General features: G+C 32.6%; 6 protein-coding genes across 7 annotated transcripts; 3 read left to right on the top strand and 3 right to left on the bottom strand.

Annotated features, from left to right (window-relative positions):
* Positions 1-14,825: 14,825 nt before the first annotated feature.
* Positions 14,826-21,886, top strand: LOC149908948 (odorant receptor 85b-like). The gene is made up of 9 exons (XM_090101513.1): positions 14,826-15,087; positions 15,906-16,069; positions 16,540-16,816; positions 17,143-17,323; positions 17,441-17,537; positions 18,570-18,671; positions 18,737-18,825; positions 21,477-21,543; positions 21,772-21,886. The coding sequence occupies exons 1-9, from the start codon at positions 14,826-14,828 to the stop codon at positions 21,829-21,831; spliced, it is 1,299 nt and encodes a 432-aa protein (XP_089957639.1). The 3' UTR covers positions 21,832-21,886.
* Positions 21,887-58,439: 36,553 nt separating this feature from the next.
* Positions 58,440-85,628, bottom strand: kek3 (leucine-rich repeat, immunoglobulin-like domain-containing kekkon 3 protein). Its single transcript, XM_090120528.1, has 4 exons — positions 85,385-85,628; positions 61,725-61,770; positions 59,828-61,412; positions 58,440-59,387 (listed from the first exon to the last, which is right to left on the bottom strand). Exons 3-4 carry the CDS (start codon positions 61,336-61,338, stop codon positions 58,541-58,543), a joined length of 2,358 nt encoding a protein of 785 aa, XP_089976654.1. The 5' UTR covers positions 61,339-61,412; positions 61,725-61,770; positions 85,385-85,628; the 3' UTR covers positions 58,440-58,540.
* An 8,107-nt stretch (positions 85,629-93,735) lies between these two features.
* On the bottom strand, positions 93,736-103,129 carry LOC149908950 (uncharacterized). 2 transcript variants are annotated; one of them, XM_090120529.1, is made up of 11 exons: positions 102,683-103,129; positions 101,028-101,182; positions 100,055-100,153; positions 99,530-99,616; positions 98,092-98,181; positions 97,528-97,629; positions 97,282-97,392; positions 96,736-96,949; positions 95,750-95,882; positions 94,067-94,197; positions 93,736-93,843 (listed from the first exon to the last, which is right to left on the bottom strand). In XM_090120529.1, exons 1-11 carry the CDS (start codon positions 102,717-102,719, stop codon positions 93,806-93,808), a joined length of 1,197 nt encoding a protein of 398 aa, XP_089976655.1. In that variant the 5' UTR covers positions 102,720-103,129; the 3' UTR covers positions 93,736-93,805. The 2 variants fall into 2 exon arrangements, with proteins under 2 accessions (XP_089976655.1, XP_089976656.1); XM_090120530.1 differs by lacking the exon at positions 94,067-94,197 and having other exon boundaries at positions 93,758-93,843.
* A 2,932-nt stretch (positions 103,130-106,061) lies between these two features.
* Positions 106,062-111,030, top strand: LOC149908951 (hsc70-interacting protein-like). Its single transcript, XM_090120531.1, has 7 exons — positions 106,062-106,216; positions 106,617-106,828; positions 107,118-107,227; positions 107,637-107,796; positions 108,682-108,843; positions 109,392-109,527; positions 110,176-111,030. Exons 1-7 carry the CDS (start codon positions 106,210-106,212, stop codon positions 110,244-110,246), a joined length of 858 nt encoding a protein of 285 aa, XP_089976657.1. The 5' UTR covers positions 106,062-106,209; the 3' UTR covers positions 110,247-111,030.
* Positions 111,031-113,309: 2,279 nt separating this feature from the next.
* mRpL38 (mitochondrial ribosomal protein L38) lies at positions 113,310-116,491 on the bottom strand. The gene is made up of 4 exons (XM_090120534.1): positions 116,168-116,491; positions 115,393-115,955; positions 113,833-113,994; positions 113,310-113,650 (listed from the first exon to the last, which is right to left on the bottom strand). Exons 1-4 carry the CDS (start codon positions 116,350-116,352, stop codon positions 113,376-113,378), a joined length of 1,185 nt encoding a protein of 394 aa, XP_089976660.1. The 5' UTR covers positions 116,353-116,491; the 3' UTR covers positions 113,310-113,375.
* A 1,170-nt stretch (positions 116,492-117,661) lies between these two features.
* LOC149908953 (lysine-specific demethylase 5-like) lies at positions 117,662-121,577 on the top strand. The gene has a single exon (XM_090120533.1). It carries the CDS (start codon positions 118,159-118,161, stop codon positions 120,583-120,585), a length of 2,427 nt encoding a protein of 808 aa, XP_089976659.1. The 5' UTR covers positions 117,662-118,158; the 3' UTR covers positions 120,586-121,577.
* The last annotated feature ends 3,796 nt before the right edge of the window (positions 121,578-125,373 follow it).

Raw genomic sequence — 125,373 nt, forward strand, 5'->3', positions numbered from 1 at the left:
TGACAATGCCATAGTTTCGCACGTTGGGGCTATTTGTTCTAGTTGTATAATAACTGTCATGTTTGGTAATTCGACTAAATTGAAATGTTCTAACACAGTATACAATTTAATAATCATGTAGAAACTTTTACGTTTGCTGGTTTATATGTCAAACGATTTGGTCGTTACCATGGTTACAAATGTTTGATGTTATTTGGAGATTGTTTTGTTGTGATTTTTCTTGTGTTATTTTAATTTTATTTTGAGTTGAATAAATACAATAATGTTGAAGAAAAATCGCGGTTCAATTTCACTTGGTCGAAGGTAAACTGGATCTGGTTGAAATTACGAAAAAAAATTCGGAGTCCGAAGGAAAGTGCGAGAGATCTCATACTAGAAGAGCAATTAAAACAAGAAAAATAAAGACAAAGCAGCAAGATACATTTAAAGTAAATTAATAGTAAATTCTTGTTAGTAATAACCTAGTATCTAGTTGTTATAACCTATTTATTGAATGATGTTGATAGGTACAATCTAAGGGTACAATAAAAATGTTTTATAAAAACACAAGTTTTATTTATTTAGGTAACATGAAAAATTATATATTTCTATAACAATGTCACATTTAAATTAAATTAGGATCATCATCATCGTCAGCCCATATACTTTCTCACTGCTGGGACATGGGATTGGTAGTGCTAACTTAAACTTAAACACGGTAAGGGATCAGGTCATTATCCACCACGCTATCTTATGATATGTCGGTTTCCTCACAATGTTTTTCACCACTGAGCCATCACTGCACTGCACTACAATAAGCAGTTGGTCTGTAGGTGAAACTGATAGATTCCTAAAACAGAATTTAAAATTAAGATAAGTACATTTCATAATCATGAGGAGGCCTGAGCCTTACCTGAGTAGTGGTGAAGTTTACATTTTAAGTACCTATATTGGTATTCAATACTAGATTTGACATGACTCACAGGATTATTATGGTTTAATTGAAAATAATACAGTATGTAGGAAGGAACCTTTTATGCACATAAATATAAATATTACCTCACGAGATAGTTTTACTTACAGATCCGACGGTTATTCGAGTTTATCTTCAATTAATTGCAATACTTCCAAAACCGATTGTTTTGATAAACGAAATCTTGTACTAAAATCAACATCATCATATTCTTCGAAACAATGACAACGTCTTTATAAATTCTGGGCCGTCGCGGTCGCACTATATAATCCAAATTATACAAATCATCCAACACATCTTCATTTACAAAAATAAAATAGTATGCAGAGTCCATCTTGACAGCAAGAAAACTTCAAATCATTTTTTCTAATCGCTTGTTAAAAATTTAAAGAGCCTCTATGCCACGGGTTAAATATAATGCCGTGTTAAGGAAACTAATCCTCGATTAGGTCATGGTGGGACACTCCCTTACATTGATGTCCCGTTAAAAGAGTTAACAGCGTGTTAAACTAACTAACAGAGCTTGATGAAACTGGGCCTAAATACACTGAACGTAACAATCTATGTATGTCGCGTTATTATCTACTATGACATGTATGCTATTCCAGCGGCCAGCCACACAATGCTTCGAACAATATACCTTCTGGCTTAGACACATACATGTCAAAGCCATAGATGTAAAAGAACACGTCCCGTGACTAATATTAATTAAGATTAACAGATACCACAATGTTCATAAAGGTGATATTTTAAATAGACCTTCAAAACTGTTTCCAACTTATTCAATTAATAAGTAATACATACTTTAAACTTATACACGAGATTTGAGACGTCCTTCAATTTTTTCAATCTCAAATCATCAAGAGTCTAAATTAGAGAGTTTCTTTTAAAATATGATTTTACTGGTGAATCTACGAGTAGTAATTTATGTGAAAACTTTCAATGACAAATGTTTGAACAGCCATCTTGCAGTATTGTTAAATTAGTGTCACCTAGTGCACTAAGCACCGAAAACTCAGTAATTCATTCTGTCAGAAGTTTGTGAATTTTAACCCTCTTAGAAATCAAGAGAAATGTCAGCAAAGTTTAAAACTTTCGGAAACAACGGAAAGGCATTCAGTATCGCTTACCACGAAGTTCATCAATCAATCATTGTGTGTGTGTGAACGAAGACGATCCGGCTTAATCGATCGCTGACGAACCCCTAATAAAGTTTCATGTATAAATAAGATTTTCCTTTGAAGAATATAAATTACGTATAATAAATGTATTAAAATACTCGTGTATAAAGATGGTGTGATGTTTCAAGTGTTCGTTAATTTAATTATAGAAAAGCGTATACAAATTATAACAAAGACAAAAATGTATCGTGAAATTTAATACATCTTGATAATAAACGTGTATTCACAATAAAGTCTCTATTGAATTTGTAGTCGCCGGGAACAGCACGATCAGTAGGACAATAGAAATGTTTCTACGATAAAATAAATGGAATCGCGACATTCATCGTAATAGAAAAACGTTTACTTGCAAGTATACCTGTTATTATATTGTGTGCGTGCTGCTTGACGTATGAAAATAATGTGGGACTATTATAATGTATCATTGTAATTTATTGTGGAGAACCTTGTATTATTTTAATATGTTTTATTACTTTTAATATATCGTAGGTGCGTTGTAGCTGTATTTCTATGTGAATGGCCAATTCATTAATCTCTTTGAAAAGGATAGCCGTCTTGTTCCTTATTAAACCAAGCTTATACTGTCTCCGCTTTGACCCAAACTCAGGACATTCCTATCTTTGAGGTTGTAATTAAAACAGCTTGGCAAAATGTTCAAGCATCAAATGAACGGAATTCTTGAGTAGTATTGTTCCTCTTAATTTTAGTGTGTATCCGCGGAGCTATTGTTTTGTGTTTTATTTGCGTCTATAAAACCACCTTGAAACAACAGTCTAGCTGGCAACAAATGCGTCGCACCGTGAGACGTACTCATTGAATGACACTCTAAAACAGCATTTCACCGTACCTGCCGGTAGGGCTGAGGGATTGCTCTCAAACACGCGTAAGTCTAACACTGAAATGTGAAAATGTAAAAAATGAATGCGAGACCACTCGTGCTACGTACAGCGAACTGCGTATGTGACGAACTGACGAGTGATACAACAATTTGAGTGCATACACGTCGAGCACAATATATAGCTTTTAAATGAAAACTCGTTTACAACGATCTCTTTAAATAGTTTTTGCTAAACTGTTTAGTTCACTTCAAGTTCGTAGTTTTGTAATATTTATACGAAACTATGGTGGATAAATTTTAATATTTTCATTCACGTTTATGAACGAACTTATTTTATTACTAATATTAACAATAACATCTAAACTATCATATGATAATATTTACATTTTAAAGCAAATATGATGTTGAAGATGCAAAACCGAAGAGAAATGATCAAATCCAAATGAAAGAGTTCAAATATTTTTCAGTGACATTTACATCTAAGCAAACGTATGTATGACACTAAAAGCTATTCTCCGCAGACAAGTCGATAGCTCTATTTAACTTTGAACGTTTAGTATATATCCATGAATATTGCAGCTGCATCAGTGAGCACGACTTAAACGGTCGGGTTTATTAGCTTCTTTATTGGATATTTGAGTCTGCTTTCTCACATCCCACGTATCATTGAATTCTTAGATGAACAAGATTGCATTATATATTAGATAGTAGTTAAGGTAACATCTAAAAGAGTTAGACGCAGAGTAATTTTTTCAAAAAATAAGAGGATTTATAAAATATGTCATTTGTTTAAACTGAAAGTGATATGACGGTCAAAAATATGTAATGTTCAAAAACTATATTAGGTTACCTATGGCATTTATACACTCTACAAGCCCCAATGTAAACTAACTGAAATAGTAAATAGACGAAAATTGTTTTATTTTAACGCCGTTCAGCAGTGTTTACCTATCGCTTGTACTATAATCATAAAGTATTTAACTGAAAAACGAGAATGTTATACAAAAATAAATAGATGGCGCTGCTCAAACGCGGTCGCAGTTTCGCGGCAAATTGAACGACGCGACGCTGCGGTAATAAAACCTAATTGAGTGTGTGTCCATTAGCGAGAATCGTCACCCAACGATTGATAAAACTCTTTTTTCTCTACGCAATACACGAATGCTTAAAATATATGGAGTGATACTAAAGATCAATGTAGCGCACGGAAAAATATACACTTTTCCGTGCGTAGTCCCGTTATTACTACATACTCAGTACGTATGTATGTTTAAGATATCGGGAAACGCAACTTTAGAGAAAGCAGTTCATTACTGTTCAAACATAATCGAATTATTCAGAAATGTTTATGAATCAAAAATACTTACTATATCAAAATACAATTCTAATCTTAGAATCAAAGCCTACGGACGGCATTCTTGTCATAACAGCTGCTTGAGTGATGGACACAGCAATATAATTTCATTAATTAACCCAGTATTTAAAAAGCGCACAAAGGGTAAACATTGAAATTCATATGTTTATTATAGCCCGTATTTGGCGATGTTTGTTTTTACTCAGATGTTTGTAATGGAATGGTTTTATTAAAATTGGTATACAGTACAAACGCAAAGTAGCCTAGCTTTGTGGCAATTTCGTCCGGTATTTTACGAGTTAATTAGGCAATTAAGGCATAGAAATGTTTAGGCGTACAATCCCAACGATTTGCCTTCTAAACATTTATAATAAGCTTTTAAAAATACACCTCTATGTGCATAAATATAATTTCATACGCTTAACCTTAACCTTTCAATTATTCCGAATGTCAAGTGAACCGTTTTTTTATATAATATTCCCCAAAATTCCTTAATAAAACGATATCAAGCTGCTGACTACGATGACATTTGGCAAAAATGGCTCGGCCTACTTTTTTCGGAGATCTTTACAACAATCGTTTGAAATCGACTTAAGCAGAAAATTTTATTATCATTAATACAATCCCGACTTTAGAGACATTTTCTCGTGTAGTTAAATGATTTTCTAATACTCTCAGCACGAATCGTAATGGTTTTAAAGAACTTTTGCAATCGGAAAATATGATTAACTGAGAAACATTTTTATATCTTTTTTACATTGCTTCCTCGATACGGGTGGTTGTAGTGTATTTGATCTCCAAATCAAAGTCAATTTCCTCCCTCTATGGGATTTAAGCCTATTGTTCCTATTGTATCTTCACACCTTCCACTTGAATTATAGTTTGAAATGCTATGTATATTTTAGAGTGTAGTTTGATTGAGGGCTTGTAGAGGGCCAGTACTTAGCGCCCTCCGACGGCGCGTGATAGAGCACGGGCTCGCCACTTCCCACTGCTTAATGTGATTATACGAACCCCAACGCTTTTGCACCAACAGAAATTGATTCTAGTACTTCGCACTACGGAAAAGAGACATAAGTCTCCTTCTTTGATAGCATATAGACTGAATAAGTATCACTACTAATTTGTGCGATGTTTACCAAGTTCTGCAGTTGTATGGACTCACCAGAGTCATCATAAATCACGATAAAAATGTTTTTTTCACATCAGTTTCAGTCCTTTGTCTAATCGAAATATCTGCCCTTCTTTGTATCACAAAATAAAATTATATACCTAGCATTACAACTAAGCCAAGAAGGAACACATAGAAAATATATTTCATGAATATAACAATAGGGAGGTGGCCAATATGAATTGATTAAGATGATTGATTACTTTGGCATTATACGGATATTACAATAGGTATTAATTTTATATAAGCTACATTTGATGAAAATGCATAATATTACATTACAAAGCTTTGTATATTTTAAATGCTTTTTTATGAAAAATGATTTTCATTGTATTTTGATAAAAGTATTAAAAATCATTTTATAAATCAGCTACCTACCTTTTATAAAGGAGAGAAAATTATTATAAAAGGGTATATAATTGAATTTCAGATAGACTTCCAATGTTCATGAATTTTTATATTATATTAAATATACAATACCTGCTTAACCATATTTACACGTGCATGAATTTCACCTGAGCTTTACAACTAGTTGTTAGGAATATTATAGTTGTAACTATCAGAAATAAGATACAGTTGTACGGAGGAAATGTAGTCATACAATTTATTCTGTTGCGGTGAAAGCAGGTGCGGACCCTCCCCGAGGTTGGTAATTAACAAAACAAAGGCTTTTCACGTTAACAGTACTTGATGGCACTGCCTACATAATTTTAAGGCCGACGCGGATTCCTGTGTTGAAACCACTTTATTCGCCTCACAGATTTTCTACTCTCTGTCCGCTATTCATCTTCTCGAAATAAGAGAGGCTTTTAAAAATTTCGCCTAGTGGCAATAACTTCTGATCCTATATTAAATAATATTTTTCACTAAAAGTCAGTCGCGATAATTCCATCCAATTTTGCGAACTCCGACTAGCATTATGTATAAGAAAGTTTTTTGATGTTTATCACTCAATCTCGCAAAATGCCTCAGGGGTTTTGATGGATTTTCCATAATAATATTTTATTACCTGGTTTATTATAAACGGCATTTTTCTCGTTTAATAGAATGGACCAAGTTGAGGTAAGACAGGCCAAGTATTAAAAGATAAAACTGTTACCCGCGACATCGACCCCATTGAGTCAGTCCAGTTTTTGTTCTACTTTTTCATAATTTTTACAACAAATATTTTTTAAGCAACCATCCTACAATTTCTGTGAGTATCAAGCGGTGTTTACTGCATAATACATTACTGAATCAAAAATAAATTTGAGTATGTAAGTACGCAGTAAGAAAGTTGTTAATATAATATTTTAAAAATAATTTGCACATTAATGCCTTAGACGGTTAAGCTTGCATGTCATCTCCCTATTAATCTTAGGCAACCGAAATGAAGCGGTCAGTGAACCCTCATTTTTCAGCCAACTCCAATTAATTAACTTCAAAGTATATCTTCAGTCGCTACTTGTTAGGTTGTGACTTAATAAATCTACGTAAGATGACAACGCAAAAAATAAATCTTTGTATTTCAAAAACGTTGTATTCAAAAATGATAATGCTCGGGTAGAATTTCGATTAATGTTTTATACACTAAAAGCCTGATCGTAGTTAGTAACAAAATGAAATGTGCAAATCTCTCGCTATCAAGTGCTAAATTTGTAAATTCAAAATACAAAACGGAATAATGTAGCAAAAAGGATTTTGTGAAGATTATAAAATGAGGATCCAAATTGATGTTAAAAGACGTGAAGTACATAAAATCTTAAGATCATTTGAAAGGAAATTCTGATAATTGCCTCTTGCTTTTATGTTTACCTTCCATGAACTGTCACTTATTCTTATTTAAATGTTTGCATTGCAATATTATTTCCTATTTTATGAAGCTCGCCTCTTGACCTCCGACTGTACGTATAATCCGAAAAAATGTTCCGAGGTTTTATAAAATTCATCATCTGTCTGTGACAGGTGCAAAGTAAAAGTAACAATGTAATTACTGGGAACAAAGGCAAACACACCTCCCATTTAGAACCTTTTGTAAACAAACGCAAACGGCCCCCTAACACTCGTCGTACAAAAATAAAAACAATATGATAAAATGAAAGAAGAATCGGGATTTAGAAGACGACAAGGTAAAACACGGCTAAAATAAAGAGCCATTGCAAAAATTGAAGGTCGTTTTTTATATTAAATTAACATTTTTAAGCTATTGCATAGCTTCTATCGCGGGCCTTGAGCGCGGGGACCGAATCCAGAAATTTAGTAACGAAAAACCTCACGCTCCGGGCGCGGAGGTGTGGCTTGAAGGAATAGCATGCAATAGCTTTACCGCGGCAGTCCCCGAGTGCCACACGTCTTTTTTTATTTTTTACCTACTTATACCAAATAATAAATTAAACCTACAAAAGTGTCATCACGATCAGTCTTTTTTAAAGAGGTGACTTCCAAGCCAGTGCGCCTTGGACAATAAATACAACAACGCCTGATTATTATTATTATGATGAGAAAGGCTTCACGATGGAGAAATACATGAAATCGTGAGTAATCAAATTATTACACTCTTTCTGATTTAAATGTAAACTAGCCAAGCTTGCTCTACAATCATTATTATTATTAAAATAGAAAGTATTTTATACATAAACGATTCGGTAACCCTTGACAACTAAATGATTTTTGTTTTTGTCTACTGACTTTTGTTATTCACAAATGTTTCAAGCCCAATGAATTTTGTTGGCAACCTTCATTACGTTCCAAACATTTGATAAATGATAACTTGTATGGGATCGTTTGGTGAAATACGTAAATCGGTAACAAAGAAAAGGCTCAATGAAAATTAATGATGTTTAGACGAAAAGCTTTAAAAAGTACGACAAGAGTTTGAGACAATAATTGTAACTGGAGGGTACTTGTAACTCATTAAATTTTAATTATAGAACTGGAGGGCAGAGGGCAGAGTCCTCTCTAATAAAGTTTAAGGATGGATGCTAGTAACTCGTCCGTGTAAAAACGAATGATCGCATCTGAATCTAACTGGACTGAGAGATAGATTATTGTCTGGATAAGCACATGAACTACTCTCATTTATTAACTCAGTTTTATGGAAGAGTAGCGTTAGGATAGAGATATGTATATATATACATATATGTGCAGAATGGTTACGCATTTCCTTGATGTGTGTACGTTGAAGGCTCATTGGCCTAACTCTTCTCAACATTTCTATTCATCCATATAATTGTCACTGCAACTAATTGTAGTGGACGCTTATGTACTTCATACGCAGTGAGACGATGTCTATTTGTTTGTCATAATGTCATATAATGATATGTTTTCTAAACATGAATCCAAATGGTTAAAGTATTCGTCTGAAGTGTACTTACGATACATCATCGTAAGTAAAATAATACAGTAAAACCTCGATAAGTTAAAGTCCAAGGGAAACACAAAATATTTTAAGTTATAGAGGTTTTAAGTTATCAAGGGTCTATCCATTTTTCACTACTTTATAGCTTTTAATTTATCAGCGTAGGTGAGGGTTGTTAGTTTTCTTTTTGGACTCATTTTAAGCCAGTTTTATCACACAGTAAGTAAAGTGATGTTTCCAGGACAACAATTAAAAACTTATGATGCAAGTAAGTTGTTGTCATAAAGCTAACCGCCGCAAAGCTTTGAAGAATTTCGATAAAGCAAACAATAGGTAATGTATTGTTTACGTTAACAATACATAGTAAACACGTGCAAGCAATAAATACCGAAACCTTTTGTTTTGACACTCTCAAAATGACTCATTGACAAACAATTTTATATTATAGAGGTTGTGGAAACATTTCTTTAAGTTACTGAGGGCCAATACAGAGATTATTTATTTAAGTTATAGAGGTTGCGTATTTTAAGTTAAAGAGGTTTTGGGCTCTGATGGGAAGGGAACATATTATTTTTTGAAGTTACAGAGGTTTTTATGTTACCGAGGTTTAAGTTATCGAGGTTCAACTGTATGTACTTTAAAAAAAATATGTACCTATTCTTATAATAATACTTTTACCTAATATGGAATTTATAATTTCGCAAAGCACGAATATTTTTAGAAGGCTTCAAATCTCATCTGCTGTATTTTAAATACGCAAATACCTAAATCCGGTCGGTGTTATAAAATTTCAACGCTAAAAATAAGTTTGAAAGGATGGCATTACTTATATTTAGACGGAGTCAGCGAAGTCATAAAATGAAATATCGAGAAAGTTAGCCGTTTACCATGAATGGCGTCTGAATTGATTGTCCGGTGTCACAAAATTGTTGAGTGTTGACACTGTTTCTCTATCTTAGTAAAGCTATTCAACTTTTCTCATTAAGGCGATTTGTTACAACACGATCGAAATGTTCACAATATTTTGGTGAGGCACCGAGAATTAGGAAAGTAATTTTATAAAAGTACCACTTCGCAAAGTTTAACACACTCAACGCTCTTGAAATAAAAGCTGTTGTTGTAAGAATTCTTTTGCTGCAAACAATTTCTAATATATTTTTCAGCATACGCTTTCTTTAAAGTTTTGCATGTTTGAGGCAAAACTATTTACATAACACATTTCCTATTTACATGCATGTACACTAGATACTGAATTAGTAAGTTTCATAGCTGTTATTTTAGCAATAAGTAAATATTTTATGTAATAAATTCTAATTAAGTGATAAAACCCACACGACAATAAGCATCATAATATACGACCGTTTATACACACGTATTAATGGATCTGATTTTGATTTGAGTATTGAGCCTGGCTTTGATAGCTGTCCGCCACCTGTGGCCTAAACCCTCCTTCATTTTCACCCCTTCACTGAAATTAACTGTGGTAATGTTCTGATAGTTACATAAGCTAGAAACAACTATTTGGAAATAAATATAAACTTTCAATCTGTAAACGAAATATATCATATTACAAGTAAAACAACAAACAAATAAAAATACTGGATATTGGTGGAGACTCTCTTGAAGTTGAGCGATTAACAAAGAGAAGAAGAAATATTGTCTGTCGTGAATATTAGAAGGAAATAATTATTTTGTGTTGGGTTTTATGCTGCGTTTATCGCTGTTTTAAGTCATATTATGAAGATCCAGTACTAAAGAAACTACACTATCCAAAAATTAGTAGATTAGAATATAAAAGTCACTCACCTGAAAGCGCCGACGATATCCATACAAAGTCGGTGAACATAATTCAATAAATCTTTTTTCACTTTATTAATTAATATTAACGCTAGTATTCAAAATATTATTTGGATTAAGAACACAAAACGGTCCCTAGAAGACAAAGAAGCGCATTAGGTTGTGTAAATATTTTTTTTTTATATCAATTCCGCTTCAAAATTGTGCGTTAGTATTAGAATTAAGCGCGTACCAGGAATCCTTAGTTTATCTATAATATAATATTTGTTATTTTAATTACAAATAAGATATATACATTGATGATAAAAGTATAATGATACAAATGTTACTGTTACGTGCTTTATGTTCTATCTAAAGCTTTCCATGTGATGATTTATTTGAATATGTATAAAACTTTTAACGTTACAAGTATGAGAATGTGATCATCATGTGATCACCAAATTGTTTTGTTGGTAAATTACGAATGAAACCTTTTGTATTTAATTTTAATTTAATTATTTCTTTCTCTCATTATACTTCCTAAATAGAACAAAATTCTATTGTTTGAAGTAATTTGGCATTTGAGTTGCACACCGACTTAACTTTTAAAGTCATTAATTCAGCATCCAAGCGGCGCGGAATTTAAAAATAGTTAATTACTGCAGGAGTAATTTAAATAATATTATCTCTGGGCTGCGTGTCCCTGGCATATACCCAACAAGCCTAACTAAACGGTTCCGTAGCAACTGCGTTAGTGTCGGATGAAATAACCCCTGAATAACGGTTCTGTTAGCTTTTTATTGCATTACGTACTAGACATGAAAAACTACGTTCCCTTCCTAATTACTTAGCCGACTATCTTTTCAAACGATCAGTAATTTTTCTCGCTCATAGTGTTCGCAATGAGACGTCACTAAGCGACAGGTTAAGTGATGATTACGATTTATTCGCAGAATGTTTTAGTTAAATGTTTAGTGGGTTATTTAATTAAATGATTTGCATTTTCTGAAGGGTGTCCCGTAATGAGTGAATTAAATTTTTCTCTTATGATGTATATTCTCAATATTGTCTTATAGATATAAATACCTTAATGAGCATTAATATTTATACAAAACGTCCTATGTTGTCAATGAGAAGTTATATTTTTTGCAAATGGTATCGTCGAATGTTAGAACTTTTGGACGTTACATGTTAACAATCTGTCGTGGCCGAACTTCCGAATTGATTGAATTAAAATTCAGTACACAAACCATGGCGTATTGTTTTATATTAATTGTGCCTTAGCTATAGATGACGTCGTAGTCAAATACTTACTTACCTTATACTACTACTTCTACTACCCAAAATCCCAAACTCTACAAGAGTTCTAAGATATTGGCTATTCCTTTCTACAAAAGCTATGGAACCGATTTGGCTGAAATTCAATATGCATAATTATATGGGTAGGTAGCGTGGAAAAGCAAATTAGATAGCTTTCATTCGTCTAGTAAATTTGCGGTGTGCATCTAGTAAATTCACAGAGTGAAGAAACATAATATTATTTAAACAATTTAAACAATTTTATTTATTATGTCTATTATACATGAGTTATTCGTATAATATAGACAACTGTAGACATCAAATTAATTCTCAGGTACGCCCGATTTATGCTTGGAGCCTGGCTAAGTTGATATAATTTAATTTAACAATTAATTTTAATATGCGGCACCGCTACGCTTATATAATAGCAAAATATTGGTTAACGTGTTAATTGGGGTTCGTTTACTTTTGAAAATTTATTCATAACGTCTAAACAAGCGCCATATGAAAATGACATATTAATACCCTTTCGACAATTAATTCAAGATCGGTATTGGTCTCCATTAAATTATTCGTAACTTGAACCATTAAATATAATATGACTAGCGGTCCGCCTCGGCTTCACCCGTGGTACCTACATGTTTACGTTTTTTTTTCATAAGAACCATCCTCGTACTTCAAGGAATATTATATAAAAAGAACTATCGAAATCGGTCCAGCCATTCACGCGTGATGCCGTGACCAAGGGAAATATAGGGATTCATTTTTATATATAAGATCGAAGATTATATCTACTATAAGTAATGAATTACTTTAAGCATTAAATTCGTTCAATAAAATAAATTAAGAAAGACTTATCTAATTAATGTCTCTATATGTTGTGAAAGGAATTATCTAGTATACAGTATTAATTGAATGTGCCCTAAGTCCGTGTGTGAAAGAGCGCCATATTCCGAAAGAGCGAATGCAGCGTTCGTGTGCCGTCTTTAAAATGTTCCATATTATAAAAGTAATATACAAAAGCAGGTGGGACTTCTTAACCCTCGCCCCAATTGTAATTCGGGAGAGTAATTCCACAACATACTCACGTAGCTCATTTCCTTAGTAATGGAGTTATATTCCGCGGCGCAATTTTCAATTTCCTAAACTCTTTCTACATTATATCCGCTTCTCGCATCGTTTGCGTTCGTTTTTGAGATTTGCTCTCGTTTGACCCGTTAATGAGCAATATTTTGTGTTTTTCTTGTAGCAAATGGACGAATATTACAAATATTATAAAATCAACATGCTTAATTTATGTTTAGTTTAAAGTGTAGTTACCAGACTTATGTATTACCCAAATCTGTAACATGTTTTATTGAAGTGAAACTTCTTTATCGGAGTTGGAAAAAAATTTAGTGTAACATTTTTTCGTTACTCGTGACATTTTTCTGTTACGCGCCATCTTGTTTTTATCCCTACCACGCGTGATTGACGTATTTCTGTAAGTTGCATATACCTAGTAAATTATTTTTTTGAAAAATAAGGTCATAAAGAAGTTTCACTTCTTACATGTGTAGGTACACTAGTATTTTTGTTTTGTACTTCTTATAGAGATAGATATAATGTACTGATGTAGTTCACAATGAAGACAAATATTGGCCGTTAATTACTCTCGTAGATGTTCGAGTCAGCTTAAATGAGGGCATTTCACATTTATTTAACATAAACATTTTGTGTAGACTAGTCCACCAGTTCCCACTCATTCGGCCTGACAAATGTAACTGCAATATAGGGCTGCGTTCACATAGACATGTTTTACGAGTGCGTCATTGTGACATATAGACTTGTTTTGTATGCGTACAAAGATATGAATGCCAAAGGAATTTGGTCGTGAGCGCTGCCCATAGCTGAAATACTAACTAAAAGTTCCGAATAACTATTTTAATTGAGCGCAGTTTTATCTCGTTTGCCTGTTTATTTGGATATTTTACATATGAGCCGTTTCATATGTAATGTAGACCAAGTATTTCCGAACATTGTTTTTTTTCTCCTTCAAAATCAATAATAATAAATCAACAAACCTGACGAATTGGAAATTATAAAATAATAGCTGGTATATTATCTATAACCCAATAAATAATTCATGTTTGCACAAAACATCCGTAAATACTATAATGTTATTGTAAAGGGGTTTTTTCAATATTTACTGTGGCATTAAGCAGATTGCAGCATAATTTCGAACACACCTTAATTACAGTTTTGATGAGTTTCAACATATGACATGCCTGAAATTATACTCAATGCATGCTTTATTTCAAAATAATGAAAAAAATATATCCTACAACTAAGAAACAAATATAAAGTACGACAAATTGGATAAGATATTTAGTAAAAAATGTATTATACTAAAGAGTACTCTTTAAGTATATGTTTCTATAGTTACCACTGTACTGGAACACGCAGGGCGAGCATTAAATTGAGACAATCCGTAAATTGTCAAGTTCTAAAATAGATATAAAATATAATGTATCAATTAGATTAATTGTGAAACCAATTAGCTTATAGTTTCACTGATGATTTGATTAGCAATTTACAATATTTGAGGTTAAATTGGTGTACTATCCCGCGATGGCATTATAAAACGTAAAAGGTACTTCAAAATTAAATCCTATTTATAGGCTTACAAAATCTCTATTTAAATTTAAGCTCACATTAAATTGAACGCTTGTAATATAAACTCATACTGAATCATTTACCCAAATTGGCATTGGTGGATACTATTAAGTTTAATATTGGCAGAACCTCGCGTTTCATCCCTAAAACAAATATTTATTCGTTAGCGCCACTGCTTTCATACCTCCGTGTTTTTGTTATATAAAAGTAGAAAATTTCACATTTGCATTCATAATTTGTTGTCAGTTACATTTTAAACAACATGAACAATTTAAAGGAGATAAATGAAGAATTTTTCAAGCCCTACAGAACTGTAATGGAATACATTGGTCTCACGGGCCTCAATATTTTTGATGAAAAGGGGAGAGGGTTGTCGAAGATGAGATATTTCTATGTTTTCTATTTCATTTTTCATGTTATCTCAATGTCGTGTCATTGGGTGTTTATTATACGAGAGTTTTCTAAAGGTACCAAATTGATTGAGATACCAGTTGAATTCTCGTACTGCAACAATAATCTAGAAGGTATAATGATGGTCATTATTTATCTTACTTAACACTTAGTTCAGATTACATAAAACATAGAGCATTTTAAAATAAACTTTTATGTGAAATTTAGTATGCCAATTTAATCATACTCTAGTACTATTGTATTCATAATTTTAAACTTAACGTGATACAAATTAAAGTATAAACAAGGGGACCAACTGAGAATTTTAAATGCTAAACAAATCACTTCGTTGACTATTTATCCATTAGACCATTAGTCTTACTGTCAACACCTTTTCGAACATCAAAGAGAATCCTTTTCTTCCAAAAGGAATGTTTACTAATTCATCAATTCTAATAGAGTTTGTTTAAAAGTGTCTGACACCATGCGTATTAAATTAAAAGTTCAACCCTTTTCATTTTGTTGCCTTTGTATTGTTTCTGTTCTTGTTAATTTTGTTTGCTTTCACATATTAATAACATAAAGAGGAAACATTTTATTATTTATTTCCAGTAATAACTGTATTAATTTGAATAAAGGTAGTGTCTTATGCTCATATAAACATGCCAAAGTTCACTATCGTAGCCCTGTTTCATTTAATTTATACGGAGTTATTTAAGTTTACAGGAAATTATTTTGGAAGTCCCGAATTTTTCACGCATCGAACACCACATCCTGCAAATTTACATGGTTATTCCTTTAATTAGCCGACTCTTTGGGCTTGACAAATTACACTAAGTGATGATTTTTTTAAGTTGTACATTGTGGATATAAAATAGATTGAGCTTTCTTATGTCGCCTCGTAATATTAGATATTTATTTAAAGAATTCGTATTATTCTTTGTTATTTTAGCTCTTCTTATATTTATTCAACTCTTAAGAAGAAAAGACCACATTAAAGCATTCGTTTTCGAAATGGAAAAAGAATGGCGGAAGGATGAGAGTCTTTCACCAGAACTCGTCGTCATGAAGAAAAAGCTTTTAAAAGAAACTTATCTGTATAATTACAGTGAGTATACTTAAAGTTTTATCATGTTTTATCAACGCAGTTTATTGTCAAAATAACGTTAAAAGTGAACATAATGTAATTCAAAATCTGACAAAAGAAAGGAAACCTCACGGATTGTATTATCCCATTAAATCCGACGATATCGTAATATCAAACCAGTGAATCCAAAGTTATCAGAGCGTCTGGGCTCCAGATAGCAGATAACCATCTGTCTATAGTGTGGGAATCACTTTAAGCGCCTTGCTAGATCAGATGGGATAGCAGTTCTACTGTATAAGTTTATGTTTATGGTGTATCGATTTAACGTGTACTATAAACTTGACACTTATTTCATACTAATTACTCAATTATAGTAAACATTCAATAATCAATATCAATATAGTATTTAATCTGATAAAAAATAACATATTCGTATGTAGTGACGTTCTCATTTTTAATAAAATAAAAATGGAATGTATAAAATGTGACGTACTTCCAGAAACTTATTGTTTTGGTCAGTAAAATTGATGTGAACATAAAAGAAGGCAAGAAAGGCAGCGGGATAAATAAATTTTCATTGGTTTCAGTATCGTGTGTGGCCGTATCAGTTGCATGCAGCATATATTTATTGAACCCCGTCATAAAAGTCTTCATATATAAGTTTATTCTCAATAAAGACGTGCCCTACGCAATGGCTTTGGGATTAGCGACTCCTTTTAACTATGAAGATAATTTTTTCAATTATATATTGTTGACCGTCACAGAGTATAGATTAGGTAATATATTTTAGAGAAATATCGTAATCTTCAATTTGAATTGTTATATTTTGTTGATTCCTAGGATTTATGTAACTTGTAATTTTACTTTCCTGAGAGCCAATTACCTTACCAATACGTTTACCTTATTAAAAATAGACTATTCAACTATAATTTGTAAAAGTCAAGTATAATTTGAAGATCTTATCCTCAATTTTACATAGCATCATAATATAAAAAGTAGAGTTATGCCTATTTAACTATTTAATTAATAACGCTTTGCAGCAAGAAATTAATATTTTTTCATTCGTAAACACACATACTCATCAATCAATAATTATTTGTAGCTATGATTGTCGCCTATGAAATGCAGTGCAGTCAGTACATTATCACAATATCTATGAACTATTTACGCATCCTATTTTTAATTATTCAAGTGGAGTATAAGGAAATTATCGCCTTGAAAAATAATGAAGATAAGGACAAATTGTTTAAAGAGACAATAAGTAGACATTCAAGACTATTAGAGTATGTATTTTAAAAATAATTTTAATTATGCTTAGCGGAAAACATAATAGGGCAAAAAGTAGATACAAATATTTTGGATTGTTTTTTATTATATATTAATAAAAATATTTCTTTCAGCTTACTCGCAAATGTAAGCACTACTTTCGGATGTCTGTTCGCTATAAATTATATATTTTTGTCGTCCACGATTTGTTTCTGTATACTATCAGCGTGCGTAAGTATTTTTATTAATATTAATATAATTTATTTTATAAGCATTTCTTGTTTGTTTTATGTGAGGCGTGAAAATTCCGAATGGCCAACAATTTCATCTGAAACACCTAACCTAAAAAACAAAAATAAAAGAAATCGTTATATTTCAACCACAATTTTACAAGGATATTCTCTTATATTCTACTTCGTTTCATTATAAATCAATCATATTAAGCTTTTCCTGACCCTCAACAAAAGTTATGTCTTTTATCCTGCTATCGGGAAAATTTTGTTTTTAATTTCTTTTCTTTTCAATTGTGTTATTTTTTGCAAAATATGTTTATCGCAGCTATTTTATATACATGTGGTTAGATAGAAACACAGATCTACTCTCAATGCAAAGCAAACGCATGCATAGAGGTGTGTTATTGAAAAATTTCCAGTCGTGGGTCTCATAAATCATCATTTACGTGTACTATCCTTTATGGAGTTTACAGGCAGTTCATTCAAAGTAACGATTTATGTCTTACTTCAACCTGTGGCGTAATGATTTAGACTCCGAATTATGATTTACGTGTTGTTTGTTTTGTGAACCGTGCATGGACTAATGTGCAAGTTATCTGGTAAATGCAGATAATGAACATTTAATTAAACCTCTATGGAATATAAATATAATTGAATGGTTTTATTCACAATTTTTCTAAAACTGTAAAGACTGTCGTTTGGGAGGCTGATTTGACTGTTCTTTCGAGTTGTCAATCCTACGTCTGATATCTTCTGTCAGCCATCAGCCGCTCAGGCTCTGAGAATGAAACAATAGAGAGTGCTTCTAGATTTCCATACACACTTGTGCACTTTAATATTCCCAGTGCAGTAAATGGCCAAACTCTATTGACATTTAGATGCTATCGTCAAAATTCGGTTCAGAAAGAGTTATTTTACCTTAATGTTTTACTTTCAATACACTTAGTTAATTACCTTGTAGCAATATTTTAACTAATCATGATTCATATAAAAGAAATATTTTTTTCATTTATTTTGTTTTTTTTTTCAGGTAAACGGAAGTTTAGAAGATTTAAAAATACTCAGCATTTCTTTACTAGTAATCATAAATGTATTCTATTGTTGTAAAAGCGGTGAAAATTTGGTGAATGCGGTAAGTGAAATTATTTAGTATAAAATGGAACAAAAACTTAGCTACTTTCCTGTATTTTTTGACAGGCTTCTGAAGTATCTACAGCTATCTACGATACACCATGGTATGAGTGCTCATATCAACATAAAAGGGATATACTTTTCATTTTGATGAGGTACGATCTAACCCAACTGTAAGTAAATGTATGTTGTACCAAACATATTTCAAAAGGAAATGAACATTTTTTGCTAAATGGTGATTTATGATTCCTCTTTCGAATTTGTTTATTCTATTGCGTTCAACAAATACGTGAAATAAAAGCAAATGCGGAACTACAATTGTCACTGAAAGCGAAAAAGTTATATAAATAGAAAAGGCACAATATACATTTATTCTAAATATTTCAGTATTGTTATCCGGTATTTATGTCTATTTAGGTCTGAGTTATTGGTGTTAATCCAATATCAATGATTATATTATGATTCCTCACCGATCACTAGAATGTTCTATTTAGCACGTTTAAGTTCGATTTTCTGTCGCAGAACATTAGGATTTGTGAGTGTCGGTACGCAGTATAAGTAATTTGATTAGTAGTAGATATAATTTTATTTTCCTATAACGGTCCATTTAGATTAAACGAGCGAATTCTCATTGTAACCCCACTATATAAAATTATTTTCGTGTAAACAAGTGTAGAGCATTCTTTCGTTGTTCTTAGTGTGTTCGAAAATTATGTGCAATATTTTAATACTGAACAACACTGAATAGGAGTTTTCGTTTACACCTAAAATATCACGAAAGAATGCTCTTGCTCTAGCTCTATGTCCGTTTAGTCTAAATGCATCGTAAGAGCACTCTTGAAACATCAATAGGTTTGATAAAGTGTTTTTATTTTTACGCAATATGTATTTTGGAAATGTCTATTGTATTGTTGTGTACTATAGTATTATTGTACGTTTTCATACAGAACAGTAGTTAGTTCCTAGTACTCAATTGTTCTGATTCATATCAGTAGTAGTAGATAGCCTTCGCAAAAAAAAACTACAAAAAATTGGCGCTAAATTCTCACTTTAAAAATGGAACAGAAAAATACCGTGAACCTTAAACAGCGCTCCATTAAAACACTAACAAAAGCTGTTTAAAACAAACTGGCCTTGTTTTCGTGGCCATATATTACGTATAGCATACGAGCCGAGTCGGGGTAGGTCGTCCTGCTTTGCATAGTTTAAATCGCTGCCCGCCACGAACATGCAGCCACAGATTAAATATTTATCGATACTATAACGGTTATTATATACGCTCACTCGTCAAAGGAATTGTTATGCTATTTAATACTTCAAGACATTTGTATCTACGCTGTACAAGTAACCGACTCCGATCTCATATATGAAGATGCAAGAAAACACGCAACATATGAAGATGAATACAATATTTTTGCATACAATTTTAAATTAATTGTCTAAAATTTATAAATGAACAGCTAATTTTCCACCCACGAGTACTAGCGTGGGCTTCGAGCTATCACGTAACCGCCGTTCCTCGTGCAAACTTTTATCCCCTTATTCACCCCTTTCAAGCTTTATTTTTGTAAAATGCAGTTGCCAATATCCTTTACCAACGTTATTAAAAATATGAATAGAATATGAGCAGTATAGGTGGGAGAAAGTAACATTCACAAAGAAAGCTGCTTTTTAATTTCAAACATTAATTTAGATATTTACCTATATAAAACTTTCCGCCCTCAGCCTTATTGCATGCACTTTAGATAGCGAATCATGAACAACGGATACGGCCTTGTACAATGTACATAGGTACAAGGCCGTATCCGACACTCTATTTCTCTACCTTAAGTATTGTTATTATGACAAAAAGTACAAAATACCAAAGGTCTTATTTACCTGTATTCTAAAATTACTCAAGATAATGCGGCTCAGCCTAACTGATGCAGATAATATTAGAGTATGAATAAGCCCTATTGCATGCTATATTGAATGCTCATTTTTATTATTATTTGTATTCATATATAATAAAATGGACAGTTAAGTGTTAACTAAAAGTATAAAGCATTCATTATTCTCGTATAACAACGCCTGGTCTGTCGCAAGGAGTTCCCCGGAGTTGGGAAGTTTGGAATAGTAAAGTAGGCACAAAAAGCTGTTGAATATTTGATGTTATTGATTAAATAAACAGGTAAAAAGTAAGCGAGTGTCGTTACAACTTGATTACTATTTAATTTATATAGAAAAGTTATAGGTTACCTACTTCTACTATATATAGAAAGCTAATCTATGCTATGTTTGTTTATATTTTGACAAAACATAAGTAACAACAATTTCTAAAAGCGCATTCGAATTGGTTTATCCGTTGAGACTTAAGAAACAACCGATTTATAAACAACACCAACCTAAACTAATCGAATCAAGTTACGGGAAATCTAAAAAGCTGGATATACTCAAAACCATCTAGGATTTAATATTTAAATCAGATATTCTTAGAAATATTTAATAGATGTATCTGTAGTTTGACGTATTCAAGTTAATAAAAATGTTTTAATTGATTGGAAATGAGCAAGAAGATTTCGCTGTTAATTGTAAGAGTTACCCCTAAGCTCAAATTGTCAAAGTTCTGTTTCCACTCCCAAACTTATTCAATATCAACCGAAGTGCTAAACGTCCAACGAAATATATTCAATCACCTTCAAATAGTATAAACTAAAGGAAATTCGTATTAAAATAAGAAAAACATTCATATATCAAACAATAGTTTTTTAGTAAGTAAAGTAATGGTAAATAAAGTATTTAAATATTTTGCTGCCATTGCTTTCAGATCACAACGCGTAGCATACGTGACCTCCACCAGCTTTATAAAGATATCGTTGAAGACATTTATACGGGTAAACTGTGAAATATGACTCAGAATATATTTTTTATTTATTTGTGAATAGGTATCATACGGGCAAAACATGCAAAACTGCAATTTAAAAGAACTCTTTGCTGAAGCATTTTGTTGTCGTTATTAGAATGAGTTTGTCGCATTTATTTAGAATTCAGTACAAAAATATAACATTACTTATTATAAAAGGAAGCGCGAATTGAACGAATGTTATTTTGTTATTTTTCAGATAATGAACATGAGTTGGTCCTTTATCTCACTCATTACTACAGTATACGACAAAAACTAGACAATGTACAATGGAAATAGATGCGCCTCTTAAGAGAGAATAAAATACAATGGACATTAATTATTCTTCATGAAATAGTATTTTGATGAATTAAATTAAGTTCTGCAGCTTTTGCTTACTGTTTTATTAAATCTCCTTTTCTTCCGTTAAATTAACAGCAAAATGTTTATACTGTTATTCTTTTCAGGAGCATAAAAAATTCAAGAGGTAGGTAAGCAAATAGAAAAAATTAAGTGCCATTAAAAGTTCCCGGCACTCAAAGTTCGAGCAGTAATAAAAATTTAGCGAACTGAACTTAATATTGTACTTCACGACTAGGTATTACTTAATTGTTGCTAACTAGAAGTCGGTACTAACGGCGTAGAATAATGCCGTCTCTATGAAGAAAGTTTATACATATTTATAATGATTAATACATAATAATATTCTTAACCGTTTCGCAACTAAGTGTGGGTGATAAATGAAGATTCTCATAGACGTTGAGTTCCATACGGAGCAGCTGTGTCCGTGGCACACTTTCCCAAATTTAAGTATTTTGGGAACATCCCTCAGCGTTATATTAGCAACTCGCTGACTATTGTTACATCATAAGCTAGGTAATTAATCGTATGAGAGCCTGTGTAATATTGCCATCTAACGAGATGTTAATTAGTATATATATAAAATTATATTGAACGTTGTATCTTAATTAAAGTTTACCATTTCGAATCTGGAGGTATGCTTATTTTACAATACATCATAAAAATTGTGGGAAATGAGAAGTACAGATTCATAGAACAGCTAATTAAATGTTTTTGTAATCGGAGTTACTTTACCGTTTGGCATGGTTTGGATTATGCTCTTAAATTCATAATTCAATTAGAACAGGAAGTTGTAATAAAAATACAATGTATTGTGTTATAAATGCGGTAGCCAAAAATCTCAATAGATAATATTAATTTATTACAGTCTTATATTGATAAATGTCATATTCTTCGGCTAACATAAAACCATGCACTTTGAATGCTTAAAAAATTCAGGACGTTGATTTAAACCCCAACCACACTTATCTTTATTATTCCTGTGATCGTTCCTATCTATACCACTGCCTAAATTATTCCGTTTCAGCAGAAAGTTCTCAGGTGCTAGAGACGCTTATGTAATGCCAACACTCCTGGCTACGAGGAAAAAAATTAAATAAACCACAATTTGAAAGTTTCACCTAATTTTGTAAATGTAGCTTCTCGATTTGAAGTCACGCTTTGTAGAAGGTGAAAAAACATAAAAGGTCTCACAAGGAAATATTAAATACAATATTTGCATCAAAAGAAACGGAGGAATATGTAATCACGATTTTTCTTGCCGCTGCTTTATTATTTTAACGTTCTCCCTACTACGTTATTTTAAGTATTATTTTATGTATAATCTATCGGTTTATTTTATCGGTTTGATTGACTTCAAATAAATAAGAATTGATTTCGTGGCTCAAGAAGAAAAGATTCCTATTTTTTTATTCAATTATTGAATAACTAATATTTTCTCTTACCATGGTAACATAAATGTTTTTTGTTTCAGTCCGTAGGCATATTTCTCTTACATCAAAAGAAATGTAAGAATGTAAACAGCCACCTTTGATAAGGTTAAGGCGAGGTTGTGTATGTTCTGAATTTGTTTCTCTTAATATTATTAACCAAAATGAACTCATTGTATCATTAAGTTAAGCACTTATAGGCTTTACCAACAATCCTAACTCGCTCGGATTTTAATTTTGCATCTATATTAACCCAAATTTGGCAATAACACAAACGCTGTGCAAATACAAGTACATATCCAATGGCGATTAGCCTGGCATAACGCCAACGTCTCTGTCGTTTGAGTCTGACTGGTTATTATATTTTGTAACAATAAATATCACACAATTTAGTATAAGTCATGCGATTTCACCCACATAGCTTGTCGTAGTATTGTCGACTGCAACGCAATTAACAACGAAACTGCAATGCACAAAGCTAATTCCAAACATTTTTTTCTTTGTGGTCGTAAAATGTGCTTAATGTGTAATCAAATAACGGGCTTCCGCTCTCACACTACTTTTTTAAGTATTTAGCGACGTTTTTCAACAAGCGTTTCAAGGATATTTTAAGGTAACGACCAGCCCTGACTTCGGATGCCAATTTCATACAAATTATCATCTACATTCCACCGCTTTCGAAATTCAATTCCAAAAAACTTAAAGAACATTTATTTGATACTTCATTTCGGGAAACTTTCTAAAGAATGAAATGTTGATTATCTATAGGGATATAAGGTTTCGTGATATCATTTTAATCATATAAAAAAAGTTAATAAAAACTTTCCAAACGTATTACTATAGAGACCTTAGTATTAATGGATTTATTATTAGTAGTGTTTATCTATATATATATGTATTTATTAAATACTAGCTTTCCGCCCGCGGCTTCGCCCGCATTTTCAAAGAAAAACACGTTCCCGTAGGATTTCCGAGATAAAACCTATCCTATGTCCTTTTTTGAGTATAAAAATATCTCTATACCAAATTTCATGCAAATTGGTTCAGTAGTTAAGGCGTGATTGAGTAACAGACAGACAGACAGAGTTACTTTCGCATTTATAATATTAGTATGGATTATATTTATCGTCGCCTAGTACCCACAACACAAGCCTTTAATTGAGCTTACTGTGGGACTAAGTCGATTTGTGTAATAATGTCCTATAATATTTATTTATTTATTAATGGAATCATAATTGTCCTCAATCTATATATGTACAATTTTTCACTTAAAGCCTTCTGAATAATAAAATATAAATTTTAGGGTAGCTACCTGATAGATATGCAAATTTTTTAAAAGCCAAACGGAAAACTTTTTTTATGTGATTTAATTTATTTACGTGCCCTTGAAGTGGTGAACATACTGGGTAATTTTATCTTTCTTGGCATTTAATTCTATTTTTTATTCCATTCAAAGATATCTAACGATAGTTAATGTTTTATTTACAAATAAATCTTAACATGTAATCAAACATGTAATTATATATTATCCATATGTATGATATTTAATAGAATAACATATACAACAATCCAAAGCTGCTTTCAATATACAGAGCTCTTTGTAGCAATCCATGCGTAAATATGAACAGCGTTCTCATTTCCGAACTTCAAATTACTATACTGTAACCCGACTTGTCTGTAATATAAGACGTAGCGAAATACCATTACAATAAATTTTGAACTAAATTGAAGTTATACTTTTGGAACTTCACAGACTATGTTGATAATGAGTACCGTAATCGTAGTTCAAGTACTTTCATACATGTCTACAACCTAATGGTTGTTATTATAAGATTTGTATGCATTAAATAGATCTAAACGAAAAGATACAATGGCATACTATGAAGTGTTAAAGAAAATTAGTAAAATCATACCTCAACATTGACTACGAAGAAAAGAAGACATTTTTATAATAGTTTAATATATTCTTAAGGTCATTTAATTAGATTCAACCATCACAAAACTATAAGAAGAATGTATAAGAAAATTAAGAAGTTGTGAGTTGACTCTTCTAACTATATGCAAAGTAGTTTGTATATAAATAATTTTCCTTCTTTGTAGGTAATCACCGCTATAAAGGATGGCAAAGTTAGTTCATTCAACGATAGAAAGAGCAACGAGACAGCTAACTTATTTAGTAAACAGATCCTAGCTACAGTCTACCTCTAGTATAGGAATATTAAAATGTATTAAATGAATCTCAGGAAAATAATAATTTTAAAACCGGGAGAAATTTGAATAGAAAGAAGTCTTCTCTCTAAGTTATATTGAATTTTTGAATAAGTAACATTTACGAGAAGCCGTGAATAGAAGGTGCTGCAAATAAAATTAATATAATTAACACGTGCAAGTTTGTAATGATATTATATTAAGATGTGCAATGTGCATGGTTATTCATGTATTTTAATTTTATAGAATGCTGATAAACTATTATTTTTTTTCAGTTTATATAGTTTCCGTTGACGCCAAATTCTGAATTTGTACAATAACCTCCTCAACTCTTCGATAAATACCTATATCTTTATGGCTAAATCATTTGGTACATGTTAATTTTTTGTAAAAAAATGTTCGAAACGCAATAATCCATGCTTAATATTATAAATGCCAAAGTAACTCTGTCTGTCTGTCTGTTACTCAATCACGCCTAAACTACTGAACCAATTTGCATGAAATTTGGTATGGAGATATTTTAATACCCGAGAAAGGACATAGGCTACTTTTTATTACGAAATATGTACCACGGGCGAAGCCGGGGCGGACCGCTAGTATTGTATAATATGCTTATATTATCAAAAGACATACATTAACATGTTTAGTCTACATATTATTAGTTCATTGGCAACCTATCGGCTTATCGTGCGCAAATTATTTAATACCGCATAATACCGTCCGTTAAGCTTGTTATCACCTAGTCTAATATCGGCATAATATCTAGTATCGAATTTATTTAGGTCATTAATTATAATAACCGTTCAGACGCTGTCGGAACGTTATATTATGTCATGCTCCAAGGAAACACTAGCGAGTAATAGAAATATGAGCGTAAATCAGAACGATTTTCTTCTTAGACAATGTTTCCTAGAAGAGACAAGTTAAGTATTTCAAATCTATTTATACTGTCAAGCGTCTATAAATATTATAATATTGTTTCTTATTCCTAAAAGCCTTTCCCTGTTTTAACCTAAAATTTGTACATTTTGTGTAATAAAAACTGAAAAGCAGAAATATGCGTGAAAGTTACTTCATTGTGGAACATAAAATTAATAAGATCTATCTGAAATATTTGAGTCCAGTTCACTTCACATCTACAAACATGAAATAACTATATACCTAATGTAAATAGTACAGATTTTGATTTCAAGTCAGTACTTACAGTTCATTTAACAGAAGATATCTAAAAAATACACATGCGATCATAAATGTACTCTTATTGTTTAATGATGTAGAAATTCCCAACAACCAATGAACAAGCGAACCTTATTATCGAGCACCGAAAGATATTATTCTTATAACAATCATGGATCAGAACAAATTACAATAATGAATGGAAATGCAGCTTGACTAACAAGGGACGAAAATAAGCATATATAAAAGGGGGAGTAGTACTTCCGCTACATAAACATGACATACAATTGATAATTTTCCACTGTAACGTTCTACTTTGAAGGTCTGTGTGGTAAGTCCTCCAATGCGAGCATGACCCAATTAGTACTGGGAGAATGTCGACGCCCACGAAATATTTGATTGCCAAGTACGTAGTTATACAACCTCTAAATGAACGCTCGTCAACCAGACAGCTTCTTTTGTTTTCTATGCATTCATGACCTTATATTATTGTTCCAAGATCTTAGCTAATCAGTCAATAATCAAATGCAGCAACGTTTGAAAACATTTTCATGTGTTTGATTTTTGTGAGTAGGTAGATATAATATTAAAGAAGGATTTAAAAGATTCGGTACACACGCATACGCATCGTAAAATAATGTGATGAATAAATGTTCCGACCTATTAAAGAGCGTCGTAAGTTTTAAGTGAAATTGATGACAATTATTCACTTAAAAAATAACAATAAGCAAGACATCAATTAAACGCCGGAATAAATGAAATTATTAGTTACTAGCGGTCCGCCCCGGCTTCGCTCGTGGTACATATTTACGTTTTCTCTACATAAAAACCATCCTCGTACTTCAAGGAATATAATAAAAAAAGAATTATCGAAATCGGTTCAGCCGTTCTCGAGTTATGCGCTTACCAACACATTTTGCGATTCATTTTTATATATAAGATTAAAGCCAATATCAAACGGACGTCTGCAGAGTAAACAGGATGGACCGGTACGTACGTCATGGTTTAATTAAAACTCGCATTTGAATATGTAAAGTTAGTTCCTAACTTTTCACTTTAATCTGCTAGCCGTGTAATTTAAAAGATACTCAGCCCTTTTTGTGACCATCGTGTTAGCATTTTTGCTTTTATCTTTAATGATGAAAAATTAGGAGAAACGTAACGCGTTCGTATAACGTGTTCAAAGTTAGACATAGTTCAGTTTCTATGGAATTACATCAGTAGATACTATATTGGGAATAGCAATTAAAGTGTGTGAAAATTGTTTCAAATTTTATTTATTTATCTCATCTATAAGAACTTTTTTTTGTTGGTTTTACAACTGAATCAAAACGATATCACGAAGTAACTTTTTATTTATTTAGCCCTTTTATTCTCTGACATTTAGATTCAAATTACAACAAAAGATACATAGTACATGAAAATATTATTAATGGAATTCGGTTAAATGTCCTGGCCCCTTTCGGGTATAGGCCTCCTCCAACTGTCCCCATTTCCTCTTGGTGCCAGCTGTCTTCATCCAGTCTCTTCCCGGCAATTTCAAAATATCATCAACCAAGCGAGCCTTTGGTCTGCCTTTCTGTCGCTTGGTGCCTGGACCTATCCATTTCGTGACCCTTTTTGGCCATCTATCATCTTACTCCGAACTTGCACTTTGAAAAAACATTGAAGAGTAGAAGTTTTTATACTTAATATAAAATTAAGAAATTTGATTAAAATTTCATATTTTTGGGTACCTAATAGCTACATAACATACAAGTAAAAGGTAATTGTTACGTGACAATTGCTTGAAGTTAAAGAAGTAGAAGTTTTCACATTATTTCAAGTATAAACTGGAGCGATGAAGTTCTTAGGGGCTGCTTAAATTGTTGCTACGTGACACTAAAATCTTGATGCACAAGCGCGCCATCTGCGCCGCATAACCGCGAAGAAAGCTGTAAAAACATTATATCCGATCAACGTTATTAAAATACAATTTTATTCTTTGTAGTGATCAATTTGTGATTGAAAATATAATAAAAGTCCAGGATCCTTCGCCCATTTTTGCAAGTGATTACTATCAAGCTAATTTTCCGTGAGTAGCTTTATTTTGATGAGACGCCCAATAATTTCATGTACGAAACTCTCGATTGTGGTAGCTTACAGAGGTAACAAGTATACAATTTTTTGATTTGATGGTTCTCAAATATTTATTACGCAATTTGTAGGACAATATGTCTGTTGAATTATATAAGTATTAAATAAGTGAAAACAAAAAATCAGCTGGTTAGTAATCATTTATGATGACTAACGTTATCGATACACATTGGAAAGGAGGACTCTGTGATCAAGCCATAGATTTCGTAGGACAAATATTTTTTTCGAATAATTTAGATAATTTAAAGATTGAACAAAAAAAAACATTCGGGTAGTAATAAATATTTGAGAACCAAAGAATCAAAATATTTTATCCTTGTTACCTCTGTTAGCTTTGTCCTTGTTACCATCGAGAGTTTCGTACATGAAATTAATGGGCGTCTCATCAAAATAAAGCTACTCACGGAAAATTAGCTTGATAGTAATCACTTGTAAAAATGGGCGATGGATCCTGAACTATAAACTTGACTAGCCTTTCATCCGCTTTGTCTTAAACCCTAGTAAATTATGTTACTAGAGAACAAAACATTCCTAGAGAATTGCGCTATCTATTTAAAAAAAATTACAAAAATTATTTGCGAAGTTTTAAAGATTTAAATGTACATAGGGACGAACAGACAGCGAAAGCGACTTTGTTTTATACTATGTAGTGATGTAGAAATAACGGTTATTTCATATAAGTTTTGATGGACGAAACGAGGTTCAGTTAAAAATGCAGCTGCCAGCGAATTTTAATTAGGGAGCTATTACACTTACTACGGATATTCGCATTTCCAATTGGTTTTTTGTGTCATTCATATCGTGTGCAGGTGCGATAAAGCTGCACTGTATGTTTCTCGAATATGCGGAAAATACATTAGTACATATTTTCTAAACTTTCTTTATTATTTTGTAAGATTTCGCATGTTGTACATGATCGATTTCTTTTTATACACACTATATCATTCAATCCTAAAATGAGCGATTCCAGTATGGATTAAGTCGAAAAATAAAGTTTCAATTTTATTTTTTTCTTTATAAGCCTATCAATCAAATACTTTAGCTTTGACGTATTAGCTTTTTCAAAGGACGATTCATTTACCGTACTGAGTGGAAACAATTTTTTTTTAAATTTGTAAACCTTTTGCAAATCGAGATAAAGTTGAATGTTTAAATGACTATTTACTGAAGGAGATAAGTACATTATAAATAAGATGCAATAAAGCTCCAACAATGCATACGATTTGTTAAATAAATATTCGTATAAAACGACAATAGCGGATGCACAAACTCCCTTAGTTGTTGACAGAGCTTGAAATTTAAGCAAAGTTAGTTTGTTGCGGGTTCCGAACACGACTAGCCACTCGATCGGTAAACCGCCTGCCCGGTTTAGCTACAGATTACTAGTCAGTTATAATTTGAGAACTATGTAAATACTTCCCAACTTCTACTTCATTTTAGTGTCCTTAAAATAAGGAATTTTTCATTTGAAAAAGCACTGAACTGAACTGAAAGCAAATGTTGCGACAAAATTAAAACTTTGTTGGAACCTTTTATTAATTAGGTATAATGCTTGATAAATATTAGACATTCTAATTTAATTTTAATCATGAGTTTGATTAATGTTTTCATTCATTCATTCATTAATGTAGAACAATATGTCGTCATTAATTATTTTATCAATATAATACTTCTTTCTTCCTTTCTATCACTACTATATGAAGTATAAAATTATTGAGATTTTACTTTATAATTTGTATTTCTTATTTCTAGATAAATTTCCAGTTAGTATAGGAATAGTGTTTGTAATGCAAAGGGTACGCTAGGATAACAACGTGTCAACATTACTTCTCACCTGCGATACACGGTGCGAGATGCAGGCAGCTCCTCCTAAATCATATAATTTAATATATTTTATTTTCATATACATAAGAATACATAAGAAAATTTTCCACTACAATTATTTAGATATAATATTAAATTCCCCGAAGGCTGCTCACAAAGACGTATTTATACTAAGGTTTATACAAGTAACAATTAAGAAGAGATTGATTCAAGGGATTTTCACTATCGTACTTTCTGCCTCTCTCAAGCTTTAGAAGGATTAAAAGAGCTTTGTAAAAATCTCACTTCATTTGATTGTGAGGCATTATGTTGCTTCGAGTGTATAAACGAGAAATATGCGGTGGGTCCTGTTTTGTTTTAGCGTTTATAAAGCGGGGAGCCTTTATGGTTTATAGCTCAATAATATAGGCCGTAAAAACCTCCGGACCCTCGTCGGAACTTACTGTCTCACAATTGAGTCATTGTGAGCGGGATCCTTCGACTCCTAGGGAACTCTCTGAATAATTCGGTACTTTGCCAAGTTAAATATCGGACTTCTTTTTATTTTCCTACACTGCGATATTGATTCGTTTTGTTTATTACTGCAATGCGAAAATACGTCCACTTTAAACTGTTACGTAATGCTAATTTGTTAAAATAATTTCGAAATCACTTCTGAGACTAAAAGATGACCCTCGGCGCAGCGTGAATATCCACGGTTAAAGCTCATCATGGGAACCGCAACTCACAAAGGGTTGTCGCAAATTACAAACTAATCATAGTCCACCAATTGGGTTTCACGGAAGAGGTTAATTTTCACAATCCCAACGCGGCGTTAACGTTCAACCGTAACTGCCACCCCGCCAATTAGCTTTTACTGCCCTTGCGGTCCGATAACGGCTTTACGAGACTTATCTATCGAACCTAGTATTACTTCCCTCTAAACAATATTCGACCTCCTTTGCACCTCTTCGCGTCGAGCAAGATAAGTTACAAGACTCTTAGTTGATCGCCATTTTAATATTCACGATAGCGGTTTGCACGTAATAAATTGTAAAGTGTAAAATTTTTATTTTGCAATACTTTCTGATACCAGCAGGTGCTTTTTTATGTTTTATGTAATCAAGAGTGAATTGGTGAACATATTATCTATTTAAAAATGTTTATTACAAATGAAAGTACATCTATGTAATCAATAACATAATCCACCTCGTCAGGATATTATTCGGGTCAATTGACTTACTTTAACTAAATTAATCCACGAGGACATATTAATTAATAGACTTTAATTAATAGAGTACTTCCTTTATGTTTGGTATACGAGTATTCATTACACATTTCAGTGTGAAAATTTCATTCACGTGGAAATTCTCATATGAAAGATTAATGATTTATCCCTTTTAGTAATATAATACTTTTACTTTTGGTACTAATTTATATTATAGGAATCTGTTTCAGTTAGAAATTAGAATTTTCAGTATTTAAATAAATGTTCTGTATAATATCATCAAAAAGGTACAAATCAAATGGCCATCAAAATTTGTTTATGGTAAACATTGGAATTCAAAGGTCCTTATCACACTGGACGCCGGAAATTGAAAAGCGAAACAAATATTTACTGAATTCTTTAAACAAGCGTTTGCACCTTAATTAAGTATTTTTTATTCGGTGTTTTATAATAATACTTAACACAGAATTCGAGTATATTTAACGTTAAAAACACGGCTGTATCTCAATCTTCAAGTAGTTTACAATAAAGGCAGTTAAAAAAGGAAATCCAGAAGCTATTAGTGTCTGCATACGTTATTTAAAACACGGAACATATTGGCAATTCGCCCGAATCCAAAATAGAATGTAGTACGCTTAATTTGCTCCTAAAATGGTTTTTGCCTCTTTGTTACAAGCGTACAACGATAAAATAATGGAAGTAACTAAAAAGTTTTACAAACTTCGCGCGTTGTCGAAGATTCGCATTTGAAAGATATTGAAAATGGCTACTTCGATTTCCCTGTAGGATCACATCAAGTCGAGGATTGTTTAACTTTTCGGAGCCACACATAAACTCAACGAAAATCCTACACACTTTGAGAGCGTCTCGTTCGCGTCGTCTCGAAAATTTTCCAAGTCAAGGGAAGCAAGAAGCGACACTCTTGGCGACCTATATCTTATTTTTCAAGGGAAACGACCCGTTACTTCGACGGAGATTTACATTTGAAATAGCTTCACTCTTTATTTAGCTAACACTGTCTTTCTTGGATTACGAGATTCAAAGTTATTAAACTAAAATGAAATAATCACACTTCTTTATTTATATTTCATAGAAATGAATAATAATTACTCATCATGCACATTTAATAAGTACCTGAAATGGTATAATAAAATCATAATTTATTGAATTGAACTATTTTGGATTAAATTCTTATCGAACGACGAATTGTATATATTTGAATAAAATCAGAGCTTTAATTTGTAATTATAAAGGTAAAATATATTTCACTATAATTTTATCACAATTTTGAGAACAATGTAGTTACTTAAATATAATTTTTATAATTATATAATCACACTCTTCCTATTTTGCTTAAACTAATAAATATATGAAGCACCAAGTGTTTGGCAAAATTTAAATCAAAATATTTCTCTTTACGTACCTACTGCACTAATACTAAACACAGTTTACATCTTTAAACGCAGTGCACTTAGGCTTCAATCGACGTGTAAACGAGTAGATTAAATTCTAAACACCTTAACTAGATTTATTTATACCACAGACTTCAAAAATATGATAAATAACTGGAAGGAAGTAAAGCTTAGTAATAATTTAGCCAATTTTAATTAAGATCTTGACCGAATACTCGATTTAATCAAGCACTGCTTCATAATTAGTATCCAGAACAATTATTATTAGTCTAATACATAATTCTAAATTATGTTCCCAAATTGGCTAGAACATATTGTAGGTTTAATAGCGTTGTCGTGTCTCCGTTCCCCCAAACACGGAGTCAAAGTCAATAATTTGTAAAAGACAAAGCAGACTTGTACAAGAGCTTATCTATTCGACGAAGCCGCTGCGGGTCGGATTTAAGTAATGGTTGAACTGAAATAACGTACGCTTTCTTATTAAACATACTTATTTATAACTAAGTCTCAATGTATATAGAGCAAAGATATAAATAGAAACTTTTCATTCTATTCAAACACTACATTGAAAAAGATTACCTTCACATCGTTCTGAAGATTATGATTTTTGAAAAGTTTGGTTGCTTGTGTATAGCTGTCATTCGCTGTCTCTCTGAGATAAAATAAATTAAACTGTGAACGTATTCATTAATTATGTCAAGTTATTTTGATCACTTAAATTTTCATGCAAACTTTGTGAGTTCGGCCTTTAACCCATTGACCACCGTAAGGCCCGATCGGGGCGCGACACAATAGATTTTCTATTGTGTCTGTGATTCCGAGGACTGATGGATTAAGGGTTGAATTACATTAAATTAGTTTCTAAACGGCCAATCTCGAGTAACCGAAAAGTGCCAATGTGCCTTAAAATGGTTGCCTATCTTAATCTCCAATTTTAATAATAGATTTTTGTTTTCTTCTTTCTAATATTCCGAATATCATAACCCCGAATTTTAAAATCTCGAAGTTTTGTTTGCCATAATATAATCGCAACTCCGAATTTCATTTGCCCATTTGTACGACGTTTTACAATCCAGACGAATGAGTTCCAGACATACGAAATCTAAATGCACAAAATCCAGATGACCGAAATCCATATGCACGAAAGCCAGATTTTTAAAACACAAATTTTTGAAATACAGTTGATTGATATCCAGACAAACAATGTCCAGATTTTTGAAAATCAAATAAACGATATCCAGGAAAACGAAATCCTTCCAGGGGCTCGCAGCACGAACCTAACCTAACCTACTGAATAGATTTTAACACTTAATCCTTTCTGTTGGGCAAGTAAAACAATAGCGAGTCGGTTCTGGCACTCGCCGGCCGCTGCCGCGGCACGCTCGCTTCGCTCGCTCGGCTCGTGCATGGGGGGTCACAGTTCAAACCTAACCTAACCTACTGAGTCGAATTTGACACTTAAACCTTTCTGTAATGGGCAAGTAAAACAATTTACTTACTGGTAATGTTTATTTTCAGGCAATAGTAAAGGTATAATCACGATTGTATGGGAACCAAATAAAGAGATTATGAAAATCTGGCAATAGTTTATCTGCTATACGATTATATGGAAACCAAATAAAAAGATTATGAAAATTTGGTAATAGTTTGTGTGGAAAATGGTACTATGGGAAACAAAAAAAAAGTATTCTGAGAATCTGGTATAACTATATCTGGATTATTTAATTTACTGGACTAGATTAATACGGGAAACAAAAAAATACTTTTTAAAAATCTGGTTTTGGTGTATCTGGAAATTGATTCATCCGGGAAATTAAAAAAGGAATTTTAAAAAGTTGTCATTCATTACATCTGTCTTTTGAAAGTTCTAACAACTGTTTTCGGGATTTTAAGATTCGGGTAATAGAAATTCGAGTTTTTAATAGGTTACCCCTTAAAATGTTCTCTATTTCTGATATTCAAAGCTTAATTCTATTTAAACACTATACTTATAATTTTTAATTAGCTCTATTGTTAAAATGCTTGTGCAATAGATATAAAAACTATTTTGTAGAGTTCGCTACATGATTGAATTTGAAGACGTTGATTTTTTTCCATCCGAGTTACTTTATACTTGTATCCGTCCTATTAACGTTTCTTTGCTATTTTTTAAAATTAATCATTTCCGTTAGTTTCTGGGAATATCGTTTAAAAAGGCATTCTTACTTACAGTCATTGTAAAATGTAACCGATCCACTTTACAGAACGAAATCGGCTTTTAAACACTCTGTAAAAACTCTTTTGTCCATCTTCATGTCAAACATAAAGTCTATTGTTGAGCGGTTCATAATTGAGCTACAGGTTAGGATACTCGGAATCCTCTATTCTATTGTGGTTTGCCGCTAAATCTCAAAACTTACACGCAGCTAAGTTAATATCACCGTCCCGTGTAAGCAAAATACGTACATTTTACTAATACGCTTGCAAATAGTTGAAATAACATTTTTAAAATAAAATCATATGTCCTAAAAAGTAATAATATAAACAATGATAAATCATTTGTATGTATCAAAAAATATTTATCAAAACTAACCTATGATTTGCTAATATTGTAAAAAGAATAAATAAATATCAAAGGAAACCGAAATTCGATTTATGTACTCGTTGCTTTTCTAGAAAGAATTTCATAGCCTTTTTAAAAACGTCTATTTTTAAACAACAAAGCAAGACATCAAGCGAATTCATAAAGACTCCTTTATTTATGCACTGCTTCGGTCGCTTGACAAACTGTTTATTAATTCACTATAATTAAATTATACTCCAGCATCCCATGAGAACCTTTTAATGTCCTCTCATAAGATCGAAATTCATAAATTAACTAAGCTATTTGCTATGCCAGACCATGCGCGCTTAATAACTACGTTAACTTTTTCTCGACTTCTTACTCAACTGAAAAGAGGAATACAGAACAAAATTTGGTAAAATCTGTTCATTCGATATAACAATTACCTTTCAATTTGACGTCAAGTAACAAAAGTTGGCGGAGTCCTTAGATAGTAGTATAGTAGTAGGGTAGATAGAGGTTGGGTAGAGCCACAAAAAGAGACTTCTGTTTTTTTTAGGGTTCCGTAGCCAAAATGGCAAAAACGGAACCCTTATAGTTTCGTCATGTCCGTCTGTCCGTCTGTCCGTCTGTCCGTCTGTCACAGCCGATTTACTCGGAAACTATAAGTACTACAGTGATGAAATTTGATGGGAATATGTGTTGTATGAACCGCTACAAAAATATGACACTAAATAGTAAAAAAAAGAATTGGGGGTGGGGCCCCCCATACATGTAACTGAGGGATGAAATTTTTTTTTTCGATGTACATACCCGTGTGGGGTATCAATGGAAAGGTCTTTTAAAATGATATAAAGTTTTCTAAAAAACATTTTTCTTAAAGTGAACGGTTTTTGAGATATCAGCTCTCAAAGTCGTAAAAAGTATGTCCCCCCCCTCTATTTTTATAACTACGGGGTATAAAATTCTAAAAAAAATAGAGGTGATGCATGCTAATTAACTCTTTCAACGATTTTTGGTTTGATCAAAGTATCTCTTATAGTTTTTGAGATAGGTTGATTTAACTGTAATTTATTATATTTGCTGCTACGGAACCCTTTGTGCGCGAGCCCGACTCGCACTTGGCCGGTTTTTTTCATTCGCTCCATCTACAGTCCAAGTTTAAAATATATAATATAGGACTGAGTTTATAATATTATAATGTTCGTCGTAAATAGAAATCTATATATACTTTCAAATCGGACATAAGTAATATTAGTCAATTAATAGCAAATTGTACTCAAGTTTAACGCATCACAGTGTATGTACATATTAATATTCCATGGTATATCACTACACAGTATAAAACAAAATCGCTTTCTCTGTCCCTGTATTCTTATGTCCCAATGTATACTTAAATCTTCAAAACTACGTAACGGATTTTGATGCGGTATTTTTAATAGACATAATGATTCAAGAGGTTTTAGTATATATAATTTATTAGGTTTTAGACAAATCAGGCGAAGCTACAGGCGGAAAACTTTAGGGAAATCTAGTTCCATTAAAATGTGTGGCATTCACTACATACATCAGCCGCAATCAAAACAAATCTGTCATCGACATACATTATACAAGCTTTGCGCTCGCGTTGTAGTTGCACATTCACACCCAGATTTGTCTGTGGACTTGTCGCCTGCAGCGACAAGTACAGCGGATAGGTGTGCTAATAAACGATGATAGACATTAGACGTGTCTTGGACATAATAATTGTTTTAGAATATTTAACAAAATAATTCTTCTTGAAAAAAATAATACAAGGTATAAATAAGGGTTTCGGTTCTTGATTAGGGATCGGAAGTTTTAACCCGTTGAATTTACATGAACGCTAATTAATTAAATTTGTTCGAACTCTGTGGTGATTTAATTGTGAGTAAAATAATTTGAAAAAAACTTTTACTGTATATTTTTCAATTATTTTTACATACTTTACAGAAAAAAGTATCGAGAAATCTCGGTCGGTTCAAATAATGAATTGGCCAACAACTGCACAATGTAATTTAGAAGTAGGTATGTGTGTAAAAGCATTGTGTATTATTTTTTCTTACAGACCAAAAACACACAAAAACGGCTTTAAAATATGACTTCCATAATTCAAGACTTTTAATTGATCCGTGAACAACTTTGTCCTAACTGCTCAATAAAAAGATACGTTAATAGAATAACAGTTTTATTAACTGTCTAACGTTGGTAAGCCTGCCAGTCTTCTTTCATCCGATATTCCCATATCAATCATATTTCCGAATAAATAATATAATACGCTTTCACTGTAACATCTGTCGAGTTCAATTTTTGATAACGCCCATATCGCCCATGAAAATCGACTTCGTATTCCTACCAAAAGGTTCAAACAAATACGGATCAAACTGTCCAATTAACCTGTAGGAAAGGAAGTATTTTTATAAGAATGGATGAGAAATAAGAGTTTATTGAAACTTCGTAATTGACCAAAGAATGCCTTCATTTTATGGATTCAGTTAACATGAACTTTTATAGAGTAATATATAAGTAGATTATATTATATAAATACTATATTATATAATATAATCTACTTATATAATATAATATATAATATATTATATAATATAATATACTATATATATATATATAATTATATTATATAGTATTAATAACTGTATGATATTCAACTTCAAACATTCTTCAACCCAAGTCGCTTGCTGAAATCAGGTCTTTATAGATCATCGAACAAAGCGTATAATTTAGTTATAGAACTTTCGATCTCAAACAAACATAAAGTTCTCGTTAAACTTGAAGAACAACGGATAACCATAAAGCGTATTATAAAATTTGTGATTTGATAGTAGACTAACTTTTTACTCAGAAGCCAATCTCCCTTATGGCGCGAATGGAATTGCTGAAACTCTGAAACTTTACTAAACTAGTTTCCTCCAAGCGAGCAGCTGTCGCTACGTAGGACCAAACGTCATGTCAATGGTCCTCGATGCAGAGGAAATGGTGACGTCACATCTAAATCAAACAAAAAGTGAAATCAAATTAAACAGTACGTTATCATTCATTCTGAAAGTTAATCTGAATCGGTATTTCAGTGTCGATGCGTAAAAAATTATTATAAGATTTTTATATCAAACATTTAGTTGCTTTTTCAGCCATTAAGGCAGGTTCGTTTTTCAATTTCAGAAAGTAAATTTATATAAATATTTTTAATGGTAAGCACAGAAACGCTGGGATTTATCGAACACCTCTAACGTAATAGAATGCAAGTGTTATCGTTTTAAACCGTTTTACCTTGCGCAACGATAGAACTAATCAGTTAATCTAATGAAAATTAACCATCCTATAAACGCAAGCTTTTGCATTCACGAGTATCTACTAATTGTTACAGATTCAAGTAGAGCCTTATCGAGTTTTTGCTCAGAACTCGATTACATGCACGGAAATTGGATTTAGCTCTAAATCCTGCAGTTTTCTTATTTAAACTACGATTCATTTCAGTACAATGTGTTAGTAAGATCTCATCGTAATATACGATATTTTTGAGGATTAGCTTTGCTCTAAAGCACTATTTAATTTTTAACATCACGACACATAGGTAACATAATAAATTATCGTAGTGTATTTTTAATTGTTATAATACTAATCTTATAATATTAATAAGTACTTAGGCCTGTTTCGTTTTTCTATTGATGAATATTTCAAAATAGATCAATTATTCTCATACAACTGCTAGTTTGTATAAAAAATGTAAGTTAAACAATAAAACTGAAAATTCAATCACATATTAAGTTTAATATAATACTAATTGTTTCATATTTATGTACAGAATATAAATGACGTATTTATTATAATACAATTATTGCGTAATTACTTCCGATAGCACAAGAATAACAATTGCAATTAATCTAGTAAAATAAATTATACATACAACGTTTTATCTCTGTATTATGGTACAACTAAATTTGTGCATAATTTATGGTGCTTGTAACACAAATTAAGTGGAAACAAGATACGCAACATTAGTTTTATTCTAGTTTAAATACATAAATAATATCCTGCTTTCTACATAACTAAATCTTGAAAGACCGCTTTGCTTGAATTGGCAATACTGATAATATTTTAAAGAATAAACCTTTTTTTAGTTGAAAAATGTTTACATAAATTATATATGTTATTATTATTCTCTCTTTAGTAGGTACTGAAAATATAACCATAGGTCCTGGGCTGCAGTCTTCTGCTTTGTATCTTGTTGGATAGTTTTGTAAATATTTTAAGTTAACACAAAAAGTACTATGTAAAATTGACTTAAGAAATATATAAACAGCGATATGAAATTTAAAAATGGAATTTAAACATTGTATAAAAAATATATATTTGCTACGCTACATTTTCACAGCGACCCACGCCTGCCTTCTATTTCACAGAAAAACGCGCACATAACGAGGTTAAACTCAAACTTTTGGATGTACTAATCCAATTGATATGAAACACTGTTTTAAAAGTCCAATCAATTCCACACGTCACTGACGCTAAATATGTTGAATAAAATGCAAAAGCATTGTAATACTTGAACTCAAATATTTCATCGATCATACTCAAAGATACAATAAACTTAAAGGTAAAGTGATAATTATTATTTATTGCAAAACATTAAGCAAATATAGGTAGAATGTTTTCATTGCTATAAAACCTACTGTCTGGATCTGTCCTGTTTTACATTTAAAAAGTACTCTGAGATGGTTCATTTCTATCTTGCATAAGAATCGTACTCTTCCATGATCTTTTATCTTGCTTTCTATATCTGACTGTTGTTTTAAAAATGCTTAAGTAGGCAGACTTTATTGCAATGTATTTTCAGTTCTACTAATTTCAAAAAAGAATTTACAATTCTACAACACCATTCATCCCGATGATAATATGATATATTTTCACTAATTGTGGAAGCGTTATTCGTAGGTGCTTATCGCTGCAGTTGGCTATTTCATTCACTTTGCCCATTTGCAGCATTGTCTGCATAACCCACATTGCATGTCGTAATCCTTTATCCTTTAATCCAACTACTTGATAGTAGAAACAAGATTGTTCGCTTTGTAAATGCGATGCATACTCGTAGTCTCGTGGACATAAAAAATGAACCCAATAAACAATTTAACATGTACTCCACGGTCGAGATGTGTTATAGCTAATTTTCTTTAATCTATTACTGGTAACTGGTCTACTTAAAAACACAGGAGATTAGAAGCGACAATTGCAAGATATACAAAGTGGATATGTCATATGTCGCAACATAGTTTGATCAGATCGTTAAATCGTCAACGCTTCACGATTTGGCCATCCACATTTGGCCAGATCGTATAAAATATAAAGAGTCCATAAAATATTAAAAAAATCAGAATATTCTAAAAACTTGTTTAATGTCATTTAAGTTAGTGCCGCGGCAGCGGCCGGCGAATGCCAGAAGCGAATCGTTTTTGCAATATAAAACAGTTAGGTTAGGTTAGGTTAGACTTTGATAAACAACGCACGAGCCGAGCGAGCAAAGCGAGCGCGCCGCGGCAGCGGCCGGCGAGTGCCAGAAGCGGATCGCTTTTTAAAAAACAAACAATTATAATACTATAGTAGGATATATAAATATATGTATACCCTAAAAGAAAAAATGCGTCTTAAATTATTTTATTTAAGACGCATTTTTTCTTCAACACAATATTAAACTTCATTTCATGAAAAAACCGCGCGTTTAGTTGGCCATATCGTGAAACGATTTCTTATCATTGATCTGCTCAAGCCACATTATGATGTGGCCAAACTAAATCGGCCATTTCACGAAATGCAACCATTTCGTGAAATGGCCAAATATATCATGAAATGAGCAAATTTACGATATGGCCACGACAGATATACATGGCCAGACCAGAGACATCATGTTATTAATTATTATTATCTAAATAAACAATATTCTTCAGAAACTGAAATCATATAACAAGCACCAAAGTGCTCTGTTAATTTCACAGATCTAAGGATAATTTTAATGACGTCATAAGTCATAACTATCGAATCGGTTTGAGATGGAAAAAAGTTATTTATGTATTTTATACGCGGATCGCGCATTTCTTAAAGATCTGTAAGTGGATAATCCACTTACAGCTTCGTACCATAGAGTACAGTTTATAAAGAAACCAAATAATTAACTATTATTAAATAACGTCATTACGTATTCCTTCAACAAAAGTGAATTAATTAAACGAGTAAAACGTACAGCAATTATTTTCAGAATTGAATATCCGATGAAACTATAAATCCAGGAACTCACTTTTTCTTACTTACTTCCGATCAAAAATGCACATAACATAACGGAGTTCTTAATATAAGAGGAAATAATAAAGAACACGCTTCATATAGAAAAAGTTTCATGCAGGAAACTTTCACGACATTGAATACGAATGAAGCTCAAGCAAAACTTGTACTCACAATACGATTTCTACGGTATTACTTCGGAAACTCTTGGGCTGCTTTATACAATGAAGCCTTATTGTAACATGCTTACCACTACAATATTTAACTTCTTTCATTCAAGTATACCTCATGCTAGTAGTACATTTTATAAGCTGGGTCGGGGACGTTTTAACCTACATTCATGTTTTATTTCCTAGTCTAGGTTGAACGTATTTATTATAATGCTAATAAATTCTTACTTTAATTAGCTAATGTATAATGCACAATGTAGTTTTATGAATAAACTTACTCGTTCATTTAATTTTATCGTTCCTCTTGCGTTGAATCGTCATTCATTGTTTACCTTCTTTCATGAACAAGATTTACATGAGTTATAAATTTCTTATGACCAATTTGCATTGTACATAATATTGTGTTCAGAAAATCAAACTTCGTGTTCTATATTAAACCATCTTTATGCTTATAGCCATATTAATAAATGCTTTTAAAAAGACGGAATGTCCATCATTAAAATACATTAAATTTATTATCATATTTCAGAAATGAAAATGTATCTCGCACGTTATAAATTCTTCTCGAATACTATCGTGAACGTATTGTACTTTCACCCATATAAAGTCCTTAATAACAATTAAAGTCAGCTACACAATACATCATTTTAATACACTCGCTGTCAGCAGACCATTGTTTCGTACGACTGTAGGAGCCATTTCCGTGAGAGGTGGGAGACACGTGTATCCTTATTATGAAGATGTACATGAGCAGGAGAGGAAGGTGTACGTATACCTTTATAGCGACGTCACTATTATACTAAAATAAAACGACAGCGTCTCAATGTTTTGGGAACTGGTGGAAAAAAATTGAAACGCGTGTTTCGTGCAAACTGAAAGTGTATTGTAGAAATGAAATAACTTGATTTATAAACTATTTTTATTCAATATTCACTCTACTAATGATATCAAATCCTTCTTTTGGTTTTATATGTCCTTTCAAATAAAAAGTATAAGTACCTATATAACAAAATATTATATTACCTATGAGCGATATTTGTGTCTATTTTGAGCATAAAAGCTCAATTGTGTGAAAATAGATTTTGTATAGCTTCCTACTAAATCAGAATTCATATTGGATTCTTAGTCGGATGATATCTACTCATTTGGATTAAAAATTATCTGATCAAAGTGCTAACTATAGATACATTAACACAAATAGTTTTCATTGAAAAGTATTTCATATGAATTGCGCTATTTTTGGTTTCGCAATTAAAACCAAACTTAACATTCATCGCATCTATGAGTTTTGTTGATTAAACATCATTGCGGAATAAAACCAACACAAATTATTGGAAAACGATTGAGTAACAAAATTCCCAATCATGATTACAAGTGAATACCACCAAATCAGAATGGTCTAGTTTTTCAAACCGATAACATCACGTTTTAATGCCTACCATTTATTACATTTCGATGGGATGCAATTAAAAAATAAATTGTTTGTGCATATTTTAAAAGCAAATTCGGAATGAGATTATTAATAGGAATTTACGTTTAATATAGAAATGCTTTAATTTTATTTTGAACTAAAACATTCCTTTATTATTTAATTTCGCATTATTAAAAATCAATTTTCTGACTATATTGAACCCTATATTGAACTGTATTCGTTATTATAAAGCTTCTATCGTAGAACTCATTCAAACATAATGTAAATATAGCAGTTTATTTATACAGGCTGTCCCGTAAGTAGTGGGCCAACAGGTTATGGGGGGTAGAGAGACTTACTTTCTAAAAAAAATACTAAAGTTTATTGTCCTAGACCATACATTTTTTTACACTAGCTTTGTTTAAACTTCAGTCTGACGTAAAATTTTTACCTGTTTTTTTATCTACTTTTCTTGTTGCTGTTAATTATGCTTAAGTATCATTTTAATTAGGAAGACTTATGTATTCCTAATTACCTTAAACAATAAAATAAAAAACAGAAATGGTTAAAGTTGATATTTAGCTTATGTGGATGATATTTTTATCAAATTTTGAAAATAAAGCATAAATCAAAAACTTTATACTCTAGGACAATAAATTTTAGTATTTTTGTTACATAATAAGTCTCCCTACTCCCCATAACCCGTTGGTCCACTACTTACGGGACACCCTGTATAAGGGAGAAAAAAAGAAATCGTGCGACGTAGATATTGATAGATATCTCCAGATCTACGTCGTATATATCTATAATGTAATAACATAATTCCATTTTTTTTGTCGATTGCAATATGAAAATGAAAAACTAAATAAAACAGAAACTTTGTAGACTAATAAACATCTAGGTACTAAGAAAGTAGAACAAAATTAGTTTCTTCTTTAAAGAGAAAATTTTCGTCCACCTCAGTTATTTCCTTTACGTTACAGGAAAAAAGTGATTAAAGCCTCTTCCAATTTGTTATCTTCCTCGAATCAAGATTTCTTGGATAATGTAGCAATTAGGTCAAAAGGCGAACATAGTTGTAAGGATAAAATTTTATACCAATAGGTTAAGTTTTTATTGTATGTGTACATTTTACAATTTATTACCTATTTAAAGTATGAAATACCATTGCAATCACGATAAAACAATAAATACCAAAATCTTGTTTTACGCTCATACAAATTGTGCTATTTAATAAAATATTTATTAAATCACTGCGCACAAAATCATAATAAAGTTACATTTTGATATTAATATGGATAAATATTTCGTGTTCTCATTTTTGGCATCGTATTTATGCATTAATGGATTAATATGGCCGCGTGATATAGATTTACATTTATTAACATTTCCAATATCACTTCAGCGCAGTAATGCATCAGACAACGCCCTCGCTTGACAGCTTACATGGTTTCGGCAAGACAAAGAGTGCGCACTGAAAGAGCCTTTCATCAAACCCCTGCTCGTAGGCTGCAGCCGAGCTTCCAAAGTGCTGTGTGCGTTTTGATAACACTTATCTACGCCTCAATGCATGGCTTGCGGTGAAACGGTAGACATTTTTGTTTATAATTGAGGCAAAATAATACTTGATTACACGTTTCTTTTAACAGACAATTATTAATACTACACGTAGTAGAAGAGATTTTTTCATTAATTCGCTTTAAATTGAAACGTTTTATCTGTATTGTAGAAGAGAAAATGTCTCTATAATTAACATTTTAATTTAAGAGACATCTTGAAATGTATGAGCTATATAATCCTCTAGTGATTTGTCTGGTGCTCAAATCTTTTCTATTTTAGTAACTCTCTATGAGAGACCCCAATAATGATAATTAGTTTAATGACATTGTTTTACACGTATTAATACTACAATGAAGTGAGCCATGTTAGAATTTAATATTAATGTGACCACTAGCTGAAAATATATAGGTATTTTTATTTCAGATTTTTATTTACGATGTAGATATAAATTACCACAATCATCATAATATTATATTAAAAATACATTCATCTAGAGCTTACCACAATGTCATACAATACAAAACAAAGCAAATAAACAAGAACTTTACAATTGTTTTACAATATTGCTTTTCATTTAAGACCATTAAGAGAACAAAAAAACTAGTGATCTACAAATGAACTTTCTTTCAGAAAATTTTCCTCATTTTCTCTTAGTTAAATGCTCTAAGTTTTCAGTGATTAACAGTTACGTACAGCAAAGCCACATACTTTTAACCTTATACCGTTGGCTTTTTAAAACCTCATTGCGAATAATGCATTCGTCTAAACTTGTTTAAGTTTTCGTACTTTTTAAGGCGTATTGTGAATACTCAACTCTTTCTCGAATGAATCTTTATCTAACGAAATTACCTTATTAGCAATATTAGTAGATACATAACTAAATACATTAAAATAAAGAGCTTAGACATAAAGTTTTAAGGCGCGGGTCAAACACAAGCGGCGCGGGCGCGGGCGTGCCATAAGCGCACCTCTTGAATCTGTTTTGCACCACGTCCTTCTTATACATTTTGTATGAAAGAATTTTGGAAAGGCGACGAGGCGGCACGCCACGGTTGCGCCGCGGGCGTACCGCAGGCGTACCGCAGGCGCGCTTCCCCCATCGCATCCAAATAGAGGTCAATTCACGGTCATACACAATCAAAAACAAATCGGGTGGTAGTGGTTAGGGAGCCAGGTGCAAATTTGGTTAACTATTTCCTCCCAAGAGATAATTCGTCAGACTCATGAGAGTATAGTATTATAAAGCCTCGTGAACGTCAGCTGGCGCTTGGTTGGGGGGGTGAGCGGTTGTAGCCGCCCACGCACATAGGAAAAAAAAATACATTCATTCATTCATTTCCTCTCAGCTAAAAATTTGTCAAATTGTAGCTAACCCAATATCTCAACGAAAAAAAAAGTCAGCTGGTTACAACATGGTGTATTATACGTCAGCTAGTGTCTCGAACATGAAAGTTAAATTTAAAGAAAAATTTATTTTCCGTTATTTCCTCTCAAACAAAAATTTACCTGATGATAGCTTATATGTAACTGTGGATAAATATATATGTCAGCTGGCTGTATCTTGGTGGAAAAACCGTCAGCTGATACGGGAGGCTACAACCGCTCTTCCCCCCAACCGAGCTCCAGCTGACGTTCACGAGGCTTCATAATACTATACTTTGATGCATTTTACTAATTACCGCTTGAGAGGAACTTGGTCATAAAATCTGCTGCTGGCTCCCGGACCATAGGAGACGGTAGCCTGTCAGTCAAAAATGTGTTCTCTCTGTGTGGAATTATATAGAGCTGCTATTACATACCCTTCTTCGTTTTGTTTTTAAAGGTGAATTGAATTAATCGATGAAATGATTTACACAGGTGATGGCAGTAGGGAAAGTGAAAATGAAGAAGAGCATAATGAAAGTTCCCATGTATTTACAATGTCAGAAATAAAGATAATCCTGATTTTGATTGTGTTTTTTATTTATTTGTAATTGTAATAATATTGTGGAATGATCAGTACTGTAAATACTTTTGAACTGAGATTTTAATGATAAGATTTATATGGTTTAAATGTAAACCTGTGTTTGAAAACCATATTTTATCTATACTAATATTATAAAGAGGAAAGGTTTGTATGTATGTATGTATGTATGTATGTATGTATGGTTTTCACGCATAAACTAGGTACTGGACCGATTTTGATGAAATTTGGCACAGATAATCTTTAGACCCTGAGAAAGAACATAGGCTACCTTTTATTGCGAAATATGTACCACGGGCTAAGCCGGGGCGGACCGCTAGTACAATATAAATTTTGTGTTATTTTAACCTTCTTTTCTTCCATCATTACACCAGTACTACTTTAAAATTACTTTAAAAGTACTATAAAATTTTCCAAGTAAATTCCAACATTTCCAACAAAGATATATTTGCAATCGTGGGGTTATCCTCGCTATTTACTTACAAGGAATTATCAAAACAAAATCGCTACTTTCAAATTAATGTTAATCTCTTTTAGCACAAAAAACATTACTAAATTATGCATGAAGAAAATGCATTTAACCACTCTATATAAATATCATTTTCGGACGCCAACAGCGCGCCCGCGGCGCGCCGGCAGCGCGCCCGCGGCGCGCCGGCAGGTGCGCCCGCGGTGCGCCCGATGCGCGCCGCGCCGCTTGTATATGTCCCGCGCCTTAGAGCGGGGGCACACGATGCGTTGCGGCGGCGGTGCGGCGCCGGAGCGGTGTCGCTGCGTCGTCTTACATAGAAATATCTGTGGCATGTCACACGATGCGCTCCGGCGCCGCACCGGACTTGTAACCACCAAGACGAGGCGGGGAGGGGTGAATGCGGTGCGACGTCGGAGCGGCACCGCTCAGTTGTTTTGCATCACATGGAAGGACACGCTGTGCAACGCTGCTACGACGCCGCTGCGACAGAACAACGTTACGGCGCCGCACCACTCGTGTGCCCACTGACACGGTGAAATCTTTGCGGTGCGGCGCCGCAACGCATCGTGTGCCCGCGCCCTTATACTTTAAAATGACTTGGACATAAGCAATACCAACAATATGCTATTCTTTGAGCCAATTGTCATGTCAAATCATAATATATAACATGTTTGATATATTTAACTGTATTAGGTATTATTTAATTTCTGGGTTTTCAAGTCATTGTATCAGAAAGATAATGTAAAAAATATTCTTAATGTAGAATTATATTTAGTACGGAAAGATTAATTCTCAGAACTTTCATTTCATAATCAAATCAAGTGGGAGTTTCGTCTTATTTGAAGCCAATTACTTATCTTTCACTTTCACTTATACTTTATCTTTTATTATAAAATATTTGAGTAAGAGTAGTTTGATGCTATCAACCTAAATCACCTAGGTCAAACGTAAAATAACAATCTAAGAATTGAAGTAATTCAATTATTCTAGAAGCTCTATAGTTAAGTCCACTTAATTTTAGAGAGTAAAATTAAGTTTCCCCGTCACTTTCGCAGTAAATAGGGTAAGAGAGGAGACAACGAAATTTTCTTAATAGTACCTACTCTTTACGCTTCCATAGCCAAAGGGTGCTAAGGGAACCCATTACCAAACCGACATCATCTATACGCCCATCGTCCCGTTTACTTAAGTAAAAAGCGGGGTATTTGAAAACTATTAGAGATATTTTCGCATTTGTGATTGATGGTGATTTTATACAGACTTACTTTTTTATCAGAAATGTGTTAAAATATGTCGTTGTATAGAATGTTAGAAATGGTATTTTTTTGTACACTATGACACGTTACTTAAACTTTACTTAAAATAAAAAAAATAATTACAAACTATTATCAATCACATTAAAACTGAAAAACTGATAGCGGTTGTTTAATAGATTTACCCACATCATCATAATAATCTGACTATATTTGCTTAACATGACAAAAAGTAATATTTAATGTTCACAGAAGTCCAATCAATATTAATGAACATACATTTATGTATCGTAAATTTATAAAATATATTACGTTTAATTGAAACGGAGAATGTGACCTCATTAGTAACTTTCCAGACGATTCTATTTACACAGAACGTATCAAAATATTTGCAAGGGCTCATACAATTTATAATGAAACATGTAGATTGGGAAAGTATTGGGCGGTTTACGCCTGCTCCTGGACTGGAGTCGTTTAACAAAATGACGGCCCTTTTTATCTTAGTCGGCCTGCTATTTGTTCCTCGCTCTATTTTCCCAGACCGCAAACCGACGAGTGCTATTTTGAATATCCCTTCTCCCCGAAATTAAATAAAACCTGTTACATTTCCACAAAGCCTTTAGTAGTATTCCTTTGGTGGTTGAATGTTCCGGATTTAATACAATTTTGCTGAGCTTTAAACGGATACAATAATGAAATGAGTGTTGAAGTTTTTGTAGAAAGCTTATTTCATTTGTACGAATACGTCTTAATCAAAGTCTAACTAATCTTTAGTAACTTTATATGGTTTTAAAAGCTTTAATATAAAAAATGCATTATAATAGTAATAATAAATTGGACATACATGTCCATTATTTATATAAAATTTCTGGAAGTAAGAGTGATGATAAATCACACTTATACTATTTACTACGATCAAACTTATCTAAAGAACAATAAATAACGTTATATTGCTTACCGAAATAACAAATATCTACATTTCAAAAACAAATACGCGGAAACAATACATCACGAGATGAGCATACCTTCTTTATCCTTTACGAAGTGTAGGTTTAATACATAGCCATGTTCAGAAGCCAGCAATCTCATGGGGGCTTGGGGAGAAACACTTCGTTTGTCGCGATATAACTCATAAGCGGCCGCTATCTCGCTACGCCTGCCCTATTCACCCGAAATAGTACCTCAAGGAGTTCGGTAATGAGTTCGCTTGTGCTCTCTACACGCCACCACTAGCGATTTTTAATGATGCCATTTTGAAAATTGCTCGTCCGTATCCTGCATAGACGCTACACACAGCTTAGAAATAAAGGAACGCCAGCCAACAAAGCAGTTAAGTGCCCCTTCATACTAAATTATCCTTCGGGGTTACGGTAAATTACTAATCTTTTAAGATACAACATGCAGTTATGAAATAAAAAGCTATACGGAATAGGAGTATCTACAGAGTAATGTAATTGATAAATTGCCGAGTTACAGCAAATTTACGATCATAAACAATTCAAATGGGTGTACAGAATATCGATAAATCTTTCAAATCAAAGTATATTCTCAGAAGCAATATTGACGGTGAATTAAGTTGTTTAAGATGAAGAGCACTTGGAAAGTGCTATACTTTATAAATTGAGTTAATAAACATCAAAATTCTTGCGGTACAGTACATTTAGCTTGGAATAAGATGGTCGTAAAGGACAGAACGCAATTGTTGAGACAAGTAATAAACCAATAATGTATTTTTGGTAGAAATACAAGTTTCAAGGAGCTCATTAACATTGTATACACATTCATTCCAATGTTTATTTATATAGTACGTTTAAAATTATTTTCAACTTCCGATTAATCATCAACATGTATTTATTTTGATCATAAAGGAAATATGGAGATTTACTATAGTGTGTGCATGGCAGAGCTTAATTTGACATTTTAATAATGTAATGAAAAGACTTAACACATATTTATTTATCGGCTTTTGCCCTATAAAATAATTTTAATTAGTACCTATATATCATTGTCTTTGATCTTATTGTTATAATATGCATAAGTCATTGTCAGGAGCACTCAACTACCCTTTTACTGTGCCATGCACTGGCTTATTACAGATTATTATTACAGCACTCTTCGAGATATTAAATAGTGTGTTAATTACCCATTCAATGTTGCTTTATAGAACATTTTTATATTTATTCTATTTCTATAAAACCTTGCTTTAATCATCCTAGTATGTAATTAAACCTTAATTTACGTTAACGTTAATTAGCAAGAGCTAAAATTACTTCACTCTGGATTTTAATAGGTATCACAATATACCTATTCCTGTGTATAGGATATATGTATAGGTAATTTTAACAATAGATGAATAAATACGATAAAATAAATATATTTTTGCCAAAATATATTCATAATCTTGCTTGATATGCTCTATCTTACTGAACAACTTTAATATTTTACTTCGGCTTTCGAAGACAACATTGTCAGGGGTAAGTTTGAGGCGTTCAGCAATTTCTAAACCCAAAGATCAGCTTCTTTTGTAAAAATATGAAACATGAATTGAAAAAGTTAACCATAAAGAATTTTTGATAAGAGATCTTTTATAAGTTTCTTTTCAATATTAACATTCTGAGAAGATGTTTTCTTCGACGAAAAAGTGGAATTACATCGCTATAAGTACTATATTCTACGAAATGCACTTTATTGATCATTGTCGTTTGTATAAAAGGACAACCAAATAAAGACTATAGAGATATGGAAGCCTCGTTCAATATTTGAAAACGCTTGATATGTATTACGCTTGAGTAAAAATTTATAGTGATAAGAGTTTCAAACGAAGCTATCCAAGTTGGCTGTGTATCGCTAGCCGAGATCGTCGGCAACAAATTGCGGTTGGGCAAGATAAAAAAGGTCGGTCCGTCATTTTGCTAAACGAGTGACGGGAGAACAGTATGGGCCGTATCCCGCCGAGGATCCCAGCGTGCAAATACTGTGAGATGTCTTGAAAAACTGATACTGCTGTCAATTCCATTCCCAATGGTTTCACTGGAAACCTTTTTTCGATAAAGAAAAGTTTTACAACTAGTTACATGTTAGAAAAGGTTTCGTTTTTTGGAGGATGTACATATAATATATAATTATGTACATCCATATTGAAAGCTTTGTTTATCAATTTCAACAAGAAATGGTGAAAAAACACGTTTGGAATATATGTATTTTGAAAAAAATACAGTCTGTACAGTTTGTACAGCTAAATAGACTACCTTTTTTTTATACTTGATAGGCAGGCGTTTGACCACTATCCCGCCTGATGTAAAGCGGTGATGCGATCTATGTATGAGCACGTCTGCCTAGAAGAAGCCTATTCACTCTAGACTTGAAGAGCTGCAGATTGTAATGGTCTGGGAATACTGACGATGGAAGAGAATTCCACTCCTTCGCAGTTCGAATGAAAAAAGAGTTCGCATAACGCTGAGTGCGTATGAGCGGTATATCGACTGTGAAGGGGTGGAGTTCCATTCCGCGCTTGGATGTCCGATAAAGAAATGGAGAAGGTGGAATGAGGTGGTGGAGTTCGTGTGCACATTCACCGAAATGTATTTTATAGAAGACCGACAGACATGCAACTTGCCGGCGGTGATCCAGACTTTGGAGTTTACTACGAGTCAATGAGGGATCGGCAATAATTCTGCAAGCTCGCCTTTCAATGGAGTCCAAAGCTCCAAGGTAAGTTTTGGCGGAACCCGCCCAAAGATGGCTACAGTACTCCACACACGACCGAACTTGGGCTTGATAAAGTTTAAGAAGCTGTTCCGGTGTGAAGTAATGTCTCACTTTAGCAAGTATTCCAAGTTTTTTGGCTGCTACTTGGGCTTTGGACTCGATGAATTGGCCGAAATTGAGATTTGCAGAAATCGATTGCTACCTATCCCTTTTGAAGTAAGAACGAGGTTCAATCACAGTGTTGATTAAATTTGCTAAATAATATGTACACTAACATAGGTTTTATAAATATAAATAATACCTACGCATCAATTTTATTTAGCACTACTGAGGACTTCAAAATGTACTTAAAAATCAGAATGGACGTGTTCACTTTAATATTATGTATAATGTTGCATGTACAATGTCCAATGTACTTTGTGGACCACTATACAAAATTTTCAAGCTAACAATATAAATTTTCTCCCAAAGACATAACAGATTTAATTTGCAGTCAGATGCAGAATTAAAATTTTGTTTTGTGAAAAGAAAATTATAAAATGGCGAATGAAATCCTCTCTGTCATTTAAAAGGAAAATACTCATGAAGCAACTTTGGAATGTTAATAAATTTTTATTTTAACTATTCGATAGCTCATGCTCCAATTAAAATAAGCGGATAATTGTATGTGCGAATGTACGAAGAGTATTTTATGATTATGTACGCACACAGTACACATTTTCCATTTAACGCTTAATACCAATATTGTTTGGCTTATTATTACAAAGGATTCAGACTGAATAAGAGTTCATTTATCGTTTTAATTCTTATAACGTTCACCTTTATATGTAATAACTATAAATACTTATTATGATTGTACTAGGTACATCAATCGCTTAGGCATTAAATAACGCAAAGTAAATTGAATAAATCTAACTAAGATTGAGATGAAACAAAACCATATCAAAGTCGCATAAAAAATATTAGTTTCGATATTGATTATATCTCAGTTTTATCTTTATAAAACACTAACACCAGAAAGTTATATTTGTCAGCCTCTATCTAAGTCCCACTCAACAAGCTCAATACAGACACCTCTTTCAGAAAATTTAATTTCCCTTTGATGCGCGTTTGTTCGTAGCGGTAGCACTGTTATACATTTTATTATCGTGACTGTATATTGAAAGTTTAATTTTATTTTGTCCTTCAATGCTTTGCCGTAATTGAAATTTCTGTCTTCAACTCAAATAGACACAAATTACACGTTTAAAAACTATTCCAAAAACATATTTAATAATGTCCTAAGTTGGTTTGTAGAAAAAATATACGAATCGATACTAATGGTAATTTAATGTAATCTACTTCTGAAAGAAACACAGTCAAATGAATAAATATTGAGTTCGAGATTGATTGTGGGGAGCAGAGTTTTGGTTCTTGAATCGTGTCCCTTCGTCCAGCATACTCACCACAACTCACCATGGAATCCTGATATTTCATGAATGTCAAAAAACTGTTCTGAAATAGTGCTAAATAGTGCCCAAAGAAAAAAAATAGTGCTCTTGTACTTGCGAAGTTATAGCCATAGTTCGATGAGTATGCTGGACGAAGGTTTCGCCCAGCATACTCACCTCCGTCCGGAGAATCTGTATACGCTTCAAACATAATTCATACTTCAAAAAATAGTTCCCAAATAGTGCCAAACGGTGCCCAAAAAGAAAAAACAGTGCTCGAATAACTTCGGAGTTATAGGCTTCGTTCAGTGAGTATGCTGGGCGTAGGTTCTACGCCCAGCATACTCACCTCAGTGCGCGAATATCGAACGAGCTATAGGTATAATTTACGTCTCAAAAAATTGTACTTGAAATAGTGCCCAATATCAGTCCAATTTTTGCTTGACTTTTAACTTAGAAAACCATTAAATTTTAATGTAAACTTCTACATACTAACGTAAAATGGGGTACAGTCGTCGACACATGTTTTTGGACAAAAATATTAAACTTTCTAATTGTAGACTTCATGTTATTGGAAATAATTATGGTATTTTCTCACATGTCAAAAACTTTCGATTAAATGCATTATTATATATTTTATAAATAATAATAAATGAATGAAACTTTAAGCGTAAATGAAGTCTATTACTTCATTGCATTGTGTGTTTGTCTGAATAAAAACAGTCATTTGCAGCCAATAAAATTAATATCTTGAAAAATTGTAAAAAGGAAATTATACAGTTTCTTTTTGTATATATGTTGCAGGCAAAACTTATAACCAGTCAAAACTAGTACTGTGACATAGTTATACAAATTTTTAAAACTCTTTCCAATAGTTTCATCAATGAAAGGTTTAGCAATAAAAAACATTTTTAATTACTTACGTTATTTATTACTATTTAAAGGGCCAAAGTAATCAGAATTCTAGTTAACTAGTTCACAGCTTTTGTTAACATTCATAATATAATCAATGTAAATAGAAAAAATTGTAGTTATAATATTGTATATAATATACATATAAAAAAATGTTTAGCGTCGCGGGCGCCGCGCGTCGTAAGCCCCATACCTATTGACCGTACGTGCATCCATTACTGCCACACTATATTGAACTTTATCACATGAGGAATACAGGTCAATTCCGTAAACGTTGTGGTACCGTCCTTGATCCGGAAAATGATTATTTTGAATAATTTTGTCAGTTGTAATGTAAGCATTAATAACAGCAACTTTATTTTTCATGCATGATTTACTTCATTTGATATCTTAATCCTTCAAGCGCCGTGATCTAGACAAATATATAAAATCATTGTTCCTAGCTACCGGGGTCCCATGCGACGCGCGAAGGCTTAATCATATTATTATAAAGTATTATTAAAATAATGTGTAATTAATAATATTGCGATTCTAAAGTTTACTTTACTCCCTTACATAGACAATATAACAAAACAAATAATTTACACAAGACAAAAATTGTTAGAAAGAAAGTTAATAATATTGTATTCGACTGTACTCAATGTAATGTATGTAGAAGTTTACAATCAAATTTAATGGTTTTCTAGGTCAAAAGTCAAGCAAAAATTGGACTGATATTGGGCACTATTTCAAGCACAATTTTTTGAGACGTAAATTGTTCCTATAGCTCGTTCGATATTCGCGCACTGAGGTGAGTATGCTGGGCGTAGAACCTACGCCCAGCATACTCACTGAACGAAGCCTGTAACTCCGAAGTTATTCGAGCACTGTTTTTTCTTTTTGGGCACCGTTTGGCACTATTTGGGAACTATTTTTTGAAGTATGAATTATGTTTGAAGCGTATACAGATTCTCCGGACGGAGGTGAGTATGCTGGGCGAAACCTTCGTCCAGCATACTCATCGAACTATGGCTATAACTTCGCAAGTACAAGAGCACTATTTTTTTCCTTTGGGCACTATTTAGCACTATTTCAGAACAGTTTTTTGACATTCATGAAATATCAGGATTCCATGGTAAGTTGTGGTGAGTATGCTGGACGAAGGGACACCTTGAATCGACATCATCGTGAACTACAAACACACTCTAATAGATATACCGTAAGTACCTACATGTATTTCTACGAAATACTGATATATATTATTTACCTGTATATTATAATTAATAATTGATTGTATTTCAGCAACACAGGTTTCTTAGAAAAGCCGAATATCTTAACTATCTTCATTGATATAATCTGAGACAATTACAATATAATCAATTATGTAGAAACCTCTTATGCCAAAGCTTGAGCAACAATATAATTGAAAAATATATATATACTTACTTTTGCGGTATGAAAAAACTTCAAAGCCCTATTTTACGACTTCGTTCATACAAAAGTACGAACATAACTAAACTAGGTTCTACATAAAAACGTAGACCCTAGTTTAGGTATCTATTTCCTAAACTAATAAATATTTATCGTAAGGTGTATAAGACTACCGCAATATTTAATGTAATATTATGATAAAATCCGGACTATTCTAAACACTATACACATTCATTCATTTATGAGTCATGCTCAAAAATATTCCATGCGTCAAATTATTGTTATACATGAACGGGTTCGAAATAAAATAGCCTCAAATTAATAAATGTTTAATAGAAACGTTAGCAGCAGTTGAAACGTACCTAATAGGCATGTCGTTAATCGGATCTACGAAATCAATCTAACTTATAGCAAAGGGTCCAGCACGGCATCGCGCCGACAACGGGCCTGCAATTTACAGCCACAATAAAAGTATCGCTTTTATTGTCGAGAGCACAATTCGTTCGGACAGCTGTAATTGCGAACTCTCGTTCTGTCTATTGGATCCTCAATTTAACTCGTAGTATTTTAACATTGTGCTAGGATACATCTGGGATTGTGTATATAGACGCCAGCGGCCAGACGTTGAGTTTTCACTTAGACTTGTCTGGCCTAATCGTAATATTTATCTTTTCTATGTTTTACCTATAAAACTACACGATGTAAACTCGGGATGTTCCCGATTCAAACTATAAACCATTTTGTTATATTTCGTATTGCAATAACAAACTGTAAAACCTTTCATGGGAATTTCGATAAGCTTCTGTAGTAAGTATCTAATGTAGAGCACCTCTTAGAAAGTTCCGAACAATGAAATGAATGAAATAACACTAATATAGCAGCAATTATGGAAAAGGAATGTTATTAATATAACAACGTTAGTTAATTTTTATTAATATAGCTACTAACTATTTTAAGATTATCCAGAATTGTGGAATGAATGAATGTTCTCTGCGTCTGTAAGTCAGCTTATTATTTATATGAAAATAAATTCTGATCATGTTATCATCAGTTATCTGTTATAGCATTTTTAGGTCAAGAGCGTATTTAGTAATAGTGCGTAGTAATATTACCTACTTGTTTCTTGCTTGTTTCCGTAACAACTTTGGAAATACGTTTGTCATTGCTAATAATAAATTACTTACCACAATATAAGAAGAAAATCCAGCATCGACACATCCTGCTCACCGAAGATACTAGGAACCTTTTAGCACCACCAGCAATGTATGAAATACCTATATTTAATTCAAAAAGCGTTTTTGGGAAAAGAATAAATACGGTATAGCCAATATGTATTACTTTTACTGTGTGTTTATAATATTATATACTACGAATTTAATAGGGGTTGAATATTGTGGTAGTTTCAACGTAACCCGTGTGCCAAACTACTTTTATTAATGTATTTTGTAGGATATATATAAAAACTGTTTATATTTAACCTTTGCCTCAAATTAAAATATTTTATATGCTAACTTGGTAATTCGCATTGGCCTTGACTCAAAAATGAAAAAAATATTTATAGTTCTATTTAATTTAATACATCTAAAATGCTATTTGAGGTGTCTAAAAAGAAATTGAAGAAGATCTTAGATACGTTCGTCAATACAACGACCGAAAGCGTGTCTTTTTATTTAAATAAAAATGTGAAGCAGAGATCGTTATTGCCGATAAAATTCCTCCCTGCTTTGTGGCATTCCGACTGCAGAACAAAAGTCCCCGTCACACTAATTGGGTACTAAATCTATAGTCGTCTCTTATTAAGCGTTCATTTTCATTGCTCTTTTCCATGCTTAATGAACGAAATAAAGTCATTTTCTCGTAGTCCACATTTTATTTTTGTAAACATTTCACGCCTTTTGATAAATTTTATGAGGCTGTGAGTACTTGGCACGCGATATTTTATTCTTAATATAATATCTCAATCAAGATTAAAAATAGAATTTTAATGAAATTCAGAAATCGACTTCAAAATTTATTTCAACTTTAAAAAGAATGACTATTATTATCACTTCACTTAAAACAATTTTATTTTGTTCAGTTCGATTTACAGTATATTTACATTAATTACGATAGAGTAACGTCGTTAACCATTCCGGTCGAGACTGTTGGGGTTTATATTCGGGTGGACTGAGAGCCAAGGGCGACGATGAGTCGGCCAAGGCCACAGACGAAGAAGTTTCAGTAACTGCAATACTTGGTTTTCCCTTAAGAATAGATCTTAGCTCTTCATGTTCTACAGCTCTTGTTCTTTGTAAATTTTCTCTAGTTTCTTTCATTCTAGATAATTGTTCCCTGAGACTTCTGTATTCCTCTAAAAATCTTTCAAGTTGGGACGCTCGAAAGTCAAAATCCTCAAAAGGCGGACTCGTTTGGGTATAATCTCGAAGACCGGACAGATCAAGAAGTGGAGTAGCGGACGGAACAGATGATGGCTCTCTATTTGGAGAAGCAGGCAGACTTGGATTTCTACGTGAACGAATGCCACCTACCGATAGATCTAAAAAACTATTTGATCTTCTTCCAGATGGCTTCTGTCGACTTTTTTCGTATGCTCGATCGAGGTACGTTATAGAATCACCACCGGAACTATTTCGACGACTACTTAAAAGAGGACTTCGGCTATCACCATCTTTTCTCCTTGGAATTGTATAAAAATAATAAGGATCTTGTTTTGAATCACTTCGGAAATATGAACTCGTACCTAAAGCGCTCATTTCTATGAGATCGGGGTAGTTTTTCTCGCTGTCGCTTCCAGAGAGATCATTATCGAGACGTTCACGTATTCGGGTCTGAGGACAAGATCGAGCGTTGTTGTTAAATCGACTATTTTCTGATAACATCTCTACGCGACCACTTAAAAGGCCTGCCGATTTGGAATTTTGTATCGACTCCACATTCTTCTGTAATCTGTAAAATAAATAACAAGGGTTATACTTTATATATTTTTTTTTATTTAATAAGTAGGTAATAGCGCTATTCTTTTAATGAAGCAAAAATGTACATGTGATCTTTATTTTTTATAGAAAGTGGTGTTAGTTATATCATTACAAAATTGCAGCCACCTGATTTAATAAGTCTTGGAAACCTAAAGTAGACTATAACGTACAAGTAAAGTACACTTTACAATTAATTAAGATGTATTAAATTATTTACAATATATTGTGAAACAGAATAAAGTATAGCTCCATATGCGTTAATTAATATGTTAACGAAAACAGCAGTAAAATATAGTCTAAGTATGTTATTCAGTAATAATGAAAGTAGGTGCTTGTTTTTTTTCAAACGGTTCAATAGTTTTCAAATTTATTATGATTTTTTTTTAATATTAAATATGAAAAAAAAATTACCTCGCAGCATATTCGCTTAATCGTGGAATATGTAGATCTTGTACAATTTCAGCAGACCTCGATGTGGAAACATCAAATTCATTTCTGCGCCACGATTGATCTAAGGGTTGTCCAGTTACATCTCTTTCATTATGTCCATCTCCTTTCCTTAGTGAATCATACTCTTCTTCTGGATCATGAGATGGTACATTTCGATAGTCACCCCTTTTTCTATTCTCAGAAGGTGTTGCTCGGGGAACTTCAACATTACTTTTAATATTAGCTTCTATTTTCTCATAACTACTTTCATTATGATTAGAAGTTACCATTTGTTCATTCCATCTATCTATCTGTCTTTTTTTACGGGTTTCATATATACACAGACCTATTAAACATGAACTTAATACTAGTACTGCCGACACAGCCATTCCTGCCATTAAGGCTCTTCCACCAAATCCTTTCGTGGGTAATTTCTTTTCAATTGTTAAATTTAGAATGACTTCTACTTTTCCAGCGCGATTTTCTGCATTGCAAGTATAAAGGCCGGAATCTTGAACTTCTGATGACTTTATAACTAAATTACTATTTTGACCTTCACTTCGCAATAAAAAAGCTCTTCCTGAATTAGCATTTGTACTGTTTGCCAACAAGCGTCCGGAACGTAACCACCGCACTCTTGGAGCTGGTATGCCAGATACTTTACAAACTAATGTCACTTCTTCTCCTTCAGTGCCTTTTATGTTACTGGAGGATGTGGTTACTTCAGGAAGGCAGGCAAAATCTTCCAAATCTAATCGATCCCACGAATGATGCAGTAATCGTGGTGGCAATGCACAATCTGGAACGATAGTTGCAGGAACATTTTTTCTTATCATCCAATCTCTTAGTGGTCTCAAAGCACAATTACAATCCCATGGATTGTTAGCTAACTCCAAACCCTTTAATGACCTCAAAGGTGCCAAGACTGCGACGTGAAGTACTTGTAGTTTATTTTTACTTAGCTCCAAGTATTCCAACGAAGCTTCTAATCCAATAAAACCTCGAGGGTCTATATCAGATATCTTACAGGAACTAAGACTTAGCCTTACTAAATGTGGTAATGGTGCAAAGGCATCGTCTTTAATTTTAGTTATAGGATTTCCATTCAATCGAAGCTCTCGCAGTTCCTGAATGGAATCAAAAGCATGCGATGGTATCGATTCAAGACGATTGCGCGAGAGATCTAACTCCACGAGGTTCACAAGAGCACGGAAGGCGTACTGTCGTATACTTCGTAGATTACATGCGGGCAGATAGAGACGTTGAAGATTAAGAAGACCAGCGGAGGCAAATGCGTCGTCACGAAGAGTGGTCAGTCGATTTTCGGCTAAATCTAAAAGTTGCGTGGTGGGATCTAGGCGCGGGGGGACTGCGTTTAGGCCGGCTCTGGCGCATAGTGCCGATTCCTTGCCACTGCGCCACTTGCATTCGCAATGACGCGGGCATTCGGCGGTGACGGCTGCCGCCAAAGCAAGCATCACCAATACCCACATCCCCCGCGCCTGTTCAGCCCGCGCCACGCTTTTCGTCTTCACCGCCGAGCGTCATCCCCTGGTCCGCCACGATCCTTGAGAAAGAAAATCTAAATTTATTATTAAATTTACATTCATACTCTGGTAGATTTTAGATGATAGATAAGTTATTATATGTATATTGTATACACTTGTACATTGAAAATACATTAATATTGGATATTGGATTTGAAAAGCGTAATAGGAAATTATTTTGGACTATAATCACTAATAATCACTTTTTGAAATAAAAATCGTTACATAAAACTCAGAAGCTTTCTTTTCAATTATTTAAATACTAAAATATCTCAACGAATCATAATAAAATCATCAGTATATTGATTGCTTATAAGTGTAAAAATACTTACCTCAAATTCTCAGCAAACAATCTTTGAAAAAGTTTCTTTTCAAAATCTGAAAAAAGGAAAGAATGTGTTATTAATTGAATCGAGTAGTAAAATAAAAGCTCAATTTACATTAAAAAAAATATCAAAGGTTTGTTCGTCGTTACATTTACCTACATTTCTCACTTTCAAACAATAATTAAGTTTGAAATAATACAATAATTTTATACAAGCATAGCTGTTATCATTCCCTTTGACTGTATCAACTCTTTCAAATGTAGTCGAGAATACCTTAATGATACTATTAATGTCGCTTTTGTTCTGTATCTCAAGATCAATAAATAATTCTTAATCACAGTATTATTTGATGAATAATTAATTTCAGTCTAATGAAATCTCAATCCCTATAAATCAAGAAGTAATAGATTCATACCAAGGATATATATTAGCACTAGGTTTCCGCCCGCGGCTTCGCCCGCGCAGTCAAAGAAAAGCCCGCGTAGTTCTCGTTCCCAGAGGATTTCCGGGATTGCGTCATTTTCCCGGGATAAAAATTAGCCTATGTCCTTTCTCGGGTATCAAAATATCTCCATACCAAATTTCATTAAAATTGGTTCAGTAGTTTAGGCGTGATTGAGTAACAGACAGACAGACAGAGTTATACTTTCGCATTTATAATATTAATAATAGTATGGATTTATCGAATAGTGTTACATGTAACACTATAAATATCTCAAAAAGAATACTGAGTATCACAATACAATAAATTATAAGTACTTTTATTGTAATCAAAGGCCTGGAAACAGCCTTGTAATAAAGAATTAATTGCTCGTGAAGATTTCGGCAACTATGATTAATTCGTGTTCTCTAGAGAATTGCTACGTAATAAAGTTCACAAACATCCAAACACATCGGATTCGATATATAATCATTTTTTGTTTTATTCTCCTCAACCTCTTTCGTGTATCTCATTTTATTTTACTTTTCCGGCCCAACAAAATTTACATGATTTATATTCAGTGAGCGCGGATTTTTGTAGCAATTTACTGAATACTGTAAGGTAGGCCTCTAGAGTATACTTATTCTGACTTCTTGTTTTATCGCTTTTATACGATTTATATAAAATTATTGCATTTGTGAACTGATTTCACAGTTTTATTATTTATTTTATTGCTGCGTATACATACCTAAAACTTTAAAACCAAAACAACCACGGGTAAGTAACCCGGTTTAACCGGGAATTAAAATTAGGGATTTTGTAATGATAACATGTAATAAAGTTAGCTGAATATGTGAGTGAGTCGCATGCAAAATCATATACAGGTGCGCATTCCTTTCGTAAACGACAGTTCACGAAACCTTGTCCTCTTTATGAAATTTTCAATTAAAGCTGAGATCCGTATTTGCAACACTCTTGGATCCGGAGCTAAATCATTCCACGCTGAAAAGGATGAGCTACATTCACTTAGTGTTGATTTTACTTCATGCGAAGCAAATGTTTGATATAGAAATTTATAGTTCTCACTTGAGGCTATTCTTCTAAGTAAAATAGATAATTTATTACCGTAAAATTTAATAAGCGACTTACTCGATAGGTGGCAATTCAATGGATGGAACAATTTATCCATACTCCTTATGTAAGTACATATTGTGTATTGTATATTGAACGGCCTTCGAAAAGATAAATAAATATAATATAAGATGAGACGAGAGATAAGATGTCAATTTCATTTGCTCTTATTCGAAGTACATATCATTGTAAGGGATATATGTATTATAAGCATTTCATATCAGTTCCGATTTTTCAATCAACTGAGCTGATATTATCCATAACTTTTATATCTTGTACCTAATACGCAAAGAAACAGACATATCACCTGATTATACGCTTTCGATGATAATATTACTCATAAAGAAATAAATATATTTGTTGATTTGTTTCAACTATGTCTTGCAGTAGTTAATTTTATAATTTAGAGTAGTTTTGTGTGGTATTAAGGAAATCTTAAACAGTGGAGACGAATAATATTTATAAGCCTTTTGAAGTATAGTAACTAAATACCTACTTATAATTACGCAATAAACTATCAATGAAACTGAACTGAACTGAATGGAATTGGTAGATAGACACACATACGCACTACGTAGGTACTATTTATATGTATATATATGTATGAATTTCATTTAGCAATTGTATTAAACAAAGAAAGAGTCCGAGCCCACGACCTAACAAAGCATTAATAATTTTAACCACAACGATACGATTCCCATTGGGATTCTCTACGAGGATCATTTGAGTAAAAAGCTAAGGAAAAATACTCTTTATGGGATTACTCGAACTTTAATCAAATGTTTTTGCAGTATCTCATGTCTATGTCTATAGCAGAGATGTAACGGAGCTTCGATTCCGGTTCCGTTAAGTCGGAACTTCCGATTATTATTACACTTTCGGTTCCGACTTCGGTTCCGATACTTTTGTATCGGATGTTAATCGGAGGTCGAAGGAAACAAAGCGGGCGGCGCACGACGGCCTGTGCCGAACAGGTTCATACATGTCGCGCGGGGAATCCCCCGACCCCCACTACGTGCACTCTATCATTAATTATTTTTTCACTTGTTAGTTGTTATTATTTGTTACGCCCAAGACACGTTTATAGGTTATAGATAATTGTTTTGATTTTTGCGGCTTATTATCAATGAAAGTGATCTGTTTTTGTGTGGGATAATGAAACCTAAGTCCAGTTGTATTTGGAACTACTTCAATGAAGTTAAGTTTCAGTTCAATTAAGTTAAGTTTCCGTTCAATTAAGTTCATTAATTTTATCTTTTGTTCATTTGGAATTATGCCAATTTTTTTTCACAGTTGTTTTTTATTTTATAATCAAAAATAAAAATGAAAAGAATTGACTATAAATCATGTTTTATTTGTCCTTAAACAAACTGACCCTGCCTCCGATTTCGATTCCGATTCCGATAAAACAAATTTGAAAACTCCGATTCCGATTTCGGTTCCGATAAAACTACCTCCGTTACATCCCTGGTCTATAGTAAAATGAAATAGATAAATTCGATTATGGAGAGAAACAGAAAATTCATTATTTATTATTACAAAAATAACATTTTATTTAATCTCTATAGAAAAGCTGTTTTTTTTTATTTGTTTAGTTTTCATTGGTAAATATTTAAATAAAATATTTTTGAATGGCAAAAAATCACAATCAGTGAACCGGCAAAAGATCATATTAGTGATCACGATATTTTTTTCATCTCCGTATATGAAAACAATTAATCAAAAACCGAAAAAACCAATACTTTTAAGATGAAAGTAAGAAAACAAATCTCACGTAGTCACTTAGGCTACAGCAGGTACCTAGATTTACATAATGTCTACAACGTGCATTTCTAAATGTCTACCCGGTTTACTAACAAATCCTCTCTACGCTTAGGGATTTCAAATCTTTCTTACCGGCTCTGTTAACGTAATAGCTAACAGACTTCGCTATTTATTTTATGGACACTGTTACAGCTGTTATTTAAATACAGTAATCCACGCAAGATTTGTTCGAGGGATTTCGTTAAATGCATCATAAAATCGCAAGATATTTTTGTAGTTCTTATATTTACTCCTGTATTGTTACTATATGGATAATTATTTTGTTCAATGTTAATGAAGTTTTTACTTCGAAAGTTTTGTTCAAGATTTTTTGGTCGATTAATGAAGACATATGAAACAAGCATCTCAGTTTCGCATCAGTTTCATAAGAATTTACTTCAAAAGTCTCTTTTTGTGTTCTGGCGTTAGACATAAGACACGAAATATTTTAAGATCTACTAAACAACGTTTACAAACTTAACGAAACATCTACCACGTATGTTCCTATTAGCATAATTTACAAAGCGCTAAAACTTAAAGTAACATGTGCTTTTTGTGTAGTAAAAATAATGCTACAAGTACGAAATATACAAAAACGAATTATCTGCTTCTATGTAGATATATATTTAAAGATGTAGAATGTACTGTAGATAAATAATTTTGTATTGAACAGATTTTACTGTGATAACTAACTATATCTAAACCTCAATACACGCATCGGGCTATTAAGAAAACGTACGTTCACGTATTTCAACGAAACCATCGAGGCCTTATGTATCCTAAACATGGATTAAGTTTTGATTCGACTATTTAATGGCGACATTCGCGTGTAGCGGCAAAATAACTAAGGGTCACTTGGTATGTAATTGTAGTGTGCCCTATTCGAAGCATGCAATCGCGTGCCGGCCTCTGCCACGGCGCAATGGGTCATATCCACCGATTTAGTAGGCTACAGGTAAATAACGACTGAAGTTTTTGTAACTATTTATTATTGAACCTCACTCTTTGTTCCTGGATGAACGTCCCGATGATTTATTAATTAAAATACATTATTATGTACCTCCCATTGCATTAATTGCGATGTATAATCGCTTATTTTGCGCGAGTCGATTGGTTGTACCTTTTTCAATATATCAAAATTAAACGGTTACAACCAATCGCTTGTAGTCTTTGATTTCATATACTCAATAATATCGATTACTATCTACTAATTTCAAATGCAATTATCATTATTGATGAAGTGGCTGTCATATAAAAATCACTTACTAATTCAGAAATGGACGACTAACTCACGTCTAAATTAATGATACTAATGACGCCGAGCTTGATTATAGTCAAATAGTTGCTAATTACATGCTATCAAAACTAACATAACTGCATCAATAATCATTAATTAAAAGCTATCCAAATGAAGCTGTATTAAATATAATGCGTTAATTCATTTGAAGTTGATAATATTATTAAAATCTCGTAAAATTATGTCCAGAATGAGAGAGATGTGATAAAAGCCATTAAAAATAATAGATTCGTGGTAACTTGGTGACAATCAGACATTATTAAAGCAAATGTTTTAATTAAACGGGCATATTTTAATAATAAGTAACCCAAGATACAGCAGAATCGATGGACGACTGCAACTACGATATATTTTATCTGTATTGAGCTTAACGGTAATTGTGGACGTTATTCCAATACTGTAAAATTAATACGTAACTGGTGATTCTTGTTATAAATATTCATGTCATAATAATCAACGCTATAACGATATTTTCATAAAGTTTTATTCTTGTAAAATTAAAAAATCCTCCGAAGTGAGAATTCACAACTTTATGAAACAATCTAATGTAATAATTAATAAACAATGGGTGATGATAAAAAAATGATGGGTGATGATAAAAAAATGATGGGTGATGATAAAAAAAAATATTGTATCGGTATTACCTAAATATTCCATTATTTTACCTATTATATTTGCATAACATGAAATTTTCAATGAGCTTTCGCTCAGTTACCATTTGTGTTTACATTGCATTATTATAAACTTAAGCATAGTAAATAATCACAATTTATTTAAAGTTAAAAAGTATAAAGTAATATTTTTAAAACTTAGAGTTATACCTTTTCAATTAATGTCTAAATAAATTGGAATCCGTTAATTTATAAAATTATTTTTTTTTATTATTATGAGCCATGGCTGTCCCACTGCTGAGCAAAGGCCTCTCTTCCCTCAATCCATTTCTCCCTATTTTGAGCAATTTTGCTCCATGGGAATCAAGCTCGTCCCGCCATCTTGTCCTGGGCCTGCCACGCATCCTTTTGTCCTTGTTGGGGATCCACAAAGTAGTAATTTTTGCCCACAACTCCTCCGACATTCGGCAAACATGGCCAGCCCAGTTCCATTTCAGCTTAGCAGCTTTATGAGCTACATCGATTATCTGTGTTTTTGAGCGCAGTATCTCATTTTGGACGCGATCCGTAAGTTTTACGCCCAAAATACTGCGCTCCATCGATCTTTGGCAAACCCCAAGTGCGAACTTTTGGCGATAAGTGATAAAACAAACATTAATTTTTAAATTTTATATTTTAAATTTCATACTAAAACATAATTTCGGTTGTAGATTTTGTCGTTTTATATTACCATTACTATCGCTACTATTAATTTAGAGAACCGAAATCTCATACAATAACAGTAATAAATCTAATAATGTTATCCGAAGGCGGGGTGCCAATAATTCCATCCATTTGAAGAAAACAGACGAAATCTTCCGATGTGTCTTTTATTTCGAAATAGTTATATTATGAGTCTCGATGGCCCTCGTTATAGCAACAATGTGTTTTCGGTTGTAATAATATAAAAAGAAGTATTTATTTATGTCTCTAAAGTCTAAATTTTACGATATAGTGGTATTGTTTTTGTTTACAATATTAAAGCATAAAAGAAAACGGGAAATGATACTTTGGTTGTATAATACATATAATAATTTCCCATGAATTATGCATGAAATTACTCTCAACAAAGACACCGCATTAACATAGTTTTGAAAACAAATTGGGACGTTAAGCGTAATTTTGTAAATTTCAATAAACAGTTACACAAATAGAAGGGTCAAAATATATGCGCGGTACATTGACCCAAGTAATTTAAGCAATAATTTGGGTAACGCACATCCCGGGTCAAATATGTTTAATTCATGCAATTTATACGGTGTTCGTACATAAACAGATGCGTCCACATCATTAAGGCAGTAGTGCTCATCTAACAGCGCCCCAATAAACTTGAAAGGAGAAAGGTCTGACCATGTACCATCTAGGAGTATAATCCCTCAGCAATCAGTATGAAGGTCAGAGCCAATTGTACTGAGGTCAGAGGGTAGCTATTTTGCATAAAACCAGAGTCAAGTTAAATGAAGGGAATCAAAGCATTGACTATTCAAAGTCTTCAAGACCCGGTATTAACAATGATGCCATCCACTTTATTTATATAACTTGTTACTATTTCAGAGAGAATCTACCTTGTAAAATAGAATAGAAACATCCTCAAAAATATATTATTCATACACTAAATAAATCTAGTGAGATTTGCTTCACAATTAGTAAAGGTATGCAAGTTACACTATAGAAACACAAAAGTCGATTGCAATATTTTATTAATTTTACAATAGGTACAGATTTTTAATTTCATTTTCTATCGCCCAGTCAGCACAGATTAATATTGAAATTGGAAGACGGAATGAATATGGTATCCGTATAGTTTTATACTTTTATTCACTGAAATCAAAATTAAATTTCTCGAGTATTAACGATACGAATGGAGCACTGAGGGTTTTCATCTAATTTGATAAATCGTCTAGCGAGTAGGTATATTTCTTTTTTTACTTAATTAAATATTACTTATTAATTTTAGAAGAAAAGTAGAAGGTATATACAGGATGTCCCACCGTTGGTATACTAAGCTCAAAGGAGGTTATAGCTTTGCATACGCTACTATATTACGCATTTTTTTTCAAATAGATGAATTTTTAAAACTCTATGTGTAGACCCTAACAAGCAACCCGCCCAACTTTGTCATCCACACGTGAGCTTTCTTGTAAGATAATGTTTTCATTGATTAAATGCTCACATTAGCGAAGCACATACAGAAGAAAACATGGAAAATTTAGCAATTTTTTTTGTTTAAGTATTTTTACGTGATCTAAACTACAAGTCCCTTCACGCTTAGTATACCGTTAGTGGGACACCCTGTATAGACAATCATTAGATATCAAACAACAAATATCTAATAAGCGTTCTAGTAGTAATTTTCTAACAATCCCAACATAATGAGGATTCCGAACTTCAGATTCCGGAATAGACTAGAAATCCTTTACACAGAACTTGCCATAGTCAACATTATCCAATTCACCTGCATAAACTATTCTACTTAGCTTAACGATTTCAGCCATTGAAATTATAAACTCTACCTACACAAGAAGTAAACGTTACATAAAGGATGCTTTCAAAGTACGAAAATGCATTCGCCTTTCAAACTATGCAGGCTTGATTGAAAAGTGAATCGTTCGATCGATCGAGTTTTTGAATAAATTTGCATTCAACATCGACTGCACGGTGTTACTTAATTAACACGTACGTGCAATATAATACAGTGAACCGTTTCTGAATGATTACATTTTACCCACTTAAAGCATAAAAATAGTTTTGCTAATATTTTTATTGTTGTGTAGAGAATGTGAAACCAGAATTATCCACCACCTTTAACAATAATAGCCAAACTTGTTAGCAAACATTTTACCAATATTGCGTTTGCTTTTACTTGCGGCACAAGCTGCAATATAAATTAAGATTTATATTAAATCCTGTACCCTGTATACGACACTTCAAAAGCAAAGGTTATTTCATAGTTTACTCGATCGATCTACACTAGCTTGCACTATTGCGGTCGAGTTGAACACATCAAAGAGTGACGCTCGTCACTCGTGAGGTTTCTGCGGTCACCAAAACGTGATTCGAATTCGCAAGTACACTTCTTAGCAGGATTCAATCAAGGTGGTCATTCATGCCAATATTAATTAGTTCCAAAACATTGATTTACAAGACTGGAATGTGATCAGCGACGACGGCGTTAAACGTACCCTTATCACAAATGAGGACAGACCGCCAATAATATTGTCTCCTTACTATTCACAATACAATTTCCCATTTATAGCTTGTCATATTTGCTACGACAGTTGACAGAACAGTTTAATTGTCGTGCAAAATTAAACTTGGGATATAACTATATAATGTGTATTTCTATCATATCAGTTTAATTATCAAGGGTAGGTAAACCAATACCAACACATAAAAACACATACATGTGCACAAATGTCCCGACAATCGTGTAGTTAGTTGTATAAATTCATTCACAGCTTACAAACACAATCCAAGGGGATTTACTGAAACCCAAAAAGTTACTTAATCTAATTTCGCCACAATCTTTCAGTAAATTTCCTGTTAAATTGGTTTTGGGTTTGACGCAAGAATCCTATATTGCAGCTCGATTATTTTCTATAAAGCATAAATTGAGAATAACCGTTTTAGATTTTGAGTGAATAATTTATTTTTTCTTCCACTCGGATTGTATAAGAGGGTATAAAAGAAACGTCAATTTTTATTCATACAAAAATTCTGGCCTAGTTTTCAATGCATTTAAAGGTCAAACTCTGTTTCTACAGCTTCAAGCTTAATTTTAGATTCATTGTTTTATTCAGATTTCTTCAAATAAATCCAATGTGTTTAATTTATACCTACTTTTATATGAAAGCTTTGATGGACCTTGATTCTTTATGGAAAAAAACATTTGTTGCTTGTTAAAAGTATGTGTTTTCATGCTTATTTTGTTTAATAAATTTGCTAGATTACCTAGGCTCTATCACAAATCTGATAACTTGTAACAGCTAAACGTAATTACGTTAATAAATCTATAATTACTTTTGTGTACCTTTAAAAACATGCTTACGCTATGATCTCTCGATATAATATTAACACACAATTAAGATTAAATCGAGCCCTGGCCACAGGCTTATCGTAAACTACATTGCGATTTTTGGCACAAAAGGTGGCCGGAGTATAATGGCAACGAAAATACTTTAGCTAAATTTTAACATACTAAGTATAAAGGTCATTTTAGTGTAATAAACGAACATTTTTAAATACTTTACGAACATACGAACGAACATTTATAAAACGTAAAAATTTCTATGAAATTCACTATTTTTATCTACCTATAAGTATAGAACATAGAGCTTATCGATGTATTAATATTATCATTCACCAATACGTAAAAATGTATAAGATAATAATGAATATAAATTGATGAACAACACACAACACAATATTTACATAAACGTTTAATAATGCATTCATTTAAAGCCCACTTTTTATGCAATATTCATGGAGGTAAAGCTGCTAGTAAGAGGTATATGAAAGAATTTATGTCAGAGACTTTAATAAAACGTATGTCATTTTATAGTGGCACCAGGTTAAACCGGGACAGAGGTAATGCTTAAACTCAGTCGACCTATTTCATATTTCCAGACACGACACACCGTACCTAGTCTGATAGTGCACTGAAATTTGATTTTTTGCCGCTCAAAATTCTCATACAATTTTTTACATGTCACTTTGTCTTCATCAATCACCGGTGTACAATTAAACTTGTTAAAACCTTTTCCAATGCTTTAAACTGTTATTTCAATGTATGTTTTTGCAATACCTAAAACGAATTTTATACTTGAGAAATACTTTTTATGTTATTATAAAACTCCGAATACATTTTGCTCCTTACTTTCCTGATTAATGAAAAAAATATAAAAGTAAAAAATAACGTAGAGCATTAAAATATTTCATAAGTTGAAAAATTTCATTAAAAAAAATTGCTTCACGCAGTTCGGCTGCTAGAAATTGAATTTAGCTCTACAGCGAAGACTGCACCCGGGGATAGGGAATCAATACGAAGTAATATTTCATTCGTTTTGCAAGAAAAAATATTGAAAACGTTTGATTACTATTCACAACACGTTGAACTAAGAACGTGCTTCGGTTTCTGATATTTGAAACAATACGATCCTTGACATGAAAGTACAAATCAAACTTCAGTGCAGCTACTCTCATAACCACTTTAACTCATTTCGAAACAAAATTTCTTAAGATTTCTGTACAATATTTCAACACGACTTACAATAGATAACATTATCAGTTTAATTGTTAAGTTCATCACATTTCATTATAAAATATTTAAATACATATCTTAATAGCACGATCTTTGAGTAAAAGCAACTGCAACAAAAAACCGTTATAATTAATTATATTATTGACCGCTTTTCGAGGCTAATACTTTGCTTGACTCTTCACTTTCATTTCTAGCTTGTAAAACCTATTTACATTTTACAATAGCTAAATTCTCTAAATCAAATTATACCCATCAAATAACGGATATTACCTAACATCGCTATACAAAATCATTTCATTAAACTGAGTACTGAATTGTTGACTCTACCTAAATAAGCACATTTTGTAAACATAAACAATGTATAAACATGAACTGCTTACAACTGTCGGAAAGAAAACGGGAGACAGTACTGAGTACAGCGTTCCAGTTTTAGCTTCGTCCTATCAAAACAGTCGTCTCCAACGGACGTTGGTTCTCAACGAGTAATATACGGGACGAAACAAAGACTCTTCGTAATAACATCTTAACTTACCCTAAAGGCCGCCATAAGTGGTTGGTTTTACTTTCAAACGAGCTTGTCACTTTGTCTGATAGTTGACCTGACCTGATTCCTTTTATAGCTGCGACGAATTTTTCCGTAACCATTGTAAGTTAATTTATTTACTCCATTAATAATTTTGAAACATTGCTTTCACATCGCGAACAACAATTGATACTTTCTTTGTTTGACTAAAATGAATAATAGATTTTCCTGTATCTTATAGATATAAAATAAAACTTATTAAGAAACTAAGTTATATAATAATGTATACTAGCGACCGCTGTCTTCAAGACTGAGAGTCTCTAAAGTAAAATTCCATTATATTGTTTTACAGACAAGATATCGTCTGGGAGAGCGAATAAAAATATCCTGAAAGCTTTCGATTTCAGCACAGATAGTGACTTATGGGATGAAAATATAACGTATTAACCTGTCACTACCTTTCCGTTGTACATCCACAATTCGGAGCGAAGTTTGAACAAAGAACTGTTGACCTTTCGTTCAGTTAACAAGTTAATCTTTATTACACATTTATTATTGAGGTGTAACATAGACATTAGCAAAATAAACAGCTGCTGTCCCTCAGAAAGGATTATATCCTTTCGTTCACGTTAAATACTAATTATTTTAATAAATTCATTAAAATCAAATACGTACAAAATTTTTAATTAAATAAAATTCCGTTTAAACCTCCAAAACATGTTATTTCCAAAATAAATACTACAGCACAAAATTTTTAAACAAATTGTATAATTAGACAAAGTTAAAAGGCAACAGTCATCAAAAGGCCAAATGAATTCCCAAAAAGTATAGCAATAACAGTGAATACAGGTTTGAGCGAACATTTCAGGGTATGTGTGGTGGAAAAACAAACTTCCAGCCTGCGAGGGAAGTACGCAAGAAGTTTTTGAATGTGTATTTTTGTGCTAAAATTATTGCGAGCTTTCAAATCATTTCTATACAGGGGTACGGGTTGTTTTATGCCAAATGTAAGGCGATATTTTATATGATTTTGGACGGTTCGTTTTCATCACTGGATCAAATTGATTCGCTTAAAAAACAGTTTCTATCGTTAACGGTAGTTTCATCTACATAATATAATTCGTATGAAGCGATGACTGTAAATTAAAAAGTAATAAACGTATCCTTCAAATATGTAAAAATATTTGATAGAATAATTTATATAACACAATTACAAAATGTAAGAAAAACCAAGCATAAGAAAGTATTTTATACCTTTTACTGTGGGAAATTCTATATTTTTGGTCTGTTTCCGCCACACTTATTTATAACAAATAAATTCTCTCCATTTCTTTTCGTACTTATCTTTAGTAAAAGCGGGGAATTTTTTGTTTACAAGTTTTATCATATTTCACAATTAAAACTTTAGTCTTGCTACTTTCCACCTTAAGATATTTTACAAATAGATATTAAATAACTAAACTTACTTTAAAGTTTTTTCAAATAAGTAAATGTTGTAATCCCGTTCCACAAGCAAAATATCCTATAAAAGAATTAAGATTTAAAGGAATAAGATATTAAAAAGGTAGTAACTATTATTATAACATTTATAACTATTGTTATTGAGTATTTAACAATTCAACAGCTACGAAACCTACAAATCTGAAGCACCGAAGTAATGTAATTATTGTAATGGGATTAATAGCCTAAAGACGTAGAATTAGCTCGACAAGCACGTTTTAAATTAAATTGTTCGAGTTCATAAATTTTGTATAAAGCTCATAAGCCTGTAAGTATTACTATTGTATAATAATTACAAGATACTTTACATAATTCTGTCTTGTTTTATTAAGCATTCATTTTATTAAAAAAATGGTACTACAGAAATAGTTCTGTCTCAATTTCGACCACGGTAGCGAATATGAAATGTGACTTACCAACACGGATGAAATTTAAAATATCCAAACTAGCTAACCATTACGGTGCATTTACATCAAACGAGCTAATTCTCATTCTAACCCTACTATGTCAAATTATTTTAGTGTAAACAGGCGTAGAGCATTCTTTCGTTGTTCTTAGTGCGTTCGAAAAGATTCTATGCAATGTTCTAATACTGAGAAACTCTGAATACGAGTTTTCGTTTACACTAAAAGAATGCCCTAGCTCTAACTCTAGCTCTATGTTCGTTAGATGTAAATGCATCATAAGACTCACAAACAGTTATAGACGTAAACAAAAACAAACACAATATGTACATATTTGGTACAATATACAACACACAGGACACAATTTTTAGACAACATTTTCAGCTTTCGGATTCAAACCTGTGATGCAATAAACCGTCACAATACGAGTCGTTTCTACCAGTTGTGGTTTATAAACTGCACCATGCACCAATATAGAGAATGTTTCTAATGCCAATTTACGAAACATTTAAAAAAGAGACAATGATACTTTAATAAATGGGTATAAAAAGAATAAAACAATTAGCAGCAGATTTAGATACAAATAGGACCTATGTTACATCAATTTATAAAACTTATTTACTAACCATTATCTTGATAAATTTTAAACAAGTAAGAGGAGCTTATATCAAACCGTTTTATATACCTACTGTCCACTTTCTTAAAAAAAAAGTATTTTTTCGGTTTTACAATAATTATGATCTGCACAACATACTCTAGTCAATTTGAAGATGAAAAAAGCTTTTTCTCTTAGTCCGTGAGTTTTCGATTATAAAGCAATTTATTATGTAAAAGTGGTATTATTCCCTTGATCTACCGTCGAAGGGCAATTCCAATGGCTAAAAATATCGCTGTTTACAATGAGGGTGTTTTGAATAGCGCCTTTATCGCGTTAGGCGTGAAATGGTATCGGCGTTTATTTCCATTACTTACTATCGCAAACATTATTTTACTCAGGCAAACAAATAAAATTAATTCTTATAATTCTTATAAATACTTAAAATAAATAAATAAAATAATATTACAATTTTGTTATAATTTTAATAATCATAACCACCTATCAAATGGAAACTTCAAGAACGGCTGTAACTCAGATTCGTGAAGAGCACGTCGACTGCAGGTATATTTTTAATTATTATTTATCTATCAAATCTTTAGAAAGGTAGGAAGTATTTTGATATATTAACACTATTTAGATTGAAATTTCCTGCCAAATACCTAGAATGGCATAATACTATTACCTATATAGGAAAATATTCTTTAGAGCTTAGTTGAAATGAGCGCCTGGCAACATAATTCGATTGGCTTTTGCTGTTCCAAAACAAAATAATTACACTGACTTCGCCTTGAACAGTGTCCTTGTAACATTCTTAGGAAAATGAAATTTCTATTTTAATATGTACAATTAAGTTATCATAGATATCGATTTATTTCATAAAGTCCAAAGAATCATAACATTTCTGTTAAGAGGCTCAAAGTTATGTCTTTATCAATATTTATTCCATTGAAGAGCCAGGGCTTCACCGTATCTTTCAGTGATTCCTTTTACTTATTTAAGTATGCTAGTATGCGCTAACATTCTTCAGTACTTCTATAAATTATTTTCGTCTCAAAGTAGTGCATAGCACAGATTTTACATTTCAAGAAATAGCAATACAGAATATGAATTAAATAAAAGTGCTTTCTTGTATCACGAAGGAGAATCTTTTGATGGAACCGTCACAATACCTACTTAAACATTTCTTGTTTTTTGTTTAGCCGCAAAGTTTTTTCGTTCGAATGAATATTTTACTCGGAAAAGGTGGAATGAAAGCAAGGGTTGCTTAATTGTTTGATATCCGTACGTTTATTTAAAATGTAGAAGTACTCAAAATAGACCATAGAACGTCGAACACTTAATAAATTATCAAATATATTTCACTCATTTTTTTATCAATATTTTACTTTTATAATTTTTATTTATTTATTTATTTAGCATCAAAAATTCGGATATCGTAGATCCATTTGTTAGTAAAAAATAAACCTAAGTATTAATGTTAGTAAAATTACATCTAAAAAAAACTAAAAACTAAGTCCACCATAGGACACTCTACGCGTAGACATGTCGCTTTGACGCAACAAGTGTGCGCACAAAGTGTCCCATTATTGGCGCACTTACATCCTCCGCGATGGTCCTTATAATACTGTTGGAACTGCCCCGCACTCTCATTAAAAGAGAAGCTGTTTTTTTGCGAATGACGGCCCAGAAATCCGATGTGTGTGCTTGAGCGAACATCCCGGAGGCGCTGCAGAAGCGTGGCAGTTTCAACAGCATTCGGAAGGCATTATTATACAGGACACGAAGAGCATTTAGCGATCGATCCGCATAGTTGGCCCATAGACTGCTCGTGTAGAGATTCTGACAGAACGCCTTAAAAAGCATTATTTTTACGTCTTTACTACAACGAGCAAATCTGCGAGCCAACATATTGGCTCTAACCGCCAACGCCCGTCGCTCCCGCTCAACGTCCACATTGTCTCGGAGGTCATCGGTAAGCATATGCCCAAGGTACTTAAATTGTTTAACTCTTTCTATAACTATACCATTAAGAGCTATGGTGGAAGTACATCTAGGATACTTACCGGTGTCCCCAAATACAACATATTTACATTTGTTTACATTGTATTGCAGACCATGTGCCTCAACGTATTTCTCACAGACTCTCAATAATTCAGACACAGCAGAAGCAGTCGGGGCCAGCAACACCATATCATCGGCATAACTGATATTATTAACGCAGACACCTCCAATGCTGCAACCGACACGCATACTGCTGAGCCCGACAATAAGGTCATTGACATATAAATTAAATAGCTTGGGAGACGAAAGTCCGCCTTGCCTAACACCACATTCGAGCCCATACACTTCGGAGTATGAGTTAGACCATCGAACAACATTTTCTTGGTTAGCATACCAGAATTTAAACGTATTTAATATGCCTGCCGGTATACCCTTGTCCCTCAGCTTCCTCCATAAGACGTTATAATGAGAAGATTACAGAAAAAAGTATAAACTCACAAAAATTATATGAACTCATAAAGATATGGGAACAACAAGTTCTATATATCTACAGTAAATCCTTTCTTTTTTTTAATCTTTTTTTAACTAAGTATAGTATGTAAAAATACTTGAATTAATTTTCATCATTTCATGTATTTTCTCATACCTAATATAATATTATACATGTATAGAATAAACACAAATCCACCATCAAAGCGCGGTCTTAATCCTATTGAAATATTATAATTTGATGATAATTTGACAATTTAATTAACATACATACATATCACTTGATATACGAACTTATTGAATGTAACAATTATATTTTTATTAGATAAATGAACACATAATGAATAAAGGAATGAAAAATAGAAAAGAAGTTCAGATACGCAAGATCTTTTCCAAAATTGAAGAAACTACAAGGTGATTTATTCAATAACATAAATAATTCAGGACGAAGAATTAGATATGTGCATTACATTTACTGTTTATCGAAGTCATCAAGGGTATCATCAAGGGTAAGGTCAAATTGAGTTATATAATATATTATGGTAGAGAAATGAAAAAAAATAAGGTTAAAATGGGTAAAAAAATAATTATTTATTTATTTTTTTACCCATGAAAAACCAAATTAAAACTCGTAATGATTAATTAAATAGTTTAAATGAATGAATCTTTGAATAATTTTAAAAGTACCCCTCTTTATTTTAGCATTACCTAAAAGGTATTCGCTCTAGTTGTACTGTAAACTGTTACATACAGTGTATTAGTAATTTGCCAATAATGTCATTAAGTAGGGGTGTCCTATATAAAGATCTAACCATCTAAAACGCGAAATTTTGTGTCAGTGTTTCGGGTCATTTGTAACAGGATGGCGGTTCTACAGGGGTCTTAGTACGCAATGACAAAAAGAAAAATGATGGTCAGAACGCTGATACCGGATACCGATACTGTAATATTTTATATTCGAGAATCTTAACATAAAATATTATAGTATCTTCACCGTGTGTGACGCGCTTAATTCAAAAACATTTTCTGTAAAGAAAGCACTGACACAGTACCCTATAACAACAAGTCCCAAAATTGCAAACATTCAACGCAAAATTGGTAACAGAAAGACTGGATAAAAGGCATAGATACAGTGCATCGATCGAATACTTTTTCTATTCTAAATAGCCTAGAGTGCAATGGCTTGTTATCTGTCTGTACTTGGCTAGTTCGTTGCCCACTAAAGGGATTACGGACGCCGTAGCTGTATAGTGTATACGCGTGACATTTGCGTACTTTGTTACATAAACGTTTCATACGAAGTAAGTCTGACACCTCTGGGGGCCTATTAAATGTGGTGTTGTGATTAAATTGCAGATTTTTTACGCTGCGAGCAGGAGATATGTCATACATTTTGCAGTGCTCCATTTCTATATGACATCGTAAAATATTTGCAATTCAATGTCGTTATTTATCATACTACGCTTTTAATTAAAAGAAAATAAAAATATTAATATGTTTTCAATTAAAATATAGCACAAAAATATGAAACACGTACTTTAATCATCAGACAATACACTGTAATACAATAATATCGTAATAACTTTGCCGTTAGCTGATGATAAAGTGAACATTAAAAGCTATAAGGCTTACTTTTACCGTAAAAATAATATGACCTTCCTGCTATAATAATCGAAAACAAGGATGTAAATAATGTTACATCCTTGTTTTCTACCTATAATACTGTATACATTTTTGCTTGTTTACTTCTTCGCAAGAATAAAGTGAATTATGGAAGTATTACAAAAGCTATTAAGAGGAGAAAAGATAAATGAGAATACAATATTACATATTTTGTTCGCGTGACTTTACCGCTAAAATGATGAAACTAATTAAATTTTATTTCTGCGATTCGATGGTCAAGTAAGAATTTGTGGAGTAGGTACCTCATATACTCGTACTTATCCATTCACCAAAACCATTAGGGTTCTTCTGAGCAAGTGTACTCAGTTTTAGGTCCTCCCTTTGACAAAAATCGCGGTCAAGTAGTATCACTACTTCATGTAATTTAAATTCATTTACATAAAAGTGATCGACTGGCCTTCAAAATGTCGATTTCCTTAACTATAAGTATCTACTGTTATAAAATGGTTAACATAATTCATGTGAAAATAACGAAATTACGCTATTTAAAATGTAAATTGTTTTTTTTTTATTTCACCCCTACAGATTATAAAACACCAATTTACGAGTAGGTATGTTACAGGGTAGTTTGTGTTTTTAGAGGGTTTTTGGTTATTTCTTTGTATTTTGGTGGAAATGATATAATTTAATTAAACTTCTGAATTATGGACCTCTATTTGGTGACTGGTATTCCAACAAAATTTAAAAATGGCCCTGCCGTCCATTGAGAACAGTAATGCATTATTTTTGTATGCGTGAACATTATTTTGGTAAAAACAAATTTATTCATAGACCTAAGACCATTAGGCACAGCTAATTTGAGTTAAAACTAGTACTTGTAACGTTGTAAGTTCAGTATCTATTCATGAATATCTTATAACTACGAAACAAGGTTCTAAATTGTCGCCACTGAGAAACTAACAATCAAAGTGAACAGTAATATACAGAACTTTACAATTTTAACAGAATGTTTGAAGTCATAGACAACACTGTAACACAAAAGAGGATTAAAAGCTAAACTAATAGCTGAAGATGTCGCGGACAACGACTAATCTACAACAAAAAAGCTCATACAGAATGTATGTGTGAGTCAGTCTACGCACGAGCACCATTAAGAAACAATCTTGTGTATAGCAGTTAAAGGGCAGTCATACCTGGCTAAAGTAAAAAAGAGATTGTTTGCGATAAACCAGTTTACGTCCGTGAAAGAAATAAAGAAACATGAAATTTTCCTCGTTTTGTGGGTTTATTTTTATATTAAAGACATTACATCCAGCGAGGGTGAGCGGTGAGCCTCTCTAAGTGGAGTGTGGAAAAACTTAGATTAAAACTTCGTTGAAGATATTGTTTTTTTCTCTCTCTGTCTCTTCGCGAAAGATTTCTTCATAATATTGTTAGCGAAAAGACATTATAATAATTTAACCGCTTTATTTTAATACATCTGTAAGTATTATTTATAGTTTATGTTCATAATTTTATATTTAATGTATGTTACAATTATTGTGCTTCTTTCGCATTTAAAGACGTATTTAAAATAATTTTAAATTTCATGACTTTTTCCCTGCATCAATTTTAAAATTTAAATTCTTACATTAATTTGATAATAAAGTTAAATATGTTTCCAATACGCCGTAGTCATTTTAAACAATTGTATACTTGTATTCAATCACCTTTACGGAAATTTATATCTAAAGATCTCTCGAATTAACAAATTAAAACAAAAATAAATGAATGTTAATCAAACCTAAATAGTAAATAATATAAAATTATAACTCATCCATACATGTGATTAAGTTAAGTGGACTAACAATGTTATTGGAAACTTAATTAAATAGCATCACTATCACTACATAGTATAAAACAAAGTCGCTTTCTCTGTCCCTATGTCCCTATGTCCCTTTGTATGCTTAAATCTTTAAAACTACGCAACGGATTTTGATGCGGTTTTTTTTAATAGATAGAGTGATTCAAGAGGAAGGTTTTAGTATATAATTTATTAGGTTTTAGACAAAGCGGGCGAAGCCGCGGGCGGTAAGCTAGTTTGATAATAAAGTTAAATATGTTTCCAATACGCCGTAGTCATTTTAAACAATTGTATACTTGTATTCAATCACCTTTACGGAAATTTATATCTAAAGATCTCTCGAATTAACAAATTAAAACAAAAATAAATGAATGTTAATCAAACCTAAATAGTAAATAATATAAAATTATAACTCATCCATACATGTGATTAAGTTAAGTGGACTAACAATGTTATTGGAAACTTAATTAAATAGCAGTTGAAATTCGATGTATAAATCGTTCGGATAAACATTCGCCACGGGAACAATTAAACAAGCTCAACAGCTCCATCTATCAATAAAAAGTTTCGCTTAAAACGTTTAAAGTGCTCCTCTGTATAGTAAAGGCGAATGCTTTGATATTTTTAATTTTTATACAGACACAGGTTTCTAAATTAGCACTTAAAACTATCATGCTACTAAAAGGACTTAAAATTTTAGCATGTAAGTATTTAAAATTCAAGTATGTTGTTTTATTTTATGAAAATAGATGTAGATCAGCGTGTTTCATCAAGGAGTGACGTCAGAAATGCAAGTACCGTTAGTTCTAACCCACCAAGAGCTGCTTCCTTTGATGAAAGTAAAACATTCAAGTATCTCATTATAACGTAATTGTGCTAAAGCTGTTCTCTATTAGTAACACAATCCTTTGTCCTCCAAGTATGACAACTATCCGATTTCTAAGAAATAGCGCTTTTCACTCTCGAATCCTGAACCAGTAATTTAAAGACGCCTTCAATATTTGTGATCCAAATTTCTGTTCTGTCTTTATTTAATTCTAATCAAAATTCTATATAAAGTTGAGCAGTCACTTCGAATTCAGCGAGCCCCGAGGTTAATATAAAAAAGTCGTACGATAAATTCTACCTTTTACATGGCAAGAATATGGCAAATTGTCTTCGCTTGATGAGTTTCAATTTGTAACATACATTAGTGAGAGCGGAGAGCGGAAAATAGGTAATGAAATATTATACTAAGCAATATCTTGGATAATAGACGACCGTGCGTGAAATAAAATCATCATGTCACCATTGCTACGATCGATGGAGCAGCCTATGTGAATAATAAAAAGTCTGAGAACCTGTCAACCCAGGTTTGTCCAGTGTTCGAATAAAAACCTGTGCTCCTGTAGTATTAACAAAGTAAGTTAATAATGTCAATGATAGAACTATTTTTATAATCAAATTATAAATTAAAGCGATGCTTAGCTTATTACAAATTTAGCTTCTGCTACTCGGAATACCAATCAAATCCAATTGTCAGTTAAAATTAAATCAGTCCCAAGTTAGATCATATTTTGACTGGCGTTTCAGTATTGAAGCTTAAATGTTATTGAGAGGCGGTGATTATTGTCTGGCTTGGTGATGTAAGAATTAGCACATTCTAAATATAACGTGGTAAATCTAGCCTTGTACTGGTGATCATTATTTTTATCATTAATTTTAAAATAATTACCTATTGTGTGGTATATTTTCAATGGTACCTTGTTTATGATTATATATTTTATTTGATTTACAAGAATCGAATACATTAAGCTTAGTTGTATTCTGACATCAATATTGCATTATCTATAAGTATTATTTTTAAATTATGTATTGAAATTTGATGTTCATTAAAACCTCTATAATAATAAAGCTAAAGTCAAGTCATTAAAATGTCTTCATAAGCTCACAAAAGAAGATTAGAATTAACCATACAATAGCGTATAATTTTTCAAAGTGCAACCGAGGTGAAGTAGTACCGGCATGAGAAATCTTTGAAACGAACCAGACAACACGCGATCTTGTCTAATACTGCATTTAATTAAATTGAAAATTATGGTTTTTACTCTATATATCGCTCTAAAAGCTCACAGCGTCTTCGCGTGTTTTCAACCGCATTAAAAGTACTTTTTATATTCATTTTTATTATAAAATAAATATAAATTAAATATTTTTCAATTGATCGAGTTGAAAGCACCTATATCTACACGAAAACTAACATTTAATAATAAGAGTAGGAATCAAGATTGAATAAAGTTTATTTATAAATTGAACAATGAGCGTATATTATATTAATGTGCTCTGACGCGTAAATAAAATTAACGATTGGTATACGAAATAATTGTTACTTTTCTTGATAGAATAAAGTGCCAATATTAAAAAGCGAGTAAAATTAAACACGGTCCACAGACTAATAATATGTAACACTCTTTTCTGATGCTATAGACTCGTACAAGATAATTATTGTGAAAAGACATCAGTCCCTCAATTGCGTTACGTAAATTTATTTAGTTTCATTTGTGAGATAGGGATTTTCTCTTATTTGCTCAGTCCCTGTAATTGCCTCCACAATTCAAGACCCAAGACGATGTAACGATTTAGCTAATACAATAGAAATCTTGTTAATTGAACTTTTTGTACGGCATTAATCAAGCCGTGACATATTATCGACAAAGCAATTTCATTTAACTAAAACGAGCCCACTTGTCTTTAGCAGCTTTTTTTGTTTTCACGTTTTTTTACGAATAAATTGAGAGCTTTCGTATCTGATTGGATACAAAAATATTTAGTAACAAATAAAAATGTTTTGAAAACCATTATTTATTCAGCGAAAAAATTAGGTACTTTACATCCCTAATCCACTTACTGATTTAAGAATTCTTAACAGCACACATTCGATTTAAATTCGTCGTCAATAATGGAATTCTTGAAACCACAATCTGATTCAATTATCTAGAGTCAAACGGCTTTCAGTGAAAAGGAATTAAATGCGTTTACTAGTCGTAATTGGTAAATTGGATGAAAGATTTCCAACTGCTTTGGCGGTCTAGAATACTTCTATCTTTCTGTCTCCCCAACCCTCTCGTACTTACAAAAATACTATTCGAGCATTTAGGTATGTTATAACATTTTGTTGGAAGTTTGGTTGGTATACAAAGGCTATAAATTTTCTCAAAAAGGAAATATTTTTTTGCGTTGGAAGCAAACGAAAATGTTGCCAGTGCCAAAAGTTTTAGATACACGAATAGGTAACAGATTATTTAAAAAAATGTTAAGCTAATACATATGCATCATATTATGAATATATACAGAGTAATGGTGTGTTACCGATTTTTTATATTTATTTATAAAATACCCAATGTATTTGTGATGCTCATTAGTAAAAAATATAGTCATTGTCTTACACACTCGCATAAACAGAAATTTCATGTTTATTACATCGCATGTTTACACACAATAAACTAATATTATCGCATACATGCAATCATACAGAATATTCTGTTTTATACTGCACAAATAACGAGTTCCGCCTTTTAAGGCTAAACCGATTATTAAAGTCATTTCTTCTATTACTACAGTATAGAAGCTTTTATGTTTGAAAACTGAATCTGCGTACTTTGTTCATTTTCACTTGTGAGGGTAGTTGTTAGCACTTTTACACTCACGAATCGATCAAACGAGTTTCATTAACATTTAAATCCATCAATACTCTGCTCTACTTTAATTGAAATTATGCTTAAAATTTTAATCATGTTTTGTAACTTTCCATCGACATTTTATTTCATAAAACTAAGAAATTATTATTAAATATTCCAAACCACGAATTGCATAGGTAAAATCTTTATTAACAAGCTTAAAACAAAAATACAAAGTTAACCAAAGCAATAAGTTCATATCATAAGTAGTTAGCGACATTTGAAAAATTTAAAACGAAAGAAAAGTTTAAAGCTTACTATAAAATATTCAAATATAAGTATGCAAATGTGGATTTGCGAATAATTTAACATACTCAAACAACGCGCACCTACATTATTAAAAAGCTTTCTCCTAAAGTATAAAATAGAGTGTATTTTAAATTTAAAAATAAAGTGCCACTTCCTACCTTGCTAAATTTTATACTCGTAACAAACCACTCCGACATCATTCCCGTCGTATTCAAGTCAATGATTTCCTTCACAAATAAATAAATTCCACACAAAATAACCACCTCACAATTCAACAATTAAAATAAATAAATTTTACAGCACTTAATTCAAATAATTGTTTCCGTTAATATTGGTATTTAACTATGTAACGTATTGTAACGTACTAGGAAAATTCGAAAAGCGCGTCAGGAGATCTACGTAGCAAACGTCGACTGAACAAGAGCCCGCCCAATTGTAGCGACGGGGCCCGATCGGCGACGATTTCAGCCGAACGGAACGCGATTTCATATAACCCACTGGATGAAGTGGTAAGTTTTTACGAGAGACCGTTTCAGCGCGGTACAGTCAAATATAAAAAGATTATTCAACACCTGTTTTTGATTTCCTATCGTTCCTTATTGTTCAATTGTCCACAGTATAAGAAAATTCAACAAGAGGGCATTATTTTTGTATTTATTTCATTCTTATGTAATTATATCTAAGTGATGGGTTATTGACGGGGTTTAGTATAAGCATAGTATAATAATAACTATAAGTACATTATTAAATTACGAAACACGTTTTGTTAGCTTTAAGTTCCGATTTGAGATTGTGGATCTTCCCACAACTAAGCAAATATGTTGACGCATGACCCTTAATACAGGCCTAACGAACGCCTATTCTAAATTGGCAAAACTCAACCACGCATATGGATTAAGCCATGATTAAACATAAGCAATTTCATCAACTATACACACCTATGATATGGAAGTCTGTTCGCTGCTGTGTTTGATTTATGCGATATGAGTAATATTTAACTAACATTGTATTGTTTGTATTATTGTGATATGTAGAGTTCGTATATCAGTGAGCTAGTTACTCATTCTATACGTCTACCTTAAAGGTAATGTGATAATCGTGGGTACCCTAATAATAGCATGTCATAACACTAACTATATTAACTAGGCAACTAATAATTAATGTGAAAATATACTTAAATCTCCTGCCTCCAGTGCAATTCAGTACATCCGTATAATCCGTATATCAAAAATGTGTTGTCTCTATAATATGAAAATGAATCGCAAAATATGTTGGTAAACGCATAACTCGATGAGGGCTGAACCGATCTAGTTATTTCTTTTTTTTATAATATTCCTTGAACTACGAGGATGATGGTTATTATGGAGAGCACATGGTAAACATGTTCCACGGGCGAAGTTGGGTCGGACTTCTAAGTTATTTATAACAATTGTTAATAAAACAATATAAAAGTAACTAAGTAAACATAAAACTTGCATATAATATACATACACAGAAGATAGGTAGTTTTAAGTTATCGACCGTAGCAGGTATGATGAAGTTCAGTCTTTGCATATCTACATAATATGTATAACCAAACACCTATAAAATTTCAGATACCATACTTTTCACACTCACCCATTCCTATGGAATATAGACCTTTATATTATACATAAAAAATTAAGTGTGATTCTCAACACTCGCTACTGTTTTAGTGCTTTAAAATAGCAACTACCTACATAGTTGAAAAAAGATACGTGTTTTATTCGTATACATGAATTACAGCCATCAATATATTTCAGCCAACATGCACAATGGTTTAAACCATCTTTAGTACGAACCACGAAACCATAAAATTCTGACAACAATGATGATACAGTCCATTGAAGGTAGAGCCTTAGCAATTTTACAGTAGCATATTGCACAGTGCAAAAGCGCAATAAAATCGGGATCTACTGTTATGAGTTCTCTTCAAAAGTGTAACAATGGCATTACGGCCATACTACGATTTATATGAACTGCTGTTGACGGAATTATTAGTTGTTACATTGTTATAATAAGAAACTCTATGAGCCATCAAATTTTTTCAAGTTTCGTAAGTCTCTCCGATTTTCCCGCTCAGTAATTTTCAATTACATACACTATGCGAATAAATCGAAAAAGCTATCTTTTGATTACATTATCATATCACATTATCATTTTAAACGTTTACGTAGGTATTTTTATACTGAGCACTGTGGTACATTATGGTTGCGTTAATGCGAATTTAGAAATATAGACAATCATATTATTATATTGATGATTTAAAATAATCCTTGCAATATATTCAATATCATACCTAAAATATGAGCACAATCTTCGCTGAATGTATTGAAGCCAACTTAATATTTTAATATACATATATGTAAATTAAAAGAATAAAGATTAATCATAACAAGCTTGATGTTACATCATAGCTCTTTCAATTATCGGAATTATACAGCTCCAATTACGTTTTCAAGATCTTTATTTCTCTTTCATCGCATCCCCATTCAGGGTTCCGCAGTAGGATAAAATTCTTATTATTTTTCTCATTCTTATAATTTCTTTAAAATCATCTAAAATATTTACTCGATAATTCTATACTTAAGCATACATACCAATCTATACTCATAATATACCAAGTTATGGGGTTTTTTTGTTCGTGGTAAAAACACTTCACATTACAAATTAATTAAAAATGGTTTTTATATTATTAAGTAGATAGTTACCTACACGATACTAAGAGAGGGTTTTCAATGGCACATTATGAAAGTATGGTTTAATAAATCACCCTAGTGTTGAATTAAATACACCAAAAAGTCTGAATATCAATCAATACTGGGCGAAGTATTTCCGGATTTTGGGCGTTCTAAAAAAGCGGAAAGAATTATTTTAAATATTGCTTAATCTTTTGTATTTCAACATGAATTATTTTGAATTTATATTTTTGGTTTTATGGCATTCAAATGCTTTATAAATATAAATTTATAAAGAATAGAAAAAATTCGATCACGAGGCGGGACTCGAACCCGCATCCTTCGCGCCATTCCGGGGCGGGGCGGGCGGGAAGGATGCGGGTTCGAGTCCCGCCTCGTGATCGAATTTTTTCTATTCTTTATAAATTTATATTTATAAAGCATTTGAATGCCATAAAACCAAAAATATAAATTCAACAAAAAAGGTCGTGTTCCATCGTTACAATATTGTATTCACTGAAAAGTGCTTCATATTGGTTGAAATGGTTGTTAATCATCTCAATAGATGGCGCGCGGTGTGTCCCTTCAGACACATAAAACTGAAAGAATAGAATAAATTCGATTGCTCTGGCGGGTCACGAGTGGTTGAGTTGGTCAGGCATCCGCCCCGGAATGGCGCGAAGGATGCGGGTTCGAGTCCCGCCTCGTGATCGAATTTTTTCTATTCTTTATAAATTTATATTTATAAAGCATTTGAATGCCATAAAACCAAAAATATAAATTCAACAAAAAAGGTCGTGTTCCATCGTTACAATATTGTATTCACTGAAAAGTGCTTCATATTGGTTGAAATGGTTGTTAATCATCTCAATAGATGGCGCGCGGTGTGTCCCTTCAGACACATAAAACTGAAAGAATAGAATAAATTCGATTGCTCTGGCGGGTCACGAGTGGCTGAGTTGGTCAGGCATCCGCCCCGGAATGGCGCGAAGGATGCGGGTTCGAGTCCCGCCTCGTGATCGAATTTTTTCTATTCTTTATAAATTTATATGAATTATTTTCATGAAAAAATACATCTTGTTTAAATATCTTTATATATTGAACTTCTCTGCTTTATAATCTGGAGTCTAGACTCCTTCTATATTCGTTCAGTTGTCGATGGCAATGATGAAAGTGAGTTACAATTATCTATTAATTATTCAACCAACGTTTCCAAATGAGTTAAATCCTAGGAGAGCTTGATCAGACGTATTCCTTCTAAATAGTAATAATACTATGTAATACGCATTACCTACTATAGATAATGTTATAAATGCAAAAGAAAGACACGTTTATTTGTATGTTTGTCTTTATTTCACGTTGTACTTTGTGACTGGAGATAGTAACATAGTAACGACTAACGAGGAGGATAAGTGTAAATCTCATTTGTCACGGTCAATTGTCCTTTATATACGAAGCTGCGGGCGAAAAGCTAGTAATTTATAATTTTGTCATATCTTATTCACATGACAGTGCGTAAAACTTTCCCTATTCAATACCTAAACTACATAAGAACTTCCCCGTAAATATCAAAGCATACGTAGAGTTCCCGACTCTACAATTGATATACCTCTAATCTCTTCGAGCAACTTTGCAACAAAACCAAAGTTATCTTTTGTGTAGAGCCGAAATTAGTTAAAGTTGTATTTAACAGCCTAATGGAAGCATTTGATATAACGACAGTTTGATACATTGAGTTCAGAACACTAACAATTGTCTTTCCTTTTGTTGTCTTGCCTTACTTGTGTTAAACACTGGATAAGATTGTGCTTACTTAAATGCAAAACAAAACCCTTATGTCGTTTGTTAATAAATAAAGAAGGCAATTATTGTGAATATTTTTTATGAAATGATAGCTTTTCAAAATATAGTGCAATATTAACTTGTTGGTTTTAAATTTATTAAAATCTGGTACGATTATTGGAAAGAACTCTTGTCTTAATTACTTAATTAGCAATATTTAAAAAGTGCTGGCTTTTTTTAAGTTATGTTTAACAGGAATATTACTTTACAACCTATCATAATCCATACTAATATTATAAATGCGAAAGTAACTCTGTCTGTCTGTTACTCAATCACGCCTGAACTACTGAACCAATTTGCATGAAATTATTGGTATAGATATATTTTGATACCCGAGAAAGGACATAGGATAGATTTTATCCCGTAAATCCTACGGGAACGGGTTTTTCTCTGAAAACGCGAAGCCGCGGGCGGAAAGCTAGTATAATATACATTATACACCTAAAAAGTATTTGCATAGTTTCATACACAAGTATAAACTATAGGCTTTGCTATAGGCATGGATTCTTCGAGTTCAGAGGGCCTTCTCAGAAATTGATAAATTCAAAAAAGGAAAACATCTGTCATTTTTAGGGTTCCGTAGCCAAAATGGCAAAAACGGAACCCTTATAGTTTCGTCATGTCCGTCTGTCCGTCTGTCCGTCTGTCCGTCTGTCACAGCCGATTTACTCGGAAACTATAAGTACTACAGTGATGAAATTTGATGGGAATATGTGTTGTATGAACCGCTACAAAAATATGACACTAAATAGTAAAAAAAAGAATTGGGGGTGGGGCCCCCCATACATGTAACTGAGGGATGAAATTTTTTTTTTCGATGTACATACCCGTGTGGGGTATCAATGGAAAGGTCTTTTAAAATGATATAAAGTTTTCTAAAAAACATTTTTCTTAAAGTGAACGGTTTTTGAGATATCAGCTCTCAAAGTCGTAAAAAGTATGTCCCCCCCCCTCTATTTTTATAACTACGGGGTATAAAATTCTAAAAAAAATAGAGGTGATGCATGCTAATTAACTCTTTCAACGATTTTTGGTTTGATCAAAGTATCTCTTATAGTTTTTGAGATAGGTTGATTTAACTGTAATTTATTATATTTGCTGCTACGGAACCCTTTGTGCGCGAGCCCGACTCGCACTTGGCCGGTTTTTTTAATATTCATATCCCAATTTTTGTTTACATGTTGTAATAACACGATGCTTAGTAACAAAAAAGTGGATAATGTTTATTTCCCTGGACATCAGCTTGTGTTCCCTTATTTATATATAAATTCCTTTGCATCTCCATCTTAAAGTGCCCTAGTTTCGTTATAATTCCTTTTAAGGTTTACTGAATATTGAAATGCCTCAGTAAAATCCGGATTTACTACAGAAAATTATTCCTTAAGACATGCCCATACCTTCCACATGCGGGAATCCGTCTTAATTGTGTTTACTGAGACTTCAGTCAGCAAACTTTCGAGCTATTTAATTTGGATAATCCTTTTTATACTCTTCTTAGAATGTTTGATTTTTGTTGTAGGCAACGTTCTCTTAATAGATAAATTTCAATATACAGACGAGGGCTGCTGGCAATATTTAAACATTTGTTATGAAATAAAATATTACATACAACAGTCTTTATCAGCTATGCTGAGACAGCATCTTTCAAATTCCCTACGTACTTGAATTAATAATGTTGACGTATAGATTCAATTTAATGTTATATTTATGCAGATTCTTTAATCGACCTCTACAGTGAAGTATTAATTATTTTAACCGTATTAATTCGAGATGTTTTAAATAATATTCAGCATTTTCTTCATTATAATACGTCTCTTACGTTATAATTCATATTCATAAAATAATGATGAAAACTCTTCTTGTTTCTTACAAGTTCACACCGCTAGGTTACGCCGAGCTCTTCGATCACTTTGCTACAATACCACTTATGTTAGAACGTGTTGTATTGAATTTTTAACAACGGAAACCTCACATTTCTTAAGAAAAGTCACAAACTTGTATATTAAATTCATAAAGTTTTAGTACTCTTATTAAAGTTATAATTTGCGTTTCACGACATTAAATTTAACTACCACTGTTGCTTGCACTTCACTGTTATGTGACTTAAAAACTATCCGTAACTACTTCTTATTATAATTCTTTTTTAATTATATTTTGCAAACATCAATTATTAATTAATGAATCTATATGAAACCTATATAAAAATATGTAGAATATTATAGACATTTTAGATGTCCCATTTATTATTAATTTATTCCTGTCGCAATCAAATTTGAGCCATCGTCGTGATCTTAAATAGATTTTTCAAGGATGTCAAGGAAAGCGGGTGGATTGTTATGTTACAACGTACAATCTAATAAATAGAACCAGTCAGCATATTCGCGCCAAGATAATATAAACGCACTCAGACGTCGAGATTCACTCAAGGGTGCTTTTACACAATTTCCTCGGCATCCCCTTTTCGTTTGGCACTCCACCTCGTTGCCCCTTAGCACCTCTCTTCACCTTTTTCATAATCAAAGGCGCTGAAGAACATTTATTGAACACTTTTTAACAATCACGTTACAGATCTCTTTCACGTAAAATCTACACCAAAGTTTGCTCCCGAAAGATTAAAACTTTAATTGAATTTTACGATAAAAGTCTGCAAAGAAATAATCGATATTTAAGAACATTATCCATTACATTTTGCGCCCATAAAAGTGAAATATAGCACTTTACACTGAGTTATTGCACTTATAGGTTCTAGATATATTATTTATTTTATTTCTTCGTAGCTGGTATTTTATCTTGAATGATATATTAGGATTTCAAAACTAGGTTTGAGATTTACCAAGCATCTTCAAGTGACATCATGTGACCTTGCTTTTTCATTAGCCTGCTCTCAAGGCGTAGGTAGTCTTTATCATGATTGCAGATTAGTTACCTATATCATAGTGCTAATGAGTACGTTGGATCCTAAGTTTCGTTCTCGAACTAGCGTCACGTACTGCGTTACGATAATAGACGGGAGGAGTGGTGCTCCTAAAAATGAGACATCTCCCTATTCCCGATTATCCATAACAAGTTTTGGGATAGCTTATAGCGCAATCATTGACAAAGTTATCTCGTTATCGTAACGGAAGCGAGAGCTATGTAATTTTGCACGTCCGAAACGAGTCACATGTAGGCGCGAGATAAGGGTAACGACACTTTCAATTTACTGATTCGACAATCGCTTGTAAACGTGCGTACGTTATCGAGACCAGGCTTGTGTTATTTTTATTACGGATTCAAACATCGATGCCAATAAAGACTGGAATTCGTAAGCGTTTTGTTCACAAATCCCATCCAATTTTACGAAATCTACGTATTATTTACATACTTACTATAAATCTATTATGCTCTTATTCTGAAGGTGGATTCTATAGTATAGTATATTGTTGTAGTATAGTAGAGCCAATTTTAAAACCGTACACACAAATTAAATTCCATGATAGGTAGTGTGCAATAATGAAACGCGGAAGTGACACATTTAAAGTATACCTAAGTTCTTCATTAACACCGAAACTAAATGGAACAGCAGTAAAAACATTAATTAAAGTTGTGTGAATTAAAAAAATATCTTGGCTGTTAAACGGGATAACATCTCCAGTCTGGGCACATTGCCTAGTGAAGGTAATTTGGATACGGTCTTTTGAAATTTTTAATTTAAAACTTTAAAAGGCAGATTTAAAAAGATGAAATGGAAAATTAATTCATTTGCAGTGAAGCGTGAGCTCCTTAGAAGATTTAATTATAATTTTCATACGAAAATGGACTCTCTTCGTAATATAGGTAAGTATCGGTATAATTATAAAGACTTGATTAGAAATTTTGTTCAACGGGGATAAGATACAATTTATTGATTGTATATATTAGAGGGAAGAAGGATGTGAATGATATCCACCGATTTATTTTTCTATATAAAAAAAATGCATGAACGTTTTATATTTTAATTTAAAAAAAAAGATTGACAATATTAATGTTATTTATTATATTGATGGTTGCACGGTTGCACCATTATGCATCACATGGGCCCTTTCTTACAATCATGACATCTGTAAAAAAACATAGTTACGTTATTATACTTACTTATAGTAGAAAATAAAATTAAAAATGCTAATAAAGTGCTTCAATTAAATAGCCACATTCATCAAGTTTTACTTTCGCTGGAAACATAAAACATGCACATCTTCACATCTAGTCTACGAAAAATCATCAAAATAGCTGCAGTGGTTTGACAAAAACATAACATACATTAATAATCACAAGGATACGTACCAACACCACACTTCACAGCACATTCAAACTTCTCCCGATTATAATAAGTTATATTATCGCTTCCACACACCGGCTCATACCTCGTGCTCGTCGGACAGTCTTGCACACATTGGGTCGGGTCTAATGGTCCCCTGGTATCAAATACAATAATTATAATCAATTCTATTAAACATATTTTTTCATTAATTAAATAGGTACCTACCTAATCAAAACTTTCGAGAATTACCCTTGTAACAACGTTCATATCAAGGTAATTATAAATTGTGGTTGTGGATAAAAATGTTTCTGAACAATATCAGTGTATCGTTCAAATCACAGTTCAAATACACCTTTTATTGACGTACCAACTTTAACATTCAAAAATATAGATATTCCAATACATATGAATTGTAAAAAAATTGTAATGTATTAGGTATTAATAAAACAAAACGCGTTTTCCTACTCATGAACTAATAAAGGATCGAATTTAATAGCAAACCATGGATATACTGTGTTTGTACTAATTATACGTGGAAACGCAATTGGAAACGTCTGATTCGTACCTCTGTGAATTCTACATAATGTATTCGCCAATTGTTCAAAAGCATCTCGCTAACACGAAATCGCAAATAACGAAATAACATCAAACCGACAACCATTGTAACGATATTGTGTCATGTAATCATGTTGGGTTTTGAATATTCAAATAAATAATATACAAAGTTTTATTTACTTATGCAATGCAAGTCCAATAGAAATAAGTAATTGAAAACTATTTTAATTAATATAGTCGCGTTGCTTTTTGTATAATTATAATTTGCAGCTTTTTATGTAGGTACATGTATTAATTAAACTGAATCGTAAATGAGCTATCTTAAGCTCTAAAATACTTTATGTGAGCACTGCGCATACTTTTGAATAATTTGCAATATGCATAATATGGAAATTTATTTCACTACTAATTACTTTGCATAAGTTATGGCAAATTTTATACGCCGAGAATAAATGGAGCTTGTGAATGGAGCGTACATTTCGCCATATATCTACCAGAGTAGGTATATAAAATAAATGGACATCTTGAAACGAAAAAATGTCGTAAGAACGAGGTTACCAAGCTTATCTTACGACAAAATATTACACGAAAGGAAAAGTTCATCTCTCGTTAGCAATGCAAAGAAGCGAATTTAGCCCGAGGTTGCATTTTTTAACTACAGCTGCAAGGCATTGTGCAGCTTAATCTCACTGATCATGCCGCGCTTAAAAATGTTATTTTATATACAAACTCCTGCAAGTTTGAACGATTTTGCATAAATTCCGACCAAGATAATTAATCCCTAAATTAAAAATAGTTAACCGTTTGCGTTTTAACACGCAATTCATAAATAGGTCAGTCAGGATTTAAATTCTGTTGCAAATTTGAATTTGTGAAAAAATTGAACCAGGCATTCATTGAATCGTACTAGTCCATATATATCCGTATCCATACATAGAAATATATATATATCAACAATTACTGTACCTATATTGTCATTTGACTTGAATTTTCATATACCTAGGTATTTGTTATTGTATGTTTTTCACTATATTCAAATAATAATGTACTACATCAAACTTATTGAGGAATGTGGCTACTCTGGTAGTTTCACTATGATATCATTGTGTAGGTAGGTCGTAGGTGTACCTGTGTTAAAAGTTAATTCTGACCTTTTGAATTCTGCTGGCGGTGTAATATTCGATATTATCACGGGATGGCCTAAAATAGCCACCTTATCAGTACTGGCAGAATCATCCGTCAACCCGCTTTGATTGGGGTATTGTAAAGCTTCGTGCCGAAAACCTGCGGAGAAAAATTGCATAGCCATTCAATAACTTCGAAATTCATGCGAAAAATTGCACAATCTTCTAGCTGTAAGTAACGACTTTCAGTCTTAGTTTTTTCAGTTAAATATTTCGCTCTGATAACTTTTATTGTGTATGCAAATGAAAATGTTTGCAATGATTTTGCGTTATATTATGTAGAGCTATTTATATAATGTAAGTTATCAATTATGGCTTCCCCTTTCCAGCAACAGTATTTACTAGCTTTTCCGAGAAAAATTGGTACGTTGACAACCTATAAAATACAGAGGCCCAAATTGGTTTTAACTTACAATTACAGCAACTTGAAATTACAGCTTTTACTCAAATTAACAACCTCCATACCTTACTCCATACAATGACAGACATTTTTGAAGTAAATGTCTGACCTCAAAACTAATTAATTTTGAACTATACTCGCATCTTTTTAGGCTTACGTCGAAAATAAAAACTCGAAAAAAAAATATGGGTTGCACTCCGGGAGTGCCGGCAGAAGAGAAAACTTGATTATTAACGTTCAGCATGTTTGATATTTTGGAATGGAATCCGTCTTACGCATGGAATATAAGGGCTAAAAAAAATCCGTCTTACGCTTTTTCGATCAGGCCACGTGTCCTGACGCGAGTTTAAGATTTTATACCCAACGCCGCTAAAGAAGCGCCACTTCAAAAAAATAAAAAAATCACTACGAATCTATTAGAGATACTTAAAACCTAAGCTTAAAACCATAGAAATCTAAATAGTTAGTTATTAGTTAAGGTAAAATTCTAAAACTTCGAGAAGAGCGATAAACGTAGACGAAATTGTGCAAAATAATATTTGTTGATACTTACCAGTATTGAAAGGACTTTCCTGAGCAGGCCCCCGGTTGAAGCCAGGTGTTTGTTGACCAAACGCTTGACCTTCATTCGGAAAACCTTCAAATGTGTTACCGGGGACGTTTATTTGGTTTTGATTATTTTGAAGTCCCAACCCCGTTTCTCCGGTTTGCAAATTTTGTAGCCTATTATTTGGATTCCAAGGTTGGGATGCAACAGAATTTGGATCCTTAAACAATATAATTATGTTATCTTCTTAAACAAAAAATCGTAATTGCCCTAACAGTTCAGTTGAAATATGCAATCATTTACCATTAATAAACACATGTATTAGATAATTAAAATTTATCTATTCAATATTGAACCTTCAGAGTAAACTTACGTCATTTGTTGAGCATACGTAATTTATGTACCTACATCTCAAATAACAGCAATTAATATGTTACTTTGTTAAATCAAAAGGGAGTTCAGCAAGGTTTCACGCGAAATTGAGCGAGATATGTGCCATTTCTTCGAGAATGAATCTCATTAATGAAAAGTTGAGTTAATTACAAAAGTTACCTGAATTCCATTTGCTGGATAAGTCTGCGTGTTCCCAAGATAATTAATACCCGGATTTACAGCCCCATTATTCCAATTATTTCTTGCACCTGGATAATTAGGGTTAAGTTTCTGAAAGCAAAAAATTCTTGGTGAAAAATGTTCAACTTTCGATTGTAATAATTTCCACCTGATGACGGTTAAACTTTTTTTATAAATACATTTGTTTTAGTAATATATTTAAAGATTTCATATATTATCTATTACCTGCAGTTTATCGTTATTATTATTATTGGGGTATTGATTATTTCCCGGAAAATTCACATTTGGATTTTGTCCGACATAACCTTGTCCTGGATATGGTCTCTCCTAAAATAGTAAAAAAATTACAGTAAGTTCTATGTGATGTAAATAAATAAATAAAAACATTATCGCTACACTATTTACCACAGATAATATAATCTTCTTATATATAAAAATGAATCGCAAAATGTGTTGGTAAGCGCATAACTCGAGAACGGCTGAACCGATTTCGATAATTCTTTTTTTATTATATTCCTTGAAGTACGAGGATGGTTTTTATGTAGAGAAAACGTTAATATGTACCACGGGCGAAGCCGGGGCGGACCGCTAGTCTTCTTATATATAAAAATGAATCGCAAAATGTGTTGGTAAGCGCATAACTCGAGAACGGCTGAACCGATTTCGATAATTCTTTTTTTATTATATTCCTTGAAGTACGAGGATGGTTCTTATGTAGAGAAAACGTAAACATGTACCACGGGCGAAGCCGGGGCGGACCGCTAGTACTATATAATATTTACACATTACCTGTACATTGCCAGGTACAGTCTGCACATTTGGGTAGTTGGAATTAGCCCCATTCCAATTACTTCCTGATCCCGGATACTGTGGCCTCCCCTACGAAGCGAAGAAACAAAGATAAACACGATACGGACAATATTGTACCTTCAGTACCCAAACATCTAATAGTTTGGGTATTGTAATTACTTCATTATTTAATCTACTCTGTTAATATCCCTATTCGTGACATATATTTATCTAAAGCAAATCTAAAGTCAAGGTGAATATTTTTTTTAATAAAATAATATATTTGTCTGAGAGTTATGCATCAATATTTTCATTAACTTATTAAAATAGTTAACTAAACTCATCTATCTTGTTTAATCAAATGTACGAAAACTTTAAATATTTCCTAATAATCCTCTGAAAATAAATCTTGGACTTAAAAATAAACATTGCTTTCTTGGAATTTGTTAGAAATTGGTTTAATTTCTTCATTATAGAACAAATTTCAAATATCTTAGTTCATACTACATACTATATAATATAAATAAACAATCATAGTAATATTACAATGAGCATATATTAAAACACACCGAGTAGATATGCATATGGTAATGATAATTATTACTTCTATATAATGTGTACCTCCGCTTTGTTACTCTAGACGGCGCACTATTAGTGCTATTAGTAAAGTTTAATTACTTGGTTAATGTTTTAAAAGCTAGAAGCTACTAAATATTACCATTGCAATGTTACAATTAATTCTATCCAATTACCTTACTTGTTACTCATTTGCATTAAATTATGCTTAATGTTTAATATAGTAAATTATTCTACCACTCTAGTTAAAAAGGAAATGTACTTAAATGAGTTCAGTAAGTTTTTTGGATGTATGTGAAAATTCGACGCTTATTGAACCGTATCCGATTAAGAGATTTCATTACAAATCTCTAGTAGCCTTCAATACCACCAATCGAAGACACTCGTGTTCAACGAAGCATTTGTAACGCAACCCACGACTCTACATAGTACGAGTTGTTTTATTTCATTTTCTAATATATTTACGACATAATATTTTCATTGATTTGTAGGTTATTGAAATAATTCGTAAAGTACCTACAAGGTTCGCTACTCACATTGGGGAAAACAATTCTAAATAAAATATATATTTTAGTCAACGTGGTTATAGATATACAAAAAGCTAATGAATGAAGAAAGGCGGGTCTATACTGACCGATCTGTTTCGCGCAGCAAAATCTCTGCTGGCTTCGCGCTGTGTGGACCCGCCTTATGAATTGTAATCCCCGTGCAACATTATAAAAGTTACCTGATTTGTTCCAACTCCAATTGGTCGGGAAGGATTTTGGTAATTGACCTCAAAATATTCATATATGTATATGTTAATTATTGCAAATTTTCTCAACAAACAAATACTTAATACCTACAATACAATGTTACGTACTTGTATTCCGTTAGAAGGTAACCCGGCGGAAGAACCAGGGTTGTTCCAATTATTTAAATTCCCAGGGTTTCGTGGAGGCCACCTTGTCTATAATAAAAAAAATCAAAAACTATGATTTTTAAATTATAAGTTTTATATATTAAAACTGGCAATTTTTTATAAATTCTCTACCAAATAAAACCTAATGTAGTCACAGCAATACATAGGTAACTCATAATAAAGATAGAAAATAGCTTATCCATAAAAATGAGATACTTTTTCATCGTATAATTATAAAATAACTTAAAGGAAAGGAGAGTTTTGTAGTTAAATATTTCAAACGTAATAAATTTTTATAGTAATTTTTATATACAATCTAACAAAATACGATCCCCGCAAATATAATATTGAATGAATATTGAACATTTCATAAGTCGTAACTTCATTAAAATACAACATAGAAACTAGAAGATAAGTTTTATTATTACCAATTATATTAATAAGCAAAAGAATAAGAAATTGACAAAAGATTCGAATAAAATTCACCTGAATTCCGTTGCCTGGGTAATATTGTGAATTAGCTGGATAATTCACTCCGGGATTGCCGTTTCCATTATTCCAAATATTTCCTTGGGGATTATTCGTCTGTAAAATTATTTTAAAAGATTAAACTAGGTAATAGAATTATTTTCAATCCGTATTTAAACTTCCCAAAAGAGTTTAGTACTAGATATCCTAGTACTTGGCCTGCCTATCAACAAAATAATTTTAAACGTGATTAGTAATCACTACCTTAATTAAACAAGGTAGGTACACGTAATAATTTTACCGCAGAAGATAGAAATGTCATTATTACTTCGGTTTATAATTGCTCTCAAGATAAAAAGAAATATTTATAAATTTATCAGCGATAATGTCTTAATGTACTTATTTAAAATTGCGTTTTTGCATTAGTTTAAAACTTGATTTGGCATTCGACTGCATTTTACAGGATTTTACGTATTCAGGATGATTCTCAGATATGGTGACCATTTTAGTAAAAAGGATACTTTTGTCGGAGGTTTACTTTTCATTAGACTTACCGTTTTCGAAAAAAAAAAGCAAAGACATTACAAATTAACCCGAATAACTTTTTCGCACAAACAGGATCAATGGGGAATTTGGGATAGGGGAGTTTCAGTGAATGGTGAACCCAAAGTCTCATCAAAATTTAGCTGTCCGGTGTTTTTCGTGACTATTAAGAATGTTGAGAAGGATATTGCGTGACTAATGCTATTATTATTTTATATTAAGTACCGAATGGGTTCTTCGTTTCGTGAATAAGTTATTTCATTACGGCATTTATCCTGGAATTTCCTAAGGTATCCTTTTTGTTAATATTTAAACCGTCAATTAATGACCGTCTATAAAACTGTTTAACGTAAAACATTTCAATGATTCAATTATAACATTAATAATCTTATATGTATGTACTAAATAATTGGAATACATTAATTTCAAATTAAAAAAAATTACCTACCTGACCACCATTAATTGGGTAATTAGTAGGGGCACCTGGGTAATTTGCCGACGGATTTCCCGCCGCACCTGGTTGTAAATTGGGAAAAAGATTGCCTATTACGTTGTCCAAATCGAAGAAACCCTTCCTGCCAAAATTCTGACTTCTTATTTGCGCTGTAAAGGCAAAATACGTTATTTTTAAGGGTGCACTCACACACATCAGTCACCGTCACGGCACGTCACCGGACAGGATTAAAAAAAAATATGTATCAATAGTTCTAGTATGACTCTGTTCCCACACGACAGTCGCCGGCACGAAATCTATCAGTGACGTCACCGGTCAGGCACGTCAAATAATCTTTCCATACATGTATCATACTTTTATCCCCACTCACCCGGTGCCGTCACGTCTCAGTTCAGTCAGCGTCGTGCTACCGTCAATAATTGCTACATGTTCTCTAGCGTGACACACGTCTAATCACTGACTAACCTGATGTATGTGTTCAATGATTCAGTCAAACCGGCGACGTGACTGACGGACAACATGACGGTGACTGGTGTTTGTGGATACGTACACAAACCGTCACCGATCAGTCATCGGTGACTTGACGGTGACTGATGTGTGTGAGTGCACCCTAAATGAATGTCAAAATTAATACATAGGCCTTAATTTATGATTAAAAGTTGTATTTGATACATTATACCACCGCGACAGGTTGACAGCTTCGTGAACAAAGAAGCGTTTTATACATGTAGAATGTAGATATCACACTGGGTTTAATAATAATTGTTCAACGCGCTTACTATCTCATCAATATACTGACATCTCGAAAATTATTCATGAATGAAAGCAGGCAATAGGTACGGAATATATCATACTATAGTAGGTATTCAATATTAGAAAAAGTATCACCGTGGTTACACGTCGTCGTCACTATAAATTCCATTGTTATTAAGAGAAAGATATGCTAATTTTTATCCTGTATCAGATCGGGAGGCTGGAGCAGTAGAGCATACGGATAGTTACCGACTAATAATAATTTAATAAATAACTAATCTAGCACAGAGTCACAGTCCCCCCCCCTACTAATCTAAAATGTGTAACGAAATGGTAACGAAAAATATTCATAAAACGTTTAAAAAAATTCTGACCATAACATTCGCCAATAAAATAGATGAGTTCCAGTCTTTAATGTATGCAAAGAATTGTTTCTTATAAATAGAAATTCACCCCTTAATTACACATTCATTGATAATATTATTATTACTTCAAGACATAGACCGTAGGTATTTGTAAAGTATTCATTCAAACCACAAAATATACCTACTTATTTCACAATAATTACCTATTAGGTATATGGTTAGTGTAAGACATAGAATAATTAAGATTCATTTACAATTAATTTGCTAAAATTGGTTTTATTACTATCTAATAATATCTTTAACGTTTTAAAGTAAAAACATTCATAATAACATTATATACTTATGCACGATTAAGAGTCGGCGGTTATTTCAATAATGGAAATTTCGTCCGTCTCTGCATAATATAAACATAAATACCTACTTATATAGAACCTGTTTCAACACACGGGATTCTTAAAGATAGTTATAATATCATGGTTAGGTATATCTTATTAAATTCCGTATTGAAAGTAAATAAGTAGATAATCTTACCCAAAACAGCGCATAATATGATGCACCTTATAAGCATTTCCGGAATATTTTTGACAACACAAATAATAATTTTGAATGGCACCAAACTTGATACCGTTGAACCTTGCTACACGACTGGAGGTAACAATGTATTACAAAAATGTTGACCCCGATCGAATACATCGCTGCGGTAATACTTAATGTCTTTTATAATAATGTAATGATAGGAATTAATCACCAAAATAACCGAGCCGGTCTGTAGGTAGGTATACCCATTATGACGATGCCATCACTTTTAAGCTCACGGTAAACGGTATAGTAATTACCGTAAATGAAGATCAGAACACGATGAACGATACATAATTATTCAGTACGCTGGTGAACCGAACAGCCTACATAGCAACCTAATAGTCATTAAAATACATATTGAAAAGGAAATTTTAATTTATCACGTCGTAATTTTATAATAAATTAGGTAGATACAAATATATTTTTTTTAGCTTCCGCTATTAAAATAAATACTTAAGCAGTGAGTTGAGTACCTATATGAATTATGAATACTATTTTTTTTTCAAGATATACATAGGTATTGTAATATAAACTCAGGAAATTAAAAAGAAGCATTACTTATAACTATTATTCTTTTATGGACAATTATAAACATGTAGGTAATTAGCTTTATGCGGGTTTGTCTGCGTGTTATCAAAAGAATTTCCCATGGAAATGGGAAATTAAATGTTTCACTACAGCTGCGGTACAAAGAAGCCTGTCACTCTCTAGACTCCAAACTATTTCCAAACAAAAAAAAATTTAGGTAGGTATCTACCATAAAATGCGCTCCGTTGCGCCTTGAAGGAAAAAAAAAACAAATCAACTCATTATAAAGGAAAATGTTATATTATACATAGTTAAACATATATGTGGAGGGATTATGGTTATAAAATTATGAGGTAGGTACTCTGGAACCAGATCCAGACCAGCGCAGCGTTGATTACAATACTGTATGCATAACAATTATTGTAAATATGTACTTGTATTATCTGTGTGAATTTGCGAATCAAACTCCGTGTTGTATAAAATAATAATATTATTACTTTATCTTTTATTTATTAGGGCTGCAATGTTACCTATAAATGACCTTGGCTTTGTGGAAGTGGGTAGCGCTTATGGCTGGCGTCCACTAGGCGGATCGGGCCGGGCCGCATCGCAACGCAAAAATACGCCGGCCTATGTTTTGTATGAAACATCGTCCATTAGCAACGGATCGGGCCGGGGCGGGCCGCAACGCATTGGCGGATATCGCTTCGCAGGCGGATTTCTGCCGGCGGTGCGCTGCGGCCCGGCCCGCCCCGACCCGTCTAGTGGACGCAGGCAGGCGGATGTGAGCGGCGAGCGTCTGTTAGATAAAATCCGCCTAGGCGATCCGCCGCGCCCCGTACAGGTGGACGCAGGAGCAAACAGCGCGTCCATTAGAGACGGCCCGTTGCGATGCGGCCCGGCCCGATCCGCCTGTAATGGACGCCTAGCATTAGAGTGCGTTTCACGGAAGAGTTCCCCTGCCGTTATGTTGGCTTACCTGACTGTCAAAAACGAAAATATTTTTTTTTAATCAAAAATGACAGAGAAAATATTCTCCTTTCTAGGCAGCCGACCCCGTAAGATACGGGATAAGGCTAGGAAGAAAGGAGAATATTTTCTCTGTCATTTTTGATTAAAAAAAAATATTTTCGTTTTTGACAGTCAGGTATGCCAACATAACGGCAGGGGAACTCTTTCATGAAACGCACTCTACGATTATAAACAGACGTTCGAACTGGTGCGACCGGACCACCGTACTCGTGCGGTGCGATCGACTCGCCACACGACCGCACCGCACCTAGGGTTGCCAGTATTTGATTTAAGGGTTAACAGCATCAAAAATACGAGTTTTAGTTATTTTTTACGGGAGATAATTAAAACAGCAATGTTAAATAGAGAAAATTTATTTTTGGCATTTATATTTGCTGTTGGAAGAAACAGCTTTTAATAGCTCTTCATTTTCTAAAGCGAATGTATAAAAATCTTTGCACGATAATTTAAAATTATTACATTTAATTAATTTGCAGCTTCGCCTTTACAGTTTCAATATTCAATCGGTTTCGGCTATCCGTCCAGGCATTGCCGCACAAAGAAAATATTCTTTGTTTAAAAATTATGATTAAATTTACGATTTTTAAAAAAACATTTAAAATATTGGAATTTTCGCGGCCGACTGAGCTAAATAAATTCGTATAAAAAAATAGATACACTAGTGACTAGATAATTTATTACGTTGCTAATATATGAAGTGATTAAAGGCGCAAATTATCCCTTTTTGAAATTTTCGATATTGTCGATGATAGAGGCGAAAGTATTGTAATTTTTACTGATTTTCGTTTTTATTTTTTTATATTATATGCAGGCGTTAGTAGAAGCTCTGTTTAGTACCAAAAGAAACCTTGAACTGAGTTCTACATGTGACAAAAATACCACATTCTAGCCACGAAGTTATTACGAGATATAGATTTTCAAAGAATGTCAGGGTTGTCCCTAGTAAACAAAATTATATATATCATCTATCTATTACCAAGTTTTTGTTTATGTTTTAGTCGTTAGTTATAGTCGATATTTCAATATATTATTATATGTAGGTACATAATCTTTATATGTAATAAATTAACTGAACAAAAAAAATATCTTAGATTTATAAGACAATTCAATAATATCAAATTAATACAAATTAATCTCCTTTTTTTGTGAATATTTCGAGCATTGATCATAGTAATCTCATTAAAAGTCAAACCGAATTCCTTGAAAATCTATTTCTCGTAATAAATTCGTGGTTAGAATGTTGTATTTTTTTCACATGTAGACCTCAGTTCAAGGCTTCTTTTGGTACAAGTACAAGTACAAGTTACAACCATTGAAAAGAAGAAAACGAAGGGAAAAGAATGGGCAAAATTATATTTAAAAGACAGGGATTCATTCAGACATATGCAGTCATATCATAAATCTTTGTAGAGTTCTAAAATTTATATTATTAATCTTTTTTCAGTATTAGCCACGTCATCCGACGCCATCGCCATTGATAACGATCGACCGACGTCCGTTTTGTTTGGCGGTAGAACTATGACTAAAGCTGTAATAAGTTTATATAGTCTATGACTAATGCGCTGTCCGGTGCGATCGCCCGTCCACACGCGCGAATTTGGTACGGTCCGCACCAAGTTCGGATGATTCGCACCATATTCGATCATGTGTACAGTGGTCCGCCGGACATAATTATTATTATTGACGGTACCCCCCCCACAAAAAACCTATAATACGTGCGGCAGTTCTCTAAAGAAACCCCAAAATATTTCCTGCCTTTTGTAATATGAACACCTTTAGTAAACAACTCTGGATTTTTTCAATATTTACGGGTTTAATGTTTTTTCACTAGTCATCCTCCTACAAGTCATTTTGAAGAAAATGCCGCTAAACCCGAGCAATCCGAAGAGTCTGATGCCGAATCTGATCTGGAACTTGATATGGAAGGTAATATTTTATAAATATTTTTTTAACGTTTCTGAGCAAACTAAATTATTTAACTACCTATAATATTATTAACTAACTTCTTTTTATGTACATATGAATAAAGCTACTTTAGGTGTTGTTGCGTATCTGATCACTAGCATTTGTCACTTTTTAATTGACAAACAAACTTTTTATTAATCTATAATAATTTTTATTATTAAAATTAGTGAAATTAAAAAGATATTTCCTGTTCACAATACTTCTTTACTATTGTAATTGCAAACATAATAAGCTAATTATACAATGATATAATTTGTATTTGGAAAATATATAATATACATAATTGCATATATGCAACATTATTACGAAATTGATGAATTGAATATAGTATATTATAACTTATTTGTAATTTTTTTGTTAGGAGTAATAACAAGTGCCGATTCAGAAGCTACTCAGGAAATGGGAGATCCATCAAAAGAAGTAACTGACGAAGAGAGAGATCAGTCTGATGAGAAGCGCTCAGGGGCAATGGAGGCTTTCTCAAATCAGGAATATGAAGAAGCCATCGCTTTATACACAGAGGCTATTAAACTAAACCCACAAAGTGCTTTGCTCTTTGCAAAAAGGGCTCAAGTGAGTTCATTGTATGCTATAATTGAATACCACAGTTCTTATTCTACTTGGAATGTAAAAGGCATTCATTCATTTAATTGAAAATGGGTCAAAGGTTAATGTCAGGTTTTTTTGTTGAGCAAAATAAAAGCTGGCCACAACTAAGTGCAAATTTATTCTTGCACTTATAATATAAGAGGTTTCATGTTTATTTTAACTAGAAAGTTAGAAACCGTATATGTATGTAAATATGTAATAAAAAATGCAAATTAAAATGCTCATTAAAAATATTGAAAATAAATGATTTCAGGCATTTCTGAAACAGAACAAACTGCACGCATGCATCAAGGATTGCTCCCATGCATTGGAGTTAAACTGTGACAGTGCAGCTGCTTACAAATTCCGTGGCCGTGCCTATAGGTAACAATTTATACAATATTTAATACATTTTTTCAAAAAAATATACTATGTAGGCAAATTTATGACTTTATGTGGAGTTTGGGAAATAACAATTTTTAATGACTAATATTCAATTCAGTAAGAGCAAGTTTACTTTAGTACTTGTACTATTTTTTATTTGAAGAGATTTAAAATTATGGCCAAAAAAAAAACTAAATTTTGTCCATCTTTACAATATTCTATAATATAAAAATGAATCCCAAAATGTGTTGGTAAGCGCATAACTTGAGAATGTCTGAACCGATTTCGTTAATTCTTTTTTTATTATATTCTTTGAAGTGCGAGGATGGTTCTTATGTAGAGAAAACGTAAATATGTACCACGGGCGAAGCCGGGGCGGACTGCTAGTTAATTATAAATTTAATTTCAGGCTCCTTGGCTCGTTTGAGAATGCTTCGCATGATCTTTGTGAATCTCTTAAGATTGACTATGATGACCAAGTCAATGAATGGTTGAATGAAATCAAGCCAAATGCTGATAAAATCCGTCAACACAAACTCAGTAGGCAGCGCAGGAAGGAAGACAAGGAGGTATGATTAACAGATTTTATTTCAGCAAAGTTTTATAATTTTTTTGCTTTAAAAAAAAAGTGAGTTTGGCAAGCCTCTTCGTTAAAAGCCACATTTTTAAAGCTCTTGATAGTGTTACAATCAATATCAATTAATACAGATATTCTTTTGGAACTTGCAATACATTGCATGACAGTAATGGAAAGAAACTAGTGGTCTAGGATCCGAATATAGGTCGACCTTCACCGGCGTGATAATAAAATGGGCCCAATTATGTAGTAAATTTAGTCTATTAAAAATGGGTTTGCTGGAAAAATCCTGGACAAGACATTTTAATTAATTTTTAAAAAATATTTTTTTTAATTAATTGCAGTAACTACTTATCAAGATAATAAAAAAAAAAATTATAATAGGCTTGAAGTATGAAACCTACAGAATGTGCAGTCATAGGGTTTTTTAATATTTACCTGGACAAACTGCTAGGTTGGCAGGTATAAACAGGCATGTCCGTACCAGTTACTTTCACTTGATGGGATGATAGAAAAAAAATATCAGCATGAGCGCTGTTTTATAACAAAATTGTTTATTGTCTCAACACTGCATAATTAAAAAAATAAAAAGATTTTTTTAATAATTAACTAAAAATATCCTGTCCAGGATTTTTTCAGTAAACCCATCTTTAATAGATTTTTTAATAGACTACATTTATTATAAAATTGGTCTCATTCTATTATCACTCCGGTGAAGGTCGACCTATGTTCGGATCTTCTACTAAATGTAACACGTGGCATTTCATAATTAGAAATAGAAATTGAAAAATCTTTATTGAAAAATTTTCAAAATAATACAGTAATTATTGCCAAAGTTTAATATAAATTTAACCAAGTTTTACTACACCCATTTCAGCACCGTGAGAAGCTGCGTCGCGCCCGCAAAGCGCAAGAGGCGCACGCCCAAACCGCTAAGGAGCAAGCGGAAGCCGCGGCAGGCATGCCAACCCCGCCCGGGGGCATGCCCTTCGACTTAACTAAACTGCTCCTCGACCCTGAGATGATGGCATTATTTAAGGTAAACAAAAAAAATGTATGCGTCTACTAGAGTACACACGTAAGAAGTGAAACTTCTTTATAACCTTAAAAATGTCACGAGTATGGCGTAACGCAAAAATTTCACGCGTACGAAGTAACGTAAAAATGTCACGCGTACGGCGTAACGCAAAAATGTTATACTAAATTTTTGTCCAACCCCGATAAAGAAGTTTCACTTCAAAAACAAATGTGTTCAGTTATTTAACAGATTTTGCAGCGATTGTTTGTTTTTGCGTATAGCACTAATAAGTCATAAGGTTATGTTATGCATGTATGAGTGCTGTCCTATAAGTATCTGTTTGCCCTCTAATTACCAATCTTTGAGACACATTTAGAAATTCTTTATTATGATAACCTTATATTTACAAATTTTTCTTTGATGTTGTAGAAAAGGAATAAATAAAGTAATGTGATAATATAAAAATGTCTGCTTTCTCATGCTTGTATAATATGTTGCAGGATATGATTTAAATCCTCTTTTTTGTTCATACTCTTTTAATAAACATACATTTTTATGAATATTGACAGGATCCAGAAGTAACTGGTGCGATCTATGACGTTTCTTCAAACCCAGCTAATTTCGTGAAATACCAAAACAATCCCAAGGTAGCAGCTGCGTTTGAAATGTTCCAAAAGAAATTTGGCGGTCAAGGCATCCCTCCGAGTAAGTTCAAACAATAATCTACATATTATGATCCTATCGCATAAAGGAAATTTTGCTCGTTTATTTTTAACTCAATCATAAAATAGCATACAACATACCATTAAGATAACACTAGTTAGTTGTAACCCTCAACTGCGCCAAATAAATAAAAACAAGAAAAATGTACCCTTTTTCACTGTTGAATGAATTTTTTTGAACTTATTTTGTCCAAAAAGGAAATAAATCTTAATATGTATGAATAAATTAAGTGCAATAGCAAGGGATCCTGCATTTAGTATATCATAAAATTATTGGTACTATATAGAAAACCGTTTATCTATCTAAGAAGTAGAGTACAGGTGAAATAGTAATAAAATACGCCTGCCCCAAAAACACACTAAAAGAAACTTACTTATTTTCATTGAGATAATATTACTACGTATGGAGGAGACACCAATAACAAAATCTGTGCGCCATTTTCCCGTTTCCGTATTATTTGTGCAATATCGTAACACACACGAAGGCATATTTGATGCGTTTCACTTTAAAACAAATAAAAAATGAGCGTGCAGTTAAGCCATATGGCTTATGTTGAGCGGAACATAAGTGATGTAGGCGGTGTCGTCTCCATATTATGTATATCTCAATGCTTATTTTGTTATTTTTCAGATTTCATGGGCGGAGCTCCACCGGCTGGAGCCACATCGAAGCCGTGTGACGATGACGTAGGACTCGACTAAACACGGAATTAAACAGATATATCTTTCAATTCTTTCGAGAACTATCTCAAACATTCGATTGTTTTAGGTTATACTAGTCGTTTATTCTTGTCCAAAAAATGCATTCTAAATAAAAAAATATCTTAATGTCTGTACTTGTTAATGTACTAACTACTAAGTATATTATGTCGCATTTTATATTAGGTCTAGTGTATTAAATTAAAAATGAAATATTTGCATTCTTCTAGAACTTACGAAAAACTCGATTATATGATATACCCTATAACTTAATCAGCAGAACAACATCGCAAAATATAACATAATCATTGAATTATAATATTCTCTTAGTTAAAGGCCTAAAATCGCTTGTGCATACACACTTTTTCACATACATACTTACATGCTATTGGCGGTTCGCTATCCACTATTTTATAAGGTTTCGTGAAATATGAAGTTAACATTCAACCATATCAATCGAAATAGTATATTTGTGTATATGTACAAGTGATTGAATTTTATGTTTTAATATGATATGATATAATGCATTTACATATAAATATAAGTCATAATATTAAATATCCTATCATTGTATTAAAAAAAAATACGAAGTGCTTTAATTGGCAGGTGCTCTGTAAAGTCATCATTATTTTGTTTATTCAAATTGTGCTTGTTTATTTGCTACATTGATTATTCAAATCTGCAAATTATACATTACAAAATATTTTATTCATTAGGTGTCTGTTATAAAGTCTGATTATATGTACCTTTAAATTTTTGGTTTATCAATAAATATTTTTCAATGAAATTGGAATTTTTCTAACCCAAAGGACCCATTCAATAACGTAATTTCACACACATGATTTCTGCATTATACAGGGTGTCCCAAAAAGTAGTGATGAACGGAAGCTGGGAGGTAGAGGACCTAGAGGGCTATCCGAATCACCCCCATGTATGTTATGCGATTTTTCGTATTTTCGGAGTTATGACTCTTTTTTCAATTTTTCACCTATCGCCGAGTACGACGATATTTTCACTCATGGTGACATCAATTATTGCGGAAGATGCTTGATTTTTTTTTGTGTGCTACGCTGAAAGATAGGCCAATTCAGTATGGTAATATTTACTATCGTTAGATCTTTGAATGGAATAAAAAAAAGGATGAAATGCCAAGAAAGGTAAAATTTCCCGGTATGTTCACCACTTCAAGGGCCCGTAAAAAAATAAAATCACATAAAAAATGTTTTCCGTTTGGCTTTTAAAAACTTGCTCTATCTATCAGGTAGCTACCCTGAAAATTTCATTTTATTATTCAGAAGGCTTCAATCGAAAAATTGAAATCTAAATGTGGTAAGTGCAAAAATTTTATTAACATGATGATCATTAAAACCAATAAATAGGTGTTTAATTACCAGAATTTTTTAAAATGACCCCGCTGTTGCTCAGTGCAAGTGCGACATCAGCGTAAAAAGTTGTCTTTTAAATGTCTGAATGCCCTTTTATCATTTTTAATGGTTTCTTCTGCTACTATGAATTTCCGGGTTATTTCGTCCAAATTGTAGCAGTCTCTCGTCTTTGTAGTATCCCCACGGAAAAAAATCAATATGGTTTATGTCCGGAGACCGTTCAGGCCAGGCTAAAGGGTAAAGATACCCTGAAAGATGGATTGGTCGTTGCAGCCTGCGCATGCGCCGGTGACGCTTGCCTTAAAACCTGGCCTCCACGGTCCCTCGACCTAAACCCAATTGATTTGTTTCAATGGGGATACTAAATAGACCTCGGCTACTTGAGAGAATGCCACAATTTGGACGAAATAGCCCGGAAATTCATAGTAGCAGAAGAAACCATTTAAAATTATAAAAGGGCATAAAGACATTTAATAGACAACTTTTTACGGTGATGTCGCACTTGCATTGAGCAACAGCGGGGTTATTTTAAAAAAAAATCTGGTAACTAAACACCTATTTATTGGTTTTAATGATCATCATGTTAATAAAATTTTTGCACTTACCACATTTAGATTTCAATTTTTCGATTGAAGCCTTCTGAATAATAAAATGAAATTTTCAGGGTAGCTACCTGATAGATAGAGCAAGTTTTTAAAAGCCAAACGGAAAACTTTTCTTATGTGATTTTATTTTTTTATGGGCCCTTGAAGTTGTGAACATACTGGAAAATTTTATCTTTCTTGGCATTTAATTCTTTTTTTTATTCCATTCGAAGATCTAACGATAGTAAGTGTTACCATACTGAATTGGCCTATCTTTCAGCTTAGCACACAAAAAAAATCAAGCATCTAGCGCAATAGTTGACGTCACCATGTGTGAAAATATCATCGTACTCGGCGATAGGTGAAAAATTGAAAAAAGAGTCTTAACTCCGAAACTACGAAAAATCGCATAACACACATGGGGGTGATTCGGATAGCCCTCTAGGTCCTCTACCTCCTGGCTTCAGTTCATCCATACTTCTTGGGACACCCTGTATAAAATGTGATTGAACTGATTTTAAAAGTAGCAGACGATTATTAACCTGCGTTATATATAGATATTAGATAGCGCGTACACTTTTTTGTACGCGTTCTCTGAAGTACATGTGCATAAATTTACAACGCTTTCACTCTTGGGGACTCGTAGCATGTTCCGTATTGGAGCTATATAAGCATTTATACCGTATCACAACGACATTTCTCAGGAATACGCTAACTGTACGCAGTTTTATAAAGTCCGGTATAGACTACGCCCTCCGAGAGGAACATTGGCGCAAAACTTTTTTTATTATTCATATATTCATACATTTATAAGAAACGAAAGGACTGTTGACAAAATCTTGAAAAATCTATACTAATATTATTAAGCTGAAGGGTTTGTTTGAACGCGCTAATCTCAGGAACTACTTGTCCGATTTGAAAAATTCTTTCAGTGTTTGATAGCCCATTCATCGAGGAAGGCTATAAGCTATATATCATCACGCTTAGACCAACAGGAGCGAAACCGCGGCGCGCAGCTAGTGTTAAATATATGGCAAAATGTTCTTCAGATCAAGACAAGTGTGAGCAAGATTTACGGCAAGAAATAATAAAAAGACTATAATTTTCTTATTATTTATTACTCATTTTACTATAATATACTTAACTAAAAACTAATTCTTATTTTACACATCATTTACTCTACCCCAGCCTAAGCGTATTTTCTTTTCGTGCAGTTTCAACCATGACGGCATTGAATGTGGTAATGGTTGAGCATTGGGGAACTTCAGTGGTGGAGGTGGGCTCTTGAAGGGGTCTTCATTCTTTAGCTTGCGTAATAAATATTCCTTGCTGACTTGTTTAGGATCTCTATATTTGTCCATATATAAGTTGAATGGCTTCCTAAGAGGGAACCATTCTTGTGGTCGAATGTAGGGTTGTGGGAAATCATATTCATAAACTGCAAGAAATTGGGCACTTATAAGTGACAAAAGTTAAGTGTAAAAGAAAGCATTTATTAACATTATACATTAAAATATTTATTGATGATGTTAATGATTAAAAATTCTCAAATTGGAAAGTGAAAAATGAAATAAATGATGATAAAACTTATTTCACAAAAAACTGTAATGTTTTACTCACTTGGCTCCTTCTTGTTCAATGTATTATGGAAGAAATCTCTTACAGTTAAATCCCAGTCACACTGATAGAATGCCAGTCCTGCAGGTGTTATGTTGTCTTGATATTGTTTATACCAATCTCTTGTGACAAATGTCCTATTCTCTAATGCGGACTTCGAAGTGACTAGAATGAAATTGCCAAAAATTTAAGAAACATTAAACAATATTAAATTATTAAGATAATAATTATAATTTAATTTAGATAAATATTATGAAAACTGCAAACATACAAATCACATTCCACTTATTTTATAAATATATACTGAAAGGGGTTTGGGTACTTTTGTATGGGCTAGTGGCGTGGTGATGACATTTCGTGGCCAGTTATGAAACTTGAATATTTTAAAAGAGCAATTTATTGTGTATAAAAGCATTCATATACATTGTTTTGATTAGAATTCTTAAATAAATAAAGGAGAAAACTAAAAAACTCAAAAATTTTATAATAAATCATCTAGGTAAATGAATAATACAAAGCCAAATAGTTATATCTGTTTCTAATATGTTTCGAGATTTATGTCCATAATAACTTTTGCTCACAATACTTTTAAAATATCCAAGTTACATCACTGGCCGCGAAAGTTCATCACGGCGCCAATTTTACCCAAACCCCTTTGTAATCTTTAGAGAATAAAATATGAGTGACTCTACATCAAACTTAAATCCACTTCTTACTACTCACATTAATATTAATCTTTTGAAAAAAGAAAATAACAATTTTTAACGCCCGTAGCACACCTCCGCTGCAGAACTGTAACAGCGGAACTGCAGTAGTTTCGCTCTGTCTTGTCCCGTGTACGAGAAGCGAAACAGTAGCGAAACTGCCTGTTCTAACACATACATCTAACTATTTTTTATCTCTTTCTTCGCGCGCTTTCGCCGATCTCTTCTAACGCCAGCCACACTACCGCGCTCACGCCGCTATTTGTTTGCGGTGCCGCATTGTTTTCGCGCGTGTTTGTCAAAACCGACAAAAATAAAACGCGGAACTACATTGTTTTTGTAAAAGAGTATGTAAATCATCAAAACTCTGTGGGGTCATTCTAAAAATACATATGTATATGTATAGAAACGATCTTCATGGGACTCGAGTTCTTTACATAGTAGGTTTTCTCCTAATTTCTTTCTTTTTTTATTAATCTCATGCACCCAAATTCTACGAGTTTTATGTCTTTTCAAAGCTAAAGTCCACAATAATATTTCTTCTTCCTCTGACTCCGATAACGACGACATTTCGCTTTGATCGTTGCTTCCGGACTGACTCGCATGAGGTTTCGCCGATGCCGGTTCCGCTACTCAAACTACACTTGATCACAGCGGAATTCATCTAGCGGTTCCGCGGTCATGGTTTCGCAGCGGAGGTGTGCTACGGGCGTTAGCCTTTGTAGTGCAACTAAGTCATTGATAATTGCAGTTGCAATGCAATGCAGTTTTATAATGGCTGTACTTAAATATACATCATATTGTGGTAATAACTAATAAGCTAATAATGCGAGTAAAACTTGTTTATTTCTACACTCACCTTCGGAGAGTTCATAAGATACTTTTCCATCCTGTTTATATAGAACAAATACATATCTATGGTAGCCAGTACCCTTCAATGGAAAAGGTTGTAAATAATCCACAATAGTGTCACCCTTGCCTATATCTTTGCCAGGTATATTTGCCACTAGCCAGTGTACATATTCCTTATCACTTTCTGTTAAGTGACCATCCAAACTTGTTAAGACAAGAGTCCACAAAGAATCCCCATCTGCCTCATAAGAGACAATTGGTGGTTCTAAAGCCTCAGCTGGTTTTATCACATTACCAGCGTAAACTGGCAAACAGGATCCATCTTTTAAATCATAAAACACTTCCAAATTTAAAAATGGGATGAAATAGCCTTCTCCATATAAGTGGTCAAAAATTGCATAGTGGTCAGCAATTTGCTTTTTATGTTGAGGACCCAAAGTTTCTAACCAAACTTTTCTCGCTTCTTGCAAATCAATGTCTAGCTTCTGATTTCTAGCTAATCTCTCTAAATGCTTATCACTTTTTAATTTCTTTAAATGTTCAAGTTGTTCATGGCGAAAATCTGTTTTTCTGGATATAAATTAGAGAAATTATAATATATTAAATAGATATCTGTTTACATAACTAAATTGTATTTACTTTTACTGTTTATTTTCATATTCACTTTAATATTTCGATATTAAATTTAAATATGTTTGATGGCACAGAAAACTATTTTGAAAGTAACTGTGTTTAGTTTTAATAAATTAATTACTTAATAAATATTTTTTATATTTTATTACCTCTCTGGTCGGAATCCAATGTCTATTTTCGTTGTATATAATTCGTCTTTGTAATTTAATTCATCCAATCGTTCTTTTATTGTTCTGCTATAAATAGGCGGTTTTCCTCTGAGCCTGTGGCCTAACCTTACTTGTTGGAACTGTAAAACATTTTGACGACAAGCGCCATAAACTGAATGCAACATTTTAAATAATATACTTTCAATCAATTAATTCTAGCTAATTTTTTTTTCACGTTACAGAATATAATAACAATTTATTATGATAACACTTCAACATAAATTTTATAATGAAAAGCTGGTGTCTCAAGTCTGAAGTCTCAAGTCTCAACTCTCAATTCTCAACTCTTGTCTCTTAAAACTTTTTTATCAATCTGTCAGTGTCAAGCTGTGATGTCAACTGTCAACTGTCAAAAACCATATAACTCATATTTTTTTTGAAGATTTAATGGCCTGGTTACGAGACCTTTAGGCACACTTTAAGCCAAAAATACAACTCAAATTATTTCGTATTCAACCTTGCATTCATACATACATACTGTACTTTTTGTAAATTAGGACTCGCGAGTATGATAATATTATTATTTATTAATATTATCATACAATCTAAGCTAAATTTAACCTTTACACAGCATAATACCCACTAAAAAAGCTTTTCATATTATAATTTAAGTACGTAACTATCAAAGAATTTTACATTTTGAGACTCAAGCACGATCTTCTTAGAACTTACGTATTTTCCGGGTTGCATGGTGGAAATCACTGCTAGCGGTAAGGCCGCCTTCTATATCGGTGTACAATAAAGAATTTTCCATTCGTTAATTCATTGGCGATCTAATTAATTTCGAGTTAATTATGTATGTGAAATTGTGAGCATCTGTTTTCAGTATCACAATCGAGCAATCAGCGACTCGTAAACAACTAGTTTTTAATGATATAAACACGCTAATTTACCACATAGGCAAAGCGGCGTTTTAAAGCTATAATAGTAAAAAAATGTTTAATCCTTGCATCACAAGAATTTTCTTAACAAAATAAAACTTTAAGTACCTAAGTTTAAATATATTTCATCATCACTGCACCGCTATGTTATTTCATCTACTTACTTACGTATTTCATCAAGAAAATTAAAAACAAAAAAGCAAAGGCGCATGATACTTAAAATAAAATAATACGTATAAAAAATGAAATAAAATTTGAGCTGGAATAAGTCATAAGAAAAGTTTATAATTATTATGGGACGCGGACTTAGGACGCGGACGATGCGTCGGAAGGCGTCACTCGATCTCTTTTATATAATACATAAGTATAACGTAGGAAATATTATTTAATATATTATCATACTTCATAATAGGTAATCATTGTTTATATTAGGTATACGTCATTATAATATATTAATTATAGTAAAGTAATTTATTCATTCATTTCGTATTTTGTACTTTATTTTGATTCTGGGCGTTATTCTATTCTTTGTTGTTAGCATTTCTTTACTAGTCGTAATCGAATTTCGAACGACATGAGTTTGAAAATCGTATCGTGATCGTAGTCGTGACGACTGACGAGTCGTATATTGTAAATTGTAAACTAATAATATCATCCGTCGCTGGTCGCACCGCACAATCGATTTATTTTATTCACATTTTCATTTGGATTTTCGACTTTCGTCATTCGTGTGTTGTGAATTATGAAGTAATACAGAAAATATAGTGCCGAACTAAGTAAATTCAGGCGAAAGTCGTATTTTGTGTGTGTTTTACAATGAACCACATGGTTTTGGTGTAAATAAAGGATTGTTACTTGAATTTAAATAACATGATCTGTTGACAATAATTATTGAGTGTGCATATATTTTGTACAAAATTTTTAGAAGCCATTTACACATGGCGAAAAGTCACGTAGACTGTGTTTTGTTTCGTGTAATGTTCGGAAGTGGAATTATTTGATAATACATGGATAATTTCGTTGAATGAGGATCCTGTAGTGTTAAATAAAATGGATAGCAAAAACATTCAAAAAAATGCCATGCATAAAAGTGCAGAGTTCACTTTCACTCCACCGCCTGAAGCTCCTGTTTTTGAACCTACGTTAGAAGAATTCACAGACCCTCTTGGATATATAGCGAAAATACGACCAGTAGCTGAAAAAACAGGAATATGTAAAATAAAACCGCCAGCAATATGGCAGCCACCTTTTTCTTTGGATGTGGATAAATTAAAATTTATTCCACGAATACAAAAAGTTAATGAATTGGAAGCGATAACTCGGCTAAAACTGTTATTTCTAGAAAAAATTCTTAAATTTTGGGAACTTCAAGGATCGCCATTAAAAATACCAATGATCGAGAATAAAACATTAGATTTATATTGTTTAAAATTTTGGGTTGATGAAGAGGGTGGTTTTGAGAGTTGTAATACTCCAAAAAAATGGCGAAAGATTGCAAACGCCATGGGTTATAGTCAGAATGCCAACACAATGAATTTTCTTAGAAGTAACTATGAAAAGATTTTATTACCATATGAAATTTTTGAAAAAAGCAAAGCTGATATTTTAAAGACTGTGAAAAAATCTGAACCCAAAACAGAAATCAAAGATGAAAATGATTTAGGTCAGCAAAGTATAAAAGAAATATCAATTGAATCCATTACAAAAAAGGAGTTATTGGTTGATGAAAAACCTCATTCTAGTATTAAGAAGGCAAAGACAGGTACTGATATAAAAGTTGAAACAGATGTTAGTAAAGATAATGAAGCTATAAAACGTAGCAGAGAATTAAGACGATTAGCATGCTATGGACCTGGCCCTAAAATGCCTGGATTGAATGATGAGGAATTTGATATCACAAAATCCAGAAAGAGACCTAGATATGATTTGGATCCACTCGCTGTATATATATGTGCGATTTGCCAGAAGGACCACAGAGATGACTTGTTATTAATATGTAATGGGTGCTCAGATACATATCACACATTTTGTTTAAAACCACCGCTGACAGTGGTTCCTGATGGAGATTGGCGTTGTCCATGTTGCATTGCAGAAGAAGTACACAAACCTGCTGAAGCTTTCGGTTTTGTACAAGCTGAAACTGAATATACACTCCAACAGTTCGGGGAAATGGCTGATAAATTTAAATCTGATTATTTTGGAATGTCTGGGCACCTGGTACCTACAAATGTAGCAGAAAAAGAATTCTGGAGGATAATATCATCAGTGGAAGAAGATGTCACAGTAGAATATGGAGCTGATTTACATTCCATGGATCATGGTTCTGGTTTCCCCACAAAATCTTCAATCAATTTATATCCTGGTGATCAAGAATATGTTGATTCTGGGTGGAATTTAAATAACCTTCCAGTACTGGATGGCTCTGTATTGAGATTTATCAATGCAGATATATCTGGAATGACTGTACCCTGGATGTATGTTGGTATGTGCTTTTCTGCATTTTGCTGGCATAATGAGGATCACTGGAGTTATTCCATCAATTATTTACATTGGGGTGAAGCTAAAACATGGTATGGAGTACCAGGGAGTGGGGCAGAATTACTAGAGAATGCTATGAAAGCTGCAGCACCTGATTTGTTCAAATCTCAGCCAGACTTGCTCCATCAATTAGTAACAATAATGAATCCAAATATCTTAATGGCAGCAGGAGTACCTATTTATAGAACTGATCAAAATGCTGGAGAATTTGTAGTCACATTTCCCAGAGCATATCATGCAGGGTTTAACCAAGGTTATAACTTTGCTGAAGCAGTTAATTTCGCTCCCCCAGATTGGCTTAAAATTGGTAGAGAGTGTATAAGTCATTACAAAAATCTTAAACGGTTTTGTGTGTTTTCGCATGATGAATTGATATGTAAAATGGCTTTAGAAGGGGACCGTTTAGACTTAGAGACTGCATTAGAAACACAAAAGGAGTTGGTCCATGCAACAGAAGAAGAAGGTCGTTTAAGGGCACTTATTGCTAAAAATGGGTTAAAAAATGTTCAAAGAACAGCTTTTGAACTGCTTGGTGACGATGAAAGACTTTGCGAAGTATGTAAAACCACATGTTTTTTGTCATCCGTTTCATGTTCAGATTGCAAACATATGGCATGTTTACAACATGCTGATCAATTTTGTAAATGTCCCTTGGTGAAAAAAACTCTATTTTACCGATATGACATGGATGAGTTGCACATTATGTTGCAGACTATTGATTTTAGGGTTAATAGTTTTGATAAGTGGATGACTGAAACAAAGAATGTTCTCTTGCCAACAGCACCAGATATTGGGAGGCTGCAAAAACTGAAAACGTTAGTAGATGAAGCAGAGGAATTAAAAATACCAAAGTGTACATTGTTGTCTCAATTAAAAGATGAATATACAAAGGCATCAAAAAATATTGAGCCCATTGTAATTGAATTAGATGATGATTGAGTAGGTATTATATTAAGTAGTCACCTAGTACAAATGATAGAAAGTTTACCTTGGGTAAAATGGTATTAGATTTCATTGTGATTGTGTTTTGTGAGCACTTAGTATGTATTTAGGGTTTAGGTATTTAGCATTCATCACAAGAGGCAGCTTCAAATTTGTTCTAATTTCATAATAATCCAATAGAAATGTTCATTTACGAAGAATATTATTGTTAATAGCTATTTGATCCATCATTTAATATTTTAATGAAAAACTGTAATTTTATTAATCTTTATCAAAACAAAGATTATTAAATGAAACATAATTATAAGATGTAATTTTAATTAGCTTAAATCCCACCGTTGGTTAAAGAATTATTTACTAATTTGTCCTATAATAATTAATGTTTATTGCCCTTGTAAAATGTTTTTTGATCTCATAAAGTATTACAAAATTTCATCATATTTTATATTATTCCCAAAATTTGTTCATAATTGAAATACTCTGATATAGAATTAAGAATATGATTTTCACGTAAAAATAACTATATGCTTTTCATTCCTATCCATTTGTTATAAATTATTATTAGCTATAATGTCTCATAAATAAAAGGCTATGTTGTATATTGTGTATATGCATGAAACTTTGAATACAATTTCTAAGCAAATATATAGTTATATTTATTATGATGACTTAATGCACACAATAGTGATGAGATGTAATAATGGCATATGGTAGGATTTTATGCCATATTTTATTGATTGACTGATTTGTTGTAAATATCATTATTAAGGATAATTTTAATTTTGACAGGATTTTTATAGTTATACTTACCAGTGAACTTAAAATCAATTTTGACTGTGTGTTCATTAACAATTTAAAAGTAACTCTACCACTTAAATGTCATTTTGCGTCTATGTAGTTTTAAAATTATTCTTTAAGGTTGGTGTAATACTAGATTCTTAACTAGATCATAAATTGAGAGGAGTTGTCGTACAATCTACCTAAAAATAAATGTTCTTTATTATTTTCACAGCTTATCAGAGAAGCAAAATTAAATAACTTGACTATGACTATGTATATTGCATAATAATAAAAATATAGTGCAAAGGGCGAAAGATCATTGTGCTTAAATTTTTTTATTGATATTTTGCTATTATTGATATTTATTGTTTATTTTTCATTCAGTAACAATACAGGAGGAGTATGTAGTGTAAAAATGTAAATGTCTAATTACAGTATTATTAAGTTAAAACCCCAATGCATCATACTTTTTTTGTTATAAATACTCTGAAATATTTAGGCCAAGGGTCTTTCTCTCAAAAATTTAATTTTATGAAAAATATAATGATTGAATGTTTTGTATTTTACAAAATTAAGTATCTTTGTAAATCAATACTTTACAGTAAAAGTGGAATTCCAAAAATATTAATAAATAATTATACTTAGTTCACATATTTCGTGTTTTATTACTAATTCTAATCAAGGAAATTAAAAAATTCAAACATGTAAATAAAAATTTATTGAGTGCATTTATAATTAAAATAAGCTCTAATTAAAATATTGTGACTAAAATATGTATATATAATTCAACTATTTTTGGTGCTTGGTTATCATATAAAAATCTACAAATGTGAAGAAGAATTAATCAATGATATTAACTAAGTACATATAATTTATCACAAATTTTAAAGAGATAATACACGGAGTATCTATACATGATAGAATAAATAAGCTTTATGCAAATAACTAAAAATATGAGATGTATTTCCTGTTTCTCTATTCGACGAATTTTAAATTCATTGGATAATGGATATGTCATCAGTAGAGCTGTCGTGGCCATATTGCTCATTTCATGAAATGGCCAATTTAGATTGGCCAGATCGTTAAATCGTCAACGTTTCCGTAACGATGGCCAAACGTGGATGGCCATTTCACGAAATGCGACCATTTTTGTTTCTTTTTTAAAAAGCGATTCGCTTCTGGCACTCGCCGGCCGCTGCCGCGGCACGCTCGCGTTGCTCGCTCGGCTCGTGCGTTGTTTATTAGTCTAACCTAACCTAACCTAACTGTTTTCTATTGAAAAAACCATTCGCTTCTGGTATTCGCCGGCGCTACCGCTAACTTAAATGACAATAAACAAGTTCTTAAAATATTCTGAATTTTTTAATGTTTTATGGACTCTCTAAGATATTTTATACGATCTGGCCAAACGTGGATGACCAAATCGTGAAACGTTGACGATTTAACGATCTGGCCAAACTAAATTGGCCATTTCATGAAATGAGCACATCTACGATATGGCCACGACAGAGCCCGAACGGATGAATCGAATTTGATTTTTTTGTGTCTCTTCGTCCAGCATACTCACCATGGAATCCTGATATTTCATGAATGTCAAAAAACTGTTCTGAAATAGTGCTAAATAGTGCCCAAAGGAAAAAAATAGTGCTCTTGTACTTGCGAAGTTATAGCCATAGTTCGATGAGTATGCTGGACGAAGGTTTCGCCCAGCATACTCACCTCCGTCCGGAGAATCTGTATACGCTTCAAACATAATTCATACTTCAAAAAATAGTTCCCAAATAGTGCCAAACGGTGCCCAAAAAGAAAAAACAGTGCTCGAATAACTTCGGAGTTACAGGCTTCGTTCAGTGAGTATGCTGGGCGTAGGTTCTACGCCCAGCATACTCACCTCAGTGCGCGAATATCGAACGAGCTATAGGTACAATTTACGTCTCAAAAAATTGTGCTTGAAATAGTGCCCAATATCAGTCCAATTTTTGCTTGACTTTTGACCTAGAAAACCATTAAATTTGATTGTAAACTTCTACATACATTACATTGAGTACAGTCGAATACAATATTATTAACTTTCTTTCTAACAATTTTTGTCTTGTGTAAATTATTAATTGTCTATGTAAGGGAGTATTTACTTTAGAATCGCAATATTATTAATTACACATTATTTTAATAATACTTTATAATAATATGATTAAGCCTTCGCGCGTCGCATGGGACCCCGGTAGCTAGGAACAATGATTTTATATATTTTGTCTAGATCACGGCGCTTGAAGGATTAAGATATCAAATGAAGTAAATCATGCATGAAAAATAAAGTTGCTGTTATTAATGCTTACATTACAACTGACAAAATTATTCAAAATAATCATTTTCCGGATCAAGGACGGTACCACAACGTTTACGGATTTGACCAGTATTCCTCATGTGATAAAGTTCAATATAGTGTGGCAGTAATGGATGCACGTACGGTCAATAGGTATGGGGCTTACGACGCGCGGCGCCCGCGACGCAAATGAATAATATGTTTATGTTTAAATACTAGATGGCGCTGCCCTAACATCTTACGATTATTAGACAAGACTGATCTGTATTTTGAAGGTGATAAGGGTCCATTTTGTGTCACAAAGCAATCGAAACGAACAAGCGCTTCTCAGTTTCTTTGTTTGTTTAAGTAATTAAAAATGTTTTTTATTGCTAAACCTTTCATTGATGAAACTATTGGAAAGAGTTTTAAAAATTTGTATAACTATGTCACAGTACTAGTTTTGACTGGTTATAAGTTTTGCCTGCAACATATATACAAAAAGAAACTGTATAATTTCCTTTTTACAATTTTTCAAGATATTAATTTTATTGGCTGCAAATGACTGTTTTTATTCAGACAAACACACAATGCAATGAAGTAATAGACTTCATTTACGCTTAAAGTTTCATTCATTTATTATTATTTATAAAATATATAATAATGCATTTAATCGAAAGTTTTTGACATGTGAGAAAATACCATAATTATTTCCAATAACATGAAGTCTACAATTAGAAAGTTTAATATTTTTGTCCAAAAACATGTGTCGACGACTGTACCCCATTTTACGTTAGTATGTAGAAGTTTACATTAAAATTTAATGGTTTTCTAAGTCAAAAGTCAAGCAAAAATTGGACTGATATTGGGCACTATTTCAAGCACAATTTTTTGAGACGTAAATTATACCTATAGCTCGTTCGATATTCGCGCACTGAGGTGAGTATGCTGGGCGTAGAACCTACGCCCAGCATACTCACTGAACGAAGCCTATAACTCCGAAGTTATTCGAGCACTGTTTTTTCTTTTTGGGCACCGTTTGGCACTATTTGGGAACTATTTTTTGAAGTATGAATTATGTTTGAAGCGTATACAGATTCTCCGGACGGAGGTGAGTATGCTGGGCGAAACCTTCGTCCAGCATACTCATCGAACTATGGCTCTAACTTCGCAAGTACAAGAGCACTATTTTTTTCCTTTGGGCACTATTTAGCACTATTTCAGAACAGTTTTTTGACATTCATGAAATATCAGGATTCCATGGTGAGTATGCTGGACGAAGGGACACATTTTTTTTTGTTTCTCTAGTGATTAAATTGGATGTTCTCAGTCATGTTATTGACAAAATGGTGGATTCAATGTTATTTTTTTAACAATTCCCTTTGAACGTACAATTCCACAAGAGCTTGTTTAGTAGAAAACTGCTACCTACTGCTTAAAACTGACTTGTTCATTATACCTTTTTTAGCAATTTAAATCGTCGATGCCTGTATTTTTCTTGTTCTAAAAACACAAAACCGCAACTCATTCATATTATAAAAAATTAAAAGTAAAACATTATTAAGAAAATGAGAGCAGTATCAGTAAAGTCATCAGTAAAGGCGGAAATATCTTATACAATGTCACTATACATGTTCATGTTCAAATAAAATATGTATATATGTAATAATATTTCTTAGTAATACTGTAGATTTTTACTTAAT

This window comes from Colias eurytheme, chromosome 4, assembly GCF_061535395.1.
Source record: "Colias eurytheme isolate Ceu_HAF_F1 chromosome 4, ilColEury1 Martin Lab GWU primary, whole genome shotgun sequence".
Taxonomy (NCBI): domain Eukaryota; kingdom Metazoa; phylum Arthropoda; class Insecta; order Lepidoptera; family Pieridae; genus Colias; species Colias eurytheme.

Coding starts and splice junctions, on each gene's coding strand:
- LOC149908948 (XM_090101513.1), top strand. CDS start 14,826: ATGAACAATTTAAAGGAGATAAATGAAGAATTTTTCAAGCCCTACAGA. Junction 16,070..16,539: donor TGTATAATTACAGTGAGTAT/ACTTAAAGTTTT, acceptor ACGTACTTCCAG/AAACTTATTGTTTTGGTCAG. Junction 18,672..18,736: donor GTGAAAATTTGGTGAATGCG/GTAAGTGAAATT, acceptor ATTTTTTGACAG/GCTTCTGAAGTATCTACAGC.
- kek3 (XM_090120528.1), bottom strand. CDS start 61,338: ATGTGGGTATTGGTGATGCTTGCTTTGGCGGCAGCCGTCACCGCCGAA. Junction 59,388..59,827: donor TTAAGCGAATATGCTGCGAG/GTAATTTTTTTT, acceptor TTTATTTTACAG/ATTACAGAAGAATGTGGAGT.
- LOC149908950 (XM_090120529.1), bottom strand. CDS start 102,719: ATGCTTATAAGGTGCATCATATTATGCGCTGTTTTGG. Junction 98,182..99,529: donor TACCTTCTAACGGAATACAA/GTACGTAACATT, acceptor TTCGCTTCGTAG/GGGAGGCCACAGTATCCGGG. Junction 94,198..95,749: donor CCGCCAGCAGAATTCAAAAG/GTCAGAATTAAC, acceptor ATTTGATACCAG/GGGACCATTAGACCCGACCC.
- LOC149908951 (XM_090120531.1), top strand. Junction 106,829..107,117: donor TCTTTGCAAAAAGGGCTCAA/GTGAGTTCATTG, acceptor AAATGATTTCAG/GCATTTCTGAAACAGAACAA. Junction 107,797..108,681: donor GCAGGAAGGAAGACAAGGAG/GTATGATTAACA, acceptor CACCCATTTCAG/CACCGTGAGAAGCTGCGTCG.
- mRpL38 (XM_090120534.1), bottom strand. CDS start 116,352: ATGTTGCATTCAGTTTATGGCGCTTGTCGTCAAAATGTTTTACAGTTC. Junction 115,956..116,167: donor ATTGGATTCCGACCAGAGAG/GTAATAAAATAT, acceptor ATTTATATCCAG/AAAAACAGATTTTCGCCATG. Junction 113,995..115,392: donor ATCTTATGAACTCTCCGAAG/GTGAGTGTAGAA, acceptor ATTTCATTCTAG/TCACTTCGAAGTCCGCATTA.
- LOC149908953 (XM_090120533.1), top strand. CDS start 118,159: ATGGATAGCAAAAACATTCAAAAAAATGCCATGCATAAAAGTGCAGAG.